General features: G+C 46.1%; 18 protein-coding genes and 4 non-coding genes across 23 annotated transcripts; 8 read left to right on the plus strand and 14 right to left on the minus strand.

Annotated features, from left to right (window-relative positions):
- Positions 1 to 3,829: 3,829 nt before the first annotated feature.
- Positions 3,830 to 3,901, minus strand: TRNAQ-CUG (transfer RNA glutamine (anticodon CUG)). The gene has a single exon. It is a non-coding gene; the product is annotated as a tRNA-Gln (tRNA).
- Positions 3,902 to 6,903: 3,002 nt separating this feature from the next.
- TRNAQ-UUG (transfer RNA glutamine (anticodon UUG)) lies at positions 6,904 to 6,975 on the minus strand. Its single transcript has one exon. It is a non-coding gene; the product is annotated as a tRNA-Gln (tRNA).
- A 6,778-nt stretch (positions 6,976 to 13,753) lies between these two features.
- Positions 13,754 to 14,138, minus strand: LOC124528497 (histone H2B type 1-C/E/F/G/I). Its single transcript, XM_047102132.1, has one exon. The coding sequence runs from the start codon at positions 14,136 to 14,138 to the stop codon at positions 13,758 to 13,760; it is 381 nt and encodes a 126-aa protein (XP_046958088.1). The 3' UTR covers positions 13,754 to 13,757.
- A 317-nt stretch (positions 14,139 to 14,455) lies between these two features.
- LOC124528473 (histone H2A type 1-E) lies at positions 14,456 to 14,927 on the plus strand. The gene has a single exon (XM_047102106.1). The coding sequence runs from the start codon at positions 14,461 to 14,463 to the stop codon at positions 14,851 to 14,853; it is 393 nt and encodes a 130-aa protein (XP_046958062.1). The 5' UTR covers positions 14,456 to 14,460; the 3' UTR covers positions 14,854 to 14,927.
- A 1,056-nt stretch (positions 14,928 to 15,983) lies between these two features.
- LOC124528467 (histone H3.1) lies at positions 15,984 to 16,534 on the plus strand. Its single transcript, XM_047102099.1, has one exon. The coding sequence runs from the start codon at positions 15,984 to 15,986 to the stop codon at positions 16,392 to 16,394; it is 411 nt and encodes a 136-aa protein (XP_046958055.1). The 3' UTR covers positions 16,395 to 16,534.
- Positions 16,535 to 18,972: 2,438 nt separating this feature from the next.
- LOC124528481 (histone H2A type 1-E-like) lies at positions 18,973 to 19,875 on the minus strand. Its single transcript, XM_047102113.1, has one exon. It carries the CDS (start codon positions 19,873 to 19,875, stop codon positions 19,489 to 19,491), a length of 387 nt encoding a protein of 128 aa, XP_046958069.1. The 3' UTR covers positions 18,973 to 19,488.
- A 302-nt stretch (positions 19,876 to 20,177) lies between these two features.
- On the plus strand, positions 20,178 to 20,634 carry LOC124528498 (histone H2B type 1-C/E/F/G/I). Its single transcript, XM_047102133.1, has one exon. The coding sequence runs from the start codon at positions 20,198 to 20,200 to the stop codon at positions 20,576 to 20,578; it is 381 nt and encodes a 126-aa protein (XP_046958089.1). The 5' UTR covers positions 20,178 to 20,197; the 3' UTR covers positions 20,579 to 20,634.
- A 4,311-nt stretch (positions 20,635 to 24,945) lies between these two features.
- LOC124529243 (histone H4) lies at positions 24,946 to 25,257 on the plus strand. Its single transcript, XM_047103074.1, has one exon. The coding sequence runs from the start codon at positions 24,946 to 24,948 to the stop codon at positions 25,255 to 25,257; it is 312 nt and encodes a 103-aa protein (XP_046959030.1).
- Positions 25,258 to 28,820: 3,563 nt separating this feature from the next.
- On the minus strand, positions 28,821 to 30,660 carry LOC124528506 (histone H4). Its single transcript, XM_047102142.1, has one exon. It carries the CDS (start codon positions 30,645 to 30,647, stop codon positions 30,336 to 30,338), a length of 312 nt encoding a protein of 103 aa, XP_046958098.1. The 5' UTR covers positions 30,648 to 30,660; the 3' UTR covers positions 28,821 to 30,335.
- A 7,181-nt stretch (positions 30,661 to 37,841) lies between these two features.
- Positions 37,842 to 38,268, minus strand: LOC124528478 (histone H2A type 1-E). The gene has a single exon (XM_047102111.1). It carries the CDS (start codon positions 38,266 to 38,268, stop codon positions 37,876 to 37,878), a length of 393 nt encoding a protein of 130 aa, XP_046958067.1. The 3' UTR covers positions 37,842 to 37,875.
- Positions 38,269 to 38,570: 302 nt separating this feature from the next.
- On the plus strand, positions 38,571 to 38,991 carry LOC124528489 (histone H2B type 1-K). The gene has a single exon (XM_047102126.1). The coding sequence runs from the start codon at positions 38,590 to 38,592 to the stop codon at positions 38,968 to 38,970; it is 381 nt and encodes a 126-aa protein (XP_046958082.1). The 5' UTR covers positions 38,571 to 38,589; the 3' UTR covers positions 38,971 to 38,991.
- Positions 38,992 to 55,646: 16,655 nt separating this feature from the next.
- LOC124528475 (histone H2A type 1-E) lies at positions 55,647 to 56,056 on the plus strand. Its single transcript, XM_047102108.1, has one exon. It carries the CDS (start codon positions 55,647 to 55,649, stop codon positions 56,037 to 56,039), a length of 393 nt encoding a protein of 130 aa, XP_046958064.1. The 3' UTR covers positions 56,040 to 56,056.
- Positions 56,057 to 56,531: 475 nt separating this feature from the next.
- Positions 56,532 to 57,258, minus strand: H1-5 (H1.5 linker histone, cluster member). Its single transcript, XM_047102078.1, has one exon. The coding sequence runs from the start codon at positions 57,235 to 57,237 to the stop codon at positions 56,557 to 56,559; it is 681 nt and encodes a 226-aa protein (XP_046958034.1). The 5' UTR covers positions 57,238 to 57,258; the 3' UTR covers positions 56,532 to 56,556.
- A 3,232-nt stretch (positions 57,259 to 60,490) lies between these two features.
- Positions 60,491 to 60,927, minus strand: LOC124528465 (histone H3.1). Its single transcript, XM_047102097.1, has one exon. It carries the CDS (start codon positions 60,925 to 60,927, stop codon positions 60,517 to 60,519), a length of 411 nt encoding a protein of 136 aa, XP_046958053.1. The 3' UTR covers positions 60,491 to 60,516.
- Positions 60,928 to 61,664: 737 nt separating this feature from the next.
- On the minus strand, positions 61,665 to 61,988 carry LOC124528509 (histone H4). Its single transcript, XM_047102145.1, has one exon. It carries the CDS (start codon positions 61,986 to 61,988, stop codon positions 61,677 to 61,679), a length of 312 nt encoding a protein of 103 aa, XP_046958101.1. The 3' UTR covers positions 61,665 to 61,676.
- Positions 61,989 to 75,274: 13,286 nt separating this feature from the next.
- On the minus strand, positions 75,275 to 76,174 carry LOC124528468 (histone H3.1). Its single transcript, XM_047102100.1, has one exon. It carries the CDS (start codon positions 76,172 to 76,174, stop codon positions 75,764 to 75,766), a length of 411 nt encoding a protein of 136 aa, XP_046958056.1. The 3' UTR covers positions 75,275 to 75,763.
- Positions 76,175 to 77,194: 1,020 nt separating this feature from the next.
- LOC124528471 (histone H2A type 1-E) lies at positions 77,195 to 77,654 on the minus strand. The gene has a single exon (XM_047102103.1). It carries the CDS (start codon positions 77,640 to 77,642, stop codon positions 77,250 to 77,252), a length of 393 nt encoding a protein of 130 aa, XP_046958059.1. The 5' UTR covers positions 77,643 to 77,654; the 3' UTR covers positions 77,195 to 77,249.
- A 284-nt stretch (positions 77,655 to 77,938) lies between these two features.
- LOC124528493 (histone H2B type 1-C/E/F/G/I) lies at positions 77,939 to 78,370 on the plus strand. Its single transcript, XM_047102129.1, has one exon. The coding sequence runs from the start codon at positions 77,965 to 77,967 to the stop codon at positions 78,343 to 78,345; it is 381 nt and encodes a 126-aa protein (XP_046958085.1). The 5' UTR covers positions 77,939 to 77,964; the 3' UTR covers positions 78,346 to 78,370.
- Positions 78,371 to 83,281: 4,911 nt separating this feature from the next.
- Positions 83,282 to 83,353, minus strand: TRNAM-CAU (transfer RNA methionine (anticodon CAU)). Its single transcript has one exon. It is a non-coding gene; the product is annotated as a tRNA-Met (tRNA).
- Positions 83,354 to 83,727: 374 nt separating this feature from the next.
- TRNAG-GCC (transfer RNA glycine (anticodon GCC)) lies at positions 83,728 to 83,798 on the minus strand. Its single transcript has one exon. It is a non-coding gene; the product is annotated as a tRNA-Gly (tRNA).
- A 10,199-nt stretch (positions 83,799 to 93,997) lies between these two features.
- LOC124528436 (olfactory receptor 2B2) lies at positions 93,998 to 94,939 on the minus strand. Its single transcript, XM_047102059.1, has one exon. It carries the CDS (start codon positions 94,937 to 94,939, stop codon positions 93,998 to 94,000), a length of 942 nt encoding a protein of 313 aa, XP_046958015.1.
- A 30,263-nt stretch (positions 94,940 to 125,202) lies between these two features.
- LOC124528433 (olfactory receptor 2B6-like) lies at positions 125,203 to 126,401 on the plus strand. 2 transcript variants are annotated; one of them, XM_047102054.1, is made up of 2 exons: positions 125,203 to 126,125; positions 126,356 to 126,401. In XM_047102054.1, the coding sequence occupies exons 1-2, from the start codon at positions 125,203 to 125,205 to the stop codon at positions 126,399 to 126,401; spliced, it is 969 nt and encodes a 322-aa protein (XP_046958010.1). The 2 variants fall into 2 exon arrangements, with proteins under 2 accessions (XP_046958010.1, XP_046958011.1); XM_047102055.1 differs by lacking the exon at positions 126,356 to 126,401 and having other exon boundaries at positions 125,203 to 126,144.
- The last annotated feature ends 12,791 nt before the right edge of the window (positions 126,402 to 139,192 follow it).

Raw genomic sequence — 139,192 nt, forward strand, 5'->3', positions numbered from 1 at the left:
GCTCACACCTGTGCCCCCTCACACCTGTGCTCTCCACGCTCCTCTCCACCCACCGCTCACACCTGCGCCCCTCCCCCGCTCACACCTGCGCCCCCTCACACCTGTGCTCTCCACTCTCCTCTCCACCCACCGCTCACACCTGCGCCCCTCCCCCGCTCACACCTGCACCCCCTCACACCTGTGCTCTCCACGCTCGTCTCCACCCACCGCTCACACCTGTGCCCAACGCTCACACCTGCGCCCACCACTCGCACCTGCGCCCCCTCCCCCGCTCACACCTGCACCCCCTCACACCTGTGCTCTCCACGCTCGTCTCCACCCACCGCTCACACCTGTGCCCAACGCTCACACCTGCGCCCACCACTCGCACCTGCGCCCCCTCCCCCGCTCACACCTGCACCCCCTCACACCTGTGCTCTCCACGCTTCTCTCCACCCACCGCTCACACCTGCGCCCCTCCCCCGCTCACACCTGCGCCCCCTCACACCTGTGCTCTCCACTCTCGTCTCCACCCACCGCTCACACCTGCGCCCACCACTCGCACCTGCGCCCCCCTCACACCTGTGCTCTCCACGCTCGTCTCCACCCACCGCTCACACCTGCGCCCCTCCCCCGCTCACACCTGCGCCCCTCCCCCGCTCACACCTGCGCCCCTCCCCCGCTCACACCTGCACCCCCTCACACCTGTGCTCTCCATGCTCGTCTCCACCCACCGCTCACACCTGCGCCCACCTCTCGCACCTGCGCCCCTCCCCCGCTCACACCTGCGCCCCCTCACACCTGTGCTCTCCACGCTCGTCTCCACCCACCGCTCACACCTGCGCCCCTCCCCCGCTCACACCTGCGCCCCTCCCCCGCTCACACCTGCGCCCCCTCACACCTGTGCTCTCCACGCTCCTCTCCACCCACCGCTCACACCTGCGCCCCTCCCCCGCTCACACCTGCGCCCCCTCACACCTGTGCTCTCCACGCTCCTCTCCACCCACCGCTCACACCTGCGCCCCTCCCCCGCTCACACCTGCGCCTGCTGCTCATCCCTCCGCCTGGGCGTCACGGTTCTTCCCGAGGCTTCTTCCGCGGCCTTGATCCGGGCTTCGGCTTCGCTGCTCCCAGCAGGTTTCCTCGGCACCCCCGTCGCCCCCATCGGACCCGCACACAGTTTGCTCCTTTGACAGCATCCTCCCTCCCGCCCGCCAGCAAGCTCCCAGCGCGGGGCCGTCCTGCCGCCTTGCGCTCCGTGGGGTCCCCGCCGCCGTCCAGCGCAGCGTCCCGGTCACCTGTGCCCGGAGCAGGAGCCGCAGCGCAGCCTGTCCCCATCCTCACCGGAGCCGGGCGGCTCACCCCCCTTGTGTCCCCAATCTGCTGTGTGTCTTCCCGAACGTCTCCTCAATCCCCCCCCCATCCCATCTGACCCCCAACGTCCCTGCTCCTGAGGGCTGGGCTGTGATGAAAGGCAGACGAGGTCCTGGTTTGCGTGGCCGCGACCGAGTTCACCTGCAGAAAAGGTCCAGCTCGCTGCACTCCCGGCGCTTGGCCTCATCCGCGCTCGTCTTCCCGGACTCGGTGATACACTTTCGGCGGCGCTGTGGGGCCCCCGCCCTCGGCTGCCGTGGCCGCACCTTGAACGAGTCCCTGTCCGTGGAAACGGGCCGAGCGTTTTGGGAGCTCAGCCGTAGGAAGCAAGGCTGCGCGCTGAACTTGCTGGAGGTTCTCCGGCCCTTCCAGCCCCGGGCCCCGCTTCCGATGCCTCCAGCTCGGAGTGAACCTTCCCGGATTCCCCACGTCAATCCTTTGATTCACGCGAATTACACCCACCCTCGTGTGATGCCAGGATGTCGAGCTGCCACCCAGTTTGTAAGTCTCTTGCTGCTACCGGGCGAGGTAAGTGCGGTCCTGCTGAAGGACAGGGCGCTGTCAGACCGTCGATGCAGTTTTCCAGGCACCTCAGAAAGAGCGCAGACAACGCTCTGGTTTATTTTGCAAGTAGCCGGAGAAGAGTGGGGGGAATCAGAAGAAGGAACAGGGAATGGTGGAGCAGAGAAATACAGGGTCAGACTGTCCTTGGGGTGCAGATCGTGTCCCCAGAGACGGAGCCCTGGGCCCGATTCGTGCAGACTGTGAGCTGTATCATTCCAGACGCCCTCAGACAAATGCTCCAGACTTTGACGACCGCCGTCGTTATTTTCTGCATCCCTTCAAAGCCTGCCAGGCTCGCCAAGGAGACCCTGTTGTGTTCAAGGTGTCTTTGCCCTGAGGCAGGTAATGAGGCAGAGACCCACAGGACTTGGGACCCAGCTCCCGAGGCTTCTCTCCAGGCTGATGAGCTCATGTCTATGTTCACCAGAAGCGACTTAGCCCTCAGCTCTTTACCAGAAGCTGGAAATTAAAAATGAAACATTATTGGAATCTTCAGCCCTCCTCCCCCCCTTTATCTTCCTATTCCCCTGTACCTGGAAATTTCAATAAGCTAAGGGAAGAATGCTCTAAGGGAATTAAAATGTATTAAAAGAAACTCTAAACAGAAAATTTTTAGCATTGTCAGAAGTATACAGAGAGGGAAATAGATATATTTAAAAATGGAGACAAGGCAATTAACATACAACAAAGCTAATATTTCCATCAAGTGAAGGCGATTTTAAAACAAACTGTGGTGGTGTAACTAACTTGACCTATGGAAGAAAACAAAGATGGACATTTACTCTCAACCATGTTCATGTTAAAAATCAAGTTCCAGATAGATTCGTGACTTAGATACAAAATATAAATTAATCAAATACGTAGTTAGTTGCAATTAATAAGAGAACTCAGAAAAAAAATTTGCTTGGAAACTATTGGATATTTAAGCGACGAAGGTTTAAAACAATACTCTTCAATAAAAGTTTACGAAGTCACAATAAAACACCTTAACTCAAATGTACACAAACAGTAGGGGAAGTCTACCTGAAAATTAGCAATGAACCAGTCAGAGATGATGTAAAAGGGCTGCTTTAGTCTATGACTTCATTGTTTGAACCAAGAACAGTTTCAAGCAATTTTAATTCTGTATTTTTGTGCCTTCACACGTTTTCCAGCGCTCTTCTAAAATATTTCCTCATAAATTTAAATCACTCCCAAGAATGTAACTTGTAGCATATGTAAACTTAAGAAAGAATCCAATCAATGATTGAATACTGTCCATTGGAAACTAAAAGCTTTAACGATCTACATGCACTAAGATTCTCTAAAAATATACTTGGTGAAAGAAATAAGACAGAGAAAGACAAATACCTTATGATCTCATTTATATGTGAGATCTAAAACAAACCTGAAACTAATATAATGTTATATATTATTTATACATCAATTAAAAAAATATGGCATGCTTTTAAGAGTTGGAAGTGCTCATGAATTCTCTTTTAAAAATACTTCTGTTCTCTATCTGCCACAGAATTTTATCCCAATATATTGCATTTTTACGCTTAAAGGCTGTGATTAATGACCCAATTATCCTAGTCTAAAACAAAATCATATAAAAATTGAGGTATGATTTTTAGTTATTTCAGGTGTGTAAGTCTCTCTACTTTAAATGTTTTTCTTCTTGTTTGAGCAGCCATTAAACGTAATAGCATGCAACCAAACATACTTTTTCATAAGTACAGGATATGAAAAATAATATACTGGAACTTAATGAAAGTGATGGGACTTCCTTCCCTTCCCTCCCCCTCTTACAGTCACGTGTCTGCGGATGAAATGGAATGGAACGGAGCGGAATAGAAACGGTTTGGAAAAGATAGTAAAACGACCAGTAGTTTATAGAAAGGTGGGGATCAAATTGAAAAAGGAAACCCTAAGGTCCCACCGAGATTTGAACTCGGATCGCTGGATTCAGAGTCCAGAGTGCTGACCATTACACCATGGGGCCCACCTAGCCACCTTCCCCCCTAATTTGGCGACATAGTTCTTCTTGCCCAAGTCCCCTGATCTATAAGCACAGGTGACTTTTCCTCCTCCGGGATGGAGTCGTGGACGTTCACCTGTCGCACATCTCCCACCCCAGGGTCTTACTGGAAAACACCGGCTTCCAAACGTCAGGAACCCTCCCCCCCCCCCCGCTTTTACCTGCGTATTCCCCCCAAGCGGTTCCGGCACGGGGTGCTCCGGGCCCCTAAATAGGAGCACAGGTGAGGTCGTGACCCGGGCCGAGCCGTCACCGAGGTTCAGGTTTTGTGACAGGTGTTTGTATTGTTACCTCACGTGAGGCTCACACGCGCCCTGGAAGGTGGGGACACCTGAGGCCGAGGCCTGCGGTCCTTCACTCCGCTTGCTTATCAAGGCTGATTTCCTTCTGCGGGCCCTGCACTTGCGCGGGGGACCGGGGACAGGACTGGAGGAGGGTCCCTGCAGCCCTGGGGCACCTGTGTGTGTGTGTGTGTGGGGAGGGACTGGGGACCGGACGGGAGGAGGGTCCCTGCGACCCTGGAGCACCCGTGTGTGTGGGGTCCGGTGGCGGGAGGGAGGTCCCTGCGGCTCCGGCACCAGCCCCGCGCCCTCCAGTCCTCTCCCCGACGGAAAGCGGGTGTGGGAGGCCACCGAACGCACGTGACTCGGGGAATGCGTGTCGTGGGGCGCACCCTGGACGTAGCGGAGTAGCGTACGGACCTGGCACCTGCTGGAGCGACACGGGGGCCTCCCGCCCGCCGCCGCCCTTTCGTCGGCTGCGTGCGCGCTCTGGGTGCTTTCATCCGGAGCCTGTGGGCGCGGGACAGCCGGGCCGGGCCGCCTCCCCAGATGAAAGGATTCTTCGGCGAGGCGCTGCGAGGACGGCGCGCCCCCTGGTGGACACAGACGGCAAAGCGCAACAAAGCGCCGCGAAACCAGGTCGCCTCCAACACCCCAACCCCGGAGGACCGAACCCCGCAACGCGCCGTTCTCCCTGTAAATACCGGGCTTCTTGCTGGGTCCCCTCGCAGAGCGAGTTTTTCAGGGTGGTTCTTGCTGGAAAGCGGGGCTGGGAATTTTCCTGAAGCCTAGAACAGGTGCAGGTCGTATTCGCGCAGAGTGGGTAGGAACTCCTCGGGAGGGAGGGTGCAAATCCTCCGCGGGTCCTTCAATCCGCCAAGACCCGGCGCAGATGAGGAAAAGGTCCTCACACAGAACACCTTTAACCCTGCGCCGGGAAAGCCCCGACATTTCTCATCCCTCCACGAAGCCAGCCAGAGGTGAACACACTAGTTCAATGACAGTTTCCGACGCCAAAGGAAAAAAAAAGAATCCCAATGACCTTGACCTTGGGAGGTTCAGGGAGGGCCCCTGACTTGAGCAGCAGCGGCTCCCCGTTTATCAGCACGTCTGTGCTCCTGCCGGGCGCCTCCTGGGGGTTTCCCTCCGCCCGCAGGTGAGCCGGCTGAGAGCCCGGGTGTGACCTGAGCGGGCGCCCAGCAAGGGCACCGTCCAGGAGCCTATGTCTCCGTCCTGCGCCCTCGGAGACGAGATCGGAGCACCCTCAGCCCAAGTCCGCTTCCCGTGCCCACTCCGAAGTCTTCAGCGAACGCACGATTAGTGCGCTCCGGAGGCGGGCCTCGGGGGCTGGGCAGGAATGCAGGGAAAGGGGCCTTTTTTCCCTGAAGTGAGTTCTTGCCCAAAACAGGCGAAAAAACGGTGGTCCGACCCCCTCCTCCTCCCTTTAGCCACTGAGTGGCCTCATTAAGACCACTCGTTGTGGACATTCATCTCCAGGGAGACTTCTGCTCCGGTCTGGGAGCAAATCTCGTTCTTAGCGGGTGTAGACTCGGGATCATGGAAGGAAAAGGAGTGAGAAGGAACCAGGTATGGGTTCTGGGATGCGTGAGTCAGTCCGGGTGCACGGCCACGACCAGGGCCCGTGGGACCCAGACCTGAAAGGTGAGCGGGCGTCAGGGCTGACCCCTCCCCCTCGCGCAGGAGGGAGGGTTTGTTGCACGAGGAATTGAAACCCGAGGCGGGATGAGAAGGGGAACACGCAGGAGGCACTGACGCCCGGGGCCAGGGAGCCAGCGGCGGCCCCGGGGAGAAGGGCTGCAGGGTGCGAGCTGGTTTTTGGAGAACACGAGGGCAGAGGGGAAGGGCGAAGACATTGAGTGGGTAGAAAACGAGAAGAGAGGGGGGAAGAACGGAAAGAACAGAAATACTTTTACCCCGGCTGGTGGCTAGAAGCTGACGCGGGACCCTGCGAGGGGCAGGAACAGTGACAGGCGGACGAGGCAGGAGATGCGGGCAGGTTAGGGCCGCGATCGTGCTGCGGCGAGAATTCTGCAAGCGACCAGCACGGGCGTCCACGCAGCACGACTCACGTGCAAGAAGGAATCTCGGAAGCGTGCAGCTCGCCGAGGGGAGGGGGTGGGGCGAGGGGGCCTGCAAGGGCTGGGGGCCACGGGAAGCTCCGAGGGGTCGAGGGGGGCCGCAAGGGCTGGGGGCCACGTGCAGGGGACCGTTCGCTCTGCGGGCCTGGGCTTGGTGAGAGCGTCCGATGGAGGAGGCCAAGCGCGGGGAGGGCGGACCCGCTCAGACCGGGTATTGATCACTTCTCAGCTCAGATGCCTTTTCCAGCCTCACAGTAACCTGGCCATTCCTCGTAAAACGGAAGTCCTTCTGTGTGCACAACCTCCTCTGTAGGAATCCAGCCAAGGGCACACGTGGGAGACACGAGTCCCGCCCCCCTCCCCGCCCCCAATCTGGATCTGGGAGCAGTTTACAGGATTGGAGACTGCTTCTTGTGCGCGTTTCTCCGCGGGGTCTCGCTGGCGCGGGCGGGCTCTGGCTTCCGGTAATATTATTGGTCGTTAGGGCTTCGTATGGGCTGCCTTACAGGGGGAGAGGGTCGTTTTAAGAGAGATCACGGGAAGAAAAATTGAAAAAAAAAAAAAAATTGGCAAAGAGAAGCCCGGAAGGTCCCACCGAGATTTGAACTCGGATCGCTGGATTCAAAGTCCAGAGTGCTAACCATTACACCATGGGGCCGGCGGGTGCCATTGCTTAGCAGGTATCCCTTGTGATAAATATTCATCACTGAGGCGCTGCATCCTAATCCCCAGATTTTCATTTTTTTCCTCCTTCTCCTTCCCCCCCCAGTAAAGCTGTACCGCCCCCTGCAGGCGCATTTTGGAAATGTGTGAGTGCTTTGGCTGTCTCCATGGCTGGGGGCACGAATGGCTGTTACAGGTCACTACCGGAGAGGCCGAAGGCCTGACCTACTCAGGACAGTCTTCTACAAAGACTGGTCCTTAGGACTGCGCGGCTTTGGTGGCACCACCTTCTATGCCCTTCTTCCGGTTTTCAGGCGCCTTTTCTAACTGAAATTCCTGCTCCCACCTTTGCACCCGTCTGTCCATAGTGAATCGTCTCGTGGACATCTGGCAGGACGCTGTCGGACTTCGTTAGCGTTTTGAGGTTAATTCTGACGTGGGAAGTCACAGTTTCTGGTCGGGGGTGTTGGGAGACACGGTTGGAATCCTAAGTCACCACAGGAGAAGTCTGACCGCTGTGAGGCCGCCGTACTGTTAAGTAGCCCGGACCCGCGTCAGTGGTCTGGCCCACAGTGTCAACGCACAGGCGTGGGGATAAAGATGCCGTCGGGTGATTGTCGCCCTCCGCAGCTATGCCGAGAGTCACCCCAAGTCGGTGAACTCCCACCTGAGCTCCAGACATCTTGGAGCACATCCTGACCACAGAATCCACGAATATAACGAAATGTTTCTTACGGTACCAGATTTTGGGCTGGCTTCCTATGCAGTAACGGTAACCAGAAAAACTTCTAGAAACAGGAATTTTCCCTGTCTACTCCCTCAGTATTGCCCGGTAGGACTGTCCTCAATTTGTCGTCACCATAAGCAATATGTTAATGAACATCAGCGTTCGTGTCTTCTTATGGGCCTATTTAAGAACTTGCGATAGGCCTCGCAACGTGATGATTGTTTCCAAAATTGTTGGCCCTGGGGTCTGCAAGAGTGGGATGGAATTTGAAAAGTTAAAAATATGAAGTAGATGATTAAGGCTAAGAAGAACCCCCCCCCCAAGACGCCCTCTAAGGGCCATGTATTGTTATATGAAGCGAAAAAAGACATTTGTGGGTCATCACTCACGCAGTGTCGTTCCAGAGTCTGCCTGGTGCTGGGGGTATGGCGGAGAACGGGATTCCTCTGTTAGAAGTCACCTCTTTAGGGAGAGTTTTACAAGAATACCCTTCGCTGCCCCGGATACAGATCCTAGCGCACGTGAGGCCATCGGCTCTCATTTTGCGGCGCTAATTTTCAACAGCTGCCTAGAGAACCTTCGGGTTTGTGAGGTTCTATGCAGGAAGTAAGTTGCACTACGAGGAAGAGGCAGACGTGGGAACCTCAAAACTTCTCCCCCCGTGGCTCCCTTTGCTGTGCCCACACCAGCCTCTCTGGCTGTTCCGGAAGGTGCCAAGCAGGGAGCTGACTTGGGTACTTTGCACAGGTCCCTTCCACCTGGAGTAGCTTCCCCTAGATGGTGTTTCTCTCTCCACTTGATGCCAGTGATGTCCACCGTCCCTGTCCGCCTACCCTCCTTCACATCGTGCGCCTGGGTGGCTCGGTCAGTGGGGCGTTTGACCTTGACTCAGGTCACGATCTCACGGTTTGTGGGGTCGGGCTCTCCGCTGTCAGCGCTGTTAGTGAGGAATCTGCCTCAGGTCCTCTGACTCTCTGCCCCTCCCTTGCTCACTCTCGCTTTCTCTCTCAAAGAGAGACAAACATTGAAAATTTTTTGAAAAAAAAACTTGTGACTCCCAACTCCCTAGCCACTTCCTTGCTTTATTTTATACAAACTACTCAGCCAGGAGCTGACGTAGAACAGATTTAATTAATTAGTTAATTTATTTGTCTGGCTCGCTCCTCCCCTCCATGTGCCACTTACACAGGAACTTCCGCAGCCTTCTTTTCCCAGTGTTTCTCCAATGCCAGACTAGTGGCTTCCATACAAGAGAACGCTCTTATTTTAGGATTAAATTAATTTTCTTTACGCTGGCTGATTGGATCACACAGAGGTCAAATTGCTGGCTCTCCGATGATTTGTCTGACTTATAATTGGGGTTTGCAGCAATGCGTATACTTTTCTTATTCCCCTAGTGCACGATGCTTAATGATTTTCCTGTTACACACGTGGCCTGAAGCTCCACGGACTATTCGGACCTTTGTCACAGCTCCTGTTGTTATGCCCAGCATTCGTGATCCCCAAAGACCACCAGGGAGCTGAGTCCGATGCAAAAGCAAAGAGCCTTTATTCGAGCTAGCTCGAGCTCAATCCCCTACCTGCACGGACGCAGCGGTGAGATACCCGAGAGAGAGCGGGTTTCAAAAGCACAAAGGTTTTATAGGGATCATGGCCTTAGCCGATTGGCTGGGGAAGGGTCCGTGGCCTCAGCCGATTGGCTGCCAAAGTGTGGTCCCAGATCAGCAATTATCAGCATCACCTGGAACTTGTTAAAAATGCAAATGTTGGGCCTGGTGGTCACAGACCCACTGAATCAGGCACTCTGGGGGTGGGGCTCAGCAATCTGTGTTTGAACAAGTCTTCCAGGAGATTCTGATGCACCTGAAGTGTAAGAACCACCGTGTCTGAGGGTCTCTAACATGTTTGGCCTCAGTGTATACAGAACGTTTCTCACTGGTCACCTATTAACCATTGGCTGTCAGCCTTGCTGTGCTATGTAAATACCTAGTACCAAACACCATCCCCAGAGACTGACTTAATTGGTTTGGGGAGGGGTAAAATGCTCTCAGGTCATTCTAAGCCTGGACAGGGTTGAGGGCTCCGGCCTCTGGCCCCTACCTGAGAGAAGGCCTCCCTCTTCTACTCACACTGTCCACGCCTCTCACACTCCCCTTCCTCCCACCTTAGACTTCAGAAGAATGCATCAATCGGTGGCCTGCTTTCTTAGAAAACATAAGTTACTCAAGGAGAGGAGGCGTGGTCTGAGGTTTGAGCGGGAACTTCTTTCTGCGGCCACGTCCGTCGGGGACCTAGTCACTAGTCGGCCGCCCTAGGTCTGCTCTTTCACTGTCTTGTCTCTTGTCAACGTGAGCTGCGACAGACTGAAGCGTAAATTCTTGTAGGAAAGTGTGAGGTTAAAGGAAACCGATTTAGAAAAAAACTTGCACGAAAGAAGATGGGGACTGTTTCTATACTAAACACCAAAAAGTAAAAACCGAAGAATTCTCTTCCTCCTGGCAATGGCCAATTAGAAAGAAGGACCTCCTGGATGGTAGAAGATAAGGCCCACTTCTCTCGTATGAGATAAAACCCTCTTCAACTTCTTTTCTATTTCTTCACGTAGAATATAAAGTCAAGCCCGGCCAGTGAGGCCCTGTCTGCACACCGTACTGCGTCCCATATGGAGTTCTGTGCCAGTGTTCACAGCTGCTACCCACCAGTTTGTTTGCAGATGATAAACACAGAGGAGTGTCATTAGATTTGTAAGGGGGTCTCCTAGGACCTCGGAACATGAGACATTGTTGCACAGCCTTCCAGCATTTATCTCCGAAGCGGGCACTTCTCATCCATTGGCTTCTTTGATCATAGGCTACAGAGGCAACAATGTTGTATATGAAATCTTTCCTTTAAGCCGGCCATAAATTCTTCTGAGCTTCTTCTACTAGTTCCAAAATAGTGATACTTTCTTTTTCTCCTTCATGCTCATGGAGCAAAGAGATCCTATGAATGCTGGACTAACTTAATAAATAATTTGAGAGCCTGCTTCACTTAAATAGCCATCCAGTTATATTGGCGTGTAGAATTTTGCATATTTCGGAATCTTACTTGATAAGCTCTTCACAATTCGTATTAGTTGCTTTATCCCGAAGGCCTGCCATTTTCAGAAGCCTGCACAGAGTACAGAATGAAGCCTTTGGTATAACATTCCATCAGACTAATGGCTCGGGCCCATGGACTGCTCCCTTCTGCCTCCCCTTGCAGACTTTAGTCCCACCAACGATTACTGATTCCTTGAATGTGATACCCACTTTCCTACTTCTTCTGCCTAGAATGTTGTTTTGTATGATCCCCACCCCTACCGGTAATATCACCTGTCCTGTGCTCCTTGGATTTTCCATACACGTCTCTGCCAAGGCATTTATTATGTGTGTTTTATCTGTATTTGAGCAGGGGGATTCTTAGATTTATTTATTTGTTCATTCATTCATTTATGGGCAGTGCATGCCTGATTTAAAATTCGAAGAGCATAAAAGGGTTACAGTTGAAAAGATCCTCCCTGAATCATTGGCAGTTTATCTAGTATCCTTCTAGAGGCATTTTACAATCATACAAACATACGTATACAAAATTCTCTGCACACTGTCCTGTGCCTTACTTTTTGCACTAGCCAGTAATGGAGACCATCACATATCGATACCTGGATAAGCCTAATAGTACCCAGTGGTTACAAATGTGGATTCTGAAGCTAGATTCTTTAAAAAGCATGTTTGCGTTACTTATTGGCTGTGCAACCTCAGGCCATTTACTCAACCTCTCTGAATCCCCACTTTATAATCTATAAAACAGGCATAGTAGTAATTTCACTCCTAAGGTTATTATAAAGATTAAAGGATGGAATTTATGTGAGGAATCTTTTAGGACCTCGTCTGGCACGTGGTAAGCAATACATATTAGCTACTGTTATTATGAAAAAGAGCATTTCTATTTGTTTTTACCATCAGAATAATGCACTGTAACTTGTTGCTTTGTTTTTGATCACTCAGATTGCTTCTAGTCTCTTGTACTATAAACCGGGCTGCTGAAAAACTCTGTACATATATGTCATTTTGCACATTTTCACGAATAATACAATCCCAGAGGTGGTTTCTGGGTGTAAAAATAGATGCATTGTTTTGAAAGAGACTGTCAAATTTTCTTCCATGAAAGGATTACCAATTTTCAGGGCCCCCAGTGGTGACTGAGAATTAAGATCATGGAGTCTTACTCAGGAATTTCCATTTCTAACCCAACATACAATGACTGGCTTGTAGTGAGTATTAAAGGCGAAATAAAATGTTAGTTTAACTGGTTGGAAGGATTGGGAAATACAGTGGGGTTTTGGTGGCGGCAAAAAGCATTTTAAAATCTGCTTTGGCATCTTTTTATCCTAGCAAAGTCACAAGACTACTGGCAAGGAGGTGGACACAGAAGAACTTTTATTTGTCACTTTGCGTTGGCCTACTACTACAGAGATTTCTTTCAGAAACTCGAAAGAGGAATAGATAAAAATTACTGAAGTTTCATTACTAGCTTAATGCAACAGGGTGGCGGGGGACCATAAGTAGCAACTGGCCGGAGTGCAATTGATTTACTGGCTTTCCGGTAGCAAAATGCTTTACTACTGCCATAACGTGTTTTCACGTTGGTTATTCCACGTGACTCTAACACAGACAAAGATACCGGCAAGAAGACAAAGGAACATTGAGTGACTAAGAGCTGCAACCTTCCTTTAGACCTCTCATTGTCATCTCCGAGTTATTCCCATTTTACAGAGGGAAGACGTGGAGATCTGTACCTTATGCAATTTGCTGCAAGACACAGCAAGAACTGGCCCGATGGGGCCAAGAGCCCAGCATGGTGCTAGGAACATAGTTAATGCCCAATAAATCTGAAGACATGAGGGGTTACTGTAGAAGGATGATAAAAGCAAAGGCCTTCATTTACACTTTCCTTTCTCATCAGGGCAGGGATTATGCCCTAAAAGAGGCAGCCAATCCTACCAAAAGCAAGGACTCAAATTTGGCAGCTTAAATTCCATTCACGTTCTTCTTCTTCTTCTTATTTTATTATTATTATTATTGTTTTTTGGCTGTGTGGCCTTGGGTAAGTGAGTTGTTTTGCTTTACTTGAGAAAGGGAGGTGACCGTGCCCACTTCACAGAGCTGTTCTGAGGAGTTAACATGCACTGAGCACTGGACCTGCCATATTGGACGCCGTGCACCTGCTGGCCGTGTGTCCATCCTGCAGATCAGTACTCAGAGCCTTGCAAGGGGTGGAGCTGGAGCGAGAGCCCGGAGTTTCCGCTCCTATCCAGGGAGCCCAAGAACTTCGCTGTACCTTGTGCCCACATGTGCAGAATGGCGAATAGCACGTGGAGGCCCGCATTCACTGACTAATCTCCTTTTCTTGCTTTAAATATCTAACGCTGAGCCCTTAGGGCTCTTTAGTCCCTGCGAGGGCACCACGAAGACTGCCTTACCTCTGCCCAAGACCACCTCGGAGACTCAACGTAAGCTTTAGCACCCACCTCCCCCTTCTCCACCTTTGGAACGAGGAAGTGGGATGAATTGTGAGGCTTTCCCGCCCGTGTTCCTCTAGTTTCCACTTGGTCCGCAGAGTTCAAGCAAAAGGCTGGCCTCACTCCACTCTCCTTTCCCTTCAGTGCTCCAGGTTGTGACTTTTGTCCTTGGGGTTTCCGCTTATACACCACTATCAGGTGTAGATGTGGCAAGCGCGGGAACGCACGGGGAAGGGTGGTGCTAAGCGCCACCACAACGCTGCAGTCACGTCCAGGGTACCCCCAAGCCCATCACCCAGTCAACATGGCAGCGTCAAACCCACCTCCAGCCTCCTGGAGGAGAAGACCCGAAAGGTGCTTAAGGTGTCCCTGGAAAACGTGATCCGGGACGCTGTCACCTACCCAGAACACCCGTTTCCCTAACAACAGTGCACCAGCTCTTCCTTAGCAAGTTTAAGTGGCTCTGAAAAGAGCCTTTGGGATTGGTTAACAGGACGCTTACTTGGCAAGTCTACTTGGAGCTGGTGTACTTGGTGACGGCCTTGGTGCCCTCGGACACGGCGTGCTTGGCCAGCTCCCCAGGCAGCAGCAGGCGCACGGCCGTCTGGATCTCCCGGGACGTGATGGTCGAGCGCTTGTTGTAATGCGCCAGGCGCGACGCCTCGCCCGCGATGCGCTCGAAGATGTCGTTGACGAACGAGTTCATGATGCCCATGGCCTTGGACGAGATGCCGGTGTCGGGGTGCACCTGCTTCAGCACCTTGTACACGTACACCGAGTAGCTCTCCTTGCGGCTGCGCTTGCGCTTTTTCCCGTCCTTCTTCTGCGCCTTGGTCACTGCCTTCTTCGAGCCCTTCTTCGGGGCGGGAGCGGACTTGGCTGGCTCAGGCATGGCCGGGACGACACCAAACGCGCTCAGAAAACACGAAACTGTACGGCGGGTAAGACGCAACTTCTCCGGTTTATATAGAAACCCTTATGCAAATAAGGTGTAAGTTACAGTCCTGGGTCTGATTGGTGGCTAGTCAACATGACGTCACTAGTTAGCTCTGCCCAATCACAACGCGACACTCCCAAAACTGCCTTCTCGTTGGAGAAAATAAAGCCACGAGCTTAGCCAATGCAAAGCCTTCTTTTTCGCGCCCAATCAGGGCTATAAAAAGTGCTGGTTGTGTGCTCGTTTCGCCAAGTGCCTGTAGAGTGTTCAGGTGGTCATGTCCGGACGCGGGAAGCAGGGCGGCAAGGCTCGCGCCAAGGCCAAGACGCGCTCGTCGCGGGCCGGGCTGCAGTTCCCGGTGGGCCGCGTGCACCGGCTGCTCCGCAAGGGCAACTACGCCGAGCGGGTGGGGGCCGGCGCGCCGGTGTACCTGGCGGCCGTGCTGGAGTACCTGACGGCCGAGATCCTGGAGCTGGCGGGCAACGCGGCCCGCGACAACAAGAAGACGCGCATCATCCCGCGCCACCTGCAGCTGGCCATCCGCAACGACGAGGAGCTCAACAAGCTGCTGGGCCGCGTCACCATCGCGCAGGGCGGCGTCCTGCCCAACATCCAGGCCGTGCTGCTGCCCAAGAAGACCGAGAGCCACCACAAGGCCAAGGGGAAATAGAATCCTGGATTAACTTGCTACAACGCCTCTCCCGCATAAACCAAAGGCTCTTTTAAGAGCCACCTACAATTTCCTGTGAAGAACTGTACACGAAGTACCTTTTGTTTCTGATAATTCCGAAACGTCATCAATCTCGCGACTTAATGCGTTAAAAGCAAATTGAGTAAAAAGCTCGACTTCCTAGTCCTAAAGTTTTCAAATCCGTCCTCTAACTTTTCATGTCATGCAAAGAACCTATCGTATGGACTTGCCACTTTCGAGTGAGAATTTCTGGATGTACATGCAGATGGGTAGACCCACCGTAGGTTACTGGTGGTGGGGAAGTAGATAATCCTTAAAACAGGAATATGAGTAATTCTGCTAAATTACACACCATGCTTCGTGTCCTTTGCAAAGCCAGTCTCTCCTCCCCCGTTAGTAAAACAAGACAGGTATTGTAATTTTGAATTTCCAAGTTAGAAAAATAAAGTATGCTGCAATGGAATTGGTTTGTATTCTCTGAAAATAAGAAGTTCGTGGAACAATGTTTCCCTATGAAGTTTCTAGTCTGTGGATTGTTTGCATGCAAGTTAGAATTTCCTTGTTGAAAAATAACAAATCCCAAAATGTAAAAAGTATAAAAAATTGAGGGGAGATGGTATAGAATTGAGCTGTCCAGAATGGTAGCCAGTTGTGTCTAGTGATCACGGGACGTGTGGCTAGTCTGAATTAAGAAGTGCTGTACGTGTAAAATGCACACTGGATTCCGCAGAGTTTGGAGAAAGGAATGTAAAATATCTAACAGTTGCTGATTACATGTTGAAATGATTTTGGAAATACTAGGTTAAACAAAATATTTAAAATAATGTTTTTTTATTTTGTTCTAATGTGGATATAATGTGAAAATGTTTCTTATGTAGCTTGCATTTATTTCTACGGGAAATCACTAATATAAAGCGGACAAAAAATACATATTGAGGTCGTGGACAAGACCATCAGCACACTCGGCGCTCCATAAAAGTTTCGAGCCTTTAACCAATCCGGTTACCGGTTGTGTAGGCTGGTCCCCTTTTGTCCAATCAGCTTCTGACTCTCACTATAAATAAAACGGAACCGGCTTTCTTTTCTTATTGGCATCCAACGACCAAGCCATGGCTCGCACCAAGCAGACGGCGCGCAAGTCGACGGGCGGCAAGGCCCCGCGCAAGCAGCTGGCCACCAAGGCGGCCCGCAAGAGCGCGCCGGCCACCGGCGGCGTCAAGAAGCCGCACCGCTACCGGCCCGGCACGGTGGCCCTGCGCGAGATCCGCCGCTACCAGAAGTCCACCGAGCTGCTCATCCGCAAGCTGCCGTTCCAGCGGCTGGTGCGCGAGATCGCGCAGGACTTCAAGACCGACCTGCGCTTCCAGAGCTCGGCCGTGATGGCGCTGCAGGAGGCGTGCGAGGCCTACCTGGTGGGGCTCTTCGAGGACACCAACCTGTGCGCCATCCACGCCAAGCGCGTCACCATCATGCCCAAGGACATCCAGCTGGCGCGCCGCATCCGCGGGGAGCGGGCCTGAGCCACAAGGTCTGTCACTCCTTCCCAAAGGCTCTTTTCAGAGCCACCACATGTACGCTGAAAAGGACTGTTTCCCTGTAACGGTTATTGATGGGTTGGTTTCACCGGTGAATAACGACCATTTCCGGGCGCTTTACAGTGTTTTAGGAAGTTAGTAAAGACCCTCACAAGTGCACTTAGCTATTGGCCTGCTTGCGCTCCGATTTATACTTTTAGTCCTGTTTAACCACTCCGGTCTGGGGTTCATTAAACCCTTTTTCTCGGTAGACAACTTGATGTAAACACAAGGAAGCTACCCGCACATGTTCTCCCTTTCTTGTTCTCCCTGTCCCTTCTCAACTTTGAGGCAGGTGGGAAGAAATTTTCTAAGTTACTTTGTACTCCTGAAGTTGGGTTCCAAGGTCACAACTGCTAACTTAAAATCCCCCATCTTGATTGTGTTAATTGCCCTCAGGTGAGTGGGTTCATGGTTAACTAGTGCCTGTGATTTCCACATCCAGAGTTTTAAGATAATGCCAGTATTTTACCAATTAAAAATGCCCTACTAGCCTCTACCAGCAAAACAATGTATTATAAACATCCTCTCCGTAATCTGCCTTCCTCTGGAAGGGAAGCTATATTTGGAGGAAAGCAGTGCCCTCCCACCCTCCCAATTTACCCTCCCCCCCCACACACAGACACACACACACACACACACACACACGCGCGCGCGCACACACAAACACACACACACACACACACACACACACACACACACACACGAGGCTGTGCTGATCCAAAACCGATTAGTATTGAGTGTAAGTGAAGCTTTCCTTACCCCTGGGCTGGGAAACAGCTATTAAGAAGGGCCCTGTTCACCCTGATCAATACTCTTGCTGGTTGGGCAGAGTATGCAAAAAGTACAATTCTCCAAGTTAGTCTTTCCGTTCTGATTATATGAAGACTTATTCAGGGGCAGTGAGTAGTTCTAGTTGTTTGGACCTGGTCATTTTTAGATCTGTGGGTCTAAAATGGATACTCCAAGTGTCTGAAACCACTCCATGTGCTAAACTGATTATCTCGTGACCTACCTCAGCTCTTTCTGGGCCTTCAAGGTGTGCTTTCATCACCCCATAAGAGGAATTGAGTTTTGCTATAGGAATGGCACGCAAAAATGCATGCTCAGTGACCCCAGATCATTTTGGCTCATGCTAACGTGTCGAATGTGATGCCATCTTCTAAGGCTCACTGAAGGAGGAGGGACGGTCTGATCAGTCTGGGGTGTGCATTTTCACTTTGCTAGAGATCTGCAAGAATTTCAGAATGTACGTGAATATGTACGTCTTAACTCAGGAGGTAAGTCTGGGATGGACATAAAGGTTTGGGAGTCATTAGTACATAAAAAGTAAGGTTTGGGAGTCATCAGTATATAAAAGTCTTTAAAACCAAGCAAGTGGCCTACAGATCCCTTCTGGCTTCTTCCTGTCTCTTGCAATCTGCTCTGTGGCCAGTATCGAACTTCGTGTCACTGCCTGAAATATCACAAGCCATGAATCTGGTGCTGCTCATTCTCTGCTGAGATCCCCACCCTTTCCTCTAATTCCCAGTTTCCTCCAACTTTCAGATGAGATGCTCCCTCTCCTTCCTTATCCTTCTGTCTTAGTCCTCCCAAAGTCCTGTGCTTATTTGTTTTGCTATCTTGTGTTTTGATTATTTACTTTTGGGTTTTATCCCATTGGAATGAGTTTCTTTTGGACAGGCAGGGTCTTATGCTATATATATAGCTTAATGTATAGTTCCTGAATATGAAACGGAAACTCGCGGAAAGTATAAGTACATTACAATTTAATAAATGAGGCCACAGAAAAAATAGTCTTTGTCCATCCATTTCTTGAGATTGCAAAACTAGTAAGTGGCATAAATATTCCAGTCTTTTCCAAGGACTAGTATACAAGGATCCTGCTTTGCCTGTGTAGAAATATGGACAACGGACCAGGATCTTTGAACTCACTATTCTCAAAAGGGCCTTTGGCTTTTCAGAAGTGTTTCTATTCTTTCAAACTGGGTCTCCATCATGAAAACTTGGACTCCAGTTCTTAGCATTCAGTGCCATCCTTGTTACGACCAAGATTGTACCGCTATATTGGACATCTACACGTTTGGCCATGTGGTAATATATGTATATACTCATATACATGAATATACACATGAATAATTATAATACTATAAACTGTATTTGAATACTTTTAGTAAACAGATCATTAAAACCAAATTACTCTTTAAAGGCAATTTTTTAATTCAAAATTACCATCTTCCTGACACCCTAGTGGTTTTGTGTACCATATATGGAAACCACTCCTGCATCCTGCCCAAAGTTACCTTGATAGTAAAATTGTCACCTACAACAAACTTTCAGATACTGACATAGGTAGTCACCTTGAATCAACTTAATGTCCTTGTACATTCAAATAAATGACTTTGAAATTAGTCTATTTAGTTCACAAATGTTAACTTGTTAGCAAAGTATCCTAAACACCGTAGGAAAGGGAAAAAATTCTTCTCCCTTCATTGTACCCACTCCTAACCTGGTTTAAGAACTAGAATAACAAGTACATTTTATTACATGCAGAGGCCCACTGAAGTTTGGGACCCCAAATCAATGACCAAGGCAGAAGTTTTTACTTTTTAGACAAAAGCCTGAGGATTTGGCAGAATACAGAAAACATGTTTGAGATCCTGGACTGAAGAAACAAGTTGAACAAAAGCAGACTAGTAGAAACTGCAGCTCCCGAGTCTTTATAGAGCTCCTATCTCTGGTGATCCAGCTTTCAGAGAAACAGGAGTCTGAGTGTCTTTACACAGTGGAGGTTTCCCAAGTGTATTTAGTTCAAAGTAATATGCCAATGTGGTGACCTGGGGGCAGATTGCCCTCCTTGGCCACTACAATACCAATTCTTAAGTGTGAACAGGAAGCCAAAGCCCAACTAGAAATTGCACTTCAATCGCCTGAACGAAAGAATAACGTGAGAAGAAAACAAGTCGTGTCACCTTTTTAGGACTATAGAAGTGGCTCTGAAAAGAGCCTTTTGTTTTTCAGTGGTTCACAAGCTCCCTTCTCACTTGGCTTTGTGGTGGCTCTCGGTCTTCTTGGGCAGCAGCACGGCCTGGATGTTGGGCAGGACGCCGCCCTGCGCGATGGTGACGCGGCCCAGCAGCTTGTTGAGCTCCTCGTCGTTGCGGATGGCCAGCTGCAGGTGGCGCGGGATGATGCGCGTCTTCTTGTTGTCGCGGGCCGCGTTGCCCGCCAGCTCCAGGATCTCGGCCGTCAGGTACTCCAGCACGGCCGCCAGGTACACCGGCGCGCCGGCCCCCACCCGCTCGGCGTAGTTGCCCTTGCGGAGCAGCCGGTGCACGCGGCCCACCGGGAACTGCAGCCCGGCCCGCGACGAGCGCGTCTTGGCCTTGGCGCGAGCCTTGCCGCCCTGCTTCCCGCGTCCGGACATGACCACCTAAACACTCTACAGGCACTTGGCGAAGCGAGCACACAACCAGCACTTTTTATAGCCCTGATTGGGCGCGAAAAAGAAGGCTTTGCATTGGCTAAGCTCGTGGCTTTATTTTCTCCAACGAGAAGGCAGTTTTGGGAGTGTCGCGTTGTGATTGGGCAGAGCTAACTAGTGACGTCATGTTGACTAGCCACCAATCAGACCCAGGACTGTAACTTACACCTTATTTGCATAAGGGTTTCTATATAAACCGGAGAAGTTGCGTCTTACCCGCCGTACAGTTTCGTGTTTTCTGAGCGCGTTTGGTGTCGTCCCGGCCATGCCTGAGCCAGCCAAGTCCGCTCCCGCCCCGAAGAAGGGCTCGAAGAAGGCGGTGACCAAGGCGCAGAAGAAGGACGGCAAGAAGCGCAAGCGCAGCCGCAAGGAGAGCTACTCGGTGTACGTGTACAAGGTGCTGAAGCAGGTGCACCCCGACACCGGCATCTCGTCCAAGGCCATGGGTATCATGAACTCGTTCGTCAACGACATCTTCGAGCGCATCGCGGGCGAGGCGTCGCGCCTGGCGCATTACAACAAGCGCTCGACCATCACGTCCCGGGAGATCCAGACGGCCGTGCGCCTGCTGCTGCCCGGGGAGCTGGCCAAGCACGCCGTGTCCGAGGGCACCAAGGCCGTCACCAAGTACACCAGCTCCAAGTAAACTCGCCTTTCCCAGGAAGATCGGATTCTCCAGACCCGTGCCCCAAAGGCTCTTTTTAGAGCCATCCACGCTTTCTAAGAAAGAGCTTGTTCGCTGTTAGCCTTGCTTAATGTAGAGTTGGGTGTTGTATGTTCTCTTAGAAGTAAATAATTTATGAGAAACTGACATTCTTGTTAGCAGGATTTGCCTCGAGCATTTCAGCATCAAATTTGAAGTTGCTTTTTAGTATGAAATCTTGTGTACTAAGAAAAAGCCAAAGAAGGTATCACCTCGGCTTTCTAAATTGGGCTGCAATACTATTCAGAGGTTCCTGTGGTGAACTACGTAGAACATAGTGATTTCTGGCTTCTTCGACTTAATCTGTGCGTAGACCTACGCTAGTTTTTTCCGGGGTAAGAGGGATAAGAGGATCATGGGGTGTGGGTCTTCGTTGATACGGCTGGTGCCATCCACGTGCTCCCAGGCTCCCGTGATTCTACCTCCTGCTCCATCTTTTACTGCTTTATAGTTGGAAGGTAATGTTAATGTCAGGACAGCAGCGCTGATTGAAAACTTGGTGACTTAACGTCACCAGACAGCGTAGTTCAGACTATTCTATTCTCTAGTTCCTCACCTGGTCACTTCTGTCAGTTTACCCCACGAAGGCGTCCATACCGTGCCTCCCCCCCGCCCCCTCGTAAAAGTATAAGCATTATTAAAGGGCTTTCAGTAAAGGTGTAACAAATACAGTTTGAAAAATAAAGCTGAGCCCTTTCCCATCAGGCTAAATGAAGACTTGGAGAAGTTTCTTTCTTTTCCTTCTCCGCCTCTTCAATTCTCTTTAATATTCCCAGTAACTAACTCAGTCTTTTTATTTGTATCAAGTCCACCGCTCTTCACTCCTCCATGTATGCAGCACATTGGTCTCCAGTGCCTAGTAGGTGCTAAGACACGTTCCTGCAATGAGAAAGTCCCAGCATCTCCCGAGGAAACAGAAGGAAATGCGGACTGTGCAAATAAGCTGGGAAGTGAGCTAAGTGGAGCCTGCTGGGTGGGTAAGACCCTGCAGCGGGGAGGGAGGCCTGCTCCGGCAGGTTGGTGTGAGCACCTAGCACACCCTTAGAGACTTTGGAAGCTACTCGAGAGTGGCTGGAGGCTGGGATGCCTGGAGATGAAGGTGGAAAGGCCAGCCGAAGGTGGGGCAGAAAACCTTAGATACTGTGAAGCCCTGCACACCTTGTCAAGAAATATAATGTTTATCTACTGGGAGAATCCAGACTGCAGAAATTGAAAATGGTGCGAGATGTAGGATTCTGAATCATTTTCCCGGTGGCCTAGGTGAGAACAGATTGAAGGGGAGTGAGATCCGGGTCAAAACGTTGGAAATACCAGCCAGGGGTGAGGTCGGGACTAAGGAGGCAGCAGTCAGAAGAGGAGGGCGGACGGGGAAAAGGAAGCAGAAAGGTCAGACCTTGCTGCACACGGACGGACTGACAGAAGGTGGGGGAGCACAGGCTGACGTCCAGCTTTCAGCTGGAGCAACGTCAGTGCTCAAGAAAGGGGGCTCAGAAAGGGGACTTGGGAGGAGGAGAGGCTCGCCACGCTTCATTCCGATCGGGTTCCAGACTCGCTGCCCCCAAATACGGCACCTTGGCCCTTGGCATATATTAATATCTTGAGCTTGAAAGAGTTTGAGAAACTAAAAAGCTGGAAGGTCGCTCGGACCCCCCTCCCCCCACCCCCCACCCCGCTCCGCCCTTTGACCCTGAGGCGGGAGAAGAGTCCTCCCCAGGGAAAGGTGCCCTCCCTGCACCCAGGGGAAGGGAGGCCTTCTTGTCACCGGAGACAGGGGAATTGGGGGCCAAAAGGCCACTTGAAAAAACCTTATTATTTCTTCAATTGACTACCCCAAGCCCAAAGCCCTGTGTCTTGTCAATTCCTCACAAATTCATCTTTTTTCTAAAAGGTATGGAGGTTCCCCTGCGAGAGTCACTTTGAGATGGCCTGCTCTCGTGAAGGCTCTCGTGTAGCATGGAAAAATTCAGTAAGATTTGGACCCTTTTTTTCCCCGTTGGTCTGTCTCGTGTTGGTTTAATTCTTAGCCAGAGATCCGAAGAGGATTGAGAATTCTCTATTTCCCTACATTTCATTCAGCAAATATTTATTGCCCCGATACTAGGAGCCAGGCCCTGTTCTAAGCCCGGCAATGTGACAGTGACCTGGTTCAGAACAAGTCTCAAAATGCCCCTTTGACAAGTGGACTATTTGGCACAAGAACTAAAGCCAGTCAACAACCTCACAGGCCAAGAAAAACTTTTGCCCCTCCCTTAACTGCCTTAAAGGATTTCGATAAGGGGTTGATAACAGAGGGAGAGCTATTACCAGACAGAACGTTTAATGTGGAAAGATGTTGCGAGGCCGGGCAAACATCTGATTAACCAAACATCGGCTCTTATCTTCCTGTGATTGGCCCTCCTCCCTTTTGCAGCCCCAGTTCCCCATCCCATCCCTCAGCCCGGGAGGGGGACTCAGCCTCGACTGCCTGACTGCCTTGGAGTCTCTTATTTTTTACAGGGCTTCTGTACTTATGAAATCAAATTTATTTTTTCCCCCGTTAATCTGTTTTATGTCATTTCAATTAGTGGACCATACAATGAACCATGAAAGGAATAAAGGGAAAATTTCCAGTTCCTACAATGTACAAAATGACGAGCTCTTTCTTTTAAAGATGTCAATTTTTCTGCCCCAGTTAATAAGTGCAATGCAGTGATGTGAAAACTTCCAAAAGGAGTTCATTTTTCCTTTAAACCTGAAACAAGATCCACTATTTTGCAGGGGAGCAGAATATACCACCTCAAACTATGTCGCTTTGGTGTTTTATCAGTGATGGTAAACTCACATGCACAACAGTTATCGCTGGCACAGGTGAATGTGATAAGAATTTTGTGGAAAGTGTAGTAATATTAATCAAATACCACAAAATCTACATCCTTTCTGACAAAGCATTTCAACTCTAGGTTATCCTCAGATTTATGTATAAATCTCCTTTAAAATTGAAAAAAAAACCACATTATGTTAAGTACTAGAACATTTGTTTAAAATGTATCATAGAAACTGCTTATGATGGAATATTACACAGATATAAAAATAATCACTTTTTTCACCTTCAGTCATGTAACTTTTCCAAAGTTCCAAGTGAAAATAGATTTCCTTTGGCAAAGGAAACTGATTAAAATATAGAACAGAATAGACTTTTTGGTAATAGTTCTGTCAGGGAGGGAGAATATCCTGTCCGTTTCTAGATCCTTCTAGCTAGGCTAAGAATCAAATTGACATGAAACAGATTAACAGGAGAAAATAAAATATAATAGTGTATGTACAGGGAATCCACACAGACATGACATTTCAAAGACAGTCCAGCAAAATGGGGCATATGTCAGGCTGAACTAAGGAGGGGGCAGGGGTCTGGGACTTCAAAGGGAAGGAATGCACTTCTGAAGAGTTTGGTTAACCAATGTCTGCCGGGCCACTCAGGGGGCATAGAGAGGACTCTGATCAAACAGGCCTTGCCGGGTCCCTGCCCATCTTCTATACGTAGTTCATAATATAGTTATTGACTGTGAAAGCTCGCTTCCTGGAGCAGATCCTCTATGCAATTTCTTTTTATTTAGTTGTGGAGGAGGTAAAAAGCTTTCTTGAATTTGGATTTTAATAACCTTCACTCCAAACTGGCCCATCATAGTGGCCTGCCCTTGCCCCCACAGTTCCAAGTATGAGTCACTGTTAAAAGTGACACATCGATCAGTGGGGAAAAGAATTCTTTTAAACATCTGGTTTATTAAGGATTTACTAGAGAATTGGTTAAAGTGTACTATAGAGAATTCTTAAGGAAGAATACCACGTGGATATTAAAAACGTCTTTTTCTCTTTAGAGAGAGGAAATTGACTAAAAATATAATCAGCATAAAGAAGTTCCACAATCCCTATGCACGGCACTGTGTAAATTTTCTTTGAAAAAAATACGTGCATATGTCTGTTCCCCAAAATATCAAAGTAGCCAGTAGTCGTAAGTGCTCTCTGTATCCTGGGGTAAGAGCTTGCTAGTTTATTGCTTGCCCTTTTTTTTTTTTTTTTTTTTTTGCATTTTTCATAACATTCAAAAGCAATTTTTAAAGTTTTAACACGTGGTCACAAAAGGTACTAGGTATAGAACAAAGCACAAGGAAACCGAAGGCTTTTTTTTTTTTTTTTTTTTTGGTCAGACTTCCCTCCCCCACTGGGTGGCACTTCGCGGCTTCCTTAGGTTCTCAGTTCCGTCCGCCAGCAGATATATAAAAGCCCGCAGCTCTGGGGACGTGACAGGGCTTTGTAGAGTCTTCCTTGCCGGCATGTCTGGTCGCGGCAAGGGCGGGAAGGGTCTGGGCAAGGGGGGCGCCAAGCGCCACCGCAAGGTGCTGCGCGACAACATCCAGGGCATCACCAAGCCCGCCATCCGGCGGCTGGCCCGGCGCGGCGGCGTCAAGCGCATCTCCGGCCTCATCTACGAGGAGACCCGCGGGGTGCTCAAGGTGTTCCTGGAGAACGTGATCCGGGACGCCGTCACCTACACGGAGCACGCCAAGCGCAAGACGGTCACGGCCATGGACGTGGTGTACGCGCTCAAGCGCCAGGGCCGCACCCTCTACGGCTTCGGGGGCTGAGCTCCAGGTTCCCGGCTTCCGGGTCTCTGCGCACCCCCGTCCCGCCCTGTCTACAAGCAAAAGGCCCTTTTCAGGGCTCCCCCCACTCTCACAGAGGAGCCGTGACGCTGGTTTGACGCTCGCTGGTCCGCATCCCGCACGGGTCGCTCCCTCTCCTGTTGCAAACCTACAACAGCGAACCTTTCCGCCTGGCTTGGGGTCTTGGCTGCGAATTCGCTCGAGGAAGCAGGTCGTGTGAAGAGGCTTCTGAGGCCTGCGGTGGATACAACTTCCTTTTTGAGGCTTCACTGTGGGCCTGCTGGGGAGACCCCCCTCCTGTGATCGGCCCCTTGCCAGAAGTCCTGCAGAGTCCGCTTGGCAGAGTTGAAAAAGTTTTCAGACTTAAAGTTAGGGAGGTTTTTATTCTAAGAAAGGTGGCAATCTTTTTAAGTTTGTAATTGAGGGCTCCGCCCCCTCTAAATGTCACCTGTCAATCAGGTCAGTGGTGTCTAAGTCTGGAGGGGCCACTAATGTCCTATTGTTCGCCATCACTTCCCACGAAGAGTAGACAGCTTTTAAAAGTTAACGCTAAATGTGTTTTTGTTATGTTTTAAGGGCAAGGATCCTAATCGGCGCTCGTTCAGCGTTAATTTATGACGTACAAATGGTGGATGTAACACGTGGAAAATGTACTTTTAACTCGTGGGAAAATGTCAGCTTTGGCACCAGCGAGTGGACCCACGTGAACTTTGGACATAAAGACGAATCTCTTAAGCATGTAAAACAAAATATTGTGAAAGTTAAGACGTAAATGTCCTGTTGTACAACTTTGCTTACTGAAGTGATGCGAGGTGGTGAAACGTCTAAACAGAGTCGTTATAGAAGCGTCACTTGGTTGTGAGAGCAGGTTCAGTTCTAACTCTTTCCTGGGCCTCAGTTTTTTCACCTACACGGTTAGGAGGAGGAAGCGGAGGAGGAGGAAGAGGAGGAAACCTCACTCAAAGGATTATTTTGAGGATTGAGTTGCTAATGACAAGTGCTTGAATCCTGCCTGCCACACAGCTTGTGTGAAGCACTTATCATTTACGTTCCGCCACTAATTGTATCTCATTTTGTGACCTCCGGGTGTGAGCAACTTTTCTGGAACAACCACATTCCAGTAGAGATCCAGCCACATTAATAGGAGATACTATAGTCTCTTAGGGAGCCGTGCATAATACTCCGGTGTATGTTTTTTTCCAAACAACTTTGCAAATGTCGGAGATATTCTATTTATTTATTTATTTATTTACGGAGTAGAATTTCGTGTTTCATTACTTACATGTAACACCCCGTGCTCATCCCAACAAGTGTCCTCCTTAATGCCCATCACCCATCTCACCCATCCCCCACCCAATGGAGGTATTCTCTTGATTATTCTTACAATGTATACTTGTTCATTTGTACTCATTCTGGGTTTATGCCTTGCTGGCCTCAAAATACCCCACCAGACAAGCTGTCCTGTGGCCCAGAAAGACTCAGACCAAATTTAAATGCTGGGGATGCTTGTGTGTGTGTGTGTGTGTGTGTGTGTGTGTGTGTGTGTTGTTTGTTTTTAATACATTTGAGTACATAGCCTGAGACAGGGGGAAAGACGTGTGGTAAGTTAAGGCTTGGGTAAGGGCATGAGGAGATAGATGGACCACAGCAGCTGAATCATTGGTCATGTATTTAGTTACCTTTCTCTCTGCCACATACAGCCTTTCTTCTTGAAGACTACAGCCCAAGTTGGGACAAGTAGTTCCTCAAATGAAAGGCCCCCCGGGGCCAATGACTGGGAGCTAGTCTTTGGAAGACAGACGGTTATTCCTGGTCACAGCTGATGCTTACTTGTTCACCTGCCTAATGGGCATGTGCTTGATTTGTGTATCTTAGGCAAAGGACATGTGGGGCCAGGAGGGACATCACCAGAGGGTGACTGAATCAAGGTACTACGTGTTCCAAATATATTTAGTGTATCACGAATATTTAGTGCCTTACGTATCTCATGCATATTTAGTGTCTGGTGTTTCAGGTATAAAAGTGCCTCATGAATATTACATGTCTCTTGGTCCTTTACCCCTTCTTTATATCCTTAATACATACACACTCCACTTTCTAGGTATTTATCTATACTTAAGACAGAAGTTTCATCCATCACATTTGTTTCTCTAGCAGTATTGAATATCTGCAAATAGTAGAGAAATATACACTTTGAAATGTTTAGGGAACCAACATCAAGGCTTTTTATCAACTGTGATACTTCATCTTATGATGAAGTATTTTAAATTTTATCTTTTGTCTTACTTGGTCTGTTTTAATGATGGTTTGAAAAGGGGATAAAGGAAAGGCCTACTTGTTTTAAGAAGGATCAATTAGTTCTAAGCCTATACCAACCACATTATAATAACCGCATTCCTTGGATTCCTTGGATTCCTAGCATTTTGCATAAAATCCAACCATTATTCTGTGAAGTTTTGTAGATAGAGCCAATCAATATATAACCTGTTTTCAACAGAGTCGATCGTTTTAAGATTCCTGGCAATTTACCAGGAGTTCTTTTAATAGAATATTTTTTTAAAATTTGAGGAATCCATTTGAAAAAGACAACAATTACAAGTACAAGAGGACTTTAGTAAGGGAATTTTAGCCACAACCAAATCAGTTCATTCAGTCCTAACTAATTAACTCTTGCTTTGCTGATCTTGGGTTAAGTACCCTGCTTCTAATACGGCTTGGAAAATCTTAAATCAGTCCCAGGGTAGAGTCTGACAGGTATCTGGTACAATTATTTATTAAAGTTCTTTTGATGCTTCTTCTGTAAAACTCAATTTCAGATCTGTATCTTGTAGCATGGGCCTGTAGAGAACCGCATAAGGAAAAATAGTACCATCCGTTGATGACTAGAGAATGTCTGGTTAATTTATTATATTAATCAGTGTTATCATTATGGAATAGGATAGGATCTATTTAGGTATGATACTGTGAATACGGAGATTGATAAACCTCCAGGAGCCTTCTGATATTTCCCGGAAAGTATTTGCTATTTTTTTTGCCATGGCGTTGATATCTAGGAACAAAGTCTGTTGGTAGTTTTGTGTGGTTATTGTATGTTGTATATATTGTATATTGTATATAAATATAAATATGTTCTATCCAACTTAAGTAAAATTGTTAAACATTTATATTAAAAATATTTCATCTGGTTAACTTAGGAATGTATAGTTTTTTTTTTTTATTTGCCCTCTTTTTTCCTATTACATGATATATAAGAAAAGAGTTCTCACAATTGTATATTGCTAATTACAAAGTACATCTTTTCTCATAAAATGAGAAATATGTGTGGCCTCCTGGACACGTGGGAAACTACAAGAGGAGTTTAGATACAAGTAATACCTTCAGGGTTTCATTATTCAAAATTTGGGGCCTGGATTTATGAAAGGTAATATCAAGAAATTTTGAATGTTTCTTTAAATCAGGCTATGAACATAAGTCATGGATTTCTGAAGGCAAGTATTAGAATATTAACTATAAAAATAACAAATAATGTACAGAATACTTAAGGATTTTTTTTTACTTGTTTATTTTTAAGAACTGAGAGACTGTTACCAGAATTATTCAAGAAATCAGTGGAAAGCCGCAAACAGATAATAGACCTTCAGAAGGTGTTGGGGAAATATAATCAAAACCAAATTCTCCCGACAGACAATCTCCTACAGGAATAGCAAAGACAAAAGGAAATCCCATTCAAAACACTGTGGGTTTTGCAATTTAGAGTCATATGTTAGCTGAAGTTAGCGCAAGTATTCCCAGGAAAATGAGAGATCACAATCATTAAGAAAGACCGCACTGTATTTCCGAGATGCATCCAGGGTCCTGAGTTGGGAGAAGGCCAGGTGCATATTTAGTATTTGACCTCACAAGGGTTAACTCTTGGTGAAGCACGGGCAAATGTTTAAAGTTTTTAATTTCAGCTTTAGGGGGAAAAATATCTATCTATCTATCTATCTATCTATCTATCATCTATCTATCTATCTATTTATCTATATCTAATATCTCGATCACTGTTTACTTTTTTTATATACCTGTGGGGATTACTACTTCGGCCTGTGTATATACACTGGCCAAGCTTTCTACCAACATCCAGAGTTTCACCTTTGACTTTGGGTTTCTTTCTCTACTTGCTAAGATCCGGTCTGGAGGAATATTAAGACCTAGTTTGAATTTAGGTCTGGGTTCATGTCCTAACCCCTTGGTTCCTTTTCCACTCTTCCACTCCCAAGATCCCTGCAGTAGCTCCTCTGGGTTTAGGGTCTGCCTTGTTTTGTCACCCTAACATTTCTGTAATGCAACCTTGTTTCCCTTGTTACTTAGTTGGGATGCCTTCCAATTGCGTCCCACCCTCAGCAGCCCTCTGTGGGGGATCAGCCTGCAAGTCTTCTACCACCTACCGGTGTCCACACTGGGTGGAAACCAGGATCCGAGCCAGGGGGCCAACCACGTGCTGCATGCATCAGAAAGGGGGCAAGGAAGGACGGCTCGTCACTACTACTGCTCTCCAGTCCCCTTAGCACGCACTGGTTTCTTGAGCAGAGGACATAGGTCAGCAGAATAAAGGCCACTAAACGAACTAAACTTGAAAGCGTCGAGAATACTAAACGCACCAAGTCACGAATTCAGCGCGGAGACGCGGAGTCCGTCTCGTCTGTCTCAACCCTGACACATGTACACCGTCTGGACAGAAAAAATCGCCCCACTTCCTTCCAACTGCGGCCATACCGAAACTCCTAGTGCAGCATTAAACCCCCAAACGCCAGACTTAAACGTTAAACAGAGAACACCAAGCATGTTTGCTAAATACACTGATGCCCAAGGAAAATGCACGAAAATGTGGGCAGTTGGCAGTAAGACTTTCCTAGTCTGGACACGTAAGGAATAGGAGTCCAAAAGCCAGAATGGGAGTTAACACAAAGCCAGAAAACACAAAGCGAAACCCGCGTCACGGCTCCTTCGCGGAGAGGATGGGGGCCCTGAAAAGGGCCTTTTCTGTGCTTGGGGAGGTCGTGGTGGGTCCCGGGCGCTCAGCCCCCGAAGCCGTAGAGGGTGCGGCCCTGGCGCTTGAGCGCGTACACCACGTCCATGGCCGTGACCGTCTTGCGCTTGGCGTGCTCCGTGTAGGTGACGGCGTCCCGGATCACGTTCTCCAGGAACACCTTGAGCACCCCGCGGGTCTCCTCGTAGATGAGGCCGGAGATGCGCTTGACGCCGCCGCGCCGGGCCAGCCGCCGGATGGCGGGCTTGGTGATGCCCTGGATGTTGTCGCGCAGCACCTTGCGGTGGCGCTTGGCGCCCCCCTTGCCCAGGCCCTTCCCGCCTTTGCCGCGACCAGACATAGCTGCCTAAATACGCTGTGTAAGTCTCAGCGATGGCGCCACTGGCCCGACCGGCGTTATTATAAGCAGTCGTCGGACCTGATTGAGAACTGAACGCGCGCGCGGGAACAGAGGCGCCGCGACCGCACGCCGGGCTCCGCCCCTCTCTGGGCTGAGAGCCAATGGCGGTGTGGGGGAGGGAACGGAGTGAGGAGTTTCACTTTTAAGCTCTAGATTTTTCTGAAACCGTTGGTATTTGTATCTGAAATTATATCTTCCCGTGAGAATGTTCACAGGGGCCAATTTTTTTTTATAAGCAAGTGCTGTCCTTTCTCCTTCAGAAGGGGATGATTGGGAAGGGTACCCTAGGACGCCACCCCAAAATAGGAGTGGGGAGCTCAGACACACCTTCCCCAAACATGCCCCGTTCGTGTGAACGTTACGGTATACGCCGCCCGCACATAGGCCTGTCTGACATAAGGGCTATTTCTGAGCAGTTTAGAGAAATACCAGACGCAGGAGAATCTCTAAAACCAGAGGAGAACTCACACTTTCTTAAGGGGAGTTTCACATTTATGAAGGAGATCTCAATCTGTGTCTCCCTCTCTGTGCCAGAAAGAGAAGGACGACTAGGTCAGCACGGAAACTTGTCCATGGAGAAAGCCCGGCCTTGATTCTGCAGAACCCTGCGTTGTTTGCCATCCTTTTCCTGGGAGCCCATAACCGGCTCCCTGTGCACGCCCCTCCCGCATGACATCTTTTGTCTTTAGTGGAAGATGGTATGTAAGGGGGTGGCTTGGGCCTTTTCAGGTGTTCTCAGTTTTTCAGACTATCTCCCAGGAATACATGACGTGCATGTCATTACACTTCTGCTTGTTTTCTCTGGTTACTCTGCCTTTGCTATGGCAGGGGGCGTGGGGGGCGGGGGGGGGGGGACGTACAGAACCTAGCAGGGTAGAGGGTTAGTTATTTTTCCTCCCCTACAGTGTTCTTTTGTATTACATCAACGTTTTACACTGCAGTTGCATTAGAGGGCCTAATTTGCCATGACAGGTCTCATGGTTTCTTTTCAAAAATTTCTGATCTAGTCTCACAAGGTTCCTTTCATGGGCAACTTTAGGATCATTGTAGCAGTTTCGGGGGGAAAAATCCCTTTAAGATTTTGATCACAATTGCATTAACTGTAAATTCACTGGAGTACAATTAAAGCCCTACAAAAATGACGTACTTATATCCATAAACTTACCGCTGGCAGTTTCTTTTAAGCCTTTTAATTTTCAACGACTAAAATGAAAATTTGGTTTTCATATGAGACTTAAAATAGAATATTCTTCGCGTACGTTGGATTTTATTTCTTAAAAACAAATACAAGATCATTCTCTGAAATTTTGACACCAATATAATTTTGTAAACTACTGTAACTAACGTCACCCATTGTTCAAGTGTGTGTTTTAGGAACCGGTTAATAGCTGAAAAAAAAAAACCAAAAAAAACTGCGGTTTGAAATTGTATCTTCTCTACTGATTGGGTTTTGGTCACTTGCTTATGCTTTCTAAATCTTTGTTCATGTACAGAATGGGATTGGGATAGTAACAGTAATCACCTCAAAAACAGTGTAAGAATTAATGAAGATAATTTATGTAAAATACTGCATATACATGGCATGCTTCTATTTAATATAACAAGTAATTTTTATTTTTAGTACTAAATTTAAAATATTTTATATTTACTTTATACTTTAAAATATTTTTACCTTAATACACATGAATTTAAAACATTGTACATGATATACACAATGTTAAATAACTAACATTTATTTTTACTACATATTATGTTATTAACAGAGTCTGTGTTTATTTTAATATGTATTATATTATGTGGGGGAAGGGAGAAATATTTCCTTTCTTCCCTTGCTAATCTAATAATTAAATTGATATGAGACAGATTAACAGGGATAAAACAAACCATATGTATGGGAGCCTCATAAAAATACAGCCCCCACAGGTGCCTGGGTAGCTCAGTCTGTTAAGTGTCCGACTTCGGCTCTGGTCGTGATCTCACAGTTTGTGGGTTCGAGCCCCGCGTCGGGCTCTGTGCTGACAGCTCAGAGCATGGACCCTGCTTCCATTCTGTGTCTCCCTCTCTCTCTGCCCCTCTACTGCTCACACTCTCTTTCTCTCTCAAAAATAAACACACACACACACACACACACACACACACACACAAATAGAGCACCCAGGTAATGAGGCTTATATAACATATTGAACTAAGGAAAAGGGAAAGGGTCTGTCTGGAGGTTTAAAAGGAAGGAAGACCATTCACAGGAAGGAGAGAGAAGGTGTTTGGAAAATAAAGGTTGCCCTGTCATGCAGATACATTTCCCAGGATAAAAATATCTCTCAAAAAATAAAATAAAATAATAAAAGGTATCTCTGGTAGTACGTTTTCCTGGTACAGGCCCCCTTTCCAATGTAAATTTAGGCAGGTAAGGGGGAACATAAGAGGTTTTCCTGAATCTGCTAGGTTTTGATTGCTGTTAGCTCAAAATAATCCTTAGGCCAAAGAGATATATTTTGGGCTGGAGAAATCTGCTGTCCCTCAATAGATTTTTTTATGGACATTTATTTTGGTCAAAATTATTTTTAATAGTTATTACCCTAAACAAAATGAACATGTTACTTTTTTCCTCTGTTTTCATTTCTATATATGTATGTACATCTTCATCAAGTATTCTGTTTTGAAATAACTTCTTTTTTAAAAATTTTTTAATGTTTATTTATTTTTTTTAATTTATTTTTTTTTAACGTTTATTTATTTTTGAGACAGAGAGAGACAGAGCATGAACGGGGGAGGGTCAGAGAGAGGGAGACACAGAATCTGAAACAGGCTCCAGGCTCTGAGCTGTCAGCACAGAGCCCGACGCGGGGCTCGAACTCACGGACCGCGAGATCATGACCTGAGCCGAAGTCGGCCGCTTAACCGACTGAGCCACCCAGGCGCCCCTTTAATGTTTATTTTTAAGAGAGAGAGAGAGAGACAGAGACAGAGACAGAGCATGAGTGGGGGAGGGGCAGAGAGAGAGGGAGACACAGAATCCGAAGCAGGCTCCAGGCTCTGAGCCGTCAGCACAGAGCCCGACGCGGGGCTCAAACCCACGAGCTGTGAGCTCATGACCTGAGCCGAAGTCGGATGCTTAACCGAGTCACCCAGGCGCCCCTGTTTTGAACTAACTTCTAATCAGTGTTTTAACAGCTAAAAATGTAAGTGAAGGGTGATCGCAGCAGAGGGTCCATTGCTACTCCCTCTTCACCAAAGCTCTGTCTCTTGAGATACTACCACTGCACCAGGAAAACCAATATTTTCATGTAGACAACTTCAATAGTAAGCATACAGAAAAATCTGGAAGCCGAGAGATTTATAAAAACCACACAAAAGCAACCCTAGGGGAAAGTCACTGAAGCCTCAGAAGTTTGTACTGGTTGGCAGATCCCTAATTCTCTGCCCCTGGTGTTCGCGCCCGGCCTGCATCCCTGCCTTCCTCCAAGCCGCTGGGGCCCCTGATCCCTTGAGCTGTGTCATTATTCCACCAGGTAACTCGTATTCATCGACAGCAGTAGCATTTATTTAAATGTGAGATTGTTGGTAGATTGGGGGAGGAGGCAGGAGGCCGATCAAATTAAGGTCATCAAGCACAGCCTCTTTCCAGATAAATACCATGAACTGAAAAAGGCAATTTACGTCTTTCCGACTGGCCTTTGCTCCTTGGACCCGTCTCATCTTTACGCTGCCTCCACTTAGATTGACCCCAGTTCCTCCATGGGATCTCTTTTTTATTTACCTTTCCATCTCTCTCTTTTTTTTTTTTGTTTTTTGCTTTTATTTTATACCACGTACCTATGTTATAAGGATTTTTATTATTATAAAATTGACACAACTTATTGACTATATTTTGTGGGGTTGTCATTGTGTCATTTGTGTTTAGGAAGACACAAATATGAATAAAACCCAGTCTCCACTCTAAGGGACTTTGTAAACTGATGGGTGAGATACACGGGAAATCTAACATGGGAAGAGGTGCTTTCAGAATCTGCAGAGATGGAAATTAATGGAGAGACCAACGCCAGAAAGAAAGCTTAAACACTGCTTTCCTCTGTGTCAATTATACTTCAATTGTTTAATAAAAGGTTCCGTAAATGTTCTGCCACTAAAATTGAACTTTACCTCCTATGAAAATGATTTTACAGTATAAACTATGAAGTTGTCATCAGTCCTTCTGGATCTGATTGCAATTACAAATATCTGAATTATTTCATCAAGAGTTTTTGAAGGTTTTGTTCTGTTTTTTATTTTATTTTATTTTTTTTTTATTTTTTTATTTTTTTTTTTTCAACGTTTATTTATTTTTGCGACAGAGAGAGACAGAGCATGAACGGGGGAGAGGCAGAGAGAGAGGGAGACACAGAATGGGAAACAGGCTCCAGGCTCTGAGCCATCAGCCCAGAGCCTGACGCGGGGCTCGAACTCGCCGACCGCGAGATCGTGACCTGGCTGAAGTCGGACGCTTAACCGACTGCGCCACCCAGGCGCCCCTGTTCTGTTTTTTAAAAAGAAGTTTTTATTTATTTATTTTTTTGATTATATAAATAATAATAGTGATGAAGTTTTGGGGGGGGGGGTTGTGACATCCAGAGACGATGGCCAAGAAAGAATGTTGAAGATGTCTTGGGTGCAAAAAGGTGATTTTATTAAAGCACAGGGACAGGACCCTGGGCAGGAAGAGCTGTCCTGACAGGTAGAGTAAGTCTCTAAGGTATTTTGGAAGCAAAGTTTCCAGGACCTTGAGGGGGTAGCTGTTGCTAAGGGAACAGCATTTATTATCATTTAGTAAAACCTCAGTCATGAGACCCTTTAGATGTATGGGGGTCTCTTAAGGGGGGCCATAAGCTTGGAGTAGGATTACCAGCATATATCTTGGGGCAGTTGAGATAAAGGAAGTAGACTGACAAGATCCTTAAAGTTGGGATAATGTAAAGCCAAGGTTCCCTTTTGCCCCCAGCAAAGTGCCATCATGGAGGCAGCTGAACTCCTAGAGGGAGGTCACTCTGCCGGTTTCAAGGACTTGCCAATGGCTGTAGGCAGTAAGGGAATTTAATTTTCCATTTGCCTTAGTTTCCCACAGCACCATGGCCAGCACTTGAACCCCTTTCCTTCGTTCTTGGGCGGTCAGGGGTGTCCGAGGAATATCACACATGGCCCACCTGGGGCGGGGGTGTGTGCCAGCTTGTGCTTTGCCCCTCAGTCGGCCTCATGCTCCCTCATCAATAGTACGCACTTTATCCAATGACCTTGGAGCTATAGGCAACTAACAAAAAACTCAGTTAACATGGAATTATAAGCGATAGTGTATCACGCTTGAATATGTTTTACTTAAAACAAAAATGTGTATTTATTTGCCAATTATTTGATTATGGGTTCATTGGTTTGATAAATCAAAACCATGCGAATTACATAATTTTAATAACAATTTAACAATGTAGTCGTTCTTGTGAGAAATACAAACAATGCAAGAAAGCAATTACTAGCGATTTGATCTGTTAAGGGCGGACAAAACTTGTCCTTTCTTTCCTTCTAGGTTCTCTGGCTGGTCTAACAATGAAGTTGACAGAGGACAGATGAACAAAAGGAAAACATTTAATTTTGTACATGCAGGAGTCCCACCAAGACTGGTGAGGCTCTCCCACAGTCAGGCAGTTGAGGCTTGAATGCTGTTGAGCTAAGAAGGGGGCAGAGGTCTGGGCTTCAAAGGGAAGACTGTTCACAGGAACATGGGGAGAGGATGTTCAGTAAACAAAAGTTTGCCAGGCCTTGTGGAGACAAGGAGACAGGGAGAAATTTGATCAGGTCCTGTGAGCTCCCCACAGCTCATTGCACCTAGCTCACACTTCGTACTTACCTCTGGTGATAGCTCTCTTCCTGGCCCAGGCCCAGTCACATCCTTGTAGGCAGTAGAGGGGGTGGTCAAAAGTCTACCTGAGTATTTTGGGCCTAATTGTCTTCAGCTCATAAAACTCCACTCGTCAAAGTGTCTCATGCTGGGAGATTTGTTCTGAACCTTGTCACAAAATCCACATCAATCATCAAAACAGCGTATTTTATGATTAAACATGGAAAGAACTCCTAGGCCTTCCTTGGAGCTGTGTTAACTGATTCTATTTGACGTTTCCAATGCTAAGAGAAATAGCTGTTCAAAATTTACAAATTTGATTAATGCAGGTGACTTTTTAAGAGGAAACAACTGAATAATCAGATTCACTGAAATCAAGATGTGGGTCCTTTGACATCGAATAATCGTAACTTTGAAAGAAACGTTTTTAAAGGTGACATTTCCCTCCTATCTGGGATTGCTGTGCTCACGGATTCTAGGGGGTTTTTGCCTGTGACTGCGGTTCAGATTTCACGATAGGACATACAAACCTTTCAAGAGACCCAGGAAATTAATTCACATAGAGTAGAAGCGGCATAGAAACTTAATTTTATTAGAAGATCTTCGTGAGGAAAAACTAAACATTGGCGGAGGTGTACTTCCGTGGAGAGGAATGGAAGACGCCCTCCAGCTTCTGACTTGGTGATAAGGGTGTGCTGGTGGCCGAGAACAGCCTGAAGAGGCACTGGGACTCATCGGGTGCCAGTGTAGTTAAGGTGACAATGTGACTTACAACGTCCACCTCTCACGTCTGTTGCAAAGGCACATGGTCTCCCCGATGTGTTTCCCTGCCGTCTTTACTTCACCTGTGTACAGTTATGAAATGCTTCGTCTGCCTGAACTTATTTCAAACAAGGAGTCCACCGGCCTGCAGGACTAACGCAGGACATAAGGAGGGGGGAGTCTTTTTCAGGATTCCATTCAATTAGAAGAGGGAAGGCTAGGCCAAAATCACAGGCTGCCAAGTTTGGGTTCCACATGGACATTAGATCCTGCGGGAAGAATCAAGGACACCCAAGTTTTCCTCTTATGGGTTCCTTAGGGCAAAGGTTTGTCTTTTTTGGCAAGGTGACTTTTAATTCAAGGACTCTTGGGTCGATTGACAGGCCTATAAATTTTCTTTTTAACAGGATTTGCCACTATTCAACACCTGCTATCCCAAGGACAGAACGTGAGGCACAGCTCTTTTCCTTGATTAAGTGGATGGCTCTAAAAAGAGCCTTTTGGTTTGGACAGGAGACTTGAGCTCCAGACTAGGCCATATTTCTACTTGCCCTTGGCCTTGTGGTGGCTCTCGGTCTTCTTGGGCAGCAGCACGGCCTGGATGTTGGGCAGGACGCCGCCCTGCGCGATGGTGACGCGGCCCAACAGCTTGTTGAGCTCCTCGTCGTTGCGGATGGCCAGCTGCAGGTGGCGCGGGATGATGCGCGTCTTCTTGTTGTCGCGGGCCGCGTTGCCCGCCAGCTCCAGGATCTCGGCCGTCAGGTACTCCAGCACGGCCGCCAGGTACACCGGCGCGCCGGCCCCCACCCGCTCGGCGTAGTTGCCCTTGCGGAGCAGCCGGTGCACGCGGCCCACCGGGAACTGCAGCCCGGCCCGCGACGAGCGCGTCTTGGCCTTGGCGCGAGCCTTGCCGCCCTGCTTCCCGCGTCCGGACATCACGGAGAAAATACCACAAACCTGACGACGCTCAGTATGGACTGAGCCAAGGCTACCCTATTTATAGTCTCTAATGGGCGCAAAAAGAAAACTATCCCATTGGCTAAAATTACAGTTTCGCTGTAACCAATAGGATGCTGGTTTTCAAATACACTTACTTTGATTGGACGAAATGAATACGTGACGTTTGCAGAACTCGCCAATTAGCTACAGGATTTCGTCCAGTGCCTCCTTTGTTTAAGAAGCTGTGGATAAAAAGGACACTTAGAGCCTCCTACTCATTCTTTCTGTTTTCAAGTCCTTTAACGGGTATTCCCGATCATGCCTGAGCCAGCCAAGTCCGCCCCGGCGCCGAAGAAGGGCTCCAAGAAGGCGGTGACCAAGGCGCAGAAGAAGGACGGCAAGAAGCGCAAGCGCAGCCGCAAGGAGAGCTACTCGGTGTACGTGTACAAGGTGCTGAAGCAGGTGCACCCCGACACCGGCATCTCGTCCAAGGCCATGGGCATCATGAACTCGTTCGTCAACGACATCTTCGAGCGCATCGCGGGCGAGGCGTCGCGCCTGGCGCATTACAACAAGCGCTCGACCATCACGTCCCGGGAGATCCAGACGGCCGTGCGCCTGCTGCTGCCCGGGGAGCTGGCCAAGCACGCCGTGTCCGAGGGCACCAAGGCCGTCACCAAGTACACCAGCGCCAAGTGAGCCCGCCGGCTGCAGAGCAATCGGTAAGGCTCGGTCCACACCCCAAAGGCTCTTTTCAGAGCCACTCAGTCTTCTAAAGGGAACTGGCACTTATTTACGCTGGGTCTTTGTTTTCTGTAAAGAAACCGTATCTGAGTCCCGTGTTTTCGTCTCGCTAGAGATTACAGTGTACAGCAAGTTGAAATAACTCCAGAGACGTATTTCTATGGGTTTCGGTAAGGAAGGATCACATTCGTGATCAGACAAGCCTACTGAAAGAAAGCACCCTTTGTCTCAAACAAAACCTGGTCAGCTTTGAACACGTCAGCCTGGCAGGAGGTTCCATGACCACAAAGCTCTGTCCTTAGCTCCCAGGCGCACCTTACAGCGAAGCCCTGGGCACGCGCTGAGAAGCGCACACATCCTTTTATTCACTACTGTTTCTTTTGGGGATGGTGCCAGCTCTGCTCCCCCAGGTTTGGATTCGCCACTCGCAAGTTAGAAAGGCAGCAGAAGGAAATGGAAGATCCCCGTTCATCGGTGGCCACGTTGGTCTGGGCAGCCAACCAGGGCGCAGCGCGCGGAGTTTAAACTTTACCGCCGGCTGCCCGGTGGTAGTCGTCCTCACTGGGGTGATTCTGGGCCGTGTGGCTTGGCGTGAGGAACCGCTGCTGGACTCACTCCCTCGTTTCTCTGAGTGAAATTCCTCTTTAGGGGAGGGATTGGGTTCTGTTCCCTGCCTTTCCTGTCGGAGAATCCATCCCATGTTTTCTTTCTCTCTGTGCGCCTTGCATTTCCTGTTTCTATGGGAAGACGTTTGGAAAGAAAATGAGAAAAGTCAGAGAAGGCTGTTCCTTCACCCCCGATTCAGGGAGTACAAATCCTTCTCTCCGCTTTAAGCCTTAGGAATGGCATATTTAAAAATATTTTGGTCTTGGCGGGGGGGGGGGGGGTCGGGGGGGTGGAAACACTTCCACATTTGAGTTGGGTTTGCTGAACTTTTTGATAATGTCCTTTGTCCAATGTCAGTACTCCAGTGACTCAGTTCCACCCACAGGTGTCTGGGTGAGAATATTCTCCATTCTTAGTGGCAAAGTAGTAAGATGCAGCCACATACTCATGGCCAAAAAGACTAAACAGATATATTGCGGTACATTCACTCGCTAGGAGTCCACATAGCAGGAAAAAGATTAAGGTACACAGCAGTGCTTGGTTAAATTTCAGAAACCTAAACCTCAGGAGGTTCATATATGATAGCACTCTCTAGAACTCAAAAATACATTATTATTTAAGCTTCTATAGAAGCACGTGTAAGTATAGGATTCAAAAAACTTTAAGAGCTCCATGTGCGAGTTTTTAAAAATCAGGAAGCGCACACCTCAGTGACTGAGGTAAATAACTTGTTATCAACATTCCAGATTTAGTGCTAGAAGTTCATCATGGGTGTTTGATACAACTTGTTTTACACTTAAGATGTATGTTACACATACTCCCTTTATGTAGCAAATGCTATACTGAAAAATATAATAGGGAAAGAATCTTGCACAAAAATCAAGGTCCCATCATCTCATGTGTCCTAGAGGAAACCTTATAAATGAGAATTAAATACAGTACAGGGTTTCTGTAGATAGAATTAGTTTCTTTGAGGGTGTAGGAGAAAAAGACTGACAGGCTATTAAAAAGGCCCATGAATTCAGAAAACTCAAGATGTGGGCTACAATTCAGCCAGAACCCACCTCCAGCTCCTGTAAACTTTTCTGTCTACTCAGCTTCTCAAAATCTTTGGGACAGGTCTCTGGCTTATACGTGTGTGTGTGTGTGTGTGTGTGTGTGTGTGTTGTATATGTTTTATGTATTCGTGTGTATGTATGTGTGTATATCCCTTCCTCAATTCTGTTAGGAAAGAAATATTTTTAAGTCTATGTATCATTTCTCCTTCCATCGCCCTTCGAGACGGTTGATGACAGGGGCGCCTGGGTGGCTCGGTTGGTTAAGCGTCCGACTGGCTCAGGTCATGATCTTGTGGTTCATGGGTGTGAGCCCTAACGTTGGGCTTCAGATTCTGTGTCACCCTCTCTGGGCCTCCCCCACTCACGCTCTCTCTCTCTCAAAAATAAGTAAACGTGAAAAAAAATGAAAAAAAGATAGTTGGTGACAGTGAATTTACCATATATTTGGTTATTTTCATCACTACTTTCAGACCACATATGCCTTTGATCCTGTCCATTAATCCATTAGTGCAGATAATTGGCGGTAAACTCTGGTATTTCTGTTTTACAGCATGAGGGACTCGGCAGATAAAATCCAGGGGAGGAAATGAGAGGATTTAGAGGGATTAAGTTATCTACCACATAGATCCTCGGCCTGGGGAACGTGTGTGTGTAGAGATGGGTGTGGATGGCATAGGTACGGGTACAGGTACAGGTATAGGAATAGGTAGATATGACTTGCACCTGTCAGCAGGAAAGATGTTTTGAAGAACCCGGGAAGGAGGATTCTGAAATCTGCGCAGAATGGACAGGAGCACGCAGAAGGCATTTGTGGTCCCTCTGTACAGGGTTCACACATCGGGTCCATTGCACTTCAGCATTTAGAAACTTGAAATTCCTGAAAGGAGAGAAAAATAAAGAACCCAATGGTGGATTTTGTGGGTTATTTGCACTTTGGTGATCCAGGCCTCTAACCCTTTGTTGTTCAAAGTATCTTGATTAATTTATGGCACTGCTGATCAGTTGGGGAAATTGACTTCAGCTCATCCCAATCTGAATGTCACCTCACTGTCTTACACCAGACTGGCTGGTGTCTTCCATGATCCACATGATGTGCCCCAAGTAATACTTTTTTTCATCTTGTCTCTAAAGAACAACTTTTAGAGCACAAAGGGACAGATTGGAACATAAAAAACAGATGAGAGAATCTTATCCTAAAGGAGAGGCTTTTCCCCAAGTTACATTATCTGAAAATGGCCTTTGTCCAGCCTAGAGAAATTCATGTTTTCTTCATTGAAAACTTCCTTCCAGGTTGAACAAAACGTACTGACAAAAGCTTAACCCTTTTTTTTTTTTTTTCTCACTCCTTCCTAGATTTCATGCAGTTTACCAGCCCTCAGGACATTGTATCGGGCACATGACATTAATTTGACCACAACTTCCCTTAGGCACCTGTTAGGTTCCTGGATATGGAAGCGTCTCCTCACCCACAACTGTCCAAACCCCTTTAAATGTGTATTGTTTCTGCAGATGGCTCGTTTATCTGCTTCCTAATACCTTTTCTTTTAAGGCTTATTTATTTTTTTTACATTTATTTATTTATTTATTTAGAGAGAGAAAGAAAGAGCCTGCAAGCGGGGAAAGGGCAGAGAGAGAGAGAGAGAGAGAGAGAGAGAGAGAGAGAGAATCCCAAGCAGGCTCCGCACTGTCATCTCAGAGCCCAACTCGAGGCTGGATCCCACGAACAGCGAGATCATGACCTGAGCGGAAACCAAGTCAGACGTTCAACCGACTGAGCCACCCAGGTGCCCCGGCTGCTTCCTAATTGCTTTCAACTTCTACTGAGCCCCTGTTTCAGAAGCTCGCCTTTTCTGATGTCACCTATTCTGCCTCTTGGGAGGTTTCACGAGAAAAGCAGACATGCGGTATTAAAACACAAAACAAGTTAACAAAACGCACAAGGAAATTATTTTCCAGACTTGAATAGGGTTAAGAACTTTCTCTCAACTCCTACAGCGTTGAACATACGTGTAAGTATTCCTGGCATCACGACTGCCTAGGACTGCTTCAGCTTAAACGCGTTGACTGAGGGCCTGACAAGTACTAGGAAGGGGGTCGGGTAGACTACGGGACGAGGACCCCACCCCTGCAGGTGTGCAAGAATCCCAGTGACAGAAGAACCAAATAAGTGCCTCAGCCAAAGGTCTGTGCTTACATCATTTTGAGGGAGAAATTATGAAAAGCTGTAAGGGAACACTGGAATCCCAAGGATATTAATTTGGGGAGAACCTCATATGTATAGATATTTATTTGTTTTTGAGGAAAAGAATGTGAGCAGGGGAGGGGCAGAAAGAGGGGACAGAAGCAGGCTCTGTGCTGAGAGCAGAGAGCCCCAAACATACGGGGCTTGAACTCACGAACCATGAGATCACGACCTGAGCCAAAGTCGGACACTTAATGGACTGAGCCACCCCTGGGGAGAACCTTTAAATTTCAAGGCACCAGGGCAGAGGCTCCAGGCCAGGGCTGCTGAGGCCAGGGGGAGGAGAGGAGGGAGCCGTGACCCGTGCTTATGTACACGCCGGGAGTTCTGGGCTCGTGTAGCTTAATAAACAGGTTACATTTCCTGGACTTCATTTATGAAAGGCAGTGGTTCTCATGTGGGTCATTCCCCGGGCTCCCCTTTTGTATCTATTTTTAGTGGCCCCTTTTTCCAGCCTAAAGTTAAATTCTTAGGTAATAACACTTAAACGCATGCATAATTTCTAAAGGTCATGAAACAGTGTAACTATTATATAAAAATGAAATAAGAGACAGTTATTTTAACAATAAAGGAGATGACTTCAACATGAATGCTTGCGTCCTACACAAAAACACATAGAGAGGTAGTTGAGTATTTGCACCTGTACTGGTGAGCAGTGAAACCAGTAGGATGGATGTGTATATATATTAAGGCGTTTCTTACAAGGACCCGGCTCCTGTGACTGGGGAGGCTGACAAGGCCCGAGAGCTGCCGGGTGAGTCAGGAACTGGGAGACCCAGGGAGGCCATGCTGTTCCAGCCTGAAGACCCGCAGGTTTGACACCCAGGCAGAGCCCATGTTTCAGTCTGAGTCCAAAGGCAGGAAGAAGCCAATACCCCAGCTCAAAGCAGCCAGACATGAGTAATTCTTAGTCAAGGGAGGGACAGACAGCCTTTTTGTTCCTTTTCCTGATTTCAACTGATTGAATGTGGCCCACCCACATCAGGGAGAACAATCTGTTTACAAATTAAGTCTACCAATTTATTTTTAATTTTTCTAATGGTTTATTATTCATTTTTGAGAGACAGAGTGCTAGCAGGGGAGGGGCAGAGAGAGAGAGAGGGAGACACACAATCTGAAGGAGGCTCCGGGCTCCGAGCTGTCAGCACAGAGCTGGACGCTGAGCTCAAACGCATGAACCGCGAGATCATGACCTGAGCCGAAGTCGGATGCTTAACCGACTGAGTCACCCAGGAGCCCCTTAAGTCTACCAATTTAAATGTCGCTGTCATCCAAAACCCCCTTGACAGAAATACCCAGAATAATGTCTGACCCAGTATCTGGGTAGTGCACGGCTCTGTCAGGTTGACACAACAGTCCTCACAGAACCTGTGTGTAGAATCATCCTGGAGCCACAAAGACCTTGTAGGGTTGGCTCGGGTGTTCAAACACTGAAAAGAGACTTAACTCTCACTGAGGCGACTTTTTTTTTTGTTTTTGTAAACACCAGTGATTCTTGGGGGACATGAGCATGTGAAAGGAACAACACAATCTGGATTTGTCGGAAACCTCAGTGTCCCCTAAACTACACACAAACACGTGGGCAAAGACCTCGTGCTTCCGGGTTCTGGGCTTGATCCACAACAGGTCTCGCACCTTCAGATTTACCCGGAGACGCTTGGAAGTCGCGTGTCCCCTGACTCCGTTCTTCATAGGACACCCAGCAGCCCGTCCGCTCCTGTCAGGGGTGCACCTCCCCCCAGTCACTGGGACAGCCTAAATCCGGTCTGCCTGGCATGCTCCCGAAGGGCCACTACTGCTCTGCGGGAATGCAGACCCTGGTGACTTTGATCGCACAGGCTACAGCATGGCAATGTTACAGGAGAGAGCTGCTGGGAGGCTTCCGAGATGCTGGGGTACCCCCAGAAACAGTCGGCAGTGCTGATAGATCCGCTCGCAGAAGACCTGGAGAGGCGTCAGCCCTGGGTAAGCCGGAAGGTCCACGTGTCTAGCTGAATGGTTCCCGGAAGCTGACCCTGGACACGGGAGTAAGCACAAGCGTGAGACGAGGTGGACAGCCTTGTCTGTGGGTGCGCCAGCCCGCCGGCTTTGAACGAAGGCAGCAGCATTGACACTGACATTCAGCTTCAGCCGGAAGAGAATAAACGAGCGGGACACTGAAACACAGGTGGGGGGCCACCTGTGCGGGGCCCACCGTGATACTGGAGCGCCTCTATGTACCCTCGACCCTAAGAACATAGGGGAACTCAGCTCTCCTCGAAATGTGGCGCAGAGGCATTTGGCCTTTACAGCAGTCACCTCCTTGTAGATGCCTCAGAAGCCTCCCTCCCCTGGCCACCTGATACGTATGCACCCGATAGGTCAGCAAGTCGTCTCTCTGTAAAATCTGTCAGAGACGCTGAGGGACCCCCCCCCTTGCTGGAAGCGTAATTGACATGGAGTGAGAACACGCTCTGGGAAAGACGAGGCACGTGGGAGCTGCTGGTGCTGGGACAGCGATCCCCAAACCTCAGACTTGACTTTGTTTTCTTGTCCTTCTCACAGACGTGTTGTACAAGCCTAGAAGGAAAGAAATGAAAATAAATGTGTGTGTCTTTGGGGGGCAAAGAGAACTGAAGAGAGAAAGGGGTCCCCCTTTGGAGAAAGGGGATCAATTATTATTGTGTCCTTGGAGAAGCAGGTGATAAAAAAAAAAAAAAAACACCATCAGGGGCGTCTGGGTGGCTCAGTCGGTTAAGCGTCTGACTCTTGACTTCAGCTCAGGGCATGGTCTCTCAGTGTGTGAGTTTGAGCCCCGTGTCAGTCTCTGCGCTGAGAGTGTGGAGCCTGCTTGGGATTCGCTCCCTCTCTGCCTCTCCCCTGCTTGCATGCTCTCTCTCAAAATAAATAAACTTAAAAAAAAAAACAAAAGCAAAAACATGGTCACTGTCCTAAAGGACATAGATCATGATGTACAACAACAGAAGGAGCTTTATACGTGAGATATCTGATTCCCGAATCATGATCTGGTATGGTGTGTTCTAAGGGAGGTGGAACAGAATGGGCAAATTCTTCAAAGCAAACCCCAGCATTCAGGGCTCAAGCCACACGGTCCCCAGGATAACCAGTCTGGATTCATTCGTGTAGAAAGAAGCATTCTTGTGAAAAGCGTTATTAACGAGGCAAGTGACATTTTAGAGAGGTTTACTCCGCGGAAGCGTGCAGAGGGAGAAGACTGGGGAGGAAGGCCCCCTCCGCCGCGACTGAGGGATGGACCCCGAGTCCCTCACTCCGCCCCCTCCACCATCCTATTCCACGCCCCACCCCCTCTGTCCTGGCCACTGAACAGCTTCCACCTGCTGAATGCTCCCAGCCCCTCGCCCCTGCATCCCCCCAGCAGCCCAGAGATCCCTGGGACTTCGTCAGATCAGCTTCAACACTTCCGAGCCCTTACCCTGGTCTCTGAGGGGTCAGGTGCTCCGGCCCAGGGCTGCCTCGGGCCTCCGATCCCCAGGGTCCAGCTGGCCTCCTCTGCCCCAGCCTCCCTGGCCCCTCCGGCCTTCGCACTACCTCTCCCTCTGCCCGGAATGCTCCCGTACGTTCCTTCTCGCCGCCTCCCTCCCAGTGACCCCCCTCCGTGGCTAGGACCGGGCAGCCTCACTGGTATCAGGCAAGAAATTACCTCGAGGTCCCGGCGATCTCCCGCGGAGGGCACGGCACAGAAAGACTCAGACTGCATTTCAGCGCTCTCACCACAGTGCCTTCCTTAAATCAGTTGGAAACCCGGCAGGCAGCAGAGGGGAAGAGAGAGGTTCGGCGTACGAGGGGGCCGAGCCAGCTACCTGATTCAAGTGTGTGTGACTCTCGTCCATCTGTTCTCTCCGAGCACCAGCCCGCGGGGCAGATGCAGGGCCGGCGCCTGGCCCCACGGAAGCTCGCCCAGGAGTCTGCTCAGCAGCCACAGGCTTTATTTTTGTTCCCAGACTCCTGGTGTCCCCAGAGCGGGGCTGACTCCAGGCCTCATGATTACCGACTGACACGAGTCTGGTGTGCGTGCGTTCCAAGTATCTAGCATCTCACAGATGTAGTGCAAGAATAGCTCTGGACTCTTTCGCCCCTACGATCTCTACTGAACAACGAACGCCCTGTTTCCTATTTACCTCTCCTTATGACATCTTAAAGGTTTTTGCCTCTATGTTACTAATTAAAAGCATACTTGTCTTTTATAATAAAATTACTAATTTTTAAAAGTAAATGTGTGTTACAATCCATGTCATTGGTGGGCGTAATCCCTGGCATATAACGGTAAATATATGCCGGATGGATGAGTCATGCTTTCTTTCCTCTCCAGCTCGTGCTTTTCCTGAATCGTCTGTGCACACATGCCCGCACACACGCACACACGCACAGGCACTGGAAAGGAATCCCACAGACCTGAGTTCTGGCGTGCTAGAGGGCTTGCCATCTGACCTGTCTCGTTTCCGATTGCTCAACTGTAAATTAGAGGAGGGTTTAACAAGACGATCTTTAAGTTTCCCTCCGGCATGTAGGGCGTCATCAGTAATGTGTGTCTCTGCTCCAGGTTTCTTTGTGCGGCGGCTTCACCTTAGCCCATCAAACACATTTCAACAAAATCAAAAGCCTTCTGTCTTTTGACAAGATTGTTAGGAACATTACTGCTAAGATTCAAAAGCAGAGGAAAATTTTCCGATATAACATCAGTGAATTTTGCATAAAGGAATCCGGAAGAGGAGAAATTAAATTTTAGAGCTTTTCAAGCGGTATAAAGTCAGTAGAGTAACAGATTTACGGACAAGCCCGGGAAACTTTGCAGAGCTTTTTAAAAAAACAAAACAAAACATCTGAGGGGCACCTGGGTGGCTCAGTTGGTCGAGCGACCAACTCTTAGTTTAGGTTCAGGTCGTGATTTCGTGGTTGGGAGATCGAGCCCCGTGTCAGGCTCTGTGCTCCCTCTCTCTCTGCCCCTCCCTTGCTTGCACTCTCTCAAAAAAGAAATTACTTTTGATTATTTGAAAACTAGAGTAAACTTCTCATGAAAGTAGTAACAATGAAGTAACGTTATAGATTACCATCACTATAAAAAAATTAGGGGCACCGGGTGGTACAGTTGCTTAAATGTCTGACTCCTGATTTCAGCTCATGATCTCACGGTTTGTTAGTTTGAGCCCCGAGCTGGACTCTGTGCTGATTGATAGCACAGAGCTTGCTTGGGACTCTCTCTCTCCCTCTCTCTCTGCCCCTCCCCCATTCGTGCTCTCTTTCTCTCTCTCTCAAAATAAATTGCTGGAAGCCAAGCTAACCCAGCCTGAGTGGCAGGGCCCGGGCTGTGGACGGATTGGTGACTGCAGGGCGGCCCCACCGACAGTGAAGCTTCTTGTCCTCCCGCTTTTAGGTAATTTGGCCTTAAAACTACCTGGGGTATTGTCTGTCGGGGAATCGCCCTCGGCAGGCCCCCTGGGAAAAGAACCATCAGGGAAGAAAGTAAGGTTCTGCAAGAAATTGCGGGGCCTTATGTTTAGCCCTCGCCATTCCCTATGGAGACTCCTCTTCCTACAGGAAGGACAGCCTCATGCATTTGCCGGCAAAGAGGGCCTGTAAAGGAGAGACATGTGGATTTGAAAGCCCCACTCCGGCAACTAAGGAGTATATCTCTGGGCACAGGTGACTTCAACCCCAAGGCCCACCTGGCCCCCCGCAGGCATTCCAGATGATGACTGAACCTAGTCGGTTAAGCTACAGAATGGTTCATTGGCTCCTAGGTGCATTGTCTGAGAATGTATGAGGCATGGGTTTCTAAGGCTTTTTCGGCCCCTTTCTGGCACCTCGGACCGAAGCAGACACATTGTTGTTCTGGCCTCATGTGCTTAGGAGGTCATGTCCCTGTAACTGTTCCACTTGAGGTGTTGAGAAATGGAGGGCCTTTCACGAGAACAGCAAAGCAAATGCTTTGTAGATTATAGATAAACGCAGATGCATAATGGAATAATGTAAGAAATTAATCTATACTCAAAGGGTATGCGGGAAAGTTAGGGGGAAATCACCATGTTATTTCTTTTTTTTTTTTTTTTTCAACGTTTATTTATTTTTGGGACAGAGAGAGACAGAGCATGAACGGGGGAGGGGCAGAGAGAGAGGGAGACACAGAATCGGAAACAGGCTCCAGGCTCTGAGCCATCAGCCCAGAGCCCGACGCGGGGCTCGAACTCACGGACCGCGAGATAGTGACCTGGCTGAAGTCGGACGCTTAACTGACTGCGCCACCCAGACGCCCCATCCATGTTATTTCTTAAAGGTCCTTTATACATAGGAACATTTTGAAAATTAGGTAATGTTAGATAGATGACGTATGCTACAAGGAAATCACTAGCATATATAATGCCACGTTTACTACAAAAAATGGGCCAGTTCCACACACTGCTGTTGTCTGTGTCCATTTTTATTTTAGTTTTTTATTTTTATTTCTATTTTAGTTTTATTTTCACTTTTTCACCGACGCCGTTCATCCTTCGGGAACCCCTGGACCTGCCGGAGCTGGACTCCGGCAAAAAAGAAATAAAAACTTAAAAAAATAAAAGGCAAAGATAACACCACCACACAGCAATTAGGAAGGTCGAAATCTGGAACGCCGAGGACACCAAATGCTGACGAGGACGTGGAGCAAGGTGAACCGTCGGTCGCTGCTGGCGGGAGTGCAAAATGGAAAAGGGTCTTCCATCCCGGAAGAGAGTTTGGTCAAGTCTTACAAAACCATACCTACGCTTTCCACATAATCCTGCAATCGCCTTCTTTGGTATTTACCCAAAGGAGTTGAAAACATGTCACACAAAACCTGCACTCAGGCGCATGTAGCAGCTTTCTTCAGAACTGGCAAACCTTGGAAGCAACCGAGACGTCCTTTGGTAAGTGACTGGATGAGCAAACTGGTGCAGCCAGACAACGCTATCACTCAGCGCTAAAAGGAAACGAGCTGACGAGCCGGGAAAAGGCGTGCAGGGACCTAAAATGCATATTACGGAGTGAAAGGAGCCAATACAGCGTTACGGAAAAGGTAAAATTATAAAGATAGTAAAATGATCACTGGTTTCCAGGGGCTGAGGGGAGGGAAGCGATGAGTATGTGGAGGGAGCACAGAGGATTTTGAGGGCAGTGAAAACACTGTGTGATGCCATAATGATGGATACATACCATTATCCACGGAGAGTGAACCTGATGTAAACTGTGGACCTTGAGGGGCGCCTGGCTGACTCGGTTGAGTGTCCGACTTGGGCTCAGGTCACGATCTTGGGATTCGTGGGTTGCAGCCCCGCGTGGGGCTCTGTGCCGACAGCTCAGAGCCCGGAGCCCGCTTCGGATTCTGTGTCGCCCTCTCTCTCTGCCCCTCCCCCGCTCATGCTGTCTCTCTTTGTCTCTCAAACATAAATGTGAAAAGAAAAACCTTTTTTTTTAAATAATAAAAAAATAAAAACAAAAAGTCAAAGATAAAGTAACATAGAAGTTGTGGACGTACTTCTTGTATATTTATAAGCTTGTCACTCAAGGACAGAAAAAAAAATACTATTCTGCCGATTGATCACTTGAGGCAAAATTTCCCATCTGTTCAAATTGCCTATGAAAATATAGAGACAATTTAATATGATTAATTTGGAATATGCCAAGAAATAAATGACTGACCAGCCATGAGAAGTCTCTCAAAGGCGATGGCCTTGAGATGGGTGAAGAGAGGAGCTAGTCTGAATCTTTGCCTGAGACCTCACATTCAAAGTTGAATAGCTTCAGACATCTTTTTGGAAACCATATTATAATACCTTTGCTAGATGACTTATAATTTCAGATTTCTGAATTTTTATACTAGTGGTGACTTTAAAAGAACAATTTTAATGCACTGGAACAAAACATAAGAGACAAAATAATTCCCAGAGATTTTCTGAGATGCTTAGAATGAAGAAAAATAGCCACCAGTAAGTGTTTTTTGAGTGTTTTAATTTTTTTAAATGATTTTTGGGGTGCCTGCGTGGCTCAGTTGGTTAAGTATCTGACTCTTGATTTGGGCTCAGATCATGATCTCACAGTTTGTGAGATGGGGCCCTGTGTAGGGCTCTGTGCTCAGCGTGGAACCTGCTTGAGATTCTCTTTCTCTCTCTGCCCCTCCCCCACTCATGCGTGCATGTTCTCTCAGAATAAACATGAAAAAAAAAATAAAACGACTTTATATCACATCTGCTTTAATTGTGAAAATAATACAGAACAAAAAATTGAGAACATAGGCATGGACTTTTCACACAAATATTCGGGTGTTGCACAAAAATGTTCAGTAATGGTAACTTTTGAAAGTTGCTGCACTTGTGTATGAAAAAAACAAATATGAAGTACACCCCAATCAATATTAGAAATATGTGCATATGATGTGAATATGGAGTTGTACCTAAAACATGTTCTAATCCAAACATACTAGTGTTTTTTACTAGTTAGTTCTTGTGAATGTATTTTGAGAACATGGAACTATAAAAAATTCTTGCACTCAAATTTGAGGGATAGCATTGTATAAATGTAACACTGGATTTTTAAAATTAATTCTTGGGGCACCTGGGTGGCTCAGTTGGTTAAGAGTCCGACTTGGCTCAGGTCACCATCTCATTGTTCCTGAGTTCAAGACCCGCGTCGGGCTCTGCGCTGACAGCTCAGAGCCTGGAGCCTGCTTTGGATTCTGAGTCTCCCTCTCTCTCTGCCCCTCCCCTGCTCACACTCTGTCTCTCTCTTCATCTCAAAAATAAGTAAACATTAAACAAAATTAAAAACCAATTCTTGATATTAACGTGATTGTTCTGTAGCTTTTTAATTTAATTCCACCACCAACATTTTAAACTCACATCTTGAAAATAAAGTAATAGAACGTTAAGGTATCCTGCAAGTGTTAATACATTTGCATTTGGCCAAATACAATTATTTATATTTGTCTCCAAGCAACTGAAACTTAATACTGCGTGCAACTAAAATAATTATACCATGAGTGTATGTATATGTATACATGTATTTGTTCATGTATGTCACATACATAAATGTATTATTTATACACATGCTAAAATAAATTCTATTTTAATTTCTCCAATGCTTTTACTCCAAGGGGATTCCAAAAAATTCAAAAGCATTGGCTATCTGGTTTTTGATTATTTCATGCTCCCAGCACGGAACAGCAGGGAGATGGAAAATACAGATAGATGCAATCCTGACATCTTAGCTATATACTCTGTAAGCCCAAATACACTATACGCATACATAGGTACGTACACACCCTAAAACAAAATTATACATAACACATTTTTATATTTTTTCATTTATATTGTATTTAATGGAATTAATGGAATAATCAGAAACTGGACAATTGCTGACCCCTTTTTTTTTAGTACTCTCTTGGGGTAAGAATGTTAGAAAAATTAAAACTTCGTCTTCTTTTCAAAGAAGTGGCATGCAGCTGATAATGACTGGGAGAACCATTTGGGGCTACATGTGCAAAGAGAGCACACGGACAGCATCCTCGTATTTATTCTGTGGACTATATTAATTCTTTCAGAAGTTCAAGGTGGAATATTAAAATTACTAATTTATTATGAGTATTCTTTACAAAACTTCGTCTATGTTTATTTATTTTTGAGAGCCAGAGAGACAGAGCACGGGCAGGGGAGGGGCAGAGAGAGAGGGAGACACGGAATCTGAAGCAGGCTCCAGGTTCTGAGCGGTCAGCACGGTGCTCGAACTCAGACCGTGAGATCGTGACCGGAGTGAAAGTCCGATGCTCAACCATCTGAGCACCCAGGCGCCCCATGAGTATTTTAACACATACCTGGATAGGAGTCCATTGTGTCTTTTCTAAAATTTGTAATTATATTGTTTTTTGAAACTCTTTATTTAGATTGAGACCCCAAATCTGGTAAATTAACCTTGATAAGGTGATGTCTTATATTGGCAGAGAAGAATGAAGCAATTAGCTCAGGAAGAAAAGTGAGTTAGAGTTAAAAAAAAAAAAATTATTCTGGACCGAGATAAAGGACTGTCAGAGAAAAGTGTAATATGCACTTGGCCTTTGAACACAGCATCTGCCACTGAAGTGTTCTTGAGGCTCTGGAGTCAGGCAGGTGCACCAGGGGTCACAGAGAGCTAACCACCCAACGTAAGCCCTAGAGTGGAGATTTTGGTCTCTCTTTATTCACCAGAAGCCCTGGAAGAGGTAGTGATTACAAGTTTTTTTTTTTTTTTTAATTTTTTTTTTTTTTCAACGTTTTTGGGACAGAGAGAGACAGAGAGAGACAGAGCATGAACGGGGGAGGGGCAGAGAGAGAGGGAGACACAGAATCGGAAACAGGCTCCAGGCTCCGAGCCATCAGCCCAGAGCCCGACGCGGGGCTCGAACTCACGGACCGCGAGATCGTGACCTGGCTGAAGTGGGACGCTTAACCGACTGCGCCACCCAGGCGCCCCTACAAGTTTTGAGTTAATGCGTCCAAGACATTACTGACTGAAAGTAAGGCCGATCTTGGATGTCCGGACTAACAGTAACAGTAAAAAGAGAGGGGAGGCAAGAAAGTATGAAAGAATCATGTTTAAACCGTGCTAATTGGAGAATTAAAATTAAACAACTGGCACCTGGCTCACTCAGTTGGTACAGCACGTGACTCAATCTCAGGGTCAGGAGTTCAAGCCCCGCATTGGGCGTGGAGCCTAGTTAAGAAAAAAATGAAAACGCTGTACAGATCAAGGCTAAAAAAAGAGCTCCCTGCCTTTTTATTCACTGAAATTTCATTTCAGGAGAGCGGATTTCATTTTAATGACAGCCATCATTGGGCATGCAGACCGATTCACAAGGCCTTCTCAAATTATTCTGTGTATCAGCTCCTGCCAAGGGTATCCCCAATGCTACCGCCAACAGGATGGTTATGAAATAAACAAATGAAATGTCTTCTTGTCCTAAAGGCAGTGTTTCTCAAAATATGATCTGGGGACACATGGGGGTCTCTGAGACCCTTCTGGTGGGTGTGAGACTAAATTTATTTGTGTAGTACTGAAACTTACTTAACTTTTCCATTTGACAATCATATTGCAATAGATTGACTGCAGAAACAAATACTGTACATGAATCTAGCTGTCTTCTATTAAGCCAGAAATTAAAGATATTTACAAAATGTAAACACAATTCCACTCTTCTTCCTGAATTTTGTTATTCTGGAAAAATATAACTATTTCTCATAAAATATGTATGTTGCCGTAAAATGGGAGTTGCCTACGTGAAAATCACAACGAACAGACACGGGTTCCAGAAAAGAGGGCATTACAATGTGAGATAAAGGAGGCAGGCTCAGTATGCACCTTTCTGGAACTTCACTAGGAAAAATGGGGTGGAGTGAGGTGTACCTTGGAAGGTATACCCAGGAAAACACGCAAAAAGTGACCCCTAGAAAAATTCAAGTCTGAAAGTAGTGCCTGGATTAGCAATCCTCATCCTTAAGGGGTGAACGGAGGTGATTAATTTAGGTTCTCGTTTTCCTCTCTGTCCCCATCTTTATCCCAACACCATTTAGGTTACTTGGTGAAAACGTAGGCCTACAATGAGAGGTAGCAGAAAGGTCCGTACTCAGCATTGACCGTAAGGAATGTTAAAGGGACTGTGACTTGCTAAGTTTCCTTTAAACCAATTTATGTGATTCAGAGCTTTCCAATGGGAAGGGGGAGGGGGGACAGGGGAGATACTGATAAATGGTGGTATTCCGTAAGGGGAGAGAAATAGATGTTCAGCCAGTTAAGATTTTCACTAGAAGCTGAAAGATAATCTTTCTTCTCGTCATAATTTAAAATTTTCTCACTAATTAACCGAACGAGTGATTCTTGGTGTGAGAATTTAGATGTTAAGTGAAATACAATAAATTTTTTTGGGGTGTCTGATGTTTGTGAGAATAAAAAAACAACAACAACTTTAGATCTTATTGGAAACACAAGGCCAAAATGTAGCTTTTGCACAAATTAAGAAGCACGGACCAAAGCCTTCAGATTAAAAGTTGCATTTGCCTATCTCTAAATCGGGATAAAATGGGCACTAGTGGTTTTGGAACGCGTAGATGGCTGTGAAAGAAAGCCCGTGGGGGCGTCTGACCCCTACCTTGGAGGCACCTTGCACACGTCCACGGGGCGGGGGGCGCGATCTCCCGGCGGCTGCGCTGGAGCCTCTTGCCGTCCTTCGGCGCCTGGGTCACCGCCTCCTTGGAGCCCTCCTTCGGGGCGGGAGCGGACTTGGCTGGCTCAGGCAGGGCCGGGAGCAGTTGCTGAAGGGCTTGAGAATAAGAGAGAAAATGAGTAGGGGGCTCTACGTGCCTCTGTTCACAGCTTGTTAGCCTTGACCGGTCTTGTCACGGAGCACAGGAACCACCCCCGTCCCCCAAGCCGAAAGGCTGGAGAAAAACTGAGGGTCTCTAGGTTCTCTTTATGCACAGCTTCTCACGCGAAGAAAATTAAACAAACCGGGTGTCTAATTGGTGGTAAATTCTAGAGGGCATCATGTGGTTGTATCCAATCAAAGTAAGTGTATTTGAAAAGCCAGGATTCCATTGGCTTAAATAAGACTGGAATTTCAGCCAATGGGACAGCTTTATTTTGGCGCCGCGTGAGGACTATAAGTAATGAAGCTGTGTCCCATCCTACCCACCCACATTCTAGTCCTTGGTGAATTGCTCCCTGTCGTTATGTCCGGACGCGGGAAGCAGGGCGGCAAGGCTCGCGCCAAGGCCAAGACGCGCTCGTCGCGGGCCGGGCTGCAGTTCCCGGTGGGCCGCGTGCACCGGCTGCTCCGCAAGGGCAACTACGCCGAGCGGGTGGGGGCCGGCGCGCCGGTGTACCTGGCGGCCGTGCTGGAGTACCTGACGGCCGAGATCCTGGAGCTGGCGGGCAACGCGGCCCGCGACAACAAGAAGACGCGCATCATCCCGCGCCACCTGCAGCTGGCCATCCGCAACGACGAGGAGCTCAACAAGCTGCTGGGCCGCGTCACCATCGCGCAGGGCGGCGTCCTGCCCAACATCCAGGCCGTGCTGCTGCCCAAGAAGACCGAGAGCCACCACAAGGCCAAGGGCAAATAAGGTTTCCCTAGCAACTTGCAAACCAAAGGCTCTTTTCAGAGCCACTCACTATTTCTGGGAAAGAGCTGGGACAGTAGTAGTTAAAGGTCTACCTAATGTGCCACTGAACTTTTTAAAGCCCAACCCATCTAGCTCAATACGTGTACCAATCAAGATCCTCCTGCCTGCAAGGATAACCAGGAACAGAGCCAATTAGGGATGTTGCGCGGGCTTTTTAAAAAGGCAAACTACTTTCCTTTTGTAACCCAGACAGCCTCCTCCATGAAGCCGTAACTAATCCACACAAGGGGCTGAATGAAATTCAGTCCTCCACTCGTCCTTTGCAAGTGAAATCGAGAGAAAAACACCGAAAAGGGGAAAGGGGAGCAGATGCAGGGTTTAACTTAACCCGCAGTGGTGGCTGACGCAATTGTTCAAGATGAAGGGTTCGACCTGAGCGTACAGCTGTTTTCAGAAATCTCTGGGTGGCTCTGAAAAGAGCCTTTGGGGTTTTGCTGCCTTCTCAAAGGCCAACTTCCTACTTCTTTTTCGGGGCCGCTTTCTTCGCCTTGGCAGCCTTGGGCTTCGCTGCCTTGGGCTTGGCGGCTTTGGGCTTGGCCGCCTTCGGCTTCACAGCCTTGGGCTTGGCTGGGCTCTTCGCCGCCTTCTTGGGCTTGGCGGCGGCCTTGGCCTTCTTGGGGCTCTTGGCCACCTTCTTGACCCCGGCAGCCGCGGGCTTCTTCGCCTTCTTCGGAGTTTTCTTCACCGCCTTCTTGGCTCCCGCAGCCTTCTTTGGCTTCTTGGGGGTGGCCCCGGAGGGCTTCTTGGCCTTCGCCGCGCCCGCCTTCTTGGCTTTAGGCTTGGCCTCCCCGGAGGCCGCCTTCTTGTTGAGCTTGAACGAGCCCGAGGCGCCGGTGCCCTTGGTCTGCACCAGGGTGCCCTTGCTCACCAGGCTCTTGAGGCCCAGCTTGATGCGGCTGTTGTTCTTCTCCACGTCGTAGCCGGCGGCCGCCAGCGCCTTCTTGAGCGCGGCCAGGGAGAGGCCATTGCGCTCCTTGGAGGCGGCGACCGCCTTGGTGATCAGCTCTGACACCGGGGGGCCGGTGGCCTTGCGTTTCGCCGCGCCACCGCCCGCAGCTTTCTTGGTCGCCTTCTTCTTGGCAGGTGACTTCTCCACCGGCGCCGGGGCAGCCGTCTCGGCAGGCGCGGTTTCCGACATGGCCAGAGGCAGGAACTGCGAGAGGAAGAGAGACTCAAAATCCAAAGAGCAAGTCGTGCAATGCCGCCCGACTCCGGCCAGGCGCTTATATAAGCCGGTGGCGCTCTGTGATTGGTGGAGCGTCCAATCCACTGCCCTCAGGCAGCCGCCCTTCGCGGTTGGACTCCAGAACTGTGTTTGTTAGCCCCCCAAATTTGATTAAATGCTGGAAATAATTGTACAGAATTTGACGCTTTGAAGCTGTAAAGGAGGAAAGCAGCCTCCAGGTTCACATGCCGGCTTGTGTTTTCATGAGTCGTGCGCAACAGATGAAAGATATTTTTAAAAATCTTTTCAGCTTTTCACGTATATCCACTGGGTTTAAGGCATTGTGCTAGTTTGTTGCAAGTTGCAATAAGTTTCTACCAACTATCAAGTGGAGATTTTTTCAAAAGCTTTGTGCCTAGGTTCGGCCTTTGATTTTTTGCTAGAGGAAGACCCAGGTTTCCTTGGTTTGGACATAAACTTTGTTTCCAACTGTAGCAAGTAACACAGGGGCAGCGCAGACAGTTGCCTGCAGCCCCAAATTCACCACATACACCCCACACACCCCACTTTCAAAACCAGTTCTGCTTCCTAGGATTTTGCAGGTGACAATATCTCTAGAGAATGCCTTTTGCAGCTTGGAGATGTTCAGTAGCCAGAATGACGTCTACCTTGCAGCGGGAGGAAGAGGAATGACTTTGGCTTCAGGATCCAATGACCTGGATTCAAATTCAAACTTAAATTGAGTGTTTTTTTTTTTTTTTTTTTTTTTTTTTATCGAGATCCTTTCTCTCTTTAGTATTAGGCAAATCCATGATAATAAGTACAAAAATTGCCTTGCCCGGATAATGTGCTTTAGGAAAAACTCAAACCTGCTGAAAATATTCAAGGGGTTCCAGTAGTCCTCAAAAGTACAGACTGTGTAGATGACATGGGACTTTGTCCGGTTTCCAAGGTGCTCTTCTCAGTGCTCTCATTCAAACCCCATATCTCCATCAACATTTAATAAAGTACACTGTCAGGAATACCCTCTTCTGTAAGCAGCCAGGAGACATCAATGTGGGCATTTTTGTGTGTTTGAGCAAAGGCAGACCTGTATTTCAGAGAAATTGTTGACTATCAACTATGAGAAGGGTGGGAATTGAGGGACTGCAAGTTATAGAGGTTCAGAAGAATTCAGGAATACATTAGCATCCAAGAGAACTGAGGCAGTAACCTTGAGGTTGGAAGGGAGGGAGGATATGTTTGCTTATTTGTTTGGGAGGAGGGTGAGGTGGGGAATGGATAGGATTTTGTGACTGGCCTGGATGAGAAGGGAGGTCTAATGATTAGAATCTCTACTGCAATCAACACTCACCTAGTTCTTCCCTGTGACAAACTTTAGGGAAGTTTAAAGTTGCCAACGTATTTCTCCCCAAAGAGCTCCTGGAGTTGAACCTGTAGCCAACATAAGGCCAAATCGGGACAGTGTCGTTTTCTGTTGCTCTCAAGTTAAGAGTGCTTTATAGATTTTTAAATTGTGTTAAGAAAAAAAAAAAAAAAAAAAAAAAAAGCCGGAGACAATATTTGGCCTGAAAAGGCCAGAATATTTGCTATCTGGCCATTTTGCTATGTTTTGGACTCATCCACACAGACACAGATTATGGGATATTGCTACAAGCCTGCCTTTTTTCAGAACCATGCACGTCAAGAACTAAAGAAGGGATATTAACAAAAATGTTTTAAGCAAGCATTTTCCACCACTTCAACCACAAAACTTTCAGAAGATCTAGGGTGGGGGAAACCCAAACCTCTATGCTTAAGAGAGGCATAATTAACAAGGGCTAACATTCACTGAGCATTCACTAAGTGCCAGGAAGTAATCTAAGATTGCTCTACAGTCTTATTTGCCACAGTTTACAGCTATAGAGACCCAGGGCAAGGATGAGTACCTGCCAGAAGTTATATGGCTAGTCATTGGCAGTTTTAAGGTTTGAACCTGGACCACAAGCTCTGTAAGCAATATATGTCCTCAGCTCTATTATGATGGGAAAAATCCTAGAAAGGGTGAGGAGAAATCAATCTTTGAAGCTTGTAAGAGATAACATCAAGTAGTCTCTAAAACTAAGAGCCACTAAAGAATTTCTAAACTCCTCTATAAGAGGACTCTGGCCCGCAGGTCAGAATGGCCTTTTTCTTTTCTTTTCTTTTTCTTTTTTTTTCCAGAACGGTCTTTCTTGTCAATTCCCCGACATTCCAAAAAGTTTTAGGAGCCTGTAGCTGGGATGTCAGCCTCTCTGGAAGGGCAAACCCCAAATACGGGAAAGAATATAAGGCCCAGATGGCTGACCAGTCTGAGAACACTCGAGAAAAACTGCAACCTCATGGGAACTAGGATTTGTAATGAAAACAAGCAAATAAACAATTATAGTCCTATGTGAAAAGCACAAGGTTTTTCAAAAAAAAACGTTAATTGGACAAATTTAATAGACACAACAAATTTATTAGGAAACCCATTATTTTTGTGGAAACTAGTAACAGCTTTAAAATCTTAGTTCCATCTGATTCCTTTTGAAAAAAAAAAAAAAAAAAAACAAAAATCCTCACAACCCAACTTCACACTGAGAAGCACAATTTTAAAACAAGGAAATACCTTATGCTTTTTAGAGCTCCTGAGAACTCAGAGGACAGCCTGCAGGTCAGAATATGTAGGTCATTGTCGGCCCATTTTCCACAATCACATACATGGATAAAACCGAAGACTATTCTTGTCAAACATCACGTTGAAACCTTTTTAAGCACGGAGGGTACTACATGTTCTGTGCCTCCGAGTAAGAGAAGCAAATTGAGGCCCATTCCTGATGTAAAAGCACTGGGGGCCACTTGGCAAAAGTAAATAAGCGGTTCTTGCCAACTGCACAATGCACAGAAACCTGAACTCAATTTTAAAACTTTCTTTCCTTCAATCACTTCACGTGGCCCAGAACAGCTCATTTCTAGGATGGCTGGTTCGTTTCAAAATATTCAAACAGCTCCTTTGTGCTAAGTACCAGGAGGGGTCAGCCAGTGCGAAACCTCCCGATGCACAGCACAGCCACCTCCTGCAGTCTTCGGGTGCGCACGCCTGGTGTGGCCCAGGAGCTATTGGAAACCGCCCCGTGTTGTTCCCGAGCCTGCCGTATATTCCCTACAAGTTTAACAGCTCTTTTCTGGTGACAATGGAGGGGCTCTGAAAAGAGCCTTTGGGGTAGGGTGTACGGAGAACGCTACAAAGCTTTATGCCCGCTCCCCACGGATGCGGCGCGCCAGCTGGATGTCCTTGGGCATGATGGTGACGCGCTTGGCGTGGATGGCGCACAGGTTGGTGTCCTCGAAGAGCCCCACCAGGTAGGCCTCGCACGCCTCCTGCAGCGCCATCACGGCCGAGCTCTGGAAGCGCAGGTCGGTCTTGAAGTCCTGCGCGATCTCGCGCACCAGCCGCTGGAACGGCAGCTTGCGGATGAGCAGCTCGGTGGACTTCTGGTAGCGGCGGATCTCGCGCAGGGCCACCGTGCCGGGCCGGTAGCGGTGCGGCTTCTTGACGCCGCCGGTGGCCGGCGCGCTCTTGCGGGCCGCCTTGGTGGCCAGCTGCTTGCGCGGGGCCTTGCCGCCCGTCGACTTGCGCGCCGTCTGCTTCGTGCGAGCCATGACACCTAGGGCTAGCTACTCAGCACTGCGGGATCAAGAACACGGGTCCCAGTACTTATAGCGACCCTCGAATCCTGATTGGACAGCAGGCGCCCGCCCCGCCCAGCCTCGCCCCGCCTCCAGAATTCACTTGGTTCAATCCATTGAGGACCGGAAGCGTCTTCCCGCCTCGCCCGCCGATCTCTGTGACGATGCACAAAGAAAATGTCGGCCTTTTCAAAAAACTTCTAGGTTGCATGAGCATCCCTTACCATGTTGTATTGAGAATCCCAAAGTGCATTTCACGAATTTAAAAAGCGTCATGATTGCATTCCTGGTAAAAATGCATCTACTTTAAATGAAGTCAATTGGCGGGACTGACATGGTTTGCACGTCCTGGCAATGCGTTCTAAGCCAGAACTCCCAGACGAAGAGAATCGCCGTTTACCACGATCGTCCTGTTGCCCCTCGGACGATGTATGGTAAGTTAGTTCGGCTTTCAGTACAAACCTGCTTTTGACAGTATAGACTCGGCATGACCGGACGTTTAGCCACTTTGTGGTGGACACACCGGGGGCCGAGTGCAGAGACGCGCGGATATTTCAGGCACAGTTTAGTTTCAGGTCTGATGGGTCCTAACCCACGCTAAGGGCACTCATGGTACGGCGCTCAGCTAAGTCAATAAAGGGGTCTACAGCTCCTTAACAGATTTCGTGGGTGGCCCTTAGAAGGGCCTTTTGGGCAATTAGGTGCGACGATTTAAGGTCATCTCAGCCCCCGAAGCCGTAGAGGGTGCGGCCCTGGCGCTTGAGCGCGTACACCACGTCCATGGCCGTGACCGTCTTGCGCTTGGCGTGCTCCGTGTAGGTGACGGCGTCCCGGATCACGTTCTCCAGGAACACCTTGAGCACCCCGCGGGTCTCCTCGTAGATGAGGCCGGAGATGCGCTTGACGCCGCCGCGCCGGGCCAGCCGCCGGATGGCGGGCTTCGTGATGCCCTGGATGTTGTCGCGCAGCACCTTGCGGTGGCGCTTGGCGCCCCCCTTGCCTAGGCCCTTCCCACCCTTACCGCGTCCAGACATGTTTCCGGAACAAGCACTATTACTCGCCGAGGTAGGAGTTTATATACTCCTCTGTCGGACCTGTTTGGGAACACCGCCGACCCACAGTATCCGCCCGGTGAGGTCTCCGACCGAGCCCAGCCCGAGTTTTCAGCATCAATGCGAGGGGCGGTGCTTACAGTCCTTGGTTAAAAAAAGGCGCCTAATGGAAAGTTCCTGCGGTTCTCTGCGCTTGCCCGGGCCTCGGTGGCCGGGTGAAGTCTTGCTGTTGTTTCTGTCGCTCAGCACTGGTCGAGGTGGCGACTCGTGGCGGGGCAGCTGAGCTCGCGTGGAACTCTCCTGAGCTGCGATTGCAGGCATTTGGGGGCGTTCGTGAAACCGCGTCGGGCGCCGGGTCCTCTCTCCGTGACCCGTCGGGCGGCCCGCGTCAGCGCCTCCTGGCTACAGGTCAAGGTGCGGTTTTTACCTCCCCGTTTCCTTTCTTTACGTATTACTTATTGTCTTCTTTCCCTTCACCTTCGCTGCCACATATTTTGGGGGAAGTGACTTATTCTCTTCATCTGGGTTGGAAACACTAGGTTTCTTAAGTTGTTGAGGAAGGTGACCTTTTACTCATGCCTTGCAGAGCGCAGGAGCAGGCGGCAAAGCTTTTCCAAGCTCCCCCTCCCCCACCAAGTCCTTTGATGAACTGGGAAACCGACTGCACCCAGAAACCCTCTGCCTTTCATTTACAAACAAAAGGCAGAATGAAGAGACTAGGGAAGACTATTCCAGGGAAAAAACCTTGGAAAGGCGGCGCTGTGGTGGTTTCCCTGATCGGGCTGTATGGAACGGCCTCTCGGGCGCTGGCTTGTCTCCCAGATAATGAATCGTTTCTCCCTGGAAACCTGCTCGTCCACACCCACGCTTCTCTTTCCCCCAGCCTCTGTTAGGTTTACACTTCCTATTTCAAAAGCGTGTGATTATTTACTCCTTGAACAAATACCTAATTTTATTCCAGGAATCAGCCACTGGGTGTATCCTAAACTGTACTTCCCGTAAGTTAAAAACACTACTTGCCTGTGTTGTATTCGTGAACATTTCTTACTGAGCGTCGAGTCCCGCCTCTTTTTCCATCCCTGTGTAAAAATGGAATCTGCGTGCTTAACCTTGAGGAAGTAAAAGGTGTATCTGCTGATGAATAAGGGCACCCTTTCCCCTGCACCTACAGAGAAACGGGCCGCATTCGGCTTCAATATATACCAGCTGTTCTTGGAAATATTATTTGGAGACCAGTCTTTTCAAGACAAGTCTTGCAGCACAGAAAAGTTATGAGTGTTCCTTTGGTGAAGGTAACATACCTTGAAAGGCGTGTAATTTGATTTGATTGCATTGCCAGTGCTCTGTCCTGAAACATTCACGGTCTCTGTTTCCCGAAGGTGTAACTCCCTGTTAAATGCGAGACTCTTCATTCTCTTCTCCCCCTGGCATGGAGGGAGCAAACAGACGGGCCTGCAGATTTTTTAGCTACATCTGCTAGCAGTCTGTTCCCTGCATGCAAGGGGGAGAAGAGAATTTAAAAAGTCCCCAATATTTTAAGAGCTTAAGGTTCTCACTTCCTTTCAATTAAATACTATTAAAATTCTATTTTGTGTCTCGGCATGTAATTATGCTAATTGACATGAGCTGTCCAATAATTTCTTGGTGAATACTTGGGATACATGCAGGGATTCCCCCCCCACACACACACATTAGGAGAGATAGTATTTTCCAAGAGAAATATTGACAATGTTTTAAGTTCTGTGACACTTAATTAGGCCCTTAATTAGGCGAAATTAAGGCCCTTAAAAGGCCTAATTAAGGCCCTTGCCCCTTAATGAGGCGAAAGTTGTTTGCTGATCCACACCTCCTTGGTTGACAATTTTTTAATATTATTAGTTCCAAGTGTTCGGCTCAATCCTTTTCAATATTGTCATGTTTTCAATTTAATTTGCACATCCTTATTTCCTTGTCACCTAATTTTGTTTTGTTTGTTCTGGTTAAGGCTTTGGAAGTGGCTGGGAGATTGTTTTCCTTATCTTTGACTTTTTTGTTGCTGTTTTCCACTCAAAGTCAGCTTCCCTACTAGTCATTACTCCCTCTCCCAAATCTCATTTCTCCTGTCCCCCACATGCTTGCACACTCACTTATACGTGCACACAGACATACCGGTCCAAAACGCCACTAACTTTTTGGAGTCTTTTCCACTCCATGAACTTAGGCTCTCAAGTCCTTTCTCCCACTTTGGTAGTATCTTACTTCCACACAGAGCAGCCTTTCACCAGCTCAGAATCTTAACTGTGAGACCTGGAAGCAAGAAGTTTCCTTTTCTTGCCCTCGCCTCAGAGCACCCACCACCGCCGCTGGCATCTGTAAAGCTTCCTTCAGCTTCTAACTCCTTCCATGTGCTGGTAAGACCAGTGGAAGGGGGCGCCTAGTCTAGGTGGCTCAGTTGGTTAAATGCCAGACTTTGGTTCAGGTCATGATCTAACAGTTCGTGGGTTCCAGCCCCACGTCGGGCTCTGCTGACCCTGTGGAGCCTGCTTGGGATTCTCTCTCCCTCTCTCTCTGTCCCCCCACCCCATCAGTAAATAAACCTAAAAAAAGGGGGGGGGGTAATTGAAGCGGGATGCACTGCTCCCTACTTCGGCCTCTTCCTCTCTTCATCTTACCCGTCCTCTTTCCTAGGGTCATTGTGTCATTTTCTTGTCCGTTAATGGCTAGAAAAGTGATTTTCAAAACTCACTAATCAGTGGCAACTCTTGCTTTGTTCTGAAACTCTAAAGACTCAAGTGTATTCTCCAACATAGGAGGCATTTCATGCCTGACATTGCCTCATTTTATCGAATGTCCTACCTTGTTTCTGCAATTTCTTACTATCACGTGATCCATGATGGTCTTTATATTGTTTTCTAAGCTTCTCTTAATTTAGCTAATTTTCATGCCTGAAATCTATCCGACAACATTGCCGGGAAATGCTGTTCATCTTACCTTACTAATATCTCCAGGGTTGGCTACTGAGAACATAAAAACCACAGTGAAGCTGAGGGCCCTGGTGTAGAGGCCCCCTTAGCCATCCTGGCTTCCAAAGAAGGGGGACAGGCCAAGAACGCAGTTCCTAAGCTTCTACTCTTCGAAAATGAATTGGTTGCTGTAGACTGAATGTGTGTGTCCATTCAGAATTCATAACGTTGAAACCTGAACCCTAATGTGATGGGCCTTGGAAGTGGGGATACTGACAGGCGCTGAAGTCCTAAGTGCAGAGGCCTCCCGGATGCTGTTAGTGCCTCTGTAAGAGAGACCCCAGTGGTCCACTGTTGTCTCCCACGGTGTGAGGACCCAGTGACATGACCGTCTGTGAACCAGGAAGTAACTTCTCAGTACACACTGAATTTTTTTATAAAAACTTCTCTTTTTTTCCTTCAACGTTTATTTATTTTTGGGACAGAGAGAGACAGAGCGTGAAGGGGGGAGGGGCAGAGAGAGAGGGAGACACAGAATCGGAAACAGGCTCCAGGCTCTGAGCCATCAGCCCAGAGCCCGACGCTGGGCTCGAACTCACGGACCGCGAGATCGTGACCTGGCTGAAGTCGGACGCTTAACCGACTGCGCCACCCAGGCACCCCATCAGTACACACTGAATTTGACCAAAGCCTTTGTCTTTGACTTCGCAGCCTCCCGAACTCTGGGAAATAAATTTCTGTTGTTTGTAAGCCACGCAGCGTATGGTGTTCTGTCCTGGCAGCAGGAACAGACCAAGACACTGGTGTCCTGTAAATCAGGTTTAAAACGTACTCAAGATTCAGATGAACGTAGGGGAAGGGAAGGAAACGTGAGATAAAAATTGGAGGCAAACTGTGAGAGACTCTTAAATACCAAGAACAAGCTGGAGGGGAGGGGAGGGGAGGGGAGGGGGTAGCTGGGGGATGGGCGTTGAGGAGGGCACTTGTGATGAGCCCTGCGTGTCATTGTAAGAGATGAATCACTGGGTTCTACTCCTGAAGCCGAGACTACACTGTATGTTAACTAACTAGAATTTAAATAAATAAAGAAGAAAGCGGGGGGGGGGGGGGGGGGGGAAGGACTCAGAAATGGTGCCTTTGGTTTTGGTGGTTATTCCAGGTCATTTGTGAGTAAACCCAGAAAATTCTGTTGGAGATCATGGCCCAAGAGTCCAGGTATGAACTGAATGAGGATGAGCAGGGATGAGCGTTTGGTTCAGCTTTTTGATATGCCCAAATTCGGGTGACCCCCCGAGAACAAACCACCAGAGTCCAGAGTCAAAGCCAAGTGGCAAGGGCCGTTTATTCCAGGTTCAAACCCGGACCTCCGCGCACTCGTTGCTGGTGACGCTAAGAGGCCCGAGCGAGGTTTTTACAGCATTTTTATAGACAGGCCCAAACAAGTTAAGGGGAAGTTAGAGGCCTTCCATGGTTACAGAGCTGTTATTGGTTGACATTTAAATTTGAACACAGAACTTGATTGGATCCCACCTTTAGGTCAGACCACAACTGGGCATGCCTTGGCTAGTTCCAGGATCGGCGGGGGGGGGGGGGGGGGGGGGATTCTTTTGTTTTGTGGTTATGGGTACACCTGGTATTTTTCTTTAGTCTCTCACTCCCCCCTTTCTTTGGTGCCTCAAGAGCCAATCTTGGGTCTTATGTGTCTGATTCAAATGTTTCGTTAACGATAGGTTGGTATTGGGTCCTAAGGACCATCAGTTGGACCGTGTTAACCCTGCCTTTGATAATGGCAACTAGTTTATTAATAAAGGAAGGCCCGAAGGTGAGGAGAAGGAGGAGTATAAGGGGCCCAGCTAGAGCTGAAAGCAGGGTGGCTAGCCATGGGGACTGATTGAACCAAGACTCAAACCAGCCTTGTTGTTCTTGCCCACGCCTCCGTTTGGCCAGGCCTTCTCTAACTTTAGCCACGGACTCTCGGACTACTCCGGTGTGGTCAGCATAAAAACAACATTCTTCTCTTAAGGCTGCACATAAACCTTGTTGGAGGAACACTAGATCTAGCCCCCTTCGGTTCTGTAGGACTGCTTCAGAAAGGGAGGTCAGAGATTTTTCGAGGTGCGAGATTGAGTCCTCAACTCTGGTTGTATCTTCATCAATGGCTGCCCTTAGGCTGTTGAACCCCCGGTGCTGGATGGCTAGTGATGAGATCCCTGTTCCTGCCCCTATGGTACCGAGGCCAAATAAGGTGGACAAAGTTATGGCCGTAAAGGGTTGCCGTTTTGTTCTTATTGACTCTCTTGCTTCCGTCCCTTCTGTCCACAGGTCATATACGACATTTTCTTGGTGGTAAATAACCTTTGGAAACACTAATACCATGATACAATATTCTGTTGACGAATTAAAGACATTCCTGCTAACACATGGGGTGAGCCCTGTCTTAGAACAAACCCACCAACTGTCAGGAGCTGGAATTATCCATTTAGATTCATTTATAGAGTAATTAGTCGGGGCACAGAGCTGGATATGGCTAGAGGGGACCTTTCCTAGACAAGTCCCATTGCCAGTGACCGCTTGCAGTGTGAGGCCGGGGCTCTTTCGATTCCACTTGCAAGCTGCTGGGGACTCTTCTCCTGATTGTGAAAAAGGGGCAGCTAGACGTACGGCTTCGTAGAAGGGGGGTTTTATATCATAACATAACCAGCAGGCCCTTGTCGCCTCAGGGTCCGACCGGTTTAAGGCCTCATATGCTGCTGTTAGCAATTTCCATAGGGAGTCTATGCCTTCTGGGTTCCGATTTTCTCGGACAGCTTGTGCTTTTACTCCTGGGGTAAGGATGGGGGTCCTGCTGGAGGGAGTAGTGGAGATCTGCCCGGGGATAGGCTTATCTCTTTTTTTCCCCTAATACCTGATTTGGCCCCACTGGTTGTACAAGAGGGGAGACTTTTAATTTTATTTGAATGGCAGTCCCAAAGAGGGGATATTGATATAAGTAGAGTCCCCAAGTGAGTCCTGAGACCCACCGCCTGTCCTTTTTCCCCTCCTCTGTAAATCTTACACGAATAAGGTTACAGTTCTCATCATACCTGGTGTGGGTACATGGTTGGACATAGGACATTTCAATAAATTGGGGTTTTACTTCCCACTTCCATTCCCCATCACTGGAGGTGACACAACTCCAGGCTGCGCAGTAGAGGGTTTTGATCCCTCCACATGTCTGCTTCATCACCCCTGTCCTAAATCCCGGACATGCATAAAATCCATTTCTACTTATTGACACCCTCCTTTGCAGCTGCCTCCATTTACCTCCTTCCATTTCTTCTAATGGACTAACTTTTTCTAAATTGAAATATAAATCTGGCCACCAGGTATTTAATGGGGCAGTTCCTAGGGTTTTGTTGTAGATTTCATGAGTCTCTAAGTTAGTAATTTCCCAGGTCAAATTATAGGGGTTGCGGGGATTTGGATCTACAGACAGAATTTGCAGAACAATCAAGAGGAGGGCAAGTACCATAGTTACGGCTCAGTCCGTTGGCGGCGTAGGGTCAATTTTAAAGGACTGTCCTTAGTCCGGTCAACAGTCCAGGTTGTCTTTGAGGGTCCGATGAGGTCTGAGAACGGGTCCACCGGTTTGGCGTGGGGGCAACGGATCCAGGTGGCGATTCCGTCTACTTTGATGGCAGTCGGCGTTGTCAGGATGACCTGGAAGGGTCCTTTCCACCTGGGTTCCAGAGTGCCCTGCCGATGACGTTTGACGAGGACCCAATCCCCGGGGCGGAATTGATGAGGAATAGGCGGGGGTCCAGTCTCATAAAGTTCTTTTAATTTGGGCCATGCATCTTCATGGACCCTCTGCAAGGCTTGTAGGGAGAACAAGAGTTCAAGACCATTATCGTTCTCAGTTTTGACAAGGTTATCTTTTAGGTTAGGGATGATGGGGGGTGGTCTACCATGTATTATTTCATAGGGTGTGAGTCCCAGTTTGTATGGGGAATTACGCACCCTGAACAGAGCGTAGGGGAGAAGGACCACCCAATTAGCGCCAGTCTCCATGGTCAATTTGGTTAGGGTCTCTTTTAATGTTCTGTTCATTCTTTCTACCTGTCCTGAGCTTTGGGGTCGGTCTCTCTTCTGGGGAGTCCCTGTTGTTTGTAGACCCGTTGTGCTATACGGAGCAGATCCTGGATCTGTTTACCTTCTAAATCCTCTAGCCTTTGGAGTTTTTTCTTAATGTCAGGAGCTGCTTGATTTACAAAGGACATAACGACAGCAGCCTGGTTCTCAGAGACTTCTGGATCCACGGGGGTAAACTGTCTAAAGGCTTCCATTAGTCTAAGTAAGCAGCTGGACTCTCTGTCTTTCCCTGTACGACCGAATATACCTTAGCCAAATTGGTGGGCTTGCGAGCTGCAGCCCGGAGACCCGCCATCAGAGTCTGGCGATAAACGAGTAGCCTTCCCCTACCTTCTGCCGGGTTGTAGACCCATTCGTCCTGTGGAGGTCTGGTTAGGGGGAGAGCCGCATTAATGAGGTCAGGGTTAGATGTCGGCTGACCGTCGTCTCCGGGAACCAGCTTTCTCGCTTCTAATTGGATCCTCTCTCGCTCCTCTGTAGTGAACAGGATACGGAGGAGCTGCTGTCAGTCGTCCCAGGTGGGCTGGTGGGTGAACATGACACTGTCTAAAAGAGCCATTAGGTCTTTAGGGTTATCAGAGAATCGAGCGTTCTGTGTTTTCCAGTTGTACAGGTCACTGGTGGAAAAGGGCCAATACTGGAGTCGGGGGTTGCCTGTTTCATCTGGGGGTCCTATTTCCCGCAGGGGTAGGGCCACGGTGGAGTCGGGGAGGCGAGGGTTTGGCTCACGCTGGGTGCGCCCGCGGGTTCGGCCGGCTGGCCCCTCGCGGTCGGTTTCGTTTTCGATGGGGCCCGGCGCAGCTATAGCCTCCCGTCCTCCTGGTTCCGGCGCGGCTGCCGCTTCCCGTCTTCCCGGTTCCCCTAGGGGGGCAACTAGCAGGGCGGCTGCTGCGGGCAGGGCCTGGGGTACGAGGGGAGGGGGATGATAGGGTGGAGGGTCTAGGGATAGTAGGTCCTGACTATCGGGCAATACGGGATACAAGGGCGCGGATGGCGTCTTTGGTTTTGGGGGATCTGCAGTCCGCATGGCAAGGACCTTACACGTTCCTGAGGACAGGAAGGGGGCCAACCGGGGGGTGGATTTTCCACCAAATTTTGCCATACTAGAATGTAGGGAATCTGACCCGGGTGTCCTCGCGACCCGGTAGAAAAATCTTTGACTTCCTCTTAGCAACTATAGGGAGGCAGAAAGTTCCTTCGGTTGGTCATCCAACGCCGAAGGTTGGCCATTCGGAGCGGCAGAGGGTTAATTTTCCCCTCCGGATGTCTAGACTCAAATTCTGCCCTCTGCTTCTAACATCCCTGAAGTTAGCAACAAGGAGAGAAAGAGGAGTGCTTTGAGATTGGCCCATCTGTATCCTGGAGGTGGAGAAAAGGATTAAAAGGAGAAACAGTAAAGTTATGAGGATTTCTGGTTGCGCCAGGCCAGGTCACCTGTGAAAGAGAAGGGGTTCAACACTTAAAGGTTATAGAATAAAGAACACAACAGTTAGATCGCTAGTGCGTTCTGGGTGTTCGTAACCCGGACAGAAGAATTCCGATGGGCCCAAAAAGGTGCTCCAGACGGGTGCCAGTGGACGTCTCCTACTGGACCCGACCGACTGCCCTATAGCGCGTCCGCCAGGGCTGTGTCAGTCACCGATACAGATTCCGCGCGGGAGAGAGCCAGAAACGAACAGAGCCGGCTCACTTACCGATCGGTCTCAGGGACGACCCGTTGACTTGGGGTCTGGTGGGCTTGGGGGTATCCCGGAGGAGCCCCCAAATGATATGCCCAAATTCGGGTGACCCCCGAGAACAAACCACCAGAGTCCAGAGTCAAAGCCAAGCGGCAAGGGTTTATTGCAGGTTCGAACCCGGACCTCCGCGCACTCGTTGCCGGTGACGCTAAGAGGCCCGAGCGAGGTTTTTACAGCATTTTTATAGACAGGCCCAAACAAGTTAAGGGGAAGTTAGAGGCTTTCCATGGTTACAGAGCTGATATTGGTTGACATTTAAATTTGAACACTCCGCCGAACTTGATTGGTTCCCGCCTTTAGGTCAGACCACAGCTGGGCATGCCTTGGCTAGTTCCGGAACGGCGGGGGGGGGGGGGGGGGGGGGGGTGTCTTTTGTTTAGTGGTATTTTTCTTTAGTCTCTCACTTTTGTTTTTGCCATTTACTTGTTTCTTGATCTTAGAAGAAAGAGCACTTCTTGGAATGCAGCCACTATATTTTCCTTCTTCATGCCCTTAATTTACGCTTTTGCCTTCACAAATAGCAGTTTGATGAATATTCGCGATATGTCCTTTTATGGGTCTGTAGGAGAATTTCCTTTGGGCATAGACCTGGGCATACCCAGTTCTCCGAAGTAAATTAGATAATTGTTCAAAATGTATTGCGTAAAACCACCATCAGCAAAACCGCCACAGGAAAGTAAGTTTCTCCACCTCGCATGCCACGTGTGATTTTTACCCAGTATTTCATTATTTTAACTTGCATTTATCTGATTACCTAGTGAAGTACAAAAATTCTTCATATAATTGTTAGCTATTCAACTGTCTCCATTTAAAGTCAGATTTTTTTTTTCTATAAGATAGGCAATAAACTAATATACTCAAGGCGTATTTTCTTCCACAGAACTATCATTCCTCTAAACCCTGTTTCAGGCCATTTATGTAGGTGAAAATTTTTAAGTGCACTTGGTACCAGTTTCCATCTCAGAAATACATTATTTCTAATCTTATCCAGATAAGAAACCTTATTACTGGTAGAGATATATTTAGAAATGCATTTTTTACACTTAAGAATCTCTTTCATAATGAGAACCGTGGGGGACACTTCCGGCAGCATAGCCCGCTGCAGAGTGAGCACCCCCATGCTTCCTTCGTGAAGAATCTTTGGCCGGGTGCCTGGGTGGCTCAGTCAGTTGAGCATCGGACTCTTGGTTTCAGTTCAGGTCATGATCACACGTTTTGTGACTTCAAGCCCCTGCATCAGGCTCTGCGCTGACAGTGGGGTTCCTGCTTGGGATTCTCTCCCCCAATCTGTTCCTCCCCTGCTTGTGCTGTCTCTCAAAATAAATAAACTTTTAAAAATATACATAATGAATTCTTGGTGACTTTGCTTGCTTCCCTGCTTGATGGCCTCTCAGGGCTTCTCCCCTCTGGAGAGCCTGTGGGCAGTTCTAAAACCGTCTGTTCTCATCTAATTATCTCAGCATCTCCCCTGCCTCCTAAACACTGGTGTTCCCGGGGAACAAGTACTACTACCCGGAATTGGAAGACAAGTTTGGAGAATCCCACCTTGTGAGACAGAAACTTCAAAGAAATAAGAATCTTCAAAGAAATAAGATTGGCCACTAGCAGAAGTGAAATCGTTTTTATGAGTTGCTGAGTATTCCTGATCAAATTAGATTGTTTTCCAAATATCAACCAATGACAATAGTGACCGACTCCTGCATGTAATCTTATAAGAGGATTTGGGTTTATTTCCTCAGTGTTACAAGAGACACACCACACTAGGAATTCTAGATGAAATTAGGTTTACTGGGTCTTACTGTGCACTTAACATCTCCTCTGGGGGGAGGGTACTCTCCTACAGTCTCATATATTACCACATTTATCTTTAAAGCAATCTCTTGAAAGCAAGGGTCCATTTCATCATTAAGGAAAACGCCATCTAAAATAACTTCTAATCTGGGCATCTGGGTGGCTCAGTTAAGTGTTCGACTTTGGCGCAGGTCATGATCTCCCGGTTCGTGGGTTCGAGCCCAGCATCGGGCTCTTTGCTGACAGCTCACAGCCCAGAGCCTGCTTCGGATTCTGTGTCTCCCTCTCTCTCTGCCCCTCCCCCACTCATGCTCTGTCTCTCTGTGTCTCTCTCGAAAATAAATAAAACATTAACAAAAAAATTTAAAATAACTTATAATCTACATGTTTGCTAGTCTATACTGGTGTGGGAGCTGGGAAAAGGAGAGTCACAGAATAATGATTTGTAATGGTTTATTTAACAAGTATATCTGACCATTAGAAATGGTACTTCTGGGGGCGCCTGGCTGGCTGAGTCTGTGGAGCGTGCAACTTCTGATCTCCGGGTCATGAGTTCAAGCTCCACGTTGGGTGTAGAGATCACTTAAGTAAATAAGTAAATTTAAAAGAGAGAGAGTACCTTCAACAGGTAAATTTCCAAAAAGAGAGAGAGAAAGCGCTGCTGAGAGCGAGAAAGGACTCAGCTGTAGTCTCTAGCCCAGCCTGCATGAACACCACACTTCCCATGCCCTCTAAAGTCTGCAGCTGGAGGTGACCATACCAGGTACATACCTTCAAAGCAGCCCTACCTGAGGAACCAAAGACTTCATCTTCCTTCTGAATCTTTTGGGGCACAAAGCTGGTCTCCAGCCTCTCTGGACAACAGCAAAAGAAAATCCTGCTGCCAACGGGGCAGTGGCTATGGCGCAGAGCTGTGGGGTGTGGTCATCTCGTCTAGACTGATGGAGTCCATTGGGTGACCACTAACTCTTCTGGATTTTTTTTTCCCCCAATGCATTGGTTATTCACTGTTGTGTAATGAATTACCCCCAAAACTTAACAAAAAATGTATTATTTCACACAGTTTCTGGAGGTCGGAAAACTGGTTTCGCTGGGTGGTCTGGTTCAGGGTCTCTCAAGAAGAGTCAAGCTGTCCACAGGGGCCATGGTCCCTTGAGGCTTGACTGGGGCCGGAGATGGCTGGGGCTCCCGTGGCTGCTGGGCGTTGTTCATGGAATGTTGGAGAAGGCGTCAGTTTCGTGGGCTGCCTGCATGTCCTCCCAACACGGCAGCCAGGGTCCCCCAGGGCAAGTGACGGGAGAGAGAGCAAGGAGGACAGGACCTTCTGTGACCTCGTCTCCAAATAGCTCCCCATTACTTTGGCTTCATGCCTTTGCTTTATCCCATTCACTAGAAGCCAGTCCCTAACCAAATCCAGTCCAAACTCAAGGGGAGAGGAATTAGGCTCCATTTTTTGAAGGTAAGAGTATCAAAGAATTTTTGAACGTGTCCTAAAACCACCTTTTCTATGCCCAAACTTAGCCTTCCAACAGAATATTCCTCACTGTTCCATAGACACTCTTCCATAGACACCCCCACCCTCCGATCCCAGCAGGTGTCCTGTCGGAGGACCTGGAAGATATCAAAACAACCTGACTTCTGCCCTGAGCCTTTTTGCCTAAAGGAAAATAGGCTTTCCTGCCCCTAGCTTTGCTTTTCTTTTTTAAAAATTAATTCTTTATTTTCCTACAGCCATTGGAGGCTTATCCAGATCTTCCATCCTAGGGTTTATTGAAAGACTCTTAAACAGATCTACCAGCTTTGCCCCCTAATACTTGGGTACTTATGGAAAAGATAAACGTTTCTAGAGCTAGTGAAGCAGTAGTTAGTGATAGGCCCTGTCCTCACCCCAGCTACAGTCAGGTTCACATCCAAAAAGATATGCAAAGATACTTTGGACACTGTCAAGCTTTCTATAGCTGTCAGTATTTTCTCTACGCACCGTGGGAATCACAATAGTGGAGATTACATGCAGGATGACAGGTGCAATGCCGGTGGCGGTGAGCACGGTAACCGCCTAGGGCTGAATGGAGCTATCATGGGTGGAAAAGACAGCAAAATCAGCAATACATTCGTTCAACGAGGATTTAATTAGCACCTGCCGTGTATCACGCTTTTACTATTCCAGGGATAGGACAGTAAACAGAAAAGACTCTGGCCTCATGACATGTATGTTTTATGGGGAGAGAAGAATGGGGTGGTTGGCCTCCGGGCCTCCGGTGCCAGGCCCCCAGAAGCCGGCAGAGGAGGACCAGAGGGCCAATGCGCTGAACGTAGAGTATCTTTTCTTAGCATGTGTGTGGAGGACAGTAAACATTCCTGAGCTTTATCCTATAGTTACCAGATGTTTGTGCTAAGCAATGAGAAATGCCATGAGAATGGTCTGAACACGAAGCTCATTTGTTTGGCAGAGCTACGGCCTCAGCCAAATTCCAGCTTTTTGCTTTTTTGGAGTTGTATAAAGGGAATGGAATATCGGTAAGAAAACGTGAGGCCTGCACGCCTGCTAGGTTCTAGGCAAAACACTAGCAGTGCCCGATTTTAACCTGGCGGCACCCGCCACGACCTGGGAACCTGGACAACTCAAATCTCTCAACTCCACGGAAGAACTTCAACGTGCAAGTAAGTTGTCCTCCCGCATGCAGTGGATACACCGAAGTTGCACCGAACTCCACTCCCGGATTGTAGATGGGGCGGGAGGTACCGTATCTATGCTGAATCTTGCTTTACTTGGTGGCAAAGTTCCTTTCTTGAAGGTTTTCTATTTTTACATCTGGAGTACTTAAAGGATCAAACGGTAACTTGGTCTCTGCAGTCTTTTTAGGTAAACCGTCATTAAGGAACAGCTTTCTAAAGTATTTAATAGAAGACGAACCCAGTACGCAAAGGCCTCCGCCACTAAACGTACTTAGCATAAGGCGAAGCGACACTAGCTGCTGGAGAAAAACTGCGGTACGCCGACCCCACTTCCCTGCTCTCTTCCACGGAGTCTGTACTTTTAAGTCAGTAGCAGGCCGGAGTACACAGCTTCTCTCCGTGAAAACAGAAGTGGCTCTGAAAAGAGCCTTTGGGGGAGGGGGGAGGAAGCGAGGGCGGCCGGACCAGCTTCGGGAGTTTACGCCCGCTCCCCGCGGATGCGGCGCGCCAGCTGGATGTCCTTGGGCATGATGGTGACGCGCTTGGCGTGGATGGCGCACAGGTTGGTGTCCTCGAAGAGCCCCACCAGGTAGGCCTCGCACGCCTCCTGCAGCGCCATCACGGCCGAGCTCTGGAAGCGCAGGTCGGTCTTGAAGTCCTGCGCGATCTCGCGCACCAGCCGCTGGAACGGCAGCTTGCGGATCAGCAGCTCGGTGGACTTCTGGTAGCGGCGGATCTCGCGCAGGGCCACCGTGCCGGGCCGGTAGCGGTGCGGCTTCTTGACGCCGCCGGTGGCCGGCGCGCTCTTGCGGGCCGCCTTGGTGGCCAGCTGCTTGCGCGGGGCCTTGCCGCCCGTCGACTTGCGCGCCGTCTGCTTCGTGCGAGCCATGACAGTGAAGCTCGCGCTGCGAAAACCAGCGACTGAAGTCCGCGCCGGGGCCAGACTTTATACTGATGATACGATCCTGATTGGCCAGGACTGTCGCGGGAGTAACCTGATTGGTTTTTCCTTCAATCCTCATCTGAGTCCTAAAATCTCTGAAACCGTTTTGTTTTCCATGCTACTGATTTTATTTCCTATTACAGGAACAAAATCATTGCTGTACTCCATCCTAAGTTTACTGTTTTCAACCAAAACGTTAGGATTCCACCAGTGAAACAGAATCGGACCTGGAATTTGTGGAAGTCAGCGCCTAAATTATCTCTATAAAAATGCATTTTTATTTCAGCTTCTTCCCCTTTTCAAATATGGCGGGGGGTGGGGGAGCGGGAATTACACCAGAATAATGTATTCGTTAGTCTCATTTTAAATAAGTTCCGCTTCGTGACTGCATCACTTATATCTGCTTTTAATGACAGTACCAAGACCTGGAATAAAGAAGGTTTTACACTAAGACAGTGGCTCTTTGGAACAACCAAACTGCCCTATGTGGTGTGGGGAGGGGGAGCTGGCTGTCCAGGTTATCAGTGTTATCTGACACCTTCACTAACCGATTTTGATGGAATCAAGTGCCTTTTTGGATTAACTCCTAAATTGTATGCTAAATTTAACCAGGGTGTGGAGTGGTGAGATTCAGCGGTCAACACTTAGAGCTTTTTCAAATAGTTCTGAAAGTGTTAGGACGCTTTAATTGACCAGTGGACCATCAGGTTCCGCTAGTAAGACTCGGGGTGGGGGCTGGAGGACAAAATAGGCTTAATATTTAGAGTAGTTGCTGGAAGAGAAACTTGTTTTTAACTACCCAGAACACTGTGCTCGTGGGGAGGTGACCAAGAGGTATTTTAATGGCTTTATTGAGCAAACCAGAGTCAAAAGGAACTTGGGCAAACCAAAGGAGACTTTTCACTTTGGGTTCCTCGAACTTACAGGGTTCAGAAAAATGCGTGTTCAGTTCTTCCACAGAAATGGTGGGTGGCTCTGAAAAGAGCCTTTGATCTCAAGCTGAAATGTGGGAATTCAAACTTTATTTGCCCTTGGCCTTGTGGTGGCTCTCGGTCTTCTTGGGCAGCAGCACGGCCTGGATGTTGGGCAGGACGCCGCCCTGCGCGATGGTGACGCGGCCCAGCAGCTTGTTGAGCTCCTCGTCGTTGCGGATGGCCAGCTGCAGGTGGCGCGGGATGATGCGCGTCTTCTTGTTGTCGCGGGCCGCGTTGCCCGCCAGCTCCAGGATCTCGGCCGTCAGGTACTCCAGCACGGCCGCCAGGTACACCGGCGCGCCGGCCCCCACCCGCTCGGCGTAGTTGCCCTTGCGGAGCAGCCGGTGCACGCGGCCCACCGGGAACTGCAGCCCGGCCCGCGACGAGCGCGTCTTGGCCTTGGCGCGAGCCTTGCCGCCCTGCTTCCCGCGTCCGGACATGACCACCCGAACACTCTACAGGCACTTGGCGAAACGAGCACACAACCAGCACTTTTTATAGCCCTGATTGGGCGCGAAAAAGAAGGCTCTGCATTGGCTAAACTTGTGACTTTATTTTCTCCAACGAGAAGGCAGTTTTGGGAGTGTCGCGTTGTGATTGGGCAGAGCTAACTAGTGACGTCATGTTGACTAGCCACCAATCAGACCCAGGATTGTAACTTACACCTTATTTGCATAAGGGTTTCTATATAAACCGGACAAGTTGCGTCTTACCCGCCGTACAGTTGCGTTTTTTCTGAGCGCGTTTGGTGTCGTCCCGGCCATGCCTGAGCCAGCCAAGTCCGCTCCCGCCCCGAAGAAGGGCTCGAAGAAGGCGGTGACCAAGGCGCAGAAGAAGGACGGCAAGAAGCGCAAGCGCAGCCGCAAGGAGAGCTACTCGGTGTACGTGTACAAGGTGCTGAAGCAGGTGCACCCCGACACCGGCATCTCGTCCAAGGCCATGGGCATCATGAACTCGTTCGTCAACGACATCTTCGAGCGCATCGCGGGCGAGGCGTCGCGCCTGGCGCATTACAACAAGCGCTCGACCATCACGTCCCGGGAGATCCAGACGGCCGTGCGCCTGCTGCTGCCCGGGGAGCTGGCCAAGCACGCCGTGTCCGAGGGCACCAAGGCCGTCACCAAGTACACCAGCTCCAAGTGAGTGCTGGGAGGCACGATCCAACCCAAAGGCTCTTTTCAGAGCCACCTACATTTTCCGAGAAAGCAGCTGGCTTATTTTGTCTCGTTTCCTTTAGAAGTGTTTGGGACTGGGAAAGAGCGGGGAAGAGCGGTAGGAGGCTAAGCCCCCCGCAAGAGCGGTTGGGTAAGCATTTAAGCTCATTGTCCTTAAACTTTAGTGTGGCTTCTTAGGCGCCCTTTGGAAGGTGGCCTTGTCCTCTGCTCCGGCAGCCGAAATTTCGCCTTTAGTTATCAGTGGAGCCCCCGGCATTAATCCTTGGTTGCCTGCAGAGCCCGCCGATAAGCTACGCTACTTCCTGGGGAGGAGCTCCCTAATTTTACCACGTTCCTGAACTCGTGGGCATCATTTTCATCTCCTCCTTTTTTTTCTTTGCTCTTTCCGAGACTGGTTTTTTGTCTCCATCCTTGGAGGCCTTAGGGTGGCGCGTTAGGCTTCCTTGTCCTCTTCTGCCACCTTGTGGCAAAAACGCGGAGGCACGGATCTAAGGCTTCCCGAGGACAACCAATTTGGAGGGTAGGTAGAGTTACTGTTCGTCTCTTTACCCGCTGGATTTGATGAGTTTCCTTGACAGTCACTCGTGCGCATGATAGAAAGTCGTGGAGAGTATTGCCGCCTGGTTAAAGCTGTCAAAAGAAAAAACCAAACAGCAAAAAGCAAAATACTCTGCACCCTAAAATAAGTTTTAAAGAAATTAAGAGTTGTAGGGTCCTGCGCTCCCTATTTCTGGTCCTCAAAGTAACAAGCGCTTTGTTTCCTGTGAACCTAAACACCGGACAGAACCCTCAAACCCCTGATTTTGCCGGCTGCTCTTTGAAGGCATGTCAGGATTTAGGAATATGATTACGAGTAGTAAGTTGCACTTTTTCCACCATGAAGGGGCCAGTATAGACTTGGTAACCCCAATTTTGCAGGTCCCTCCGCGCTTTAAAATATGTGTTTCCCCCAAAGTCTGACTCTTCCCCTCTTTGCAGGTAGACCTTTTCTTTCTAGATATTTCTGTCTCGTGCTCCTCCATGGATACTTCTACTGCCTAATTAAGTCCCAACATTCTACTAAGATGCTTGCAATAGTCTTCTGGTGTTGCCACAACAAAATACCACTTATTGTGTGGTTTAAGCAACATATATTTATTTTCTCACGGTTCTGGAGGCTACGAGTCCAAGATCAAGGTGTGAGCAGGGTTAGCTTCCCTCTGCTTACACCTGTGTCCTCGTGTGGGCTTTTTTCTGTGTTCGCACACCTCTGGTGTCTCTCCTTCTTCCTGTAAGAACCTCAGTCCTATTGGATCAGGACCTTCCTTATGACCTTCATCTAACCTTAATTACCTCTTAAAGGCTGTGTGTCCAAATACAGTCACACTGGGGTTTGAGAGAACGCAATTTAATCCATAACAGCACATAAAGCCATTTTCCATGCTTTGCTGTCAACCTTCCAGTCCAAATTGTCTTTCATAAAACATCTACACTTAGCTTAGAGTGCCGCTAACAAGACAGCTGTGCTGTTCCCTACGCCGGGGGTTTCAAATCAGATGCTCACAGAGGCCCAGCCCGTAAGAGCCAAACTGGCTAGATATTAGAAACCACGCCTCATCTGCACAAAAAAACAGTCTTCGCTCTTTTTCTTCTTTTTTAAATGTTTATTTATTTTTGAGACAGAGAGAGACAGAGCATGAACAGGGGAGGAGCAGAGAGAGAGGGGGAGACACAGAATCCAAAGCAGGCTCCAGGCTCTGAGCTGTCGGCACAGAGCCTGACGCGGGGCTCGAACTCACGGACCATGAGATCGTGACCTGAGCCGAAGTTGGACCCTTAACCGACTGAGCCGCCCAGGGGCCCCTCTTTGCTCTTTTTCTTGAAGCACATGGACTTTCCATACCAAATGTCATTTTCCCGGTTTTAATGGCACATTTCGCTGTTCTCTTGTTGATGCTATGATGCCAGCTAGCATCTGCCCATGAAGGGGACCAGCGGGAACTTCAGAGACCTGAAGAACGTGAGGCCTATGCGGTAGATTTCACCTACTTGTTGCCCTGCAGGGGCTGCGAGCCCTGGACAGCGAGTCTCTCCAAATTTCAAGAGGATATGAGATGCATTTGAATACGGAATATTCTAAAATTTCAATACGGGCAACTAATAAAAAATGCGTAACGTGGTGCGTGTGAAACAAAAAAAAGTCTGCATGATTCACCAAACCCTTAAGCTCACAGTTGGAGATCTCTGGGCATTAGCAGAGACTCCTGTGCCCATGACAAGCTGTCCCTTATACATCCCCTGCCACCAAAGCCCAGATCCAGTTCCCAGATCTCCCCAGCTTCCTACATCCTCCACAGAAAAGAATCCATTCCTCACCTGGAAGGTGTGGGCAGAGCACAGGGTCTTGCACACTGCAGGCTTTCAACAGCTGCTCTCTGCCGATTAAATAAATGGATACAAAGCTAACAGATTTTTTAATTCTTTAAGCTTGCTACCAGCAATGAAATAAAAGCGGTGAAAGGTGGAGTTATTTATTGTGGATTTGATAGTTACCTGGTTAAATAAACCCATTCATATCGGATTATGTTATGTTTGTCTTATTGTGATATATTCTCCTGTATCTACTTTTCTTTGGTCCAGTCTTTTCTTTAGTGACTGGCCCCGCCTCTCCTGTCTTATGAGGAACGAAAGGGAAGGACTGAAGGCGCCACCGGGAATCCGAACCGGAGCTCCACCTCTCCCGTTCCTAGTGTGAATCCCTTCCATAAAGGGCCCACCCTCGTTCCCCTGAACCCAGCTCGTCTTTCTCGTTTAGTCCCTTACTTCCTGCTGTTCATTGAAGTGAGACACAGACTCTCACATTCCGTTTAATTCAACTATCTAGTGAGTCACTGCTTTTACTTTATGTTTTTATTTTACTTTGCCTTCATGCCTATGGGAGAAATAAGTACCAAACTGTCTTCTGTTCAAAGAAATATCACAAAGGGAAAGGTCTTGGGGCGACAAGGAGATTCAGTCTAGCATCTTATTACCGGGACAGCACATTGTTAAAAAGACAATCATTGGCAGACTTAGAATTTAACTGTTACTTTCACAGGTCATAGGAACGATCTGAAGTCCACGTCTTTGAAAACCTTTCATCAGAAACGTTGGTGGCCAGGTCCACTGATGAAGCCTTACAGGATCCATCCCTCTCTGTAGCAAAGAAGGCGCTTTCTCTCTCCCGCACCAAAAAGGGTATGTTTCTTAAAGTCTAGGTGCTGGTATTCCACTAATTGGTACCTCCTGATAAAAGCAGGCCTGCGAATGAAATGACGTGGAGAAGTAAAAAGGGAAAGGGGAATATTAATAAAATTATTATGAGCTGTCAGAATAAATTCCGGCTACCTGGAAGTGGATGAAGGGGACCCCAGGGTGGCCTTTCAGTGGCGCACCGTGGCAGCCTCCAGGTCATGTGGCCGCTGGAGGGTGCATCTTCGATTGCCTTTGAATGATTAGGCTATTTAACAACTTGATAGAGATAGACTGTCAGTTGTAGACATTAATAAAATGCACATGATTCCGGGTGATGAACGTGGAAAGGAAGGTGGGAAAAAGTGAGCTGGTCCCAGTCTCTTGTCTTCCCCCAAAGCTCATCAAATGGACACTCAGCTCCACAAGAAGAATCTGGCTTCACACAAGGAAATTCTGCAGTTTGGAAATCTCTGCAATCTGCCTTAAAAGCCATCCAGTGGAGACGACGATTGAAGACCAGCACTTGGAGGAATCAGAAGGCTTGAGTCCCATCCACCATTCATCCCAGCAGCAACAGCCACACCTTTCTGGGTGTTTTACCAGATTGATCTTTTATTTTTTAATTTTTTTTTTTCAACGTTTATTTATTTTTGGGACAGAGAGAGACAGACAGAGCATGAACGGGGGAGGGGCAGAGAGAGAGGGAGACACAGAATCGGAAACAGGCTCCAGGCTCCGAGCCATCAGCCCAGAGCCTGACGCGGGGCTCGAACTCACTGACCGCGAGATCGTGACCTGGCTGAAGTCGGACGCTTAACCGACTGCGCCACCCAGGCGCCCCCAGATTGATCTTTTAAAATAAGCATTGTGCTATTTAAATAAAAGCCTTCATAAGAGTCGTTCCCAGACTCTTTGCAAATAAAGATTATTTATTTTTAAAAAATGGGAGAGATGCACATCAAATTCATGTAGCCTTGCCCAGAGTAAGAGGATGGTAGGATTGAGGTGAAGTTAGAGTGCTTCAGTTTTGTGTGGGCTTCCCCCCCCCCTTTAAATATAAAAGAGATTTCTAGTGAACATACCACAATGTTAAATAATAGATCGATTTTGTGTGGTCATTTTCGTATTCCATAATTTTTTAAAAGGTAAGAGAAGGTGAAGAAAAACGTCACATATTGGTGTTTGGTGTATTAGAAATTGTAGCTTTTCACATATTCGCCAAATCACCAAAACAGACAAAAATCTCCATTCTTGTGAACTTAGGTCCCAGGAGGGAGAAAACATATACTATAAAATACACGGCATGCCACGTGCTAAGGAGGAAAACAGTGGGGGAGAGATTGTTGGGACAGCTGTCATTTTAAATACCCCAAACTGTCCTTAACTAAATCTCCAAAAGTGAAAATAGCTCTTTACGGTTCTTTTGAAATCGAAACCTAAAGTCTTGTGGTCTTACCACATGGTAGTCGGTAGATATGCGACCTTACAGATGATGGTTAAAATGAATTCTCTCCTCTCTGATCTGGGGCACCTGACATTGCTTAATTAGAAACTTTTTGATTTGTAGATTATTTTCGTCTCCAAAATAATTCCCCTGCCAAAACCTGCCAAAGCTTTCATTAGAGATGGTGGAGAATTATGTTCTCTGCTTTTTGTGGGGTTTTTTTTTTTTTGAATAAAAAAACACCAGCTAGCAGAGGATGGTTTCGATCCATCGACCTCTGGGTTATGGGCCCAGCACGCTTCCGCTGCGCCACTCTGCTCGACACGACACAAAGGGCTTTAGGAAGGTCTTTTATTATATTTTCCTCCAAAGGCTGCCACCAGCTTTTGTATTTTTTGAGATAATTGTGTTTTTTCCTTTAAAGCTCACTCATTATTCATGCTTCCGAAAGGACAATGAGCCCAGGGTGCACTGACCCCAAATATTCTGAATGCAAAACATTTCATGATTCCGCCGGGAAAACAGTCGCGCCCCGCCTGCCCCGCTGATCTGAGCGGGAGCGAGTCTGCACCTCACAGTCCCACCCTGTACGAGTAGCCCCCCAAAATCCAGCGTGGGAGGCATCCTACGTTTGCACGCACGGGAGCGATTTAAAAATAATTAGAAAGGATCCAAGAGGTAAAAAGGATCCCTTGCATTGGCCGGGAATCGAACCCGGGCCTCCCGCGTGGCAGGCGAGAATTCTACCACTGAACCACCAATGCCCGGTAACGAGAAGCGAGCGCCAGCGCTAGAAATGGCCGCGGCGCCGCAACACCGACAACCGTGTATTTCTTTCCCTTAGCTCGTGTTCTGTTCTTATTGACTAGAACCCGGTGATGCCCCTTCTTCCCCTCTTTTCAGGAAAACCTCACTTTCTTTGCAAGTTCCGCGACCGGGCGGGGGCGGAGCGGTGGGACCTCCGGCCACTTGGTGGGACCCTCGGGACGCGGTGGGGGCAGCGAGGTCGCGCCGCCGGCAGGCGGTGCGGGCAGCGCGGTGGGCCTCCCGGAAGGCGGTGGGGATGGCCCGGTGGCGCCCTCTGCTGGCCGCCACGGAGAAAAGCAACGCGGGGCTTAGGCGTCCTTCGGTTGCCATAGAAACCCCTTCAGTGTCAAGGGCACAGAGGTGTCAATGAAAGGTAATTTCCAAAAACCAAAAAACAAACAAAAAGACCAGGTGAAATCATAACTGTCATACGAATATAAAATTTTTGAAAGGTTTTTTTTTTTTTTTTTTTTTAAAGATTTCATTTAGCTCCTTCCTGAGATAACTGATGAGGGGTTACTACCCGTTCAGAGAAGTCAAAGAAGGGATGCCATTTACACGTGAGGAACAGTGACCCGAATGTGACCCGAATGTGTCGGCGGGGTCAAAACCGGATTTTCGGCGGTGGGAGTGGGCAGGGGGAGCGGACTGGGGAGAAGGAAAATGTCCCGTCACCAGACAGAATCCATCCCATGTCCACAGACGCGAATTGTTTTCTACTGCTACCAGTCACCGACAGTTAGAGAGTTGTAAAATAGGATCAGAATCACATGACACAGACGGGTGTGCCGAAGTTCTCCTCTGAAGCAGATTTTCCTAAAGCTTTTTTCTTTTTCTGGGAGATTCGGCCAACTCCGAGTACGAACTTAAGGGCCCAACTCGCAAGGTAAACACACCTTTGTGTTAAGAGCCCTGGGTTACTGTTCCTGACCATCTTTCCTGACAGTCTAGGGTGGGGGTTCCTTAACCTGTGGGTTCACAGACCCCTGTAGGAACGCCGTGAAACATGTGAACATTCTCCCTGGAGGCCTGTGCACACTCACATGCACTTGAGATTGAGTTCAGGATTTGGGCCTAGGATGAGCTCTCTTTTACCTGGAAGGGGATCCTTCTTTGGGAACATACTGCTCAGGCATTCATTTCCACCCCTACCCTCTCCAGGTTTCTGCTCAGGGCCTCAGCTTGGACTGGGGGCAGGGGGCAAAGAGATATTTGTAACCGGGGATAGATAAACCTGAATTCCTTAAAATCATGCAAGAGACCCACGGGGGCAGGAAGAGCGGCCCTGGGATTTTGCCCTTGATGAGGGAGCGCGGGGCCACCTGAGGGCAGAGTGCAGCCTCCGGGCACCCCCACCCTCAAGGTGGGATCTGTGTCTTAGTCCCTGGACACTCCAGGCTACCCCAGAACAGGAAAGGAGAAAAAACCAAACGGCTGAACTGATAAGAGCCTCCACCAGTTTACGAGAAAAAGGCAACCCCATCAATAGCCTGAAGTCCGGGAAGTCCCTGCTGTCTTATGTTAATGCTTTGCCAGAGGGAGAAACAACCTTAGCTTGACCACAGCTGGGCCTCCAGTAAGTCTTGAGCTTGTGAAAGTCTCTTTGGAAACTCCCTCTGGACTCTTCCCCCCCCCCCCCCCCCCCGCTCCATAAAGGGGTCACCCCCCTACCACTCCAGTGCAGCCCTCCCTGCCTGCAGGTCCTGTCCCCGCGCTGTAATCAAATCACCTCTTTGCACCAAAGAGGTCTTCAAGAACTCTTTCTCGGCCATCGGCTCTGGACGCCATGAACCCCCCATCACCCCAAAACTTCATCACCCTCAGCTTGCCTCATGCTCCCTCATCACCCCTGGCTATACTGTCTTTGGTCCAAATGGGCACATATTCATGTTGACCTGGTCACCTGGAAAGCAAGAACTTCCACTGAAGTGAAAGAGGGCTCCTGTGTCTCCTACCAGCACGAGCCAGGATGCAGGTGTAGGTGGGGGTACGTTTCCCTCCTTACCTCACCGGCTCTTTAGCTGGCCTCATAATTAGATTGACATAAGACATGCACCGAAGGCAAAAAAGTTAATTTTATACATAAAATTGTAAGATAAATTAAATATATAAAATATAAGACCATAAAGATATAAGACTCAAATAAGTGACCAAAGCAGGCAGCTTTTATGCCTTTCAGGCAAAGAAACAATAAATTTGTGAATCACTGACAAGACAAAGTTAGCAAGCATGTCACATTATTAATTATTGTATTAATTATATTATATATCAGCATATAATATTTATTAATAATAATTGTATTAATTACTAATTATTACGTATTCATCTTCCCTATTGATGAAGACTGTGTAGGGGTCTTTCCTCTGTAGGGAAAAATAACCTTCCCTCTACCCTTCATTGCTCGTGGCTGAGGACCAGCCCCCACATAAAAGAGATGAACAAGAGAAGAACAAACACGTTTCACAACAGGTGTACCTCATGCATACGTGGGAGAGACCGTCCAGGGAAAACTCCCCGGAATGGCCCGGGGCCACCCCCTTAAACACCATCTTCCGCTAAAAACAAAGATGTGGACGTGAGGGTGGGAGAGGGGCAGTTACAGGAGGGGACTTGGCAACCCACAGGAAGGTGGTTGTCCAGATTTACTCTGGTGCCTTCTCCACCGAGTTTCCGGTGATTTAGTGTCACCTTTCTCTTCCAGGTGCAGACAGGGAGTCGCCCTTACGAGGACTCCTATTGACTATGAGTCCCCCTTACGACGAATCTCCAAATGGAAATTTCTGTTATAAATGTAAATTGCCTCAACAAAAGGATATCTTCTCTGCTTTTAGAGCTTCTGGGTCTGCTTTTTCTCAAAAAAAAAAAAAATCATTTTATTTTGGGATGGATTATTCTGCTATCCTTCAACCATGGTTTTCTTACAGCCCTAAATTCCGTTTCTGGTGATAAGGATGCCTTCCGCTCTTCTGGTACAGGGATGGCACCTGTCACATGGGGGACTTGTCTCCTGTTTACGGGGAGAGAGGCAGATTCAGAGAGACCTTTTTGTACTACCTGGTCCTCAGGTACCTTTAATTTAAAAATATCAGTGTGTCAAAGTGGCATATTTTGACGTGGTCCATTCTGTTCCCCCTCCCCGTGACTCCCACAGACGTGAGAAAAGGGTATCTGGAAACGAATGATGTGTCACTCCTCTCTCTTACAGGCCGCGTCGAATCTATCAGTAAACAGTATCAGCTCTCTTCAAAGTATCCTATTAAAATGGAAAAACAATCTTACCCAGTCAGTCAGGATTTTTCTGGCGAGCACCAGTGAGGTCATCTCCATCACCAGCCTGCAAAGCAAAAGGAGGTAATTTGTAAAGGACAAAGTAAAAGGACAGGACCTTGCCCCCTAAGGGAAAGTGACCTTGCCAGAAACAATCTTTTCTTTTGTCAATAACTTACTTGCCCCACCCCCTCCTTCCTGTAAAAGCCTCCCATTTTGTCCACCTCCTCAGAGCCCCCTCTACTTGCTGGGTAACATGCTGTCCAATTTATGAATCACTTAATATAAGAGCCAATTGCATTGTTTGAAAAACCACCACCACCACAAGGCCCCAAATGGCATCACTTAGTTTTTTGGGGTTTTTGGGGTTTTTTGGCATCACTTAGTTTAAAGTCCCGAGTCAGGAGACCAAGACTTAATAATCCCTAACCTAAGCGCAAGTTTCACACCCCAAGAATATAATCTTTGACCAGTCAACATGGAATTTTCTGGTCAGAACTAGGGAATTTACTGAGAGACCACTCCCCCTTAGGAGGGCAACCTTGCCTAAACAATGCATTCTTTGCTAATCAATACCTTTCTTTCTTTCTTTTTGTTTTATGCCCTCTCTCTGCCTTTAAAAACTTGTATTGGGCACTTGGGTGGCTCTGTCGGTTGAGCCTCCGATTTCAAGTCATGAGCTCCCGGTTGGTGAGTTCGAGCCCCACGTCGGGTCACTGCTGTCAGCCCGTCGGTGCAGAGCCCGTTATGGTTCCTTTATCCCTCCCCTGCTTGCCCTCTCCCCAGAATAAATAAATATTGAAAAAACAAACAAAAAAACTTTCATTTAGCTCAGTGGAGCTCCCCTGTACCTGCTAGCTGGGATGCTACCCAATTCACGAATCATTTAATAAAACTAATTAGATCTTTTAATTTATTCAGCTGAAATTTGATCGCTGAACACCTAGAATCTCACCACTGCTCACCACCTCTGTCCTTACACTCTGGTCCCTGCTACCAACATCTCTTCCCTAAGTCATTGCCAATGCTACTAACTGCTCTCCCTGCTTCTGTCTTGTTTGTATTATAGTCGATTTTGTCCCTCCTCCATTCAAACCCTCTCACCCACCATAAAAGACAAACCCTACAGTGACCCATCCTTCCTTAGGGGAGGACAAAACTTTTCCTCTACCCTTTTAGGTTCAGTAGCTGGGATGTGCCAATTAAGCTGACAAAAGACATCAGCAGGTGAAAAGTCATACAGGTTTTACTTTCAACTTTATGTGCGTGGGGGTTCCACAGAAAAGAAACGAAAATGCCAAGGAAGCAGTTCGGCTTGGCAGCTGATATTCCGTTGTAACAAAGGGTGAAAAATTGTAGAGAAATGACCTGACCGAGGGAAGAGGGGTTTGGCTTCTAGGAGAGGTAAATTGCAGGAAGGAAATATATGGGGAAATTGATATTAGATAAGGGTTATTTTATAAAGTTCGTTTTATGCGCACTCATCTGGGTGCTGACCTTCCTTCTTCCTCATGGCTGTCAAATTCCCCCGGAGAAGGGATTTCCGATAGTCCTCATTTCTCAGAATTCTCTGCGTTTAGTCAGAGCAGGGAGCTCCACGAAGGTTTCTTTCTGCCTCTGCCAAGTCTCAATTGCCTTCAGCTCAAAATAATCCATATGCTAATCTGGCAAACTTTGGGGTGACATGCGCTGATCCCCCCCACACCTCTACTTGCAATCTGTCTCCCACCCCTCTCTCCCTCACCCACTTCACCTCACCCCTTTCGGTCACAGGTGTAGCAGAGGAAAAATACGTTTTCCCCTGTTAACCTTAAAAATAAAACTGCCAGTTGTTTTACCGGCAAAAATGGGTTCACGTGGCAATAGCCAGAGACTTGCAATCTGGGACAATCAAGGCCATGAGCAAGTCTAGAGAGCAAAGGAGAACACAGTTTTCTAGAGGACAGGGGGGACTTGGGAAGGTTGTTATAAACGAAACGTCCGTTGGAGCAAAGTGAGGTCCGAAAGCCTACAGGGTCTTCATTGGCTGGGTTGTGACGGTCCCCTCGGCCGGGCTGCTGGGGGTGGGGGGTGGGGAAGGCTTTTTTTCCTCTTGCTGGGGTCCCAAAGCAGGATCCAACCTCCAGGTCGGTCTCTTCCCGTTTTTGGCTGCAGTTGGCCGCCGGCTGGGCGCGCTCCCTCTGCTGGCCTCTGTCTCCATTCAAAACAGATCTTTCATTAATTTTCACAGCCTCTGTCTTCCTGGGCTCTTGGTGGAGACGTCCGCATAATAAAAAGATTAGCTGGAGAAAAACGAACAATAATGTGTGTACCGCCTGCATCTTGGGAGACACCCAGGAAAACGGAGTAACTCCCCAAATGGCTCAAGCCACCACCTTAAATACCTGTCCACCTGGGGCCCTAAGCCATGTTGGGGATGCGGAGGGAGGCCAGCGAGGGCAGATTTTTCAGGCCAAGTACAGTAAGCAAGGGCATGGTTATGGGGCAGGCTGCAGTCGGTACCTTCCCCACTGATGTTTCTAGAGATTAGGCATCCGGCTCTTCAAGGTAGAGAGGGAGACATACTTACGAAATGCAGGTTTCCCTTCTGAATGTGAACGTCTCTTACAAAAGGGTAACTTTTACTCAGTTTTCAGAGCTTCTCCTGTGGCTGCACTTTCTTAGAAATCACTAACTCGCGGGCCGCCTGGATGGCTCAGTTGGTTAAGCCTCTGACTCTTGGTCTCAGCTCAGGTCGTGATCTCACGGATTCGTGGGATCAAGCCCCGCAGCACTGGGCTCTGCGCGGACGCCCAGGAACCTGCTTGGGATCCCCTCTCTCTCTGACCCCCTCTCCCCCACTTGTGCAGTCTCTCTCAAAATAGAGACGCTTCAAAGAGAAAAAAAATTGTTTTCTTCAAAAACCCAGCTCAGTGTAACCCTTATGCCTGAGAGGCATGTTTTGGGGCGACAAGTACCGCTCCCCTCTGACACCAAACACACCCTAGCTTCTGGCGTCTACAGTCGGGACCAACCCCCTCCCTCCCCCACCCCACACCCACCATCCGCCCCCGGCCTCAGGGCCCCAGGTCTCGGCTGAAATGTCCCATTCTCAGGAATGCCTGAAAAGTGCGCCACCTCCCTACGCTTTGTCCTGTTTTGTTTTTTGTTTTTTTTTCTTTAACCTGTCACACACTTATCTTGTTTATTTTTGTCTCTCTCCCCTTTCCAAATTACACATACAAATCTTACCTCCCTGAGGTTTTTGGTTTCTCTTGCCTGTGTAAGGGAGCAAAATTTGCCACCCTCAAAAGTGTCTCTTTGGCATGCGGATTATTTTAGACTGATTATTTTTAAATTTTTAAAAATTTTTGCTAATGTTTTTATTTTTGAGACAGAGAGAGACAGAGCATGAGCAGGGGTAGGGGCAGAGAGGGAGGGAGACACAGAATCCGAAGCAGGTTCCAAGCTCGGAGCTGGCAGCACAGAGCCCCACGCAGGGCTCGAACTCACAGACTGTGAGATCATGACCTGAGCCGAAGTTGGAAGCTTAACCGACTGAGCCACCCAGGTGCCCCATAGACTGATTATTTTTGAGAAACAGAAGGTTCAGGAGGAATCTTTCACCTTCCTTTCGTTGCCTAAAAGATTGAGATAGAGCAACTGTTGCAGGAAGGAGCTCTCACCTCCCCCCCACCCCAAGCTGACCGAGCTGAACGCAAACAGGCTGGTGACACGACCCACCCTGAAAGGGCCACAGGCCCCAGCTAACCAATGGGCTGGCTAGACCAGGCAGTTACCAAAAAAGGGGAAAGCCCCCGCGTCCCCCAGGCTCCCTGACTGTGGCCCCTCACCAACGCCTCGGGGCACACAGCCTCGGCTCTGCTGTCGTGCCCACCGCTCCCCGGCAGGGTACTCCGTAAGCTTCTGTGTCTTTTCTTCTGCCTCAGGCGCATCCTTTCACTGCCCCGGCCACGCCCCCATCCATCCGGTCACCCCACGGACAACCCGGTCGCCCCACGGACGATCCCGTCTCCCCACGGACGATCCCGTCACCCCACGGACGATCCCATCACCCCACGGACAACCCGGTCACCCCACGGACGATCCCGTCTCCCCACGGACAATCCCGTCACCCCACGGACAACCCGGTCACCCCACGGACGATCCCATCACCCCACGGACGATCCCGTCACCCCACGGGCGATCCCGTCACCCCACGGACAACCCGGTCACCCCACGGACGATCCCGTCACCCCACGGACAACCCGGTCACCCCACGGACAATCCCGTCTCCCCACGGACGATCCCGTCACCCCACGGACAACCCGGTCACCCCACGGACGATCCCGTCACCCCACGGACAACCCGGTCACCCCACGGACGATCCCGTCTCCCCACGGACAATCCCGTCACCCCACGGACGATCCCGTCACCCCACGGACAATCCAGTCACTCCAAGGACAATCCAGTCACCCCATGGACAACCCGGTCACCCCACGGACGATCCCGTCACCCCACGGACGATCCAGTCACTCCAAGGACAATCCCGTCACCCCACGGACAGTCCCGTCACCCCATGGACAGTCCCGTCACCCCACGGACAACCCGGTCATCCCACAGACAAGAGCAGATAGAATTGCTTTACCACCTTGGTCATCACTGCTCCATATTATGCAATACTATGGGAAGTGTGCACATTCTACTCAGAAATCGAGATCGGTGACACACATCTAACATTCCCTAACAATACCACGTTAGTACCCTATGCACATAGATAGGTAGTCTAGTATTTGCTATGCTAAATAACTCCAGAATGGATTCTACTTATTTATAATATATATTTTAAGTCATACACTAAATACATTAAAAAATATACTAAATACATTGAATAGTATATTACATTAAAAATAATATACTACATAAGATAATATGTTAAATAATCAAAATAAGTATACCATACATTAACAAGTAATAAGATTAATAATTATTTATATAGCATATACTTTTATTAACATGTCATATATTTATCATATATTTATATTAATATGTATTTGATATATAATATATACTTTTAAAATAATCACAAACTGATAGTGAAATATTTGTAGAATTTTGTTATAAATCACTTTAAAACCATTACATCACGTATTGAATCAATTACTGGCTCAGTTTTAAAAATGTGGAATACCTCAATTTCCATCCCTGGTTTCACTGCTATTTCCTGATCATTCTTAAAGGTTACTGACACTGACTTTGGGATCATATCAGAATTAATCTCTGGTAGTCCAGTATATTATTTATTTGGGCTTCAAAATATGAATGCGTTTCACTGGGGAACGTCTTCTCATACTTCAATCTATTCTCTTAGTGTTTTGCTTCCATTTTCCCTTTTAATTATAGTTCTCACTGATGGAGATAAAAGGTAGGAACTCAGCAAAACATCTTCACTTTAGATATTAGCCCAGCAGTCTCTAAAGTGTGGTCCCCTGGTAGTCCTTACCTAAGCAATCATTAGACATGCAAATTTCCAGGCCCCGCTCTCCCCCAGACCTTAGAAAATCTGGCAGCTGGGTGTGTCCCCCCACCAGGGGGATTTTAAAGCCCTCCAGGCGGTGCTGATACTTGTGGAAGCTTTAAGAACCAGTGTGTTGTGTTGGAATGACACTGAGACAGAAATGATGCTGTTATTGGGAGCTCTTAAGAAATGTGCTAATTGTGTTTCTTGGTTGTCCTTTCTCTTTGTATGGTATACTTAGTGGAAGAAAAAAGTTGGAAAAGAAGGATAGTGAGGAAGCAGTCCAAATGACGACAGTATGACAATCACGAGATTGTCACGCTGTATTATAACCAAATAACCACCTCACGGGGTCTAAGCATTTTCCTCAGCACTGTGGTGATCTCTGAGGGCCATACGGAATTAGCACAGATTACAGCCACCTCAAGGGAACTAACATGGAATTCATAAGCTTTACTTCTTGCTTGAGGAAAAGTGCATCAAATAAGTCATGAATGTTATTGCATGCTGTGCCGCTTTTATTTTCGTGATTTAGACTATAAGTGCCTTAGGGTTTAAAAAGAGAAAGATCATATAGATAGTAGGATGATCATGAAAAAACTTTTCATCAAAAAACATTTGCTTCAGGTGTAAAATGTAGCTACAGTTGACAGAATAGAGTAGGACACTTCAGAAGGGGTGAGTGTAGAAGTGGGGGAATAGAAGGTGCAGTAAACCTGGAAGGAATATCATTGAGCATTTTAGGATTATGTTGATGTGGGAAGAGTGGTAATAATTTAAGCTAGGGCTATGAACCTTATATCTACAGTTAAGAGGAGGGGGCTTTGAATGGTTCTGTTAAATTTCCTGTGAAGCATGGTTTGGGTGTGGGTGGGTGTATTCTGGCTGAGTGTGGGTTGAGTGTGGGAGCTGAGTGTGTATGAAGGTATTTGCATGTGTATAAAAATGTTTTGTTTACTAAGCTTTTATTCTAGTCTCACAGAAGTCTAATTCTTCCCCAAGCATACAAACCAGGGGTATCAAGCTTAGGGTGTTAAATATTTTAAGGTTATGCTATTTTAGGGGATCATAACAGACCAGTTAGTGGCACTTGTACAGTGAATATATATAAAAAGTACAACATAAATGCAATTTTCTATCTATGACATTGTATTTGAGGGAGAGCACCATAATAGTTCTAAGAGTAGTGAGAATAAAGCAATTTAGAGACAATTAAATTATTAAACTACATAAACCTCAAGTCTTTAACAAGGCCTACCATTTGAGGGGCACCCGGGTGGCTCAGCTGGTTAAGCATCTGACTCTTGATCTCAGCTCGGGTCATGATCTCGGCGTCATGAGTTGAAGCCCCGCGTTGAGAACAATCCAGGAAGGCTTATCATTCGGGCATTCCTATTTCCTGATTAAGAAGACCCACACAATCACCCTCTTAAATGCTCCCTTTACATCTTTATTCCTAAGTGTGTATATAAGGGGGTTCAGCATGGGTGCGATGATCCCATAGAAGAGGGACACCATCTTGCCCCGGTCCTTGGAGTTGGGGGATGGTGGTTGCAGGTACATGGAGATAGCAGTGCCGTAGAAGAGTGACACCACAATTAGATGGGAGCCACATGTCCCAAATGCCTTTCTCCGGCCTTCGGCCGACTGGATTCTCAACACTGCTCGGGCAATAAAAGCATACGATACAAGGATGAGGGTCAGGGGTAGTAAGAGAAATAGCACACTGATAAAGAATAGTTCAGCCTCATTTGCTGTTGTGTCCACACAGGACAACTTGAGCAGAGCAGGGACTTCACAGAAGAAGTGATCCACTTCTTTACGGCCACAGAGCGGCAGCTGAAGGGTCAAGGTGGACTGCAACACTGAGTTGCCAAAGCCGCTAATCCAGGACGCGGCCGCCAGCTGGAGGCACAGCCTCTGGTGCATGACGACTGAGTAATGGAGAGGCCGACAAATAGCGACAAACCTATCCAAGGACATGACGGCCAGGAGAAGGCATTCAGTGGAACCCAAGGCCAGGAAAATGAAAAGCTGGGCCACACAGCCGCCGTAACTAATTACTTTCCTGGTGCTGCATATGTTGACCAGCATTTGTGGAACTGTACTTGTGGTGTAGCAAAGGTCCAGGAGTGACAGATTGGTAAGGAAGAAGTACATGGGGGTGTGGAGTTTGGGGTCCAGATGAGACACGGCAATTATCGCCAGATTGCCAAAGATAGTCAAGACATAGGAAACCAGGAACACCACAAAGAGTGGGAGCTCCAGCCACGGTCGATCTGAGAAACCCAAGAGGATGAACTCCCGGGGGGCGCTCGCGTTTACCCCCTTCATGATTGGTGTCTCAGCTCTTGGTTCCCTGCAATAGAAACAGTCATGAAGGTAATCATTACACACTTATTTGCTGTTGTCGATGGGTCACAATTACTTCGCTAATAATCTGCCTACGTTACAGACTGATAGTATCCATAATGTGAAAAAGTACTGATAAAAATATAAATATCTTCCCAAGTATTTCAAAAGTGTTTCTGTATTTGTAACAGCCTATTAGCAGAATGAATTTCAAGACTTTTTATAGCATATCATCAGTTTCCACGTTCACAGAGTTTATCCTTTGACCTTTTATCAGTTTGCAAGTTCATTATTCTCAGTTCTTTCTGCCTAGGTACCTACTATTAGGTAGAAGTTGGCATAGTTTCTGCCACTGGAATGTATTCTAATTTCTCCTTAATGCCACGACATTCCCTGTTAGTACGAAGTAGTCAAAATTGTTTAAATCTCACCCCTCCTATCCTAAAAAAAAAAAAAAAAAAAAAAAAAAATAGACCGTACCTAGCAACTTATCAGACTCAATTTAAGGAATTATATCCTTTTACTTTTAGAAGGTCAGAATTCGTATAGGAGTTTTTAATAATGAGGAACTTGAAGTCCAACAGGTGTGGTGGGATCATACCTTGTCCAGTCACATTACCCTGGGAATGCTTCTCATCCTCTGGTCTTCAGTCTCTTCGTGTCTACAGTGAAAATAAGAATGCTTGTCTAGGTTGTCTCGATGTGAGACATAGCTGCACACGACTGTCTCAACACCGGCCCCAGAAACAGAGCAGTGCGGATGAAGGGAGCTTTCGCGACTCAAGGTCTCCGAGGTGCTCAGAGAGGAATTCCGTATGATTTGCCCAAACTTCCTTGGGTTGCCAATGAGAAATGTCTCTGTCCATTGAAAAGTCACCTTCCCATTTCCTCCTTAACTCCCAAAACATCAGGCTGAGACACAGGGGTCATTGTAACCATCGGCTACGAAGTAACGTGTCACTTTTAGTGTCAGCTGCCTGGCGCATGTCTGGTCCACCCAAACACAGCCACCACGTTCAGGAGAGGGTGACGGTGACACAGGAAGCCCGAGGTGCTCTGGGCAGAAGCTCCATAGAGCCCTGTGTGACCTATAGGTGTGACCAAGCCCGTTCTACCTGCCAAAAATCTCAACAGAACACGCGAAATTATTTCGCTACTTTAGCAATACCAGAATGTAAACTTTTCATTGTTATTCTTGTTCATCAAAATGTTAGCAATGTGTATTTTAACTTTGCTTTATGTATTTTATAGACGATTAACCCGCCCCAAAATATCCCCTCTCTTGCTCTCATCTGCTAAATCGAGATGCATTGGCACAGATATAGATGTGAAATGATGTGCAGATGTATCTTCAAGTGACAAAAAGTTGATTATTGAACATTTGTGGAGCAGGAACCCCTCGATTTAAAAAAGAAATAGTAGATAGACATAGGGACACCTGGGTGGTTCAGTTGGTTGAATGCCTGGCTCTCGATTTCGGCTCAGGTCATGGTCCCAGGGTTGTGGAATCAGGCCCCACATCGGGTTCTGTGATGAGCATGAATCCTGCTTAAGTTTCTCTCTCTGTCTCCCTTGGCCCCTTTCCCCCAACTCACGCTTTCTCTCTCTCTAAAAAATAAATGAATGAATGAATGAGTGAATAAAACAAATACGTAAATCAATCAGTCAATAAATAAAATTTACTCTCTGTCTTTTACTCTCAGATTGACCTTCCTTTCGTTGAAGACTTTGATCCCCCTGAGGGCACAGCTGGTTCATCCTCAAAAAAGACAGGTGTATCATGTCGCGGCAACCAGATGCGGCCGACAGCGAGTGTCAGGATAAATTACATGTCAGTTGTTATTATTGCTTTGGATTTTCAGATTTCTATTTCTATTCTATTATTTCATGTTTGCTTTTAGTAGCCCTTTCGGATTTCATCCACGTGCGACTCTGAGAAGCACAGTGAATCAGTGGACTTTCTTCCAGGCCGGCTCTGTTCAACCCCAACCCAAGCTGTGGAAGTTCCATCAGTATGTCTGGGGAAGGAAAATGTATGCAGTTGTTTGCCTCATGTGAAACAGCTTCAGTAGCCAATGTGATTTTCCTTTTAAGTCTTACCATCCTTCTTCCCTGTATGGGTTCTAGATAAATAGTTTTAAAGGATACTAAAGCATCAAGAACACAAAACAGACATGAGCTGAGTGACTAGCGTGGAAAGTTTAGAAAGCAGCACGGGGGAGGGGGAGCTCTTCAGAGCTTGCTCCCCCCCCCCCCCAGAGCTGCCCAGAGCACAGATCTATTCCCTCACCAAGTGCTGCAGCTGGTGCCTCCTTCTTCCTCTTCTTCAATGTGGAACACACTTTCAGATGTATTTAGAATTTTCAAAAAACTATGTGTTTGTTTCTTTGTGTTTTTCTGTAAGCCCACCCAGTGAAGGGGCCCAAGGTGGGGAGGGAGGGAGGGAGGGAGGGGTGCTTGAACTCCTGACCTTGAAATCAAGACCCCGGCTGAGATCAAGAGTTAGATGCTTCACCCACTGAGCGCCCCAGGATCCCCTCCAAGGACTGTTTTGGATGGAGGTGCTGCATCTTTTGTTTTCGGCTGTCATAATCAAAACCCATTATCTTGCAATTAATGGTATTTTAGAATTAGGAAAAGACGGTAAACATGCGATTTTCGGGTTTCTTGCCTGAAACCTTTTGACTCCCAGGTCAACTTTGCCTGTTCTCTTGTGTTCTGTTTGTTACTGTTACATGGAAACATTCTACTTTGTTTCTAAAGGTATGGGAAACAATGGTGAACTCCAGTTTAAGTGGGATAAGCCTCAGGGCTTCCGTTCAGGTCGTGGTCTCACATTTTGTGAGTTTCCAGCCAAGTCAGGCTCTGTGCTGACAGCTCAGAGCCTGGAGGCTGAAAGGGATTCTGTGTCTGCCTGTCTCTGCTCCTCTTCCACCCCCTCTCACTCTCTCTTAAAAAAAAAAAAGTTAAAAAAATTTTAAAAGATTTTTCTTGAAAAACATTTGTGAATGACGTTGTAAAGAGACAAAGAAGAATGTTATTTCCGGGATTATTCTCGGGTTATTTCGTAAAGTGAGGGCCTTTTGGGTAAAATAAAAGAACTTCAGTTTACCTTTGCTTTTTACATATTTCCAACTACATAGAATCGAATTGTATAAAAGTGCGCTGCACGGTCTCAGGAGTGCTTCTGATGAAATTAGCTGACACAGGCACAACCTGAAAGCTGAGAGCTGGACACAGAGTTGGCTAGCTAGTTATCCTTCAACTGCAATGTATTTAAATACGCGAGTCATTTGTAAATGCCCAGTGTTTTCTTTGCTACAGTCCCATGTCAACATTCCATTAACGCGTCTTACTACCTTGGTTTAGATATTTAGTGAGAAAGACTCAAGTCAAGCCTTACGGTAGCAAAAGGTGGATTCCTTTAGGGAGGAATTATTTAAAAATATGTAACCATAATATATTTCATGTTGGATCAGCAAATTTATTTTTGGACACTTGGACTGTGATGTGAGGGGCCGGTGTGTGTGTATGCGTGTGTGTGACAGGAGAGAGCCGGTGAGCAAGCTCTGGGGTGTTAGCGTTTTCCCCATCAATAGAAGCCGTAAAGAGCAAACATACAACAATTCCAAGCTGAACCTCATGAACCGAATCAAACTTTTGCAGTAGGGGACGTTCAGCCACAGGAAATCAGTGCGGGGAGTGTGTCAACAACAAACAAGAAAACTGGCTCGAAATATCGCAACTTGTAGCAAGTATATACTTTCTGAAATGCTTGGGTAATTAAATGAAAACAAAAGTCGCGCTGTGCATGAAGCTTGTCCAGCTTTCAAAAAATGGAAGGATGCAGAACGGAAGTGCAATTCTGCCCGTGGCTTTGAGCGTGCACGTTATAAGCTGTTCTAGCCCATCCACGTCCCATCCACGTCGTAAAGCTGAACATAAATTTAACTCACGGGATTTTCACTTAATGCCGTGTTTTTATTGCTTGTTTTTTTTAAGTTAATATGAAGTCTTATGGCATACCTGCTAAAATTTTAGAATGTCTTCATTCTTAAGAAATGTCTTTTGCCCTCCTTTGCTCTAATGTAGATCACACCTTAGGAAACCTGGTAGCTATGTGTCAAGGCTACTGTGTATTTGACTTGTAATATACTTTTATCGTCTCAAAATCCATTAGTTTTCTGCCCACACATCCCCAACCTCAATCTCACAGACTTTCCCCCCACATGCAGCAATCTCCTTGGTGCTGCTGTACCCAAATTTCCCCCAGAAACACCCCCTTCTCTCAAATGTCACCTCCATCTGACCTCGGCTGACTATTCCTCCCAGAGGCTTTCCGTGATTCCAATTCCGCTTCATGTTCTCAGTGTTAGGATCGCACTATTTGCCAACAAGTAGAACAGACAGACAAAAACCTAGGAAGTTCTTATCTGCGTCTCTGCAATTGTATCAGATTTGCTGCCGATCGTTGACACACAGGCCAGGAGCTTGTGGTTGTGTCTGGTACCTTAAAGGCCACTGGGCAGATTCCCCTGGTCTGGAGTGAAGCTGCATGGACAGCATCTCAAGCTAATGCTATTCTCCCTGCGAGTAACAAGCATTCAACAGGGCAGCAAAGTAAAGTATTTTGATTATGCGAGCTACCAAGGGGATCAGAAAAGAGCACATCTGGGTCGAAGCAGAAGTTAATGGAAGGAGAATTTTAGAAGCTGCTGAGGGGATGTTGGCAAACTTTATCTGTGATCCTCTTAGAATGCCTGAACCCGGAGTCCGGAACACTTGCCCAGATGAATACGCATGATCATCTCTTTGTACACCTGTACATTGGTTGACCTCATATTGGTCATCTCACTGTGGAATTCTCTCCTCCCGTATCTGAGCTCAAACATTCAAAAAGATAAGGTTTGACAGAGTCTTGGAAGCATCTCTACGAGCTACAGAATGGGCAGAGGATCAAGACAAGAGAGGTAACAAGAGTTTTCCTCCCCAATCTGCCAGTAAGTCGTCCTACAGTTGGGGGAGTGAGTTAATTGCTTCAGATGTTAGTTTTATCCTTTGTAACATTGTGGGGTCGGTATTTCCTTCGGGCATAAAAGCTGTTTACTTTTAAGGTTTCTCAAATCATCTCATATGCCTAAGAGATAGGCTTCCAAATATCACACAGATTCCATCTTCTTGCTGGAGTGTAAGGATGAACACCGGGATTCATTTTCACACAGCTAATGCATTATAGTTTGGCTTAGCATAATTGACAAAGAAGTTTGCTAAATTTTTCTCCTGTTTAGGAAAGATTACTTTTGCAGGCAGAAAATGAACTTAGATGCTCAGAGATGTTCCTTGCCCAAGGTCTTAGAGCTAGCAAGCAGCAAACTGAAGATTAGAGCCAGGATTGACGTGCTCTAAAGTTCTTATTTCCCATAGAGATTACAAATGTATTCAAAATAACATCCTATATAAACGTTCATAGAAGTTGAAGCAGAATGAATTATATTCTTCCTAGCACATCGTTTGGTCTCAGCTGAGATGTGAAATGTAAACAGTCCATGAAATGGGTGCTTAGAACACTCACATTTTACCAAGTATAAGTAATATGATACTCAGTGTGTAAGGATATGATAGTATTACACCATAGTAAGCGTGTGTATATTACGAAGTAATACTCCGTGAGCTTAGCAATTTTTTGATCTGTATTCTACTTACCTCCATTTTAAGCATTGGAGACAGAGCAATCTATTTTTGTGACCGAGGCGGCTTGAATCCAAGTAGAATTCAAGTTCACAGGTGTGTTACTGAGCTGTGTAGCTGATTCGATGAAATTCATTCAACTTCTTTTAGTTACGCTCCGTGTAGGTCATGAGGTTTCCGTTCAGAATGAGCTGGAAGATGAGGACTCACAATCACAGATGACCAGAATGTGGTGTTGTGGCATCACACCGTTTGGAATTAGGCCATCAACTGGTATTTTCAGAGCGTTTTTTTCTAACCGGTTTTGCAAGAAACAGAAGTATGCCCTACCTCCTCTCTCAATATTGGTGCTTGTTTTGGTCTCTGGTAGAAATCTCAAACACCGAATTGCAAACTCTTCCCCCACAGTTTATAGTATTTAACCGCATACCCAATGGGAAGAGAGAGAGAGGAGATCTCTGTGCTCTTGATTTGCTCAGCAAACTTCCTCTAGGGACAAAATCCTCAACTTTTTCTAAGACAGAAGTAATGACAATGGGGACTAAAGTTTGTTATCAAAGTTTGATGTTGTGCTGTGGAACTAAGATTTCTTTTCTTTTGTTAACTCTTCATGAGTTCTCTAAAGGCATGCAGGAAGGAATTCTTTATTCCACGTGTAAATTCTCTAAATGGGCCTCTATTTGTCTTAAGAACACTGCTTTATTAACTTCTTTTGTAATACATTTTACACAAAGTAGTTTTAAAAATTAACACAGAGTCAATGAACAAAGAGTCAATATATCCCTTATCTTTCATGGATTTGAAATTTTCTAGGCTTAATTACTAAGCTCTTCTTTGACTCAAGATTGCATAGATGTTCTTGTAAGATTTAATTTTTTTAAATTGCAGTATTTACTCTAGCCAGAATATATATTTACAGAATATATATTTTACTTTTGAGAAGAGCTGAAAGATAATATGTAGGCTCACGTCAATTTCCTTTCCAGATGAATAGATTTGACAAACATATATTTACAGTTCTGAAAAAAAATATTCGGATCTATTAAGTAGAAAAAAACCACAAGCTTTTAACAAATTTGAGGACCCACCCCATAGCTCAATAGGAAAAGGGCAAATTATAGGAATTAACAATATAGAGACTAAGCAAATCCAAATGACCAATACAAGAAAATATGACCAAATTCTCAAATAGAGAAGTATATATTAAAACAGCGATGATAAAACTCTTCATACTCATCAGACTGCAAGCAAACGGAGAATTGAAGGCTACTGCTGATGGGAAAGAAGGAAAAAGGTTACTCACAGATTACTGGAGGAAATGCAAAGAGTTACAGTCTTTCTGGGGGAAAATATGGCAATGACCTCTAAATACTACAAATTCTCAACCTTGCGCTGTCCGTCCTTGGAATCTCTCTCACAGAAATCTAACGGGGCACCTGGGTGGCTCAGTCAGTTAAGTGTCTGCCTCTTGATTTGGGCTCAGGTCATGATCTCACGGTTTGTGAGTTTAAGTGCTGCATGGGGGCTCCTCGCTGACAGCATGGAGCCTTCTTGGGATTCTCTCTCCCTCTCTCCCTGCCCCTCCCTTGTGTTCTCTCTCTCTCTTTCAAAATAAATAAATAAACTCCAAAAAAAAAAAAAAAAAGGAGAGAAATCTAATTGTATATAAGGACAAATGGAAAATAATGCTTGATGTAGAAATATTTTAATGGCCGGAGATGGAGAAAAATACAGAGTATTTTACAATAGTAAACTCACTAAATAATTAATATAGTCACAGAATGGGAAATATTCATCCATCTAGAATAAGCAATGATGGCTCTAACAAATGGTTTGGAGATGTTTTCCTGAGATATTGCTGAATGAGCAAACAAAATGCAGAAAAATGCACATAACCTGGTCATAATTTTGTAAAATAATGATTTAAAACACCCTGAACATGATTTTTTTTAACGTATTGTTGGTATGAGAGTTGATGAGAAAATATGTTTGTTTTTCTCTGGAATAATAGCAAAGGCTACTTCTTAGGTAATTAACATGAATAACCTGGAGATAGAGGACAATAGCCACAGAGAGAAAAGGAGGAAGGGTATGAAGAAAAACTGGAAAAGAAAAGAAAAGAAGATTTTGTGTACATTGAAACATTTTTTGAAATTAATAGCAGTGATTGCTTCTGGACAGAATAGAAGTAAGGATGGGGATGGTCAGGGCAAAATTGTACTACTGCATGCATTTTTTTTTTTTTTACAATGTTTTTTAACAGGCTATAACTTATTTATCTTCAACAGGTGTGGGGGGCCGGGCCCCGGTGCCAGGCTGAGACCGGGTCGAGCAACGTTCCCTGTTGACTCAAGCCAACCCGGTGGTTCCCCCTCCCATTCCCCCACTTTCAAGGGCATACGAAAGCCTTGTCAAGGCTGAGAGAGTTAATTCCTGAAGCCTGTGGTCTGCAGGTGTTGGCAGTAATGCTACCTCCCTTTTTCTACCCCGAGTCAGATAGAAACAAACATGGGAATTGTGTTTTGCTAGCAATCTTATCAACAAGGTCTTGTGACCCGTCTAGAAAATTCACAAGAAACACAGAACTAAATGTTTTGGTTGGCAGCGATTATGTGAAACCTGATTATTCTTAGAATGACCTGATCCATAAGAGTCTTATATTATAAAAGATTGTGTACAGCAACAATAAAGCTGTCACTTGGGCCATCAGCCCAGGGGACCCTCCTGTTCCCAAACTTTCTCTTCTCTCTTTTTTTCTTGCATTCCCCTACCCTCAGGACCCTGACCTTGGTGTTTGTCACGCCGGTCGCGACAAACAGGTTGTAATTTAAATGAACGAAATTACAGTTTAAAAGAAAGTAAGCGAGGCCTAAAGAAAATATAAATAAAAATAAATATTTATTCTGCAGAATGGATCAAGTGTAGATAAACTGAAATTGTTTCACAAGTCCTGAAACATAGAAATTACCAAGCAATGCCCACTTCTCTCGTCCTGAAATGGGGAAGAGTCTGCTGAATTTATTATCCAGACAGATGCCCTGCTGTCCTTTGAAAGGATTATTTCCTCAATAATCTTGTGATTATCTCGATTGCCCTATGAGAGCGAGCCATTATCTCCACAGATATGTAGCTAGTGAACTGGGTTTGGAGAGGTTCAAACAGAATGTGTTAGGAAACTGGCTGATTCATATGGATGTCCTACCCTCGTTCATGTTTGTTTTATTTTTCCTCTGTTACCCAGAGTCATGAGTCTCCCTTCTTACCACAAGGACTCATTTTCTAGAAATCTACTTATTAGCATAGCTCTAATGCTAATGCTAATAGCATTAGAAGATGTATTATTGTACAGTTGATCTGGGAACAATGCTGGAGGTTAGGGGTGCCGGCATGTGCAATCAAAAATTCACCCATAACTTTTGACTCCCCTGAAATTTTACTAATAGCCTATAAAATGTGAAATAGTATATGGATAAGTTTTCCTCCCACTGGAAGCCTTATTGATAACATAAAGAATCCATTAACATGTATTTTATATGTTATATATATTATACACTGTATTCTTTTTTTTTTTAATGTTTTAAACATTTATTTATTTTTGAGAGACAGAGCATGAGTGGGGGAGGGGCAGAGAGAGAGGGAGACACAGAATCCGAAGAAGGCTCCAGGCCCGGAGCGGTCAGCACGGAACCCAATGCGGGGCTCGAACTCGGGAACCGTGAGATCATGACCTGAGCCAAAGTCAAACACTTAACTGACTGAGCCACCCAGGTGGCCCTTTGTTCCATGGACTATTACACTGAACACGTATTTTTTGTGTTTGTTCCTTCGGTAGCTCTCTGATATTTTACACAAATGATTTGTTGTATTTCTTGTGGCTTTTCTAGCTCTTGACTCCTGAAAACGATTCTGTCTTGCCTGGAATCAGAAATCTTGAATCAGATTTGAGCTGAATTTGTCATAAACAGCACATTTTTTGCTGGTGTGGGTGGCTTCAGGGGAACATCAGAGGTGGATTTACCATGAAACTGATCATTCTTAATCCTCATATCCATCACTGACACACGGGCACCTTCAAAGACCCTGGGAAGGGGACACCTGGGTGGCTCAGTCAGTTGAGCGTCTGACTTCAGCTCAGGTCATGATCTCAAGGCTTGTGAGTTCAAGCCCCGTGTCGGGCTCTGTGCTGACAGCTCCGAGCCTGGGGCCTGCTTCTGATTCTGTCTCCCTCTCTCTCTGCTCCTCCCCTGTTCACTCTCTCTCTCTCAAAAGTGAATAAACATTAAAAAAAAATTTTTTTTTTAAAAGACCCTGGGAGGGATCCCAGCAATGTGTACACATGAACATATGTTTTTGTAAAATTTCCAAAAAATAATTTATCCATAATTAGTTAAGGCCACACTCTCTTTCCCACTCTCCTAGGGAGACAAGCTGACCAAAGTAAAGCCATTTTGGTTTTATGCTGATCCTTAACATAAAAGTCAACAGGTCATATAAAGAGTGCCCAGGTCCGACTCAGGGAGAAGCTCAAGACCCCACTCCCTCAGGCAGTAAAAGCCACAAAGGCTGGACATTCTTGCAACTGCTCTTGTGGGTCATTCCACAACCGTGAGACAATAGAAAAACTAACCGCCCCATTGAAGTGATAAACCGGAGTTAAAGAGTAAGCCCCTCCCTATACTTTAGCTAATTGAAGAAATCTCATAAAACCCTTTGCTGGAGGCAAAGGGCGGGGGTCCTCTTCCCCATCTGGGAGGAAAGATCGCTGCTTACTTCTATACTTAAATCGTTGTCCCTTTCTCTACGTGGCTTGTTCTTGAATTCTTTCTCGCACAAAACCAAGAACTCTCTGGGCCGTGCGCCTGAGTGAGGCCTGTCCTCTCGGGGCCTCCACTGGCCTGACATACTCTGCCATAAGTCTCATGTCAGTTGGTAATGATGCAACTGAGGGAATTCCTGTCACCCGGCTGAGAGAGAGTTGTTTTAGGGACATAGCCGTTCCCGTATATAGGAATGGCCTCCTGGTGTAGACACGGCTTCTGGCCCTGCTGCCTGCCTCACCCGTGTCGTGACGTCCGCGTGGAGCAGGGCAGGATGTGAAGACGCCCGACGATGCCAGAACCCGCGGCGTGTGCGAAGAGGAGCCGCGACCCAGCTGCTCAAGCCTCGGAACACGAGCTCGTGATCACTGGCAGGACCCCAGTTGATGAAGGGTCGTATTTTCAGAGACATAAAAGAGAATCTCAACACAAAGCTAATAGAACTCAACTCTACTTTGGAAAGGTGTTTCGCACTGGGCAAGAAAAACAAGTGAGAAGTCAGAGATCTCTGATGTGCATCAACACAGAGTATCTTCCATTGTCCTCATTGAATTTGTTGATTAGAAAACAATTACAGAAAATCCGTCAGGCAAATTAATTAATGACATCTGAGGGAAAAAAAGCAGAGTGCGTGAATCATTGAAAGTGTACTTTCTTCAGATAAAATCTGAATAGAAATATGAACAGGATCTTGGATTTGTTTTTAATATTCCAATTAACAAAGAGGCGTGAATCAAAGAGCATCTTTGAAAGTGATTTGCATTCTTAATATCTGAAGAAAATATTAACGTCAATGAAGGTAACAGAAAAGTAGTAAAATGTCACTATAATATTTGCATGAAGCATCAACGAGAAAATGATTAATGAAGTGCTATTATGTCATTAACTGTTTCACAAGAAAACTTGCAATCCCTCCCCCCCCCCAATTCTTACACAACATGTAAAAATGGAAATGACCACAGGTTTTCCCCAAATGTGAAACAACAGTAAGGATTTACAAGCCTTCTTGATAATGAGTTGTGAAGGCAACAGGAAACTTCTAAACTATTTCTGTTAACTGATAACAAGTAAAATTTGATCAGCCACGCCACACTAAAGCAGAGATTCAGTTATCTTTCTTTTCTGTCTATAGAAACTTGCAACCTGAAATTACTTTTACGTTAAAAAAAATGGAAAATTAACTAAGGAGTTTCCATCCATAAAACAGAGAGCATAGACGTGTATCAGACGGTTAATTTTAAAATGATATATTATTTTTTAGATTCTGTGATGTCACGGAGGAAAATATTTTCCTCTACCCTCTTATGTTCCGTAATTGAGGGCATATAAATTAAAATAACAAAAGACAGATTAACGGGAGAAAAGGCATACAATTTTTATTAATATTTTAGTGCATAGGAGTTCACAGAAAAGAGGTGAAACTCTAGGAAGCAGCTAGACCCAGGGGCTTATATATTATTTTAACAAAGGAAAGGGAGTTTGGGCTTCAAGGGATAATAAACTGTGGAGATGTGACTAGGAAGTAAATAGAGGAAACTGATGGAAACTAAGGGCTGTTTTAATAAAAAGATTGGTTTATGTAGACTCATCTCAAGGCTCTGTCTGTCCCCGGTGATAAGAGTCCTCCCTCTTCCTGGTATGGAAGAGGGGATACCTTCACCAAGGGAAATTTATGTCCCGATTTTAGGCAGAAGAGGGGAGAGCAGAGGACTCTGTGCATCTGCTGAATCTCATTTGTCTTCAGCTAAAAATAATCCTTGGGCCAAACTGACACATTTTAGAGTGGCTTATCCTGACCACCTTCAGTGGTGATAAGGGTGTTTGTCTCCTTTCAGAAATAGGTAATTTGTGTGATTTCTTTTCTAATGCTAAGTACATATTGATTATTATATCTACTTTTTATTTTTTATTCTGTATTTATTTTACTAAAGTGAACCTCCAGGATTGTGTAAGCTCCAGGCTTCCCCAAGCTTGGATCGGCTCCTCCATAGTACAGACTCGAGACTGGAAGTCAGAGCGGTTTTCCAATTACAGTAGAGGGAAATGATTCTAGAATTTTCTAGTTGCTTTGGCACCAGTTCCCGGGCCCCAGAATCTTTCTGACTCAGGCGAGGCAGGGTGAGGGAGCACAGACAGATCCCTTGCCGGTTCAGTTCTGCATCATGGTTCTGGGAGTTGTTTCTGGAAGCTCAACATAAAGCACGCTCATGAGCTTGTGAAATTCCCGGTACTTCCCGAGAACTCCTTTATTTAAGCGAACGAAGAGGAATTATTTTGTTAGCAATTGGGAAGCCTTCTAGATATGGGAACTGGTACCAGTAATGAAGTTTTGGGGTGATGGTGGGGTGGTCCAGAGCTGACGGACAAGAAAGAATTCTTGAAGACATCTTTGGTGCGAAAAGATGATTCTATTAAAACATGGAGACAGGACCCGCGGGCAGGAAGAGCTGCATGGGGTAGCTCATTATATATCCTCAGGTTGGGAGGGGGTCAGGGATTGAGTAAGTCTCTAAGGAATTTTGGAAGCAAGGTTTTTCCGGGACCTTGAGGGGCTAGCTGTTGCTACAGAAACACCATTTATCACCGTTTAGTAAAACCTCAGTCATGAGACCCTTCAGATATATATCAGGGGCCATAAGCTTAGAGTATGATTGCCAGCATATACTTGGGGCAGTTGAGATCAAGGAAGCTTCCAAAGGAATTTTTATATGTTAAAGTAGACTGACAGGATCCTGGGGGTTGGGATAATGTTAAGCTAAGGCTCTCTTTTGTCCCCAACAAAGTGCCATCATCTAGGCAGCTGAGCTCCTAGAGGGAGTTTTCTCTGCGGGGTTCAAGGACTTGTCCGTGGCTGTAGTCAGTAAGGGAATTTAATTTCTCATTTGCCTTAGTTTCCCACATCACCGTGGCCAGCACTTAAACCTCTTTCATTATTGGGCGGCCAGGAGTGTCTGAGGAATATCACACATGTCCCACCTGGGTGGGGAAGGGGGGGGGGGGCGGTGCTGTAACCTGTACTTTGCCCTCAGCTTGCCCCAGCTCTCCCATCATTAAATTACCTCCTGTGGTATCTGGAATGAAGCTTTGCATTCAAGGCTTGTCGCTATAGATCTCCAGGGCCGGCACAAGGGCACGAAGCCTGGAGTTGGGGAAAGCTGCTTGAAGTGTGTGGGACAGCTTGAAGAAATAATACTACAAACTCAAGCCTTCAAATTATCAGCTCAAATCAGGATCAGAGGACCAGGATTTTTTTTTTTTTTTTTTAATAAAAGATTGTCCTCAGCCAACCTTTTATTTCTTGTCATTGTCGGGCTAAATATAAAAAAATAAGTTGCAGAGAATGATCCTGTGGGCTTCTGAATCAAATTCTAAATCAGATTCATAGCCCTGTGATATATTGTACTATAAGAAATGGATATTTAATCCTAGTCCCTGGTTCCTGGCATAAAGACTCCTAAAACCCTAGGAATTTCCTGAGTGATGGGAATGAAGAGTCTTTTGTTATTCATAATAAACTCCTTTCCATCACCCCCGGGTTTATTATGCTAACGAGGGGACTCTGGCTGGGGCCCAGGAGCTTCCAGAAGGGTGCTGGTTGCCGGAGGAAGGGGCCACAGGATTAGGGGGTCGGAAGTCTCAGCTGCACGTCCTGACTGTCTGGAGAGATTGAGCTGGTCACCAGCGGCTCGTGATCTAGTCAACCACGCCTAAATGACCGAGGTTTGGAGAGCTTCTGGGCTGGTGAGCACACCGACCAGCAGGCAGGAGGCACACCCAGGGACCTCGCCCTCGGGATTTCCTCCAGTTGGCTGTTCCTGAGCTGTGTCTTTTAGGCTAAGCCAGTAATAGTAGCTTAGCTGCTTTTCTGAGTTCTGTGAGCCATTCTAGCAAATGATCAAACCTGAGGAGGGGGTTGTGGGAGCCCCTGAATTGATAGTCAGTCGGTCCTCGTCCTGTCGGAGTTGAAGCGGAAACCCCTATGCACTCGCTGTCAGAAGCAACGAGAGTAAAAGTGGTTCCGACGTGGTTCGAGTAAAAACAGCTCCGAACTCTGCGTGATTTACTTTTGATGAAACGTTGGACGCTATTTGGAAAGAATGGGACCCCGGGGATTGGAACAGGGACCTTTGGTGGTTTTAGACGATCCTGTGTATCTAAACCCTTAACGTCCACGGGGATTTCCAAGACAGAGCGAGACTCTCCTTTTCTCTAGTGAAGCGGTCAGCTGAGCGGATCTTGACCAAAGCAGTTCCTTGGCAAGAGGACAATTCTCGTCAGTCCCTACTCCTAAGCGGAGCATCCGATCACCGTGTGCCCTGGGGACGCAGTTCTAAGTGAAACCTTGGAGGGAACTGCTTTCACACTACAAGAACCGCAGGCATTTGCTTTAGTTTTTGTCACCAGAAACTCGGTGACTATGTGTGGGAATGGTTTCTGGGGGTGACACCAGGGAGGGAGAATGTTTTACATTGAGATGTTTTATCAACCTGGAATTACCAACAGATTTGGGATTAATGTCTGAGTTTGAACAGCTGCTAATGTTTTCATGTTTGGCTGTTTTACAATTTGGGCTAAATGATGGGCTGCGGTGAGTGCAGTTGATTTGCTAGAAGTTCATTAGAATATAAATGGATTTTTCTCTTTGCAGCTGGATCACCCAGGTCCTGGACGTGAGATGGCCCAGAGGACGTTACGTTTATCATGGAATTAACAGTGGGCATGGAGAAGAACACGGTGAGGGTGCCAGCATCCTGAAAAAGTGTCCTGTAAGACCACAGATCCTTACTGTTAGCATTTCGCCTATATTTCTCCAGTGGTGCCTCCAGCCATTTATCTGAGTAATTGGGTACTTGGGAAAGGAATTCCTCTCTTCTGGGATTATTGGACCTTAGCTCTGAGCTGATCTTTTCCCCCCTGGAGACTCTGACTACTTAGTCAACCATTAAGTATTGAGATTTGCAGCAGTTAAAGGACATTTACTGTTTTCGTTCAGGCTTACCTTATGGAGGTCCAGAGGACCCACAAATCCAATTTGTAGTCATTTTCCCTGATTCTGGGTGTATGGACCACACCCGTACTCAACAACTGAGCAAACTCCACGTTGATTCTTTGACCCGCAGAGCAATTGGCATTATGACCGGAGGGCAAAGCGGAAGTTCTGAAAATGGTTGATTACTGAAAATAATAGTTACCCCAAATCTGTACCACTTCCTGGGAGGACTGCAGAGAATAATACTTCCAGGAAACACCTGGGGGGCTCAGTTGGTTAACCTTCCGATTCGGTTTCGGCTCAAGTCATGATCTCGTGGTTCATATGTTCAAGCCCCACATTGGGCTCTGTGCTGACACTGTGGAGTCTGCTTGGGATTCTCTCTCTCTCTCTCTCTCTCTCTCTCTCTCCTTCTCTCCCTCTCTCCCTCTCCCTCCTCCTCCCCCCATTCATATTGTCTCTTTCAAAATAAAATAAACTTAAAAAAAAAGACTTGGAAGATTGTCTTCGATCCTACTTAATATTTTTGGTTTGGCCTGTGCATAGACAGATGAACCCAGTGAATGAAATGGATTATTGTACACTTAATCAAGTGGCAATTTTAATTGCAATTGGTCTTGAAGTTGTGGCCTTTTTACTGTGAGAATGAATCCAGCTTCTGGTTCCCGGCGTGTACCTACTGCCAATAACAGTTATTGCCATGAGCCAATAACACCAAGGGGAGGAGCACAATGTACCTTCTTCGGTTTCCCCAGGCAGCTCCCAAGCTCCATGTCACAACTATAGGACCCTTGCTTGTCTTATCATCTGACAGGATTTCATGGCATTTCGCCAACATTTAGTGACGTCGAAGATATTTTCATGAGATGTCAGTTATATTTTCTACTCATTTACTCATTTTCAAATTGTTTCTATAGTTGAATTTTTTTTTTTTTTTTAAGAGTGAGAGAGACAGGGCAGGAGCAAGGGAGGGAGGGGCAGAGAGAGAGAAGGAGGGGAGGGGCTGGGGAGGGGCAGAGAGAGACAGAGGGAGACACCAAATCCAAAGCAGCCTCCAGACTGAGCTGTCAGCCCAGAGCCCGGTGTGGGGCTCGAACTCACAAACCACAAGTTCATGACCTGAGCCAAAGTCCGACACTTAACCAACTGAGCCACCCAGGCTCCCCTCTATAGTTGGGTTTTAACTGTTGTTTATATATTCTAGTTGTGAATCTTTTGTCGGGTATATGGCTTGCAAATAACAGGGACTTTCACACAGCAGATGTTTCCAATTTTGATGAAGTCCAATTTATTGATTTTTTTTTCTTTTATGAATCATGCTTTCGGTTGCATGTCTAAGAAAATAAAACTTTATGCAGTTTTTTTCAGATTCTGTGTCTCCCTCTCTCTCTGCCCCTCCCCCATTCATGCTCTGTCTCTCTCTGTCTCAAAAATAAATAAACGTTAAAAAAAATTAAAAAACTTTATGCAGTTTTATTTTTTGGTTTATCTTAGAGTTTCTGAAATTTTTGAATATGTTAGTTAATGTTTGTTATTGGAAATCTAAACAATCATCTTTTCGTATTTTGCTTCTGCCCTATTCTTTTTCACTTCTTTTCATGCCTAATTAATAATTTGTATCTGAAACCATTTGTGTATGACATGTATGTGGTTATGTTCATAATTTGTTTTCACTTTTTTCTTGGTGTTACAGTTGTTGTTGGGTGTCTTCTGTTTCTAGTCACTGCTTCTACGTTACGATGTTGAACTCAGGCTGAAATTTTTCAGTTATTTTACTTTTCATTTCTAGAATGTACATTCTATTTTTTGCGTTTCAAGTCTCTAGTGAAACTCACAGGAGTGTGTGTGTGTGTGTGTGTGTGTGTGTGTGTGTGTTGGTCCATATTTTTCAACAAACTAATCACAGTTGTGTTAAAATATTCATCTACTGATTTCATGATCTGGGTTATCTAGAGATCTCTTTCTATGGCCTTTTTTTTTTAAAATATTGATTACTGATTATATGGTCTTGCCTCTTTTCATGTCTAATAATTTTTATTGCATACTCGACTTTATGTAAATGCACAATAAAGGCATTAGATGATGTGATTTCCCACCAAAGGGGTTTCCCATGATGTCCTTTGAGTAGGTCGGGTGAAGGGTTCTTTTTCTCCCACTTTACCATCTTCTTCCCATGCTACTTTGTCCCCTTACATACAACCTCAACAAGTGTCTCACGTCTTTCATTTTGCCAAATTCCTCTAAATTTTCCCTTCTCGCTCTATTGTATCCTCTTAACCAAGAATTTACTCCCTAATCATCTGCCTCTTTAGGTTTTCTTTAAAATAACTAAAATCCAATGTAGAGTATAGTAAGTGCAGTACAAGCATAATAGAATCGCGAATAAAGAGCTTCCGGAACTTCCAGCTTCTGGCTGTAAGAGAATAGCCAGAAAACCAAAGAGCCATGAGAATATTTTCTAGGAAGCATATTTTGACTAGCCTTGATGATTTCGGTATTACATTTAATAGAATGAACTCTTCCATCTGAGAGAACATCAAAGGCAAGGAGAGATATAGTGAGGAGAAATCACCATTATCCAAGATCGACTTTGTGTCAGGGACAAGGCTAGATAGTATTTCTTACCTCCTGTAACTTTCATGGAAACCCTCGAGAGTAATTTTTCTCCTTCGTGATGGTGAATGAGGTTTCTAGTTTTCAAGCCTGCGACGATTGTTTCCGAGCTGGAGCCGGAGCCATTTTGTTTTGAAAGGCTATCCTCCTTCCCCTTCATTCCAAGTTATTTTCCAGGGATGACTCAGTTTGTCGTTGCTTAAGGGAAATGGTGAGTAACTTGATGCATTTCAAGTGTAAACTCAACAGAAGCTCTTGTGCGGAGAGCTGGAAACGGAGGCTGGTCCAGAACCAACATTAACCCTGAGGAATAAATGTGTATTTCCGTGGGCGATCAGGGTCCCTTCAGGACTTTAAGTCCCTATATTTCAGAAGGGCTCCTTTTGTAGCAAAGCGAAAGATAATTTTAAGCAGCGAGACTCTAGAGAGTCACTAACTAATGAACAAACCAAGTAAGAGGTAATGATATACTGGCGAGGGCCAGAGAAGCGAAAAGGGAAAAGAAGAAGTAGGTGTGAAAGAGAGATGTTATGGGTAGTCTTAAAAACTGAATGGATATGAGCATTCAGGGAGAGAGATGGCTCAGGAAAACTGTCATAGTTTAAAACTTGGTGACTGGACAAATCGCAATGAGGTAAAAATCAAGAAAAGCAGGCTTGGGAAATACGGTTCAAAGAAATGGTGGACGCTTGACATGAAATTTTATGAACGCCTGTGATAACAGTTTTATAAGTAATCTGCTTACTTCCACAAAAGCTGCAGGGCTAACAGATCAGATTAAGTTCCAATAAAAGAGGTTTGTGTAAAGGTAATTGCCTTTGATGGAAGTGACTGACGTAGACTTAGAGGCTGCATTCGGTGGCGTCCCATCACAACATATTACCATATTACGTCAAATGGTAATATGCTGGGAAGCATCTCCGGTAGCCATTTATAGAACCTTGGATTGGATTCTTTCATTTCACAGAAAAGGGCTTTCCTTAACTGTAACATTTCCAACAGATACAAATTTGAATGTATTTGTCATGGTGAAGGGTAGTGAAGAGCCAAGTGTGAGGAAAAGGGGTAAAAGGGACGAGGCAAAAAAAAATTTAAACGTTGCATCTAAAATTTCCTCCTTGGCTCACAATGTCACGTCCCCCGTGGAGTCAGGTACCCTATGAGGCCCTCATCGCCTCCGTTTCTCAGAGGGACTCATTATCTCGGGTAGGAAATTCTGGACAGCATCCAAGTCTCCAGATACTTCTCCCTCACTTCCACGAGAAAATCTTTGGCTGAGATAGTACAAACTAATAACTCAATCTAGAGATAAGAAGCAACTGTCAGGAGGCAACTTGTCTCACGGTGCCAAGAACTTTGCTCAAATACAAATCTAATACTGATCAGGTTTGATTGCTCATCTATGTATTTCAATATTTGTTGACAGAAAAAAATCATTGTATGCCGTTTGTTTATGTTAACAGAGATGATAATGTTATCATTATATCTACCTAATATATTCCATCTCTACCAATATAAGTAGTGGTATTAAGATTATACTATAAGACTTTAATAATGTTTATATTTATTTTATTAAAAAATTTTTTTTAATGTTTATTTTTGAGACAGAGAGAGACAGGGCTTGAGTGGGGGAGGGACAGACAGAGGGAGACACAGAATCTGAAGCAGGCTCCAGGCCCTGGGCTGTCAGCACAGAGCCGGATGTGGGGCTCAAACTCGTGAACTGTGAGATCATGACCTGAGCTGACGCTTAACTGACTGAGCCACTCAGGCACCCCTCTCTTTGATTTTAAAACCAGTAGCAGCAGGGGTGCACAGGGTTCCATTGTGATAGAAGACTCACAAGACCCAACATAACAGTGCTTGGGAACCTAAGGTTATTTTAAGAAAAGGATATAAAATAACAACAGCGTTGAAGGAAAGGCTGCTTCACAGTTAGAAGTTTGGAGAAGCCAGGCATGAACACCAACTCTCTTTTCGCTGTAGAAACCGTATGGATGTGCTTTCTGTCTCAGATCAAAAGTCCTGATATGCGCACGGAACACTCTAGAACAGGGAATGCAAAAGGGAGTCTCACATGGGGCTTCTTAGACCCTGCTGGTCATGCACACATACTCTTGCTGCGAATCAGACCTAACAGAGCCTTCCTGGGGTTTCCCTGAGACTCATCAGTGTCACGCTCATCGGTGACCAACGCCGACAGGCCGGTGCAAACCTTCCTGCAGCTCCTCTTACAACAGTCACACAGCGACAGTCCTCACCCGCCCACGTCCTGTCCCGGCCGGGGTCGGCGCGTGCAGTACGTCCCTTATTTCGGTGAAACAGTTCAAGCCAATTCTGGATACGCCGGAAGTCACCCTCAACTTCCCAACCCCCCTGTCATTCGGCTGTCGCCTTCTGTAGGAGTGGAGGAAAGATCAGCTTACACACCCGAGAGATCTTGAGCAGATGCTTCGTGCTGGTCACCAGAATCACGGGATAAGCAATTCCCGGGAGAAAGATTTACACACCCCTCTTCACGTGGTAAAGACGTTCATAAGCTCCTTCTAGTTAATCCTCTCCTATCATCCCAATGGCCCACGTCCGGTAACAAGCAGTCAGCACTGGTCATTGCCGACGTCCTGGATGGCTGGTTCCCACACGCCCCCCCCCCCCCCCGCCCTGGGCCGTGGTCGCACTTGCGGCGGTAGCCTACCCAGCGCTCAGATCGTCCCCATCTGGGACAAGGAATATACACATTCTCACACGTTTGCTGCCCCTCGGGGGTCCCTTTCCCTCCAATCTGGTACGCGTAGGTCAGAGATAAAGTTAGCTCTGAGGCCCTATGCGTTCCACAGAGACCAGGGCCAAGTGTCCCAGAGCAGGGACCTCTTGAATGAATGGGATCCCGGCCCCACCTTGGCCTCCGCCTCTCTGTAGTTTCTTCACTTGTGAAATGTGGGTGATGACATTCCCAAAGGGCTATTTGGATTTCAAATGAGGTAAGACTCGCACTGGGAACAGTTCCTGGCGTGTAGTAACCAGTCAGCGTTTGTTGTCTTGTCACCTACAAGATACAGGAAAGAAAGCCCATTGGGAGTGTCAGCTGAAACGAGCTGATACTAAATTCACATGGAAAAACAAAAATGCAAGAAAAGCTAGGAAGATGCTGAAAAATAAAAACGATGAAGGGTCACTGGACTACTGGACATTGATACCATAAAGCTCTAGAACTGAAACTACGCGGTATTAGCGTGTGACTAGACCCTTGGGTAGAATAGAAAGTTTGGATTTAGACCCAAACGTCCGTGGTAACTTAGTGTGTGACAAAAATGGAATCTTAACTTACTGAGAAAAGATGGATTTTTTTTTTTTTTTTTTAATGTGGTGAAAGCTGATCTCTGGGAAATGTGTCTTTTCTTTCTGAATAAGGACCAGGTAGGTAGCACATCGCAGGGTCCACCACAGGCCACTTTCCTGCTGCTTGGATGCTCCTCATGGAGGTTCTTGGAAGAGCTCGTCTGGGATTGCACAGGGGTCTCTTTTCCCGGGGAAAACTTAGGGGGTGGGGTGAACTCCAGCTTCCGCCACCGGGCCGGTTTGGAGGCCACGACGAACACCCGCTGGATCCCTCCATCATCCGTTCCAGACCTCCCTCACCTTCAGCCGGTCTGGGGGCTCAGATCTTGATTCCTGAGGGCACTCAGCCTCTGATCACCTCGCCCCTTTAGAGCCGGGCTTGCCACATGGGTCCGTTTGCTGTCGCAACCGAGCAAGGATTTTCCTGGAGGAGTCCAAGTGGATAACCCAAGTGCCAGAAATATCACCTCCAGGCCCTATGTTCAACCTTAGCTCCCCTCCCCCAGGGGATTGGGGTAAGTTTCCCCTGCCGAGGTGGTGACTCCGCGTCCTACATGCTGGTCTTTTAGGTCAAGAAGCCCGAGAAGTTGGATTCTAGCTGTGTTCTCTGGTGGAAGTTTTCTTCCTTGGGGAACCAGGAGCTCCAAACCCACAAACCCCAGGATTGTGGCATTGAGGAGCACAAGTTCCTCAAGTGGATCATAGTCATGGAAAGTGGAGCCCTTCCTGCCTCCACGTTTTGGAATAGAATACTGTTTCTAAGTCCGTTAAACTCCGTAAGGTTCTCAATCTCACGCCACCTCCAAATTTTTCTCTGCATTCTTGAATCTCTACTCTTTGGAGGCCTAGCTAGACCCTGCCCTTAACCCTAATACACCCAATGTCCTGAGAGAAGATGCCAGGATTGATTACATGAATGAACATACCTAGGGGCAGCTGGGTGGCTGAATTGGTTAAGCGTCCGACTCTTGGTTTTGGCTCAGGTCATGATCTCTCAGTTCGTGGGTTCAAGCCCCACATTGGGCTCTGTCCTGGTGGCACAGAGTCTGCTTGGGATTCTGTCTCCCTCTCTCTCTGTCCCTCTCAAAAGTAAATAAATAAACATTAAAAAAAAAAGAAGAAGAAGAAGAAAAAAGAAAACACCTAGACCTTTCCAGAGCCACACCAACAGTATCTCAGTAATTAATATTTGCTGGGTCATAGCGTTAGTTCATGGAGCCCATCTAGCGCAAAGGCATTTCAAGTTCAGTCTGAGCCTTTTACATGCTGAACCTGACGTCATCCCAAGACCTTTCCATCTTAAACAAGGAACTATAAACTAAAAAAGAGGTTTGGATTCCGTACTACGATTTGTACTTTAGTCCCTGCCATCCGCGTGCATGTTCTCAGCCCCATGAATTCGAACACAAGCCCACGCACTCTGTGGCACTATTCCAGAACCTTCAGGTTTTTCTCTCATGCTGCTCTTCAGATTCCATAGTCACCTGGCAATGAGCTTAGAGCTCATGACCTCTAAGTTCGAAATTGCCTCTGACCCATGCTTGGTGCTTCCGAAGGTCCTGTTGAAGGTTTGCTATTCGTGGTGCTTGGGTCCTCCTAACAAAGTAGGCTCTTCCTGGGGTCAGCACTCAGGGATCCAACCCACGTGCCTCTCTCCCAAATATCCCTGTGCCCATGCCTGCTCCCGTCCAGACAGAGTAATCGGTTAGACGGTCAGAAGTGAATATTATAGTGTTCCAGGAGCTCTTCCCTTACAAAGAGAGAGGGAGAGGGAGAGGGGGAGGGAGAGGGAGAGGGAGAGGGAGAGGAGAGAGGAGAGAGGAGAGAGGAGAGAGGAGAGAGGAGAGAGGAGAGAGGAGAGAGAAACTATGCCATTAAGCAGCCCTCTGAGAAACAGAGGTGAGAAAAGGTGGGGAGAGACACTGGCACTAGCTAAGAAGAGAAATGAAATGTAAATGAACCAGAGCGTATACTTCGCAGTTTCTGTCTTCTTTCCTAACAGATATATCGGTGACTTTGGGGAAATCTGTTTAACTTCTCTGAGCCTGTTTCCACATCAACACACTAAGTTAACAGTGGACCTGTTCTAGAGGGTTTGGGGGAGGACAGTGAGCCCGATCAGATACTATTCCCACTATTAGTAAAGTCTGCAGGTTCTTATTTCCAGGTCGTTGGTAACTGGGCATTATTTCCCAATTTTTCACTTGAAGGACTACTGACATGTTTGAGATTATTAACCTTGGTCTATCCTATAAACTAAAGATTTGGTTATTCATATTTTCTTACTGGTTTAGCCTTTCATTTTCTTTAAAATACTATTTTCTTTATTTATATTACCTAACTAGTGTAAGGTCTTGTGGGAAAAAAAGGAAATCCTACATTACAAGCATCATTTTTCCCCAAATGATCCCACCCTCACTCCCGTTCTCACTTTCAGAGGTAATGCTATTAGTTTGGGTGGTTAAAAATATTATGCATTAGTTTTGGAGGATTAAGTCTTAGTTTTTTTTCCTTTTCTATTTTTACCTGATGCCCCTTCCACATAAAGAAGGAATTCTCACTCTCAGGTAATCCCATACCGGCATATGATACATAAATTTATATTTAGAGCATTTTAGTCATGGGTTTATACAGTTAAGAGCATGTTAGCTATTCTTTCTTGTATCTTGAGCTCCTCACTCAGAAGCATCGGAGGCAAATACTTCTAGTGCAGATTAATTATTAGTCAATTTTCTGTTGAGGGACTAAAATTTTCTCCATCTTTGGTGACTACAAACATTGCAACAATACAAGTTCTTGTTCCTATGCCTTTATAAACTGACAATTGTATTTCATTGGGTCAATTTCCATGAATAATATTGCTAGGCTGATAAATATATGTGTATTTTCAAAATTAACTGTCTTATTTATTTCTAAAAATCTAATAGTGCTTTACATTTCTACCCATAATTTGTGAGAGTAGCCTTTTCCCTTCAGCAAGATTAGGAACATGAGTTACTTCTGGCTATACTTTTTTTTTTTTTTGTCAATCCGGTAAGTGACTTATTATCACTTCAACATATTTTTCTCATTGTTTTGGAATTTAAAATCTTCTCATACAGATTTGCTACTCTGAGTTGTACATTCAAATTATTTGGTGTTCTTTCTACTGTGTTACTTGTATGTTTTCATGGTTTTGTAAAAATTTTTATATTATAAATACTAAACTTTTAATAATTATGAATATGTTTTAATAATGTGTCTACTCATATGAAAAATTGATATGGAACTACCTAGAAGAACATATAAAAATAAATCCTGGATAGAAGAAACTATAGGAAAACAGAAATCGTTTTTTAACCTTGCAAAAACAAATCTAGAAAACCATATTAAAGAAAGGGAGAGTTTCTTCACTAAGCCCAGAAATGTAAAAGTCTGTGAAAGAAATATTTGGGTATATGATAAATAAAACCGCTTTATGTAAATCGAGGTAATAAAATATTTCTGTGGTAAATTAAGTAGAAATCTGTTTATTGTCTAGAAATTGATCTCAGAATTTCACAACAAATGGACATTTTCTTTCCCATGTGGCTTCACAGAACTCCATAGTTTACAAAAGGAAATTAACTCCCAGTTTGAGGGCACAAAACTCAAGCCTTATTTGATGAGTTCTTTTAGTCCCTATTGTCATTCCCTTTTGTCTTAGAAAAAGCTGAGGAGACAGTCTCTGGAGAGGGGGTAATGGTGGAGCAAACCTAAGCTAAACTTGGAATTGGCTTCATAGAGATCTCCCTCTGTGCCCATTGGCTATCCTGGTCAATTACCATTAAACACAGAACAGTGTTACTTCCCTTATAAACCAGAACACGCGCCAACATGACTTTGAAAAAAAACCTCTCTGTCCTCATTTATGTTGCAAATGTGGTGAGGAGAATACTGAAAACAGCAGTTAATGCCTTAATACTTTGCATTGTGGGGGTACCTGGGTGGCTCAGGTGGTCGAGGGTCCAACTCTTGATTTCAGATCAAGTCATGAACCCGGGGTCCTGGGATCCAGCCCTGCCTCTGGCCCCGTGCTGAGTGTGGAATCTTAAGATTCTCCCTCTCCACCCCTTTCCCCTGCTCGTGCTCTCTCTCTCTCTCTAAAAAAACAAAACAAAAAAACCCAAAAAAAACCTTTAACCGTGAAGCCAGAAAAAGACATTCGGGGTGTCCGCAAGATTTCATTCCTATTCTTGTATTTTCTAGTGAATCCTGAATGGAGATCTCATTTGCCACCGGCAAAAGGGAGTAAGGACTCGAAGAACTTCATCGCATCGCAAGAGCTTGAATCGGCGTGTTTCTACCCGGTCCTACTGGAAAGCTTCTCACACAGGCGCACACCCGCATCATCCTATCTCTAGTGCTTCAAACAGAGGTAAGTTATTCTACAAAACATGCTGAAATTGGGGTGTTCTGAGAACTCACCTTATGGATTGGTCATCATTATATTGCAAAAATCTGACGGAGGCTCAATGCCTTCATTCCATTTATTTGTTCATTGTGCTCCGTTGCATATATTTGTTATCTCTACCAAAAATCAAAACTTTGGAGCAGAGCAGTCCTGGGTTCTTATTTCCAGTCTGCTATGTACTAGCTTTGGCAAAGAACCCCTCTGAGCCTTGCAGTTCAGGTTTTTCCCTGAGTCGATCTTTCATGAAATAAGGGGGGAAAGGGCAGGGCAAACTTTCCTCTCTAGTCTAAGCCAAAGAGCAGTGTTGGGTCAATAGATTACTTCTGTTACTTATCCGTAACGTTCACGGAGACGTGAGTGCTTGAGGAAACTGGGGACCAATTTTGCCTTCTATGGAAAACAGAAAACCCCGGTGTTACGGACTGAATCGCTTTCCCAAACCACCGAGTGGGTGGCCCAGCTGTGCAGTGACTTTGCGGCCTGACCAGAGCTCTAACTCTTGCCACCTTTCCTAGTTCAATGCTCTTTCCGTAGTCACAGCTTAAAAAGAGGTTTCCAAGACTTTGTTGGGCCTCTTCACTCCGAATCCCTGAATGTCAGTCACAGAGTGAGAAAATCCAGTATGTAGCTGGGCATGTAACGTCAGCCAGTTCACAGGCAAGCAGGTGGTAGGAATTCATAGTATCTCGACAAAATAAATGGAAATATCCTGAATTACATATAGATAAAGACTCAACAATCCAAACAGCTCCTTTCAACTGCTACTTTCAAAAAAGCCTCATTTTTTCCTTACCTGTGGTTGATTTCTTGTGTCTCACATTGTTAAAATATGTTCCTATGTTGGGGCGCCTGGGTGGCTCCGTCGGTTGAGCGTCAGACTCTTGGTTTCCGCTGAGGTCACGATCTCATGGTTCGTGGGTTCGAGCCCCTGTCAGGCTCTAACTGCAGCTCTTGCTTGGGATTTCTCTCTCCTTCTCTCTCTGTCTCTTCCTGGCTTGCTCTCTCTCTCTCAAAATAAATAAATGTTAAAAAATATGTGTCCCTGCGTTGACCAAGGGAACACTGGTTACTCAAAATGGGAGTCGTGTCCTCTGAAGATGGCAGGAGAAGAACCCCACCCAGGAGCAGAGAAGTGGATTGTGCAGTTTTGGGAGGCCTCAGCCACGAGTAGGAATCACCTGCGCCGTGAGGTAAAGAGCCCCCCGCCAGGATTTCAGTGACACAGGTGACGACTCCCTAGTTTGCTTCCATTGTTAACAAATCCTTCCAACCTAATGTTAGTGATGAGAGTAATGATTCAAATTACTGAACTTTTAGTACAAAATGACATTTCAACTTTTTAATAGAAAGGTCTCTTTTTTAGAGTGGATATATTTTGAGGTTACGGGCAGTTTGAAAGATGGGTGAAACTTTGTCTCCACAATGACGAAAGGGCGAGAAGTTAGTTGGGCCCCCCCTCTGCTATGATCCTCAGCGATGGCTTCTTGGAGAGGCCATCTCCTGGCTGAGTTCCAGGAGAGGATGTGAGATCCACAATGCCGTCTGGACTGGAGGAAGAAACACGCGGCGTCCTCAGTGAGATTCCTCCTGAAGAACAGAGCGAAGTTCGTGTCACTCTTCCATCCACAGCTTGGAAGGCCCTATAACTTATCCTCCAGATAAAAACTCTTCTGAGAGTGGAAGGGGCCTCTCGGCAATCGTGCGGGGACAGAAACTTCCGCAACAGCCCCGAGGACACAAGCGCAGAAGCTCGCCATGATTATGTGGACTTGACATTTTTTCAACACTTGAGGAACCCAAGGAAATCGTGAAATCTCTCTTGATTCCATTTGCCCTGCTTTTCAGAATCCCTATAACAGGGACACCTTTTTCTTTTCTTTTCTTTTCTTTTCTTTTCTTTTCTTTTCTTTTCTTTTCTTTTCTTTTCTTTTTTGGCAGTGAGATGCCCAGTGTCCCCAGACTCCAGCCTTTAGGAAATCTTCGTATGGAGCCCAAGTCAGACTCAGTTTCAAGGATCTATTAACAGATACAAGATTAAATTCATGTAGGATTTTTTTATGGTATTTAAGTCTAAAGCAATGCTGATCCTTATAGTAAAATGCAGAGTATAAGACATTTAAAGTTATTATATAATGCATGTATTATGTTACTTGCATATATATACATATTATACATATATACAATACATATAGATGTTATATATATTATATAATGCAGATATTATATTACATGCATATATATACATATTATATACATAATACATATACATGTTATATACACTATATAATACATATGTCAGATCACATACATATATAATACATATATTAATAAGTGTTATAATCTACTTGCTTACTGAAAATTAGAATGAGCAGGCGTAAAGGTAAATATTAAAGTCTGATTTACTCTCTCTCCATCCCCACTCCCCAGAGGTAACAATCTCTAACACTTGTGTATACCTTCCAGGTAATTTTTGCACACATGCAAATACTAACAGACATAATGTGATGTTGCCATATGTGAATAAACACATGGAAGCATGTTCCGGTACTTGTCTGTCCCCCTCGAGGATTTGAGTGGTTTTGCACATTTGTATCTTCATCTGGATTTATGTCTGTATCTCATACCTCATCTCACTGACAGCTGTGTAGCAACGGAAACTTTCCGAGTATCTCTGAGACTTCCCCACCACTGTACTGAGAGCTAGAGAAGGAGTGAGCGAAATTAAAGCACACATTGACGAAAAATTTAAAAATTATGTTCCTATCATTAAATTCACATTAAAAATTTTTTTAACGTTTGTTTATTTTTGAGAGAGACAGAGTGCGAGCAGGGGAGGGGCAGAGAGAGAGGGACACACAGAATCTGAAACAGGCCGATGCGGGGCTCAAACCCACAAACTGTGAGATCATGACCTGAGCTGAAGTTGGACGCTTAACCGACTGAGCCACCCAGGCACCCGAAATTTGCATTTCTAAACCAACAGGATCATAAGCAAAGAATAGAGGGAAGTATTAGTAAGGCAGCAGACTCTGGGACGGACACATCCTCGACAGGTGGCCTTAGCTCATTTCCTCCAGCGAACTGAGGACTCAGTTCTGCTGTCTGAAGTCAGAGTTCCTGCCTCACTGTGATGCTTTGTTCACAGGCCGCGCGGCTCGGTGCCCAGCAACTTGCCCGGAAGGTCACGTTTATCCTTTACATCAGAGAGCCACCATCGCATCTGTTGGTGAGGTGGGAGTGGAGGGGACCAGAAGGTAAACTGTCGACTCACAGAGTCATTTTCCATTGGCGCACCTCGGACTCTTTGGGGTCCAACGGTCACAGTCAGCTTCCTCTACGAACACGGCAGAGGCCTGCGGTCACTACGGTGCGTTTCTGTCACGCTCACGCTGTCACACCGGGAAGGCATTGTTATGCCCATTTTATAGACGGGGAGCCTGAAGTTCAAGAGGATAAGATGTACATTCCCAGGATGATTTAACCAATGACTTTATTTAGTAGAGACTTGAACCCAGGCTTGTCTGGCTCCAAATTCCATGCTACCGACATCTCTTTATCCTGATTCTGGGAGATCTTAAAAGGCAAGAGACATGTTCTTTTGAAATGTGTCTGGTCGCTTGCTAGCACCTACCTACATGGTTTCGGGAGGTGGTCTGAATAATTTTAGGTGTTTTGGATGAAAAGGCCATCTCCATGGCAACGAGGAGAAATGAGAGTGAAAAAGGACTATGGCAGGGATTGTAACCGAATCGTCCTAAAAATAGCAATCTGGGTGGAAGGTAGTGTAAATAAAGATCAACGAAATGACCAAAATTATCAAGGAATGCACTTTGTTAAAGTCGTTTAAATCAAGTATTTGCTTTTTAAATTTTGGCCTTTGTTTTTGAAATGCCAATACAGGGGCACCTGGGTGGCTCAGTCGGTTGGGCGGCCGACTTCGGCTCAGGTCACGATCTCGCGGTCCGTGAGTTCGAGCCCCGCGTCGGGCTCTGTGCTGACAGCTCAGAGCCTGGAGCCTGCTTCCGATTCTGTGTCTCCCTCTCTCTGACCCTCCCCTGTTCATGCTCTGTCTCTCTCTGTCTCAAAAATAAATAAACGTTAAAAAAAAAAAAATTAAAAAAAAAATCTTTCTTCTTAAAAAAAAAAAAAAAAAAAAGAAATGCCGATACAGACAGAAGAAAGATCACATTACAGAGATACCTAAGTATCGGTGAATATTTCCAACTCCGTATTGGCAATCTCCATTCTGTAAATAGCTTCAAGCAGGTAGTAAAGTGATTATAAATCATTGAAATCGCCCATAACCCTGCATTCACCGACTTCCTGAATTTTTGTGTTTCAGGAACGAAGAGCTGAGACACCAATCATGAAGGGGGTAAACGCAAGCGCCCCCTGGGAGTTCACCCTCTTAGGTTTCTCAGATCGACCGCGGCTGGAGCTCCCACTCTTTGTGGTCTTCTTCATTTCTTATGTGGCCACTATCTTTGGGAATCTGACCATTATTCTAGTGTCACGCCTGGACCCCAAACTCCACACCCCAATGTACTTTTTTCTTACCAATCTGTCACTCCTGGACCTTTGCTACACCACAAGTACAGTTCCACAAATGCTGGTCAATTTATGCAGCACCAGGAAGGTAATTAGTTATGGCGGCTGTGTGGCCCAGCTTTTCATGTTTCTAGCTTTGGGGGCCACTGAATGTGTTCTCCTGGCCGTCATGTCCTTTGATAGGTTTGTCGCTATTTGTCGGCCTCTCCGTTACTCAGTCGTCATGCATCAGAGGCTGTGCCTCCAGCTGGCGGCCGCGTCCTGGATTACGGGTTTCAGCAACTCAGTGTGGTTGTCCGCCTTGACCCTTCAGCTGCCGCTCTGTGGCCGTAAAGAAGTGGATCACTTCCTCTGTGAAGTCCCTGCTCTGCTCAAGTTGTCCTGTGTAGACACGACGGCAAACGAGGCTGAACTATTCTTTGTGAGCGTGCTGTTCCATGTAATACCCCTGACCCTCATCCTTGTATCGTATGCTTTTATTGCCCGAGCAGTGTTGAGAATCCAGTCGGCCGAAGGCCGGAGAAAGGCATTTGGGACATGTGGCTCCCATCTAATTGTGGTGTCACTCTTCTATGGCACTGCTATCTCCATGTACCTGCAACCACCATCCCCCAACTCCAAGGACCGGGGCAAGATGGTGTCCCTCTTCTATGGGATCATCGCACCCATGTTGAACCCCCTTATATACACACTTAAGAATAAAGAGGTAAAGGAGGCCTTTAAAAGGTTAGTTGCAAGAGCCGCCTTAATCAAGAAATGAATGGGGCGCCTGCGTGGCTCAGTCAGTTGAGCGTCCGACTTTGGCTCAGGTCATGATCTCGCAGTCTGTGAGTTCGAGCCCCGTGTCGGGCTCTGTGCTGATGGCTCAGAGCCTGGAGCCTGCTTCCGATTCTGTGTCCCCATCTCTCTCTGCCCCTCCCCCACCCATGCTCTGTCTCTCTCTGTCTCAGAAATAAATAAACATTAAGAAAAATTTTAAAAAAAGAAATGAAGGATATGCAAATGATAAGCTTTTAAGCACTTAATGTTTACTTGGCTTACTAACTTCTCAGGCTGCCCTCTTTTCATCATTCCTACAGAGAATGTTCTGTTGGCCAAACACACTCATTGAATCAGTACCCAGAGCTCGTCTTCCAGTTGACCAGAAACTGTGTAACTTCAACATCTTCAAGCTTTACCCCAATGTTTGTGTAATTTGGTGAACTTAGACCTTTCTGAGAATGCGATAAAAGCCAGAAATCCTTGCTGTGGTAATATCACAAGTACACACACAAGTATTTTTGCACATAGTTAAAGGAGATTTAATGAAACCATGAAAAACAACCACTTTAAAGTTGGATCTGAGGTTAACAACCCCAGCTTTAATTTTCAATACCACTCCTGCATGAGCAGGCTAATAGAGATCACGGTAATTTTTCTTCTAGAATTGCACCTGGATTTCCATCTCTTGCCACGGTTGTGTACTCATGTTTTCCTCCTAAATGAAAGTGTCCATTTTAATTCCTTTATAGATCAAATCCTAGGTTTTAGAAGGCCTACCTAATTTCCACAGTTCTCCCAATTATCAATATTATCATCTCTTAAGCCCCAAACACTTACAGCCTAGATTTTAAACTAGTGTGCCCTGTCATGATTTCTAATGATTTCTCGTTTCATACATTTTGCTTGCACGACAGACATCTCATTGCATGTTGGTCTCCTTGAGAGGACACAGCCTGGATATATATTTTGTAATGTTTCCTTTAGAAGTCGTCAAACTTCTAGGGAAGTAGCATGTGCTTTATCACCGGGGTGTTTGGGTTGAGTGATTCATTCACGTTATAGTTATTTAATTGTGTTGCTTTTCCCCCCTTGTTTTCTCCTACCAAACTGTACGTATAGGAAATACAATAACTAAAAAAATACATCTGCCCTGTTTCCTCTTAAAATCTGCAGGAACACCATGTATTTTTGCCATGACATAATGCTCACCGCTAAGAGAAATAAATCTGATTTGCCAAGTTCCAATTCCAGTTCTTTCGTATTAGATGTGAAAAGAGTAAATGGGGGGGGGGGCGCTTGGGTGGCTCAGTCGGTTAAGCATCCGACTCTTGATTTTGGCTCGGGTCATGATCTTGTGGCTCATGAGTTTTGAGTCCCGCATCCGACTCTGCACTGGTGGCACGGAGCCTGCTTGGGATTCTCTTTCTCTCTTCCTTGCTCTCTGCCCCTCCCCTGCTCGCGTTCTCTCTCTCTCTCTCTCTCTCTGTCCTTCTCTCTAAATAAATAGACTTAGACAAAAAAAGAGTAAATGGAAGCAAAACACTAATAGAGTATATTGGAAACAAAATACTATCATCACTGAAAATAAAATAAATTGCTAAAGGACCTAATAAATGATATATTAAATATCTAGAAGCAAATGTGTGTTTTAAAGCCAATGTTAGTGAAACTTGGTAAATTATGAGGACATAGAAAAGAAATCAAATTGAGGTCTTTCATCCATTTTGAGTTTATTTTTGTGAATGGTGTAAGAAAGTGGTCTAGTTTCTTTCTTCTGCAAGTTGCTGTCCAGTTTTCCAGCACCATTTGCTAAACAGACTGTCTTTTCTCTATTGGATGCTCTTTGCTGCTTTGTCAAAAATTAGTCGCCCATATGTTTGTGGGTCCAGGCAGGCAACAACCTCTTTGACCTCAGCTGCAGTAATTTCTTGCTCGACACATCTCCAAAGGCAAGGGAATTACAAGCAAAAATGAACTATTGGGACTTCATCAAGATTAAAAAGCTTCTGCACTGCAAGGGAAACAATCAACAAAACTAAAAAGCAACCGACAGAATGGGAAAATATATTTGCAAATGACATATCAGATAAAGGGTTAGTATCCAAAATCTATAAAGAACTTACCAAACTCAACACCCAAAAAACACCCAAAAACACCCAAAAAAACAAATTGCCCAGTGAAGAAATGGGCAGAAGACATGAAGAGACACTTTTACAAAGAAGACACCCAGATCCTCATCAGGGAAATACAAGTCAAAGCCACACTGAGACACCACCTCACACCTGTCAGAGTGGCTCAAATGAACAAGTCAGGAGACTATAGATGCTGGCGAGGATGTGGAGAAATGGGAACCCTCGTGCACTGTTGGTGGGAATGCAAATTGGTGCAGCCACTCTGGAAAACAGTGTGGAGGTTCCTCAGAAAATTAAAAATAGAACTACTCTATCACCCAGCAATAGCACTAGTAGGAATTTACCCAAGGAGTAAATTGAGATACAGGAGTGCTGATGCATAGGGGCACGTGTACCCCAATGTTTATAGCAGCGTTTTCAACAACAGCCAAATTATGGAAAGAGCCTAAGTGTCCATCAACTGATGAATGGATAAAGAAATTGTGGTTTATATATACAATGGAATACTACTTGGCAATGAGAAAGAATGAAATCTGCCCATTTGTAGCAACGTGGGTAGAACTGGAGAGTATTATGCTAAGTGAAAGACGTCAGGCAGATAAAGACAGATACCATATGTTTTCACTCATATGTGGATCTTGAGAAACTTAACAGAAGACCATGGGGAGGGGAAGGGGAAAAAAATAGTTACAAACAGAGAGGGAGGGTGGCAAACCACAAGAGACTCTTAAATACAGAGGACAAACTGAGGGTGGATGGGGGGTGGGGGAGAGGGGAAAATGGGTGATGGGCATGGAGGAGGGCACTTGTTGGGATGAGCACCGGGTATTGTATGGAAGCCAATTTGACAATAAATTTATATTAAAAGAAATCAAAATTGAAATATGTTTAAATTTTTAAATGAAGGACTTAATACATTGATTCAATTAATTTTATACTGGTAGATTTGATTTTATACTGGTATATAACTTTATATTGGTATACAATTTTATACTGGTAGAAAATGATTTACAGGTAAATTCTATTAGCTATTATCAGTTACCTTGTGACTATTAAAACATATATATAACCTTTTATATGTATTCAGTTAGAATACAGATGCATTTAGAATGAGACATATCAATCTAACTTTATGTCTTCTGTTTGCAATTCTGAGAAATTAATTTTTTTAATCCAAACCATTTTTAAGGAAAATATTTTGTTTTCTGTTTTCTTTTGTCTTCTTTTTTGAGTCTAGTTGACACACAATGGTACATTCGTTTCAGGTGTACAACTTAGTGATTTGACAAGTTTATACATTATACTGTGTTCACCACAAGTATAGCTATCGTCTGTCCCGTTACATCCTTTTATAAGATCATGGACTGTATTCCTTATGTTCTGCTTTTTATTCCTGTGACTTATTCCATAACTGGAGGCCACGACTCCCCCCCTCCTTCACCCATTTTGCCCGTCCCCCACTCTCCTCCCCTCTGGCCGCCGTCAGCTTGTTCTCTGCACTTACAGTTCTCATTCTGCTTTTTTATTTCTTCCTTTTTTAGACTCCATTTGTGAGTGAGTGGACTTGTATGGTATTTGTCTTTCTCAAACTGATCCATTTCATCAAGCATAATACCCTCTGGGTCCATCCCTGTAGTCTCAAATGGCAAGACCTCATCCTTTTTTATGATTGTGTAATAATCCATTGTATTCATGTGTATACACCACATCTTCCTTATCCATTCATCTATATAGATGGGCACTTAGGTTGCTTCCAGAATTTGGCTACTATAAATAACACTGCAACGAACATAGGGTGCATATATTTTTTTGAGTGAGAGTTTTCATTTCCCCTGGCTAAATATCCAAAAGTGGAATTATTGGATCAGATTATTTGTATTTTTGACTTTTTGAGGAACCTCCATCCTGTTTTCCAGAGTGGCTGCACCAGTTTGCATTCCCACCAACAACGCAAGAGGGTTTCCGTTTCCCACATCCTCGCCAGCATCTATAGTCTCCTGATTTGTTCATTTGAGCCACTCTGACTTGCGTGAGGTGGTATCTCACTGTGGTTTTGATTTGTATTTCCCCGATAAGAAGTGACGTGGAACATCTTTTCATGCGTCTGTTGGCCATCCGGATGTCTTCTTTGGAGAAGTGTCTCTCTTCAGGTCGTCTGCCCATTGTAAAATCAGATTTTGTTTTGTTTTGTTTTTTTGGTTTTGAGTTGTACGAGTTCTTTATGTGTTTTGGATATCAACTCTTTATCAGATATATCATTTGCAAATATTTCTCCCATTAATTAGATTGTCTTTTTGTTTTGTGGATGGTTTCCTTTGCTGTACAAAAGGTTTTTATTTTCATGTAGTCCCAATAGTTTATTTTTGCTGTTGTTTCCCTGCCTCAGGAGACATATCTAGAAAAATACTGCTGTGGTCGATTTCAGAGAAACTACTGTAATTGTCTCTTCTAGGATTTTTATGGTTTCAGGTCTCACGTTTAAGTCATTAATTCATTAAGTCATTAATTCATTTTGAGTTTTTGAATATGGTATTAGAAAGTGGTCCAGTTTCATTCTTTTACGTGTAACTGTCCAGTTTCCCCAGCACCATTTATCGAAAAGACTGTTTCCCATCGTATATTCTTGACTCCTTTGCCACAGATTAATTAACCATATAAATGTGGGTTTATTTCTGGGGTGTCTATCCTTTTCTATTGATCTATGTATCTATTTTTGTGCCACTACCATACTGTTTTGATGACCACAGCTTTGTAGCATATCCTGAAATCTGGAATTGTAGTACCTTGAAATTTTCTCCTTTTTCGCAGGATTCTTTAGCTATTTGGGTCTTCTGTGGTTCCATACAAATTTTAGTATTGTGTCTAGTTTTGTGGAAAATACTGTTGGTATTTTGATAGGGATTCATTGAATCTGTAGATAGCTTTGGGTAGTATGGACGTTTTGACAATATTAATTCTTCCAATCCACAAGCATGGACTATCTTCCCATTTGTTTGTGTCATCTTCAATTCCTTTCGTCACTCTTTTATAGTTTTCAGAGATCTCCTTGGTTAAGCTTATTCCTTTGATGATATGTGGAGTGTTAAAGTCCCCTACTGTTATTGTATTACCATCACTTTCTCTATGTCTGTTAATATTTGCTTTATGTATTTAGGTGCTCCAGTGTTGGGTGTGTAGATAATTTACAATTGTTATATCCTCTTTCTTTTTTTTTTTTTTTTTTTTTTTTGTTTACTTATTTTTGAAAGACAGAGACAGAGCCCGAGCAGGGGAGGAGCAGAGAGAGAGACACACACAGGATCTGAAGCAGGCTCCAGGCTCTGAGCTGTCAGCACAGAGCCCGATGACGGGCTCAAACTCACGAACCGTGAGATCATGACCTGAGCCGAAGTTGATGCTTAACCGACTGAGCCACCCAGGCATCCCGTGTTGTATCCTCTTTTTGGACGGATCCCTTTATCATTATGTAAGGCCCTTCTTTGTCTGTCATAGTCTTTGTTTTAGAGTCTATTTTGTCTGATGTAAGTATTGCTACCCTGGCTTTTTTTTTTTTTTTTTTTTTTTGCTTCCATTTGTATGGTGAATGTTTTTCCATCCCTTCACTTTCAGTCTGTAGGCATCTTTAGGTGTGAGGTGAGCCTTTCGTAGGAGGCATATAGATGAGTCTCTCTCTCTTTTTTTTTTAATCCATTCTGCCACTCCGTGTCTTTTGATTGGAACATTTAATACATTTATGCTTAATTATTGATAGGTATGTACTTCTTGCCATTTAAAAGATTTGTTTTCTGGTTGTTTTTATAGTTCTTTGCTCCTTTTTTCAGCCCTTGCTCTCTTTCTTATGACAGACGAGTATAGTGTTTTGTTTGGCTTGCTTTCTCTTTATTTTTTTGTGTGCATCTGTCATAGGTTTTGGGTTTGTCATTTATCATGATGTTCATATACAACATCCTAAGTAAATAGTAGTCCGTATTGATTTGATGGTCATTTAAATTCAAACACATTCTAAAAGAAAAAAAAAAAACAGAAAAAGAAAACATCTTGAACCAGAACTGAACCAGGAAGTGTATTTTAGATGTTGTTTTCTGACATTGTGGCAATATATGCATCACACAAAATTTGAGTGTACCCTTCGGTGGCGTGAAATGCAGTCAAATTTTTGTGCAACCTTCACCACCATTTCTCTCCAGAATATTTCCATCTTCCCAACCTGAAACTCTCAGTTTGGTATTAAACAATAGCAAGCCCAGAGGAGAGAGACAGTGTGCTCAGTTCGTCCTCTTGAATAGAACCAATCATTTTCGTATGACTCAAATGGTTTCAAAAACCTATGATTCTTCCCAGCTTACGTGCAGAGAGATCAACATTCTAGTGATGATACTTATGTGTTTCGTTCTCCGGGGCCAACAAAGATGTGTGGTCGGTTTTTCACAGTCTTCCCCCAGCCCACCAAAATACCCATTCTGCAATACGCCTGCTTAGGGCTGTGCTCTATTTGTCCCGGAGCGATCAGCTGCAGATTACTTTATGCCAAACAACCATTGAGAGATATTGTCTTGTAAGCAGAAATTACTTTAGAATGCTTCATTATGAATTAGGCTCAATAAAAGAACTAAATGTATTCTCCGTGTTCATTGTCAGCTCCATGAAGCCAGGCGTTTATGTTCTAACAACTGTATCTGTTTCTCATAACAGTACACGAAAGCCTTTTCCTTCAATAATTATTATTTTTTTTTAATTTAATGGCTGTAAGAATGAGCGAAGTACGCAGGCTTAAGGGCATGGAACTCTATGTAAATGGTGGAGCTGGTAATGATGTTGATGATTTGATGGCAGCCATGATGGAAAAGCCAATTGATAAAGAAGATTATATACATAGATATCTTCCGTCCAGGTTTCTTTTTCTTAATTTCACACCTGTAGATATTTCTCCTTCTTTTTGTATTGAGGTATCATTGACTCAGGTGTATGTTTCAGGTGTTCACCGTATTGATTTGCCATTTGTATCCAGTGCAAAGTGATCAGCACGATAAATCTAGTGAACAGGTGTCATCACACAAAGTCACAAATTCTTTTTTCTTAGGATAAGAACTTTTGAGATCTTTTCTCTCAGAGAACTTGCAAGTAGGCAATACAGTAGTATTCACTTCAGTCACCATGTTGTACATTACGCCCCCCGGACTTATTTATCTTGTAACTAGAAGCTTTTACCTTTGACTCCCTTCATTCATTTCACCTGCACCCCTCAACTCCCCCCCACCCCAACCAATCTGTTCTCTGTACCCATGAGCTCAGTGTTTTCCTTTTAAAATATTCCTACTTTGGGGCGCCTGGGTGGCTCAGTCGGTTAAACGTCCGACTTCGGCTCAGGTCATGATCTCACGGTCTGTGGGTTCAAGCCCCGCGTCGGGCTCTGTGTTGACAGCTCAGAGCCTGGAGCCTGTTTCGGATTCTGTGTCTCCCTCTCTCTCTGACCCTCCCCCGTTCATGCTCTGTCTCTCTCTGTCTCAAACATAAGTAAATGTTTAAAAAAAATTAAAATAAAACATTCCTACTTTTCAACTTTTGATGAACTTCAGAATATTAGATTCTATTTGTATACACTAAAAGCCCTCACATTAAGACTTTACTTGCACATCTACTTATGTTTGTTTTTTCAATTTATTTAGCAAATATTGATTGGGTTACCACCAAACCCCCCATGGACTGTTATAGAATTTGAGATACAGGAGTAAACAAAATAGACAAAAATCTCTGCCTTTGCAGGGCTTGCATTCTATCAAAGACTACATAAAATAAACATTAGACCTAATAACTCTAAAAGTATATAAGAAGGTGATCCTAATACACAAAAGAATTTATAGTGAATTTAAGAGAATTTGGGAATGCCGAGGGGGAGCGTCAACATTAAATGGCAGGTTCAGGGGAAGCCTCGTTTAGGAGGTGAGATTTGAGCAAAGGTCTGGAGGGGTGCCTGCCTTAGCCGAGAGCACATCTGAGGGCCGAGTGCTAGTCTGAGGGCATAGGCAGAGCAATCGCCGAGAGACCAGCATAGACACGTAGCTCTTCGAGGAACAAGACGGGCCCGGGCAGCTGGAGCGGAGGCAGGGAGGCTGTGCCCCTCAAGGTGGTCCGTGTTGTGCTGTGATAAGGCAAAGTCACGGTGACTTAAACAGCAAAGTTTACTTGTCCTTCGTACGAGGCAGCCCGTGAAGGTCCCTCCGGGAGCTGTTTCCCAGTCACTTGGGGACAAAACAGAGCAGACGTTTCAGGCTGCTGTGCATTCGTGATCATCACGGCAGCGGGGACCTGTTCCCTGGGTCCTAGAGCTTCTTCCTGGAAGAGACAGATGATATTTTTTCACATCTTTGAGACCAAATGGACCGACATGGTCACATCTTAATTTAAGGGAACAGGGACATGCAATCCTAGCACATACACAGAAGGGATGAGATACGGAGACGTTTGATAAACAGCACTTCCAGGGACTGTGGTCCACTCGTGTCGTCACCAGCCACTATTTTTTTCCTTCCTGCACACATGCAAAAACGCGCTCGACCCCCCTGAGAAAGAGGCAGCTTCGGAGTGACTGCCTCTGCCGGCAGCCACTCGAAAGTGTAGGAACTCCGTGTGGTACGGACTCGTGTGTCTTAGATCCTCGTGATCTAGAGAAATAGTCAGCTGTAGACAGTGTGAGAGGCGAGAGAGGACACTGGGTCAGGCGGGATAAGGGTTAAAACCCACCGTCACAGTTGGGAAACCGGAGGCAATCTGGAACACGACGAAAGCTGCTTCTGTACAGGGAGGGGGTCAAATGCCAGACTAGAGCGGGTTTAACCAAGAATGAGAGACATAGAGCTTCTTGCTGAGAAATTTATCTGCGAAGAGACACCATTTCAAATTATATAAAAATGAACCTGGTGGGGAGAGGGGTTGGCAAAGTTTTTTTCTTTTTTTCTTTTTTGTTTTTGTTTTTTTTTTTTAAGATGTCAGACTTCATGGTATATTTGTGTCCTCCTGGGAATGAGGTCGTAAAACGTGAGCACCTGATAACACGGAAGGATGGGCACATTTCTAGAGACGAGGCAGAATGGACCAGAGCGGGGTAACGGAGGGGCTGGCTCTGCTCTGAGGCAGAGGTTCCTCTGTGAAAATGGGCAGGAGGGCAGCGGGGACTTCAGGGGCGCAACGTGGGCAGGTGGCAGAGGCCGTCGCTGAAGAGGAGTCTGGAAAGTTCTGTTTGCCTCTCTTCTTGGGCAGACTCGTTGCACCGCTCGTGCGCTGACGATGACGGTCAGCCGGGAGGTGCCGGTGGCTTAAGGAGCTGGACGACGACGTGCCCCTGGGAAGGTGCAGGGCTGAGGAAGTATGGGAAGCCCTGGGGTTTACATGAGGTCTGTGGCTGTGGCTGGGAAACGAAATCGTTTTCTGCGGTCCTGCTCGGCTGCATTAGGAGCGTATGTGGTTGACAGAGACTTGAACTTCACCAAAGTTGTGATAGTGCAAATTTGGGTGAAGGAGGAAAGCGGATAGGAAGGAAGAGAAACATGGTAGACCCAATGGGTTGGAGGGGTTGAAGGGTAGTTGGAATCAGATTTCAAGATGAAGTCAGCTGGAAAAATAAGAGGAGGTGTTTGTGAGAGAGAGTTTGAAACTGAGACGACAGAGAGCATTCAGTTGGTCAAAATGGAATTTCAAGCAGCCTTTGTCTCACCGTTTGCGTGCAGTAAATAATCCTGTCAGTTTATCGTCTTCAATATCTCCATATTTCTCGGATTTGTTTTTACTTCCTACTTCTATCACTCACCTGTGTTACTACAACAGTTTCTTAATTTTTCTCTTGGCTTCTAACCTTGTTCCCCTCAAATTTATTCCCATATCAGTGGGAATGCTCGTACTAAAACATGTTTGTTAATGGCATACTTTATTTTGTTAAGATTTTATCTCTATCTATCTATCTATCTACCTATCTATCTAGTTTAAAGTTTATTTATTTACTTTTGAGACAGAGAGCATTGATGTGAGCAGGGAAGGCACAGAGAGAGAGGGAGAGAGAATCCCAGGCAGGCTCCGTGCTGTCAGCGCAGAGCCCGATGTGGGGCTCGATCCCATGAACCATGAGATCATGACTTGAGCTGAAACCAAGAGTCTGACTCTTAACCAACTGAGCCACCCAGGTGCCCCTATTTATTTATTTTTAAGTGTCTTTTTTTGAAAGTTTTATTTAAATTCGAGTTAGTCAACATACAGTGTAATCTTAGTTTCAGGTGTACAATATAGTGATTCAGTGATTCCATACAACACCCTGTGCTCATCACCACCTACTGAACCAATACCCCTCCCTTCCCCTCTGGTGACCACCAGTTTGTTCTCTATAGTTAAGAGTCTATTTCTTGGTTTGCCCTCTTTTTTTTCCCTACGCTCATTTGTTTCATTTTTTAAATTCCACATATGAGTGAAATCATATGGTATTTGTCTTTTCTCTGACTGATACATTTCCCTTGCATAATACTCTCTAGATCCATCCATATTGTTGCAAATGGCAAGATTTCGTTCTTTGTATGGCCGAGTAATATTCCATTGTATCTATGTGTATATATACACACCATGTTTCCTTTATATATTAATGGCATCCTTTAGTTAAAACTGTGGCACTGTCTCACTCCTGCCCCAAACCCTCATGGCCATTATTGCAAAGCTTAAACTGTTAACATGGCTTAGAATTCCCTGCGTGATCACTTCAACCACTGCAAAACTTTCTTTACTTTCATTTAATGTAATGTGAGATTCATCCATTTTGATTCATTGTCTGTACTGCAGTGTATTCCTTTGTATAAATGGTCCACAATGTATTAATCTCCAACTGACATCGATTTAAGTGCTTTCCAATTTTCTGCTACTACAAATGAAGCTGTTATCAACATAGTTGTTTCTATCTCTTGGGCATATGTGCAAGTTTTTCTATAGGTGTGGAATTTCCGGGACGTTGTTATATACGATTCTTCAATTTTACTATATAATCACCTGGTTCCACTTATTATTTTTATTATTTAACTACATGTACATAGTTGTCAGTAAACTGAGAAATAGTTACTTACGGTAAATGGAGATGCATGAAGAAGACATAAGATAGAGATGTCACTATTTTGAATCTACTCTATTGAAAATTACCTGTGCTTTTTTTGTTGTTGCAAAATGTTCCTTGGAAAAGCAGCAAGCCTTCAACATGTCATATTTACTATCACTTTATAGATTAACTGATATATACTTACATATTATTGGGTTACTAGTATGTGCTAACACTTGGTAGGCATTGGGAATGCAGCATCTAATACAATACTTAAAAGGAGGAGAAATACAGAGTGGGGAAAATAATGAATTATTATTGCATTCCCAATAGAATCAATAAACCAATGTTTGCCTTTTTTCAATGTTTTGAATACAATAGTAATTTTGACACAATGTTGTAACTTCCTCATTCTTATCTTCCTCTGGATTGAGAGATCCTTAAGGGCAGATGCATAAAATTTATTTACATACCACGAATCTTTCACAATGCCTGCGAGTGTGTTTGATAAATAAAAGCTTATTGCGTTCCCAGAGTAATTCTGCACTGGAAGTTTTTATGGGAATTATTGCCGAGGAGAACGTACAGAACAATAACAAGTCGCTGATAGAGAATGGCTCTCCTAGAGACACCCCCCCCCCCCCCGATTCCCACCCGATTCCCTGCTCAGCAAAATGCCACCCACAAGTGACGACATGCTTATGCCAGTTACGCTGGAAGAGTGGAGATTTGGTGTTTTGTTTGAAAGTTCAGGTGTGAATAACATTGTTGAGCAGATCTCCAGGGTTCCTGAGGAGCGACTGCAGAGCCGAGGGAACCCCACGGGGAACCCCACAGGGAACCCCACAGCTCTCACTGCAGAGCTGAGGGAGCCCCACGGTGACGGGCTGACGCGAGTTCATGAGTTCACTCTCCGCAGCCGTCAGTTCTTAATTGAATGTTTCTCCTCCAAGGCAGACAACCCTCGAGACTGCTCCGCGTCGTGAATTATAATGAAACTCATTGGAAACTTTTTAATGGCTACGGCGATCAGTGGTACTCTCCCAGATCCCTGTGGACGCAGAGAAGCCAAGGTCGTTGTCACCAGAGCCCTCGTCTAAGCTGCCTTGTAATGAGCTCTCCAGGGTCTTGTACTTCCTTCCAACTTTTATAAAAAACTGCAGAAGCTGAAAATTGCTCTCCCGCCTGTTCTAGTTTTAAATGTTGCTCATTGACCTCATCATCCAGAATCCCTTAAGATTCTCCAGAGGGAATCCCATGAGGAAATGGAGCCATATTTCAATTTTACCAGCAAGCAGAAATGGCCTAGGAAAAACTGCTTTTTTCAACAGATCCGAACATTTCTCATTCTCTGGTTTTTTTTCAGCCTATAACTTCATCTTTCTCTGTCATCTCCTTTAGAACACAACTTGCAGGGTGACTAAGTCACGTGTCTGGTGAAATAATAGGCGGTTGTATTTTCTTTTCACTTAAAAGACGAGAAAAAGAGAAAAAAATAAACCCCAAAGACTCAAAACCTTGCATTTTCTTCTTAGTTATGTGATTCATTCGTTTTATGTTCACACTGTAAATCATTCAAAGGTGGAAAACAAGGTATTATTATCTCTCGTTTCTTCTATATTTACTCTTCCATACTTATTCACACCACCATCTTGAAAAAAAGAAGAAAATCGAGCCAATTTGTTTTCTTTTTTAAACTAGTAGTTTGTACAAAAATACTTATGGTCACACCATATTTACAGGTTCCATCTGAGCCCAGAGAATCAGAGTGAGGTTTAATTGAGAGGGATCAGGTGCATAGCTAGTGGAAACCGCTCATTTCGTCAACTGAGCTATGACTTGGTCTCGGT

Source organism: Lynx rufus, unplaced genomic scaffold (assembly GCF_022079265.1).
Source record: "Lynx rufus isolate CCGP_SWC_20201006 ecotype Redwood Valley unplaced genomic scaffold, mLynRuf1.p SCAF_6, whole genome shotgun sequence".
Lineage (NCBI taxonomy): Eukaryota > Metazoa > Chordata > Mammalia > Carnivora > Felidae > Lynx > Lynx rufus.

Coding starts and splice junctions, on each gene's coding strand:
- LOC124528497 (XM_047102132.1), bottom strand. CDS start 14,138: ATGCCTGAGCCAGCCAAGTCCGCTCCCGCCCCGAAGAAGGGCTCGAAG.
- LOC124528473 (XM_047102106.1), top strand. CDS start 14,461: ATGTCCGGACGCGGGAAGCAGGGCGGCAAGGCTCGCGCCAAGGCCAAG.
- LOC124528467 (XM_047102099.1), top strand. CDS start 15,984: ATGGCTCGCACCAAGCAGACGGCGCGCAAGTCGACGGGCGGCAAGGCC.
- LOC124528481 (XM_047102113.1), bottom strand. CDS start 19,875: ATGTCCGGACGCGGGAAGCAGGGCGGCAAGGCTCGCGCCAAGGCCAAG.
- LOC124528498 (XM_047102133.1), top strand. CDS start 20,198: ATGCCTGAGCCAGCCAAGTCCGCTCCCGCCCCGAAGAAGGGCTCGAAG.
- LOC124529243 (XM_047103074.1), top strand. CDS start 24,946: ATGTCTGGTCGCGGCAAGGGCGGGAAGGGTCTGGGCAAGGGGGGCGCC.
- LOC124528506 (XM_047102142.1), bottom strand. CDS start 30,647: ATGTCTGGTCGCGGCAAAGGCGGGAAGGGCCTGGGCAAGGGGGGCGCC.
- LOC124528478 (XM_047102111.1), bottom strand. CDS start 38,268: ATGTCCGGACGCGGGAAGCAGGGCGGCAAGGCTCGCGCCAAGGCCAAG.
- LOC124528489 (XM_047102126.1), top strand. CDS start 38,590: ATGCCTGAGCCAGCCAAGTCCGCCCCGGCGCCGAAGAAGGGCTCCAAG.
- LOC124528475 (XM_047102108.1), top strand. CDS start 55,647: ATGTCCGGACGCGGGAAGCAGGGCGGCAAGGCTCGCGCCAAGGCCAAG.
- H1-5 (XM_047102078.1), bottom strand. CDS start 57,237: ATGTCGGAAACCGCGCCTGCCGAGACGGCTGCCCCGGCGCCGGTGGAG.
- LOC124528465 (XM_047102097.1), bottom strand. CDS start 60,927: ATGGCTCGCACGAAGCAGACGGCGCGCAAGTCGACGGGCGGCAAGGCC.
- LOC124528509 (XM_047102145.1), bottom strand. CDS start 61,988: ATGTCTGGACGCGGTAAGGGTGGGAAGGGCCTAGGCAAGGGGGGCGCC.
- LOC124528468 (XM_047102100.1), bottom strand. CDS start 76,174: ATGGCTCGCACGAAGCAGACGGCGCGCAAGTCGACGGGCGGCAAGGCC.
- LOC124528471 (XM_047102103.1), bottom strand. CDS start 77,642: ATGTCCGGACGCGGGAAGCAGGGCGGCAAGGCTCGCGCCAAGGCCAAG.
- LOC124528493 (XM_047102129.1), top strand. CDS start 77,965: ATGCCTGAGCCAGCCAAGTCCGCTCCCGCCCCGAAGAAGGGCTCGAAG.
- LOC124528436 (XM_047102059.1), bottom strand. CDS start 94,939: ATGAAGGGGGTAAACGCGAGCGCCCCCCGGGAGTTCATCCTCTTGGGT.
- LOC124528433 (XM_047102054.1), top strand. CDS start 125,203: ATGAAGGGGGTAAACGCAAGCGCCCCCTGGGAGTTCACCCTCTTAGGT. Junction 126,126..126,355: donor AAAAGGTTAGTTGCAAGAGC/CGCCTTAATCAA, acceptor AACATTAAGAAA/AATTTTAAAAAAAGAAATGA.